Source organism: Rosa rugosa, chromosome 5 (genome assembly GCF_958449725.1).
Source record: "Rosa rugosa chromosome 5, drRosRugo1.1, whole genome shotgun sequence".
NCBI lineage: Eukaryota > Viridiplantae > Streptophyta > Magnoliopsida > Rosales > Rosaceae > Rosa > Rosa rugosa.
The window spans coordinates 7,246,743-7,389,116 of NC_084824.1; the positions used below are offsets into that span (position 1 = coordinate 7,246,743).

Consider the following 142,374-nt stretch of genomic DNA (forward strand, 5'->3'; position numbering starts at 1 on the left):
AGATTTTATATGGTGAAAAAACAAATTAGTAGGGTGGCAATAGACGCACCCATAAAGAATAGACTGCTGTTCTAAGCCTCTTGTTTTTGTTTACAGCATTTGCAAATTGACATGTAATTAGAAAAAAGTGAGTACTCATCCCCTCAATCGTTCCAATTATGATTAGGGTTTGTGTATGTGATGATTAGTAAGTGCAAATAACCTATCTTTGGACTTCCTTTTTATTTAGGTGAAAATGTCAACTTTTAATAATTCAGCAAGCAGAACTTGCCCCTAAGGGGTCTTTAGAAAAATTCATCACTTAGCATATTCTACTCTAGCATACGTCTCGCTAGTATATTACAAAAGCATAACCCTAGTACACCCACTTTTTTTAATGAAGCCCAAAACAAAAAGATAAAGTATTATGAAGACAAATAAAATTTAACAACAAAGCTACTCATCTCTTTGTCGATCTTTTCCCGCTCATACACAAATAATGTTTGATGAAGTCACCACAATTGAAGTAATCACCTCTTCAACTTGTATTGGATTCTCCATCATAGCATCACCGGTCTTGGCCATAGTTCCCTGTTTTGAGGTAATCACCTCCTCATCCACAGCAAGCTCCTCCATATCTTTTTTTTTTTGGCTGAATAGAGGGTTAAGAAAGGCAACGAACCTCCTTAACGCCTCAAAATTTATTTAAAGAAGTTAAAAGAGATACAAGGAGAGGGGGACTAAGCCAAAACCTCTCTAGTAAATAACAAACACACAAGAAACAAACTAGCGAATGCGAAACTGTGGAAGATCTAAACGGTCACTATTACATGATAATAGTAGGAATGGGGGAGTCAAATCCCACCAAACCAAGGTTGTGGAAGTAGTACCATGGTTTGCCAACAAGTCTGCAACTTTATTACCTTCCTGAAAAATGTGAGACGAGCGAAAATGCATCATCGAAATACGGTGCAAACAATTTTGCCACTGAACCCTTAATTGCCACGGAACCAACTGGGGAGAGCGTAGGAAATCAAGGACAAGAGAAGAATCTACCTCTAGCCATATATGCTTCCATTCACGAACCCAAGCTAATTCAATAGCTTTAATCACCGCCATCACCTCCGCCGCAATGAAACTAGGAATGAATAAATTTGAAGAAAAAGCACCAAGAAAATTTCCTCTATAATCACGAAAGATAGCTCCATAGCCACCAACACCAGAGTCACTTTCCACGCACCATCTGAGTTTATCTTAACCCACCCAAGAGGAGGAGGATGCCAAATAACATCAGTTATCCTTGGAACAGGATGAGGATTACATTGTGCACCAAAAGCTTTCAGCACTCACAGATCTTGAATTAAGTTGTTCATAGAGCCTCCATATCGTCACTACTACCAAGTGACTGCTTCTCAGCACCCTCGATCACCAACTTTCCACCATCAGACAAACTAGGATCCATTGTGGCAACCTCCTCCTCTTCAAGCATTTTTAAAAACCTCTTCCGACCCTTCAATTTAGGGTGAATCTTGATAGCCAAGTCACCCTCCTTCTTGACCTTATTCTCGGATCCTTTAGGTCGAATCTTTGGACTTCCTTAATCCATGTCTTCCACTTATGATGATTACACAATCTTAATGAAGAGTGTAGTTCTACATTAGAAAATTCTATCTTGCAATAGAGTTTAGGTCTCTTCAACCATTGTCAATCGATTTTGAAGTAATGGTAAAAATTTTGATCTCTCCAATTATTGTCAATTGATTTTGGTAATGCTCCATTTGAGTCCAAATTGGTTTTGGTGTGATGCTCATAAACCCCGCACTTGTAAAGAAAAAACTTATGTCACTCGATCGTTAACAAAGAGGGTGCAAACTATAATTCACCAAAATTCTTCCTCAGCCTATGTGGGCTTTCCCGGCTTTTACTACTTAAGTTTCAAAACAGTTCCCGTTGTGGACTGTTTGTCATGATTGAGTTGGCCCACCATGCCAAAGATCCGCAAATGTTTAAAATTGACGGGCCTAACCCATCCTCCTTCTAGTCTCCTTCGGGCTTAACTTAAATGGACAGAGCCCATCTATCCCTTGCAGGAAATCAAAACCCATCTACTACTAACCCAAGAGGGAAAAACCTATTTCTTTTCCTTCCCTTCCTTTCTGGATTAACTTTTGCAGAGAACCAAAAATGAGGATGTGTTTCATCACCAAAGAATGAAACTAAAACGTGGATTACTTCAATGACCAAGTCTAGTTTGATTTTGGGGAAATGGCAAATGGCGGTAGCTTCTATACTTTGCTTGTTCCAGTTTTTGTTAATAGCCAACTGTACCTAATCATTTACAGTAGTACGTACTCACACTGCACTACTCAGATTCTCAGAAGCAGCTAGCATTATAGCAGCTGGCTCCTCCTTTACTCCCACATTGAGTCAGAGACTGTGTCAAGGCTCCGAGATATCAAAAATTTAGACCACCGACTCTTTTCTTCTCTTCTGCAATGAAATCTAATCCCATCTAGCCTACATATAAATATTCCTGATTGAATTTTTGCTATTATTTAAAATGATCACGCACAGCACACACACTTGACCTTTTCTCTTTCACATTTCATTTTGTTGAGATGAGCTTGGTAGTAAACTACGTATATAATTGACCTTCCCTATTCAACACGTAGAGTCATGGACTCGTGGCGTATACCCAGTTGAAACTCGAATGTCATCCTCCACTTGAATCAAAGTCCTTGCTTAAACAGTAAGAAAAATTAGAAGACTTGTACTAATTAAAGCACAATATGCATAGAAGAGACTGATATATATCATGTCTTTCCAAAATGTAGACTTTCCATATTATGCTGAGTTTCCTAACCTGCCAGCGCTTAGCTGAGAGATGACAAAGATAGAAATCATAAACAAGAACAAAGCAACAAATATGATGCATGTGTTTGAGCCTTTGAGGTTAAAAGTCGTGGCAAGCAGTTGCAGTTGCAGCTATAAAAGAATCAAGAAATTTGTAAATTTCATTAGCTTCCAAACCAGAAGGGCCCTTTTGCTGTCCTTCATGTACTCAAAGTCAAATGAGTGTTGTATAATAGTGCTCAGAATTTGCTTAAATGCTTTAAAGAAAAGGAAAAAGGAAGTTATATATAGTACTGCTTCTCTTTTGAACAATCCAACATGCATGAAACATTCTTCCATTTTTTCATGGTTAAGATGAGTATGAACTAAAAATGTCAAAGGAAAATAGAAGCCTTTTGATTATGTCAACTCTAACCAAGCTAGCTCGTGGTTTTGATTGAGATTTAAGAAAGGAAAACCAAAACCATAACCGTACAACAAATCCCACGTGAGGAGGGGAATTTCTGCAACCAAATCCCAGTGGGAGACTACTCGTGAATTTCGCCTCCATCAAACAAAAGTATTAACTATAAGATGTATGGAAATGGTCAATGACAATTGTTTGCTGGAATTTAGTTTCCAGATTTGAAGTTCTTGAGATTTGGTTTACGCGTCAAAGTTCGAGAACTCACACATTTCCATGTTCCATTTTGCCAATCACAAGTTAAGGAGTAATACTATTGATTGATCGTGTCGACAGCTTCTTACGTCTTGATTAGCTAGGGAATTCCAATAGTAAATCAAAACCAAAACTTAAACCCATTTGGAAATTGGAATCATAACGATTCCAATAACGTACAACTAGTGCAAAATTATATGATTTGCTGTCTAGAGTTTTGCTTCTTTCTCGATCTTGAAAGAAGCGGATTAGAACTTGAAATCCTATCCAACGTTCGGAAGAGTGAGGGCAGAAAATAATATTATTAGACTAATTTGTGAGATTTTGTTCCAAGCGTTCAAGTTCAAACCTTGATGAAAACATATCTTGCACCCTATTAGACATTGATTACTCTTCAAATTAGCAAAATCCCTGGCATTCCGTACACTTACTAATTTATTTAATCAAATGCTCCTTTTTTTTTTCTTTTTTTTTTTTAAAGGGGTTTGGAACCCAGCCTAGCTAGGAGACTCAGCCCCACGCCCGGTTCCATTTATTATATTAATGTTACGATTTTTCAAAAGAACGTAGTCCTGCAATTTAATTATTTAGTGCGTAAATATTTGATCATGGACCTCATGATCAAGCCATCAAGGTGGCTAATATGCTCTGCTCTAGAATATTATTTCACGTAACATCAACTAAATATACTCATTTTAATTGTTTTGAATATAGGTTTACCAAGTAAACCTAACAAATTTAAACGGAAAGTTTGACAGCTTGAGCCTTGAGGTGCTTTTCTTTAAGAGCAATTATATCAAAATCTGAGAGAAAATGAGAATCAGAAAAGACCCTTGAGCTAATACTGTATTCATCATCATTCTATCTCATCAACTGGTCTCTTTCAATTACTCCATCAAGTTCTAAGAGCAACTCTAACAGCTTCCCTATAATTTCTGTATAATAGGGAAGTAAAAGTTAAAGCTTTAGCATCTTTTTCTTCTCCAACTCCAACAGATTCCCTATTTTACAGCAATCTCTAAAATCTTCATATTCTTCCTTAAAATTTTAGAGATTGCTGTAAATATAGGGAATTTGGTTTTCTCTTTCCTCACATTCCCTAAAATTGGGAAAGTTATAGGAAATCTGTTGGAGCAAAAGAGGCTATTTTTTCCCTAAAGTGGAGAAAAATCAAAATATGGGGAACCTGTTGGAGTTGCTCTAATATATTAAAACCATAATTAACTATCAGAAAAACAAAATAAAAAAGAAGACAAATCAAATTGATCAAAGCATATGTGAAGAATCCAAAGTGCTTCATTCAATGGTGGAAGGCTCAAAAGTAGTGGGCTAATTCAGCCAAACTCTAGTCTAAACTAAAAGCCATATGGTGAACCAGATTTTGGGGAACCATTATTGGAGGTCATTCTTCTCAAATCATATATTCAAAGTCAAAACAAGAAAAGCAAGAAATGGGGGAAGTCGGCTTGTAATTTGATCCGAATTTGATGAAAACTTGTTCTACATAGATTGTAAAATACAAAATCAGATACTGAAATACATGGGATCGAGAAATCGATCATCATATTGTAGCATTGATTTGACAGGTACGCCAACTCTTTCTGATGTTGAATTGAATAGAACATGTCAACAACAAATAAAGTTCGTTTCTTTCTATACAGTATAACTGGAATTATCACAAAGCTCAAAAAGAAAGAAAAAAAGAATGATATCTATATATTTTCATCTCCTTGGTGATCTGATCCCGGCCAATTGAGGTTTCATGATCACATCGGATTCAAAAAAGACTTTGCAACCCTTTTAACAAGATCGATAATGGAGTCAAGAAAAGAAGTCTAGAAACAGAACAAAAAAGAAGATGAAGCAGCACTACCAAATAATCAAGATCCCTTGAATGTGATTGCTTAGTTCTTAGGCGTAGAGTTCACCACAGAGTTGTGCCTCTTGGAAGGACCAGAAGGAGGGACGGGAGACCCTTTGGGGAAGAAGCTGAATATCTCTCCACGAAATCGAAAAGCCGTCTGGTGCTTTTTCAAATTGAGCTCTTTCGTATGCTCCATGTTCATGTAAACTCTCTGATCATGATCCACCAGAGTCTTGCCTTGCCTTGTAGCCGCGCACGAACCTATTAATAGAAGAACTAGAAAGAGAATCGAAAGGTATTTTGATTTCGAACAAGAAGAAGAAGAAGCCATTGGAGGCAGAGTAGGGCAGAGTATGTGGTTGTTAGAGAAATATGATGCAGGGTTTAAGGAGTTGAAGGAAATGAAGGAAGAGTTTGGAGCAGTAGCTGGTTTTTAATTTTTTTTTTTTTACTGAGATTGTGTTGGGTTTTATATAAGCATGTGCATGGGGAAACAGGAAAAGATTTGGCACTTGGGTCTGTAGAGACGGGGAAAAGAGGAGCTAGATATCAATGAAGTGAATGGCACGCTAATAGAATTTTTCAATTTAATTTTCTGAATGTCAACGCTTTTGAAAAAAATATATAAACTTCGGTACGAAAGTAAATATATTTGGAGCCGGCTCGAAGACTTGGCCTTTCTTGCCATCTTCACCTTCCCCATTTTTTCTTTTTTCTTCTTTCTTTATTTATTTCAAGTCAAATTCTTTGAAAGACTATTACTTTCCTGGAAAATATATGCATCTGCTACTACTCTGCGTGTGGAAAACACCGTCAAATTAGGGACCCTTTTCTTTGGAACCAGAGATGAAAGTGTCCGTACTCGCTTCGACCGCGATTTGGATTTGCTTGTTTGTTTGTGTGTTATCAATTCTCAAACTTAACAAGATTTTGAGGTGCTTTGAATTTTCATTCCAATATTTTTTTTTTTTGGTTTTTGGGACAGGAAGTAATCTTGTCGCGCACGCAGCAAAGTGTGGAAGAGGACTTCAGAGACGGCAAGCATCAGAACTCTTTATATGAATGAATGAATCCCATCTGTGACGTCAATTTAATTAGTGTTTAGTACTAATTAATCACATTACTTGAACTACATAGTGCACATTTACACATCATTAAAATGATTGTCATTCAATAATTATGGTGTTGTATATGGATGTAAACCCTAGGCATCATTCATTCAAAGTCATTAAGGTTTCTAGCTAGGATAGATGAGTCATGATGATGAGGATGAGGGGATGATCTTTTGCGTGCAAAGGTGTGATAAGAAATCAAGCTCTCAATTGGGGTCCCATATATTGCTTCTTTTCTTTTAGCATGATATTGATGGACACCTATTTTTGGTATATAATCTCGGTTGTGTCTCAATTATATAAAAACCACCAATGAGATTAAGTAGACTTTTTTAACTATCTGTTCAATCATGCATGCATGTATGTATTTTCCAGTCAATCAAATTTCAGTAATGGGAAAAATATGAGACAGTCCAATTATACACCTAAATTGACCAAAACAGATATATAGTTTCCATGGAAATAATACAGTAGAATCCGATACAAACTCTAAGTATAACCGAGAAGCTGTAAAGCGTCGTCTAATAGAATCATCAAGCAACTATTCTTATTGTGTTCGATATTGTGTTTATATTCAAAATGATATCGTTTGTTTCGGATTTAAAATTCAATGCTTAAATCAAGACTCGGAAGTAAGCTCTGTGCGGTGAGCATGTGGCAAATGCCAACTGGGTTTGGGATGCAAGGCAAGATGAATATTTAGTCATTCTATGAATCAAACGTCAATGTGATGCGCATGTCATTCTATAAAACTAAGTTGCTAGCTATAGCTGACTCAGATAGAATAGAACCAATATTAGCCACCACATTGGATTCTGGTTTTGGTCTTATTAATCCAAACCACAGAAAAATGAGACAAATGGAAACAAGGATATAAAGATATTATAAATGGCAATGCCTTACCTGTTGATCGAGACCGACAACCGCAGCAGGTGGTTTACGTTAATCTAATTGCAGGCCAAAACCGGAGATTATGGCAGAGGTGGTGTTCTTGTTGTTTGACAATTTAAAATTCTTGAGTGTGAAATATGGAGTAAAATTTGGGGCAGAATTAGTGGAAACAAAATCATAGTATAATATTCAAGGTCATAAGTCATAAGTCATAACTATGGAAATGTAGTTAGAAACTTAGAATTTGGGACCAGTTGTGGCAGATATGGTTGACACTTAAATTGAAATTTGGTTTAGGGTGTGAAACATATATTGGTTTGATATGGCTATCCTATGTGACATAATGTCACACCATTTTCAGCACGAATTTGTTGTGCTTATATTGACTGGAGATTACAGAGAACCAACCCTGTCAATGTGCTTCATGGCTCAACTGATTAATACGAAGAGTCCACTTCACTGTCTGTACTGTGCTGGTCTTGATCTTAATTTGATGGGATCTTGTTTGGAAATCGAAAGGGAGTTTTGCTAACTAATTCCGGACAAATTGAAGGTAAGGTGTGTTCGACTAATTATCTAGAATGAGGTAAACTAAGATAGAACAATTCGATAAGCAAATCAATTTAGTATTAGGTTTTAGACTATTTATTTCTTTTTCCTGTGTATTAAAATAAATAGTACTTGGGGCAAATATAGCTAGTATTGGGGTGGCTAATCTGGTCTTTCTCTCCCATTTTGGTGTTATTTACCTTTTTTTTGCTAGATCTATGATGATTTGGTAACATTTCTATATCTTTTTTAATTTTATCGAGACTTAAATTTTTATTTTTATTTTTTATGAATTTGGACTTCATGCGGCCTCACGGCCCTCGCCCTTCCTTTATCGTGTAGTTCTTCTTGTTTTGGGCTAAAGTATCATTAGGAACTAGTATTATATTCTGAAAATGCATCTACCTACCAATATATCATACCAAAAGAGCCACCTACCTAGTGTCTGATTTATCAGTATAAATAGCAATGGAGTTGGCAAATTAGTTCAAGTGTAAACTCTGTTTCTATCTTATGGTGTAGCTTTTGCTAGTCAATTAGCTAGAGAGCTGACATCCACACATGTTTTTCAAAACTTTGGTAGCTGAGAGCAACACCACCACCAGAAGGGGACTCTTTAGCCTTCTGTCCATCTGTATCCTTTTTTTTCATCTGAAAAAGGGTCTTGGGGATTTTGATGAATGTGATTTGTTCCAAACAAGAACAATCAAAAAGAAAACTAGAAAAGCATTGCATGCATTATTATGTTTACTTAGAACTAACTCCATTATTTTTAGGATCCGATCCACTGGCAAATCACATCCTAGAATAGAATGTGATTTGGTCACCTTGTTAAAGAGGTTAGCATGGTGGTCTAGCCTTTAATCAAATCTGTCTAGCCTTTAATCAAAATACATAGCATGGTGGCTGTGTATGTCTTAGGCTTGAGAACCTCTTTTGATCATTTTTTGTTTTGTGTTGGGCAGCTTGGGCTTTAGGTTTTTGTCCGGTTCCTACCTTTTCTATTTTTTTTTTTCAATAAACAAACGCACTGTGGGTTCTAAAAGTTTGGCAAAACTCTTCAAGTTCAAATTTAAAGGTAAAACTTCTTACTCCCAATCCCAAGCCTCTTAATTGGAATAATTCCTTCATTTCTTGGATTTTTTTTTTTTTTTGAGAATAAAAGAAATTCATTAATCCAAGAAATTACAATGACGGGGATGACGTTGTTAAATCCCAAATACTCGACTAGAGAAGAGGAACTATCATACCCCAAATGTAGAACCAGCGGTTAAAGAAACCATGAGCCGATAGGGGCCCAACTCTAACCCTCAGCCTTTTCCAGGAGTCCCGACACATCCTTATAGCCAACCTCAAGAAGAAACACTCCCCTTCCGACACCATATACCAAAACCGCCAGTATATGTGTAGGGGCGTCTCCCCATTACATTGACAACAAGAAAACATCGAAATTAAAACCAATAGTCCCTAGAATTGACACCATAACAATGGCACAACCACAAAACCAAGACACCAAGCCCTCGCTCAATTGAGGAAGGACTAATTAAACCTAACCAAAACCAAACAAAAAACCTAACAAACGACAACAAAGACTGCAGCAATCAACTTTCCTCATCCTGATGCTAGCTCCAGCAACTCGGGTTCATCCGCAATAGACTCAGGGTGCACAGCTCCGGTAAGCTCGACTCCAATAATGACACGCCTTGGCCAAAGACCACCTCCACCACCAACCCCGTGGAAAGATCTTGAAAGCAATCAAGCCACCAACAATCTGAGCATATACCCGTAGGACATCAATTTCAGATCACCCAAAGTTTCCCCCAATTCCCTCTACTCACCAGCCACTAAATCCCCTCCAAAACTGATGTAGCCTTCAAAGATCAACCCAGATCTTGGTAACCCATCAATCTCAGCCAAACCAATCCCACCAAACGTCCAAACCTACTTTGACCGTGCACTTCAATCGAACTGACCAAATCATGCATCCCCAACAACCGCGTAGCAGCCCTCCACAACCAAGCAACTGTGTGATCAGAACCCACCGCTGCCACCCAGCGCCTCCCTTGCGGCTGACCACCAAAACTTGAACCATGAAGCCACCATCGCCACCGTCATAAGATGAAAGAGAGATTCTTGCCGCAGCCCCTCCGCTAACCACCACCCAGCCACGCCTGTCCGGCAGCACCCACCGCCCGCCAACGAGACCAGAGGCCACAGTCGGAGTGGAGGCGCCGCCGGACAAGCAAACGAACCAAACCCTGTTTTTTCCGAACCCTAAAACTTCCCTGTTTTCACGGACCAAAGAGGTTCATTTCTTGGATTGAGTATAGTAATGCTGTTGATTCTAGAGAACATCTTTCTTCCATATTAATGATTGTTTGGTCGATTTAGAACGCTAGGAATAAATTAATTTTTCAGAATTTACGTATTACTCCTCATCAATATTTCTGTCAGGTTGTATTGTTGGGTTCAAATTATGTTTCAGCCAATCCTAAGAACATGAATCCCAAAGTTTCTAAATATTTTCATATTAAGTGGCAACCACCTAACACAAATCAAGTTAAATTAAACTTTGATGGGTCTGTTAGAAATGGAAATACTACTGTTGCATATGTTATTAGGAATGTAGATGACACTCCTTTATTTGCTGCAAACAGGAAGTTGGGGAAGACTAATGCTCTTGTTGCAGAAGCAACTGCTTTACGGGATGGTTTACACATTGCTTTTCTTCATCAACATAATCATATTTCAGTTGAAGGTGATTCCAAGCTGCTTATTGACTGTATTCAAGAAAGATGCGTTGTTTCATGGTGAATTCAGCTTCTGGTCCAGGATATAAGCCAGTTGGCTCAACAATTTGATTCGATCGTTTTCAGGCATATTTATCGGGAAGCAAATTTTATTGCAGATCATCTAGCTTCTATGGCTCATAGTTCTCATAATACTTATGTTTGGTTCTTCTGTTTACCCCTTGCTGTGTCCCCAGCGTTTTATTTGGATCAGTTGGGAGGGGGTGTTAGTAGAAATTTTGTCCTTTAATTTATTGTATTTTTTTTCTGTCATCGAAAAAAAAAAAATTAAAGGTAAAACTTGTTTCTTATATTGTGTCATTGTCTATCCCTAAAGATCTAATATCCTTTATTTGTTCGGTTAAAAAACAAAAAAACAAAATCCCCCCATCTACCTCCCCTCTACCAATTATTGATTCAACTTCATGAGGACAGCTGAGCAATGGCAGTCTAAATAATTGTTATGGGGAGGTGGATAAGACGTGAATCATCATGGGTTTGCAACTTTGCATAATTGCACTGCTGTTCCTAATATGACAAGTTTCAACTTCAACTTTTGCTAAAAAGCCTTGATTTGGACCGGCACTTTGGCAGAGGCCCAGTTTGGGATTGATTTTGAAACCTGCTTTTGGTCCCAAAAGCGCTTCTGATAGGATTGAGGGTGTTTGGTAAACTCCAAAATCTGTGCTTCTGGGAGAAGCGCTGCTGCCAACAGCAGGAAATCAAAAGCAGCTCTGAGGAGCTTCTCGTTTCAGCTTTTGCGGAAACCAAATGGAGGATGCGGAGGATTTAATGAAACTTTACAGACTACCAAAATTATCCTTAATGCCCTCTCGAATTTACATCAAATGTCCTAATTTTCTTTGCTTCAGTTCTGGCGTCTTCCCTCTTCTCTCACTGGGTCTGACACTCTGACCCAAATCTCTTCCCTCTTCTTTCACTGGATTTGATCCAAATCTCTTCTCCTAAACAATGTTTGAGTCTTAGATCTATGGTACTTTATTTATCTATTCGAGATATCGTTTATCCCCTTCTCCTTCTCCAATTTTAGTGTTCATATATTTTCCTTCAGTTTCATCGTCTTCAAAAAATTCAGAGAAGAATCTCTCCTCTCTAAGAGGTAATTTTTACATGTTTGGGTTGGGTTCTGGTTATTTATTTGCCTCATGGTTAATATAATATTTGTATTTGATGGACATTCATTATTTCATGTTGGATGTCCGTGGTTAATTAGTTGTTGGGTTATGGAGAATCGATGGTAAAGAAATTGATTTCCATAGTGGACATCATCTTCTTGGACTCAGCCGGCTGGTTTGAACCGTTGGATGGATTGACCCACAACTCGGCCTCGTCGAACTCGAAGACTCCGTCAGAGTTGTGAATCGGGTTTTGGGTCGGGAACATGTAGTTGGGTTTGGACTGGAAGCTGGTCATCCTTGACGCCATTGATGGATTGAAGAGAGGAAATGGGTTGGTTTGGCTTGAACTGATTTATAGCTAAGAAGCTAATTTGTGACTTTATTGGCTGAGGTTTTGGCTATGAAAGAAGGTTTACTTTTGGCTCATCGATTCTCCTCTTCTTTGATTTTCGAATCGGATAATCTTCAAATTGGTCAGCTGCAACTTTGTTAGAGAGCATTAGAGAAGTTACAGTTGCTTTTCCGGCATTGGATCAATAGAGATGTTAATCAAGCACAGATCATTTTGCTTGTTTAACTGGCAAGGAGATGTGTTCTCTGGATTGGATTCACAATCCACTATCCTCCTTCCCATTAGTTCAGTTGTTTTGCTGTTCTTCAGCGTGTGACCCTTTTCGTAATTACGCCAATTAAAAATATTTTATTTATAACTTATCAAACACTCAGAATTTACTTTTCATTCTCACAGCACTTCTAAAAAATAGTTTACCAAACACTCAGCTGCTTCCCCTCACAGCAGATTCAGAAGTGTTTTCCCTTACAGCAAAATCAAAAGTGCTTCCCCTCACAGCACAGCAATCCCAAACTAAGCCAGAGTCTACTTGAAATTGTGGGAATTTTACAAAGCCCATTGACAATTAAAGCTTAGAAAGCCCAAGTGTTCTAAACTTGAAAGGGCTGGATAATAATTTTGGCCCCTTTAAATCCAATTCTTGTTTTAACTATGATATTCTTGTAGCTTTGTTAGGGCCTTAAGGGTAAATTTTTATCCCAGTCGATTTTGATGACATATATCGGCTCTCATTTCACTTGAAAGAAGACAAGAATTGTAGATGGTACTAAGATTGTTGTTACGCAAAATATTGAGTATTTATTTCATTTGTGAGGATTGATCACTTGAATTCTGGTTTTCTAATGTAAGTTTAATAACATGAAAACTAAAATGATATTACTATGGATATACACACTGTAGACTCGTAGAGAATTCGTAAAGCTCATCTACAACCTAACTGTGAAGGCAGTAACACAAGCACACTCATAGTTGGCTTACTGGCTATCTGAAACCGATCACATGAAATATCACACATATCAGTGAAGAAGCAAAGAAGGACTATGATTGCCAAAATTTAAACTATGAGGACTGAACTGCAAAATTTAACTCCAAATTGTGGAGAACAAAACATGTAACTAGGGCAATTGGAAACTATGGAAGTCCTGGTTTCCAAAGGAATAATCAGTCCAATATGAACCATCCCCAAGAACAATTACATAAAAAGAGCCTAGGTCCTAGAACAAAGAGACCTCCCACCCCCTATAGTTATCGGTTTACATTTAATTGTCTGTTTCTCTTCCTAAAATCACAGCCATTATAAGCAGATTGCACAGGTCTACAAATCTATGCAGCTAGGGAGCCACCACCCCCAAATAATGGCCCCTCCAAATTTCACTTTCAATGTATTAAAGTCATCAACATTATTCACAGTACCTTTGTCATTACTATTGGTATTATAATCCCACAGTTACCCATATTCCATGAAGTCTTTTCCTTCTGCTGGCAAAATTCCCAGCATTTAAAGGTGGTAGGTGTTGCTCTGTTTGGCAAGAAACCTAAATGAATTCTGATAGCTGTAAAATTTTGGTTCCAGAGCAGCAGAGCAATCATATGCTCTTTTGCTCTGTCCTGCAATTATCATCAAGATTTCAAGTCACATCTAATTAAAGGCCCATCTATACAAGATTTTGCAAAAGAAAGTCTTCTTCTGTATTTTTAGGGGTTAAAGATCACTTTTGGTTCTTATGGTTTTTTTTTTTTTTAAATAAAGGGCCGGTGCGGCTGTCCTTAAGCCTTGATTAATGAAACTGCCGAATACATGGGGAGGACGTTGAGCCTAAATCCCTCATTAAATAAGCATCTAGAAAACATCCCAACATAATATCAAAAGTCTCTATAAAGTATATGTATTCTAGCATGCACCAACTAGCAAAGAGTGCTCTACCAGCTACTCCATTTGCTTTGAAATAGCGGTGACATAACGGAAAGATAACTCGATTACAACGAAGCATAATTACCAATTTCACAGTTTTCCTACTATGTTGCCGCCGAAAAATAAATCCGACGACACTTAGTTTCATTCTGCCACTAGGAGGTTGCGCCCATTTATGGTTTAATCAACTTACAATTTTTGGTCCTTGCATACCACTCTTTACAGTTATTTGATGAAATTTGGCATAAAAAAAAGATTAGTAACTCCGAAATCGAGAATAACGGTAGTAAATGTCAAAAGTAGAGATGGGTTAGATTTGCCTGCAAAATTGTGGGATGGTAATTAAGTTGGTAACAGAAGTTTGTGCCAGTGAAACTATAGATAGAAAGTTGAACATTACATAAGCTGTTGTTATATATTGAGTTCTTGTTAGGAAAGCAAAGCAAACTACAAATCAAGTTACTATTACAAACTAAAAGAGTTGGTTATAATCTGGAGTTGAACAAGATCAGCGACAACCTAAATGAACCAATTCAACAACAGCACTATTATTAATTGCAGCAACCCACCAAGCCACCAAAGCCCATCAAAGCCACCACGACTCGAGAATCCCAAGGAAGCAGTGAAGTAGGAATTTTGATTCAAACTCCCATCTTCCAGCCTTGTTTTTGAATTCGATTCGAGCAATGTGACCTCAGCCCGGCATGGCTTGACCCCAAATGGTACATTGCTCTTTGTGACCAATGCATCAACGTAGCAGAGATTAGAGTTGTTCCAAGCACCAAAACGACTACCCATTTTGGCGTAAAACGACTCGGAGAATTTAAGCTCCCCTGTCAGGTTGTTCCCATGTAGGTAAAGTGCACTAACGCAAGGCAAAGTTGCAAGCTTTGGTGAGAGGTTACCTCTGAGCTTGTTGTCATTTAGACCCAAAAACCTCAACCTCTTTAACTCTGATATAGACTCTGGAATCTCCCCTGTTAACCCTGTTTTAGAGAGATCCAAAATGACCAATTTATCCATGTTTTGCCATTCTATGGTATTGAGGTCTCCACCAATTGGGTTGTTGGACAAGGCCATCTCTTCCAAGGAATGCATCTCTTGAATTGACTTGGTCAACCCACCTGAGAAGTTGTTGTTCCTCAGGTCCAAAAGGGTCAGGTTTTTCAGATCACCCACTTGAGAAATTGACCCTCCCAATAAGTTGTTGCTCAAATCAAGCTTCAACAGTGAAGTCAAGCTTCCAAGAGTGTCTGGCAGAGGCCCAGATAATGAGTTTTGGCTCAAATCAAAGATTAAGAGCTGATTTAATTCACCAAAACTATCAGGAATTGGACCTGTAAACCAGTTTCCAAAGAGAACTAGCCTCTTTAACTGTACCAAGTCACCAATGTTACTTGGTAACCCACCATTTAACCCACACTCTACTAGCACCAAAGATTGGAGCTTTCTGAGGCCACCAAAGCTACTGGGAATTTGCCCAGTAAGACCGGGATTCGATCGAAACTCCAATGATTCTAAGCTCTCAGAGAGCTTCCACCAATTCTCAGTGGGGATTTGAACTGGATGTTTGTGTGGTGAGATGAAACAATTGGAGAAGGACAAGGATTTTAGGTGCTTCAAATCAAACAGTTGGGGTCTGAATTTTGCATTTGGGGAACAACCAAGAGAGTTGTCATGAACAGGTCCAATGTTCATAGCTGTCACATACCAAAGCCCATTGAAGAGATCACAAGACACCCCCTGAAAAAGAAATTGAAATCCTATATCAAATTCAACCTCAAAAGCCTAAAACTTTGTGAAGTATTGACTAAAAAAAGTTACTGCTGGTTATGAACAACAGTACCAATGTAACAGTATAGAGAATAGTTTTATCATTGCTTACAAATTATTGAAACTATTTGAGTTTCTAGTAGTATTTGGTAACTCTTGCCGTTTTTCCTATTTTTCTATAATCATGAAAGAAAAACTGGAGATTGTGGAGAAGTCTTATCACAAGTACAAGAGTGAAAAATGAAAAAGGAATAGAAAGATTGTCACTTTGGCATTTGGCAGAACAGAAACAGAGTCAGTACAGAGTGATGGGGTTAAAGAGTAAAGGTAATAATACCTGAATAGGAGTCCATCCACAAGGATCCGGATAGAGGTCTGAACCATTCCACCATTTACCCACAAAGCCTTGAATAGCAGAGTAGAGAGCTTCTTGCTCTGTTTTCTCCATTGGAGCTAAAACTTGTTCTATTGCTTCTTCAGAGCACGAAGCAGCCGAGAAGAGGATGAAGAAAGCGAAAATGAGAACACTGATGGAAGTGTAGCTTTTCATGATGGAATGGATTTTAGAATCAAATCCCAAATCAAAATTCGATCGAAAGAAACTGGAAACAGAGTAAAAAAGAGTAGAACAGAGGAGACTCTGTTTCGTTTCAGGGATGATGAGCAAGAGACCACCCAAAAGAGCAAGGAATTAGGAAACAGGGATTGGAATCATGGATGGAGTTTTCATGAGATATATCAACATGGGGTCCCTGTAAGGAAAATCACAAGTGTTTGGGGACCCAAAGAGAATGAAGAAACATCCAAAAATGTGAATGAAAAATTAAAAGTGAGAGAAGCAGAAACAAGAAAACAGAGAGAAGCAGAAGCAAGAAAACAGAGCTCTCTCTCTCTTTCTCTTCCTTTCTCCTCCTCAGTGTTAATGGAAAAGCTAAGAAATATAGGTGAAGCAGCGAGAGGTAGAAAATCCAGAGCGCACTTCTCGAAGAGAAATGGTATTGAAAACTGAAAATAATAATTGTTAAGGGGACTGAAAGTGAAAGGTTGGATTAACCTTTATACAAGCTCTGCTTTGCATTGATTAACATGTATCTTTCAATTTATGTTCATTAAAATTGCCTGATTTATTGGATAGTTAAAAGGGGATGGTAGTTGGGAAGGGATGTTAGGGTTTTAGGGTTTAGGGGTTAGAAATAGGGGGACCAGTTGTCCATGCAAAGCAGAGGTGTATGTAATTGCATGCAGGACAAAAAGATGGGGTTTTATGTCTCTGGGTTCTGCTTGCTTGTTCTCTAGGTTTAGGCTCTTGGGTCTTTAGGTGTCTTCTCACTCTTCTGGGTTCTGATTTTCTGAAACGAGAAGAGGGAAAGGACAAGAAAATATTGAAGCTTTCAGTTGTTTGTGAGCAAATTCAATGGCCCCATATGTTATGCCGGTTGTTAACAACGTGGATTCGAATATCATTGGCAATTTTGCATAGAATCTTTTTTTTTTGGTCAGACTTTGGCATAGAATCGATGAGGTGGGAAATAAGAAGAAAAAAAAAGCCCCAAAATGGGTTTTGTTTTTGGTCTGAATGCCAAAATGAGTTTTAGGGTCAGGCAAGAAAGATATGAGAATGGTGGTGCAAACAACACGTTAATTTTCCGGTGTAGATAACAGTTTGTGTGTTGGTAACACTATCCATATGGTATAGGCCAAAACAAAAAAAGCATATGGACGACATATTGTATCAATTGGTTAATTTGTACATCCGTTTGATCGTTATTTTATGATGCATCATCATATGACTTATGAAATCAAATACAAAGTATCACTTAAGACTTATAAAATCTCTTGCCAAGAGCGGTCTAGTACCTTCAAACAACTCTTTAAACAATACTAACAAGTAGATACAAGTTTGTTAACATGGTTTTAATGAGATCGAGTTGTGGAAGAAAAAAAATATTATTAAGGTCATCTCATACGTCGACTCGAGAGTTAAATTGACTATCAGAGTATTAGAGGTACAAAATTATTTTAATTTAAATAATAATAATAATACAATGTGGTTAGGTTAGAGGATCTCTCATGTGATGAAACTATGAAAGTAACTCCAACACACGAACAACGCAATTAGCCCATATCCCTATGAGGCTATGAGTAATCTATAATACTTTGAAATATTGAAACTCCATAGCACCTTAGAGTTTTCAATATCGCTTCATGACCACAAGAAATGAAGAAAATAAATTATTTCCTTTACGGTGTGTTCGAATGAGAAAATTAAAAAATACATAGGAATTTATAAATAATAAATCTACAACTTCATCAATTAAAATTTTATTAATTGTAATTTTTATTGTTTGGTTGTATCTTTTTATGATTTAGAATGTGTAATAAATTCAGAAAGTTTAAAGCAAATAGAAAAAATAAAATGAAAAAATATCTTGTTTTAGAGATAATTAAATAATAAATAATTAAATATTGCAAATGAATTCAAAATGACAACTATTTTAGTGAAAATTGAAGTGAGGAATTCAAGCAATGAATTTATTCATTCTTTTCCATAGAGTAATTTAGAATTTCCAAGCTGAGAATGTCAAACAACGAAATTGGTTTCTTGAAATTTAAAAATCATCAATTTCAATTAAATTCCATTACTTTTTCCCTCATCCAAACACACCTTATAGATTATAGGAACCTAGATTATATTGATAATATAACATGTACCTCTGCTCTGGGAAGTTAAGTACACTCAGACATCAATGGAACTTGATCTTCTGACCTCACCCTTCTCATTTTACTCCAGACCATTTTTACCCACAAGAGAGAACAAGAGTAACCCATTGAAACTGGTTTTCTCTCTGTTCTCTGAGGCCATTGTTTTGGACTGCAAGTCTGAAACTATAATCTACAATCAAGTATGAAAATCCATAACAGAGAACAAGACAGTAACAATCCAGATCCACTCTTCTTCTCCAGAAAAGGAGCTATCAGTAAATTAATTATAGCAGAGAAGAAAAAAGCTGGTGTGAAGAAATTAATAAGGTACTTGGTTTGGAGCTTTTTATGCAAAGAAAGCAAAAGGACCACAGTGTTTCAGTAGTGGGGATGGGGAGAGATGGAGAAGGCTGAGAAGGCATAGCCCGAGCTCTACTTAATTGGTTTTGGCAGGCCTATGAGTAATACTAGTAAAGCCTGATGAGTCATTTTCTTCACAGGCTTCTCTTCCTGTAGAGGTCCCCCTATACAATTTTGTGTTTGTGTGAGTGAAAGAGAGTTAAAACAAAGGAAGGCGGATGGGTCTTAAAACTAGTGAACAGCTCCCAAGTTGGCTTTGCTTGACTAATCTCTATCATTTGGTCAGTTTATGTCCATTTGAACTCTGTAAACAAACCGCCAAATCCTCAAAGAACCAAAAGAGGTGTCAACTTTGTCAAAAGAAAGAAAAGAAGAAAAAAAATCTCAGTAGTAACTTTCGACTGAAACAGATCATCTGAAAACTTGATTCTGTAACCTTACTTCATTAGGAAACAAGGAGCTGTTTTATACACTTCTACAATCGGACTGCTCAGTCATCAATTTGCAGGAGCTACAGCTGGTAATGGGATTACAAGGCAAATAAGGAGAAAAGAAAAGAAAAGAAAAAAGCTAAGAGAGCCTACTAACTGAAGCCAACTCAATACAGGGCTAAAGATGCTGAAGCTAAGTCATTGCCATTACAAAGATGTTCAATAATTATTCAAGTTAAATTTGACTCATCATGTGCTGAAGAAGGTCCAGATCTTCTTCCCTATTGACGCTTGACCAGGATGATCCTCATCATCATCAGTCATCGCCGCTCTCATCACCTGTGCTGTTGTCACTCTCCCCACCTGTGCTGTTGCCACCACTAGATTCTGTGCCATTCACTTCCGTACTCAACTCTCTCTCTTCAACCAACTTCGTTGCATCAGCATCAGCATTGCCATTAACAGTGTCTTGTGGTTCTGGTGTTGCAAACTGTACCACAATAAAGAGAAGTTGCAAACAACTTCATAAGAAAGGTTCAGAAATTTCAGCTACAAACCATCACAAATTTTAAGAAACAAAAACTAAAATTGGGGGACGTTACCCTCACAACTCGCTCCTCTGTTGACTCCACAGTTTTTAATGTTGTGACCTGAATCAGGTCTACACCAACAGATTCAGGATTTGATTCTTCCTTCCTTCTACTTTTCAGGTGAGGCGCTGCTGATGCTGCTGCCAATGTGCCTGCACTGAACAACATTCATACAAAACTTTACAATACTTAAACATACATGGAAATCATATTATACTTTAATCTGTCGACCAGGACACATGTAAAACACCAGAACGTGAATATAGTTCCATAGTTATCAACAACAAACACGGATCAACATATCATCTTGATGATGTCCGTGTTAAAATTGTATCAAATGATAGGAAAGAATAATCAATTTTTTCTGCATACCAATAACTCAGTACCAGATAACTTATTTATTAACAATAAAGCCTACTCTTTTCACGGAAAGAAAGAAAGAAACCCAAGTGATTGATTGCTCTTGGACCATCATTTGAGAAAAGAAACAGTGAACAAGGCACTTCAAGGCTCACTGAAGTTAAGCCAGTATGACCAGTTATGCAACTGGTAGGAGCTTGGAATAAATTATTCTGGGTTGAAATGTTCATTTCATATGTCATCCATAACCAGAACAATTCCTTGTAAGGGTCAAACAACAGTTCTTTCCAACACCAAAAGAAAAAAAGTATGTTGCAGAGCCAACTACGATGCTATAGGACTAAGGACAGGTTTAATTTATCAAGTTTCAACTCAATTTGAGCATTTAAAAGGGGGACCAACAATCTATTAACATAATAGATATACAAAGAGTTCAGAATACGTTTAATTTATGGAATTGACAACGTGTTGGGAATCCCAATAGTACAAAAAACCTTAGCAAATTGGAAACAAACCCAAAAATGGATCTAGCATAGCAAAGACTCACAATACATCCTACTTAGACACATAAAATGCTGGTCTTGGAACTTGACACCAGTTGAATTACCAAATCCTCAGTCCAAGTGGGTCAAAATATTATCATCAAGCCAAACTGCAAACACTATTTTGAAATTTACTTCCATATTAGCTGCCATTGCGCCATATGATTTCATACAGAACAGTAAGGAACTTACGTCTTGCGGTGTCTGAGATTATATCACTGTTCTCCAGGGGTTTGCACTGCTGAAGCAACAGGTTGGCGCCTCTTCCTATGCCCCTCACTGTTCTCCAGGGGTTTGCACTGCTGAAGCAACGGGTTGGCGCCTCTTCCTATGCCCACCAGCTGTGACACTACCAGAACGTCCTTCGCTATCACAATCATCTTGCTCGCTTTCTATCCTGGAGCTCTCAGAGCGGGCTCATTTCCGACCGATGCTCGTAAAACTGGAATCACCTTCATTTACTCTCATTGAGCAAACTTGCATTTGATGCTTCTGGAGTTTCTCCTAAAAATTTCTTTGCGTCTTCAACAACTGCCTTCACTGAGTGTGTTCTAGACAATCTAGATTTGCATCCCCTAGCTGGTTTTCGTCGGCCACTTTTCAGCTCTGATTGCTCAGAATCTTCTGGAATGTCTTGCTCATGGCTGTCAATGAAACTGTGATCGTCAATTGATGGAGCATACCCATCATCCGCCTCCTTAGAGTTGTTATCAGTTACGACTGCTTCAGCATTGGCCGAGTCATTACATCTCCTAAGAGATGGCTGAGGCTCTTCATGACTACTAGGACCTCTTGCTTCCTCATCAGCAAGAAAGTTGGGTTCCTTTCCTTGCTGCATAGCCGATAGTGGTGGTAAGTCAGTAGATACAACATGTTTTTTATTTGAAGTTACTTTGGAAACCACTAACTTGCATTTCTGTTGCAGTTTTTTCCCCCATCCTGACTCTTTATGTTCAGAATCAGGAACAGCCTCAGCATGGTACAAAGGCAAGAAAGCGACCTCTTTCCTCAATCAGCTGTTCCCTCTGGCACTTGATCTTCTTGCTAAGCTTGTCAAGCTGATCTATGTCTTCTCGCGTTTCAAGTTGGTTCGCTTCCAGCTCCTTCTGCTGCAGTGCAAGCACTTCCCTTTCCTTTTCATTCATATTCCTTTCAGATAATAGCTCTTTTCTTTGCTTATCAGCAACTCCCTTCAAGAAATTAATATTAGTATGTGACTATGTTCTCTATCCTTCTCCTCCTCAAATGCTCTCTCCCTTTCCTGCAGTTGTTTTACCATCTTATCCTGCCAATTCTGCATATCAATCTCAAGATCTCTTCTCCGTGACTCAAAATCTTGGACCATTTGAGCATGCTCAGATAGGGCCCTTTCAGATAAGGCTATCTGCTCATTACTCATCTTAGCTGCAAATGATTCTTTCTACTGCTTGAGATTTTCCATCTCCCTCTGTCTGTAATCCAGCACTGCTTGTCTCTGTACTTTCAACCTCTCTGCTTCAATACATTGTAATCTTTCCAATTTTTCTCTCTTCAACAACTTTTCTAAGCTCAGCATCAACTTTAGCTCTTCTCTCATCCAAATCTTCCCAGTCTTTTTCGAACTTTTCCCTCTCCTGCTTCAGATCTTCAGCTTCCTTCAAAAGTAACTCATTCTGAAGTATATAATTGTTTATTTCCGGCTGCAGTTCTGACTGCAAACGTAGGTGGTCCGACCTCTCTTTCTCGGTAATTCCCTGCTTCTCTCTCCCTTCACGAATTTGCTGCTCCAGTTGAGCATTTTCATCTTTTATTTCCTGAATTTCATCTTTAAGATTCTGAAGGTGCTCTATATCAGTAAGTATTTGCTGCCTTTCCAGCTCTAACTTTTTCTCATCAGCTTTGAAGGTCTTCTCTTTCTCCTTCAAATTTTTCAAATTTGTTTCAACTTCCTTATTTTTCTCCTTCAGCCTCTCTGATTTCTCATCCAACGCTTTCTCTTGCTTCTTCAACATTTCTTCCTTATGACTGATTTCAAGTTCCTTTTGTTCCACCGCTTCTATCTTGCTACTCTGTTCCTTCTCAAAAGATTTCCTCCTTTCCTCAATTCCCAACTCAAAAGCCTGCATTTTTCTATCAAGAATGGCCCTGTGCTGGCCAAGATGCTCTTGAATCTCCACCTGTAAAAAACCATAGATAAGCAACAGTGTCAGACTTATAGTAAAACCAATTGGATGGCAGTGAAGATTCAAGCACTTTAAACTCCCTCACAATAACTCGATCATAGACACCCCAAACTCTTACATACAGACTTTCATAACTGTTAGCAAATGGATGATCATAATTCACAGAAGGACATAGCAGCTACATATGTTAGAGATGTGCAATACATCCTACATACAAAAAGCAAGTTCCAAATAAGATCTAATCAGCTTACAACTAAAGAAGGGATAAGTCCCGCATATGCCAGCAAATCTTTTCAACAAGACCATGCTGAGATGCTAAAAGGAAAGATAGCTTCAATTTGCATATATAAGCACAGATCCCAGAAGATAAATAAAAAAGGCACTACAGAATTTGGCAGGAGGTTGATTTGAATAAAAAGGCACTATAATTTAGGTTGGATTGAATAAAAAGGTTCCAAACAAATAGTCTAAGGTAAATATTGTTGTACCAAATTGCCAAATCACTAACTCAGTTAAGCAACATATGAATTACAACCTAAGAATACCTTCTTACAAAATGTACCACTTTGGAAAACAGAGTACAGCTAGTCATCAATAATATAGCACAACTATCAGGAATTTGGAAGTTGGGACTCACATTTTCTCTTGAATTTAGTTTTTCCTCCAATGCATGTAATTCTTTCTCCTTCATCTCTAAGATGTATGAAGCTGAATGAACCTCCTGCAACAAAAACAGAAATCAGCAAAACTGCGATTGAACTTGCTGGAAAAATAAAATAGCTCTTCTAGACAAGAGACACACACCTTTTCCTTTGAGACTAGGTCAGCCAGGCATTTATTCACATCATCTTCCTTCTCTTTCAACAGAGAGTTTGAAGACTCAATCTTCCTTTCAGCCTCATAAAGGTCTTTCTCTTTTTGCTTAAGAATCATCTCGTTTTCATTTGTCTTTTCCTCTTTCTCGTTCAAAATTTTATGAAGATTGCTTAGCCTCTCTTCCCCTTCTTTTAACTTCTTCTCCCACTCGTTCAAGTCTTCTCTTTGTCTGTAAAAAGTTGTCTTGTGTGCCTCTCTCCTAATAACAACAACAACATCCACAAGTCAGATTTAACAGACTAGAAGACTATCTCACATTCATTGCAAAAATAGAACAGCTGCATATGATAGTAATGTGCATATCCTAAATGCAAAGTATTCATGGGGTATAGAGCATACTCTGTACTTAATGAAGCTTGCTCCCTCCGAAGCACACTCTCACGTGTCTCCACCTCTTGCAACCTCCTCTCCACCTCCAGACTCTTTTTGTTGGCCTCAGCAAGCTTGGCTTCAGCAGCAAGAAACTTCTCATCTGTCACTAGAGATTTATCTTCAACACTAACAATCAACGCATTTGCATCAGCCACCTTCGCCTCAGATGCATGCTTTATCCAGTCGTGCATTTCACGCAATGACTTTTCGAGCTGCAATGATCAAATGCATCAATATTCACACACATTTCCAGAATATTTAACTACCAATTAATAAACGAGACAGATAAGCATACCTCAGCTGCAGACCTCTTTTCCTCCACCAATATGTTCCTCAAATTCTCCTCTCGCCTTCTGACTTCGGAAATTGCGATCAGATGAGCCCTCTGCTCCCTGTGTAGAATCTCTTGGGTTTCAGCCAATGCTTGGCTCAACTCCTCATGCTCCAATGCTCACTCTTTCTTCTCAATGAGGACTGAGGAGAAGCCCCATGCTATGTTGGTAATCATAAAGCTTCACAGCAACAACAACAACAAATCATTGATAAGATAACTCACAATGCAAATTAACCTACTCAAATTTCAGGGACCAATAATCAAAATTTTGAAAAAGGTGGTGGCTTTTACCTCAGACTCAAGCCTAGCGACCTTATTGGCTGCCTCATCGAGCAGCCCAACCTCCTTAAACCGCCTCCAATCGGCATTGTCCAAATCCGGCGACGTTTTTGGCCCCGCCGCTGCCGCTTCTGATTTCGCTCAGCGAGCCCAGTGGCGGCGGAGGACCGTCGACGTACGCCACTGCTTTGCCCTTGTAGGTGGTCGCCGGCGCCTTCCTCAGCGGCGTGAACATCCGGGAATCGCTAATGCCGAAACCCTAACGGCGTTCCCCAAAATGTCGAGGATTGAGTGTTCAATTTGACGACAAGTGAGAGTGGGAAATGGCAAAAGATTTGAACTTTCTGATCGGAAACCCTTACTCCGATGAGTATTGGGAGTTTTTACTTTTCTCGGTGGTGGCTCTGAGAATGGAAGGCGAGGTGAGGACATTTTTATGGGACAAATTGGTAGCCATAGTTAAAGAAGAAGGTAAAAGGCAAGTTTTATAACATAACATTTGGCCTCTCAAGATCCAAGTATGGTGGCAATTAGTTATTGTTCATCTTATCGCAACCTTCTACTTTAATTTTAGTCTTAATTCAGATTAATTATTTGTATCCCTTATGCCTCTAATCTCGTCTCATCATATATTTGTATTCATATATCCTAACTAACCTGACCCTACTATAGTTTTCACCAAATAATTCAAGATCCAACCCTAATTTATTCTTAGAAACGAGAGCTTCTCTCTCTAGGTTTTAGAGAGAGAAAACAGATCTGAGAACTACTTCCCCCTCCCCCTTCTCTCTTGCCCAGATCTTGATCCATCCGGATCTAGATCGACGACTTCAGAGTTGGGGGCGGGTCTATTATTAAGGCTTTATCACAAGTTCATTCCATCTCCATTTTTCAAGCTTTTTCAGATCCTTTCTCACCCTTGTGGTCTTGTGGTGATATTTTGTACCATTTGTGGTGAATTCCTAGCTATGTCCAGATCAGGAGGACCTTGTTTCTCGAATTTTCTTTTCCTTGTTTCACATTGTCAACTGTTCTCATATGTTTCCAAATCTAAGATCACTCGACCTCCTAACATGACATCTCTCTCTACCTTAAACCTCCAAGACGATTCGTATGACTGCGATTCTAAAGTGCAAGTCACTTACCTCGGCGAGTATGGGTGCTCATGCATGGGTTTTCCACCCCCCATTCTCCATCGTTCTTGTTCTTGTTCTACATGCTGGTTCTCGGTTCCATCTATGCAACTATGGTTCTTTCTTGAGATGTGTCTTTGTGGTGGAGAGAATGCTTTTGTTTTGAGGGATCTTCTCCCCTTGGATGTTGGGTTTCATATGGTCTGTGTTTTGGGATTCAATTGGCATCGGACAATCAGTACAGTACTCGAGGCTTTTCTGCTTCCGGCTGTATTTCAACGGCAACTTGTAGTTGACGGCGCAGGGCAGGGATTACAATAGCTAGGGTTTATGTATTGTATTGGGCCTATGTTCTAGTTTTTAGTTTTTTAAGGTTTAATTTCCTTATACTAGCTCTTTATTTGAGCATAGGTGGAAATTAAGTTTCCTTTTATTATTAGTTCGGTTGGGCTTGTCCATCAGACTTTATGTTGTGGTTCTATTTTCAGCCTTTTGGGCTTGCTTTGGGGCAGCTTAATTGATTCCCCATTACCAAAAAAAAAAACCCAAATTTATTCTTAAACTTTGGGACCTCTCTACGCAAAAACGTTTACCCCACCCCGGCCTGCCAACTACCTGAATAGGCACATTCTGCCCTACAACTTTGGGCTCCAATTTCTCTTTCTTCTTATGTTTCTTAGTGTTCTTGAGAATCCTAGACGATGCAGCCAAAACTAACTTCTTCGGTTGCAACTCTGACTTGGTCATATTCTTGCTGCCAACAAGCCTTCTCTGGTCGGAGAGGCTTCCAATCCACCAGATTTTGAAGCCAGAGCCATAAAGGGCTCAAAATCTAGTTGGACTGGAGTAAAAGGTTTAAACTGCTTCAAACACTTGGAATATGTAATCACAGCTTCCAACGCTAATTTTTTGAACCCTGTTATCGAAGAAGAGACAAACAATAAACATGTACATAAAAAAATTTGACTAAGTGGGTGTTCTATATTTTTTGCATGAATATAGAAAAAAAAAGTTATATTTTGATATTGCTAGTAAAAGTACGTAGCCCGCCAAATGACTACTTAATTGAATTTCTCTTGTGATCAATTGATAATGGTCAATTGAATGCAATGAAGTAATTAAGAGAAACAAATATATCTTTAATTATTTAAAAAACAATCAAGAAACGACTCACTACTCAATCAAATATCTCACATTCAATTGATAACGATTGACTCGACGAATCACACGACACACCAAAAAACCCTCATGTTATGTTATCTTAAAACAACTCCACACTTCAATGCCCAAATCTTTTGCACTGATTCAGTGATTTGAATAGAAGACAAATTTCAAGCTACTGCCCTGGAGATTGACTATCCTAGAATTGAACATAACTCACAAGCTAAGACTGATTCTGTAGATAACTTTGCACCTGCTTTAGTCTCCAAATGAGCATCTTATATTGGAACTGTCGTGGTTGTTCACGACAAGGTTTCCTAGCTCAAGTCACCTTCTTCAAATCTCTATTAGCTTTTGATATTTTGTGTTTACTAGATACAATGATGGATGAGAATGCAGCTTCTAGACTAGTTAGTAAGCTTCTGTTTTGTAACTATAGTTGTGTTCCTTCTGTTGGTCAAACTGGTGGCTTGATACTTTTGTGGAATGGAAGTTTGTATGATATTTCTATTTTGAGTTTTTACCACCACTAGGGTCAAAACTTTCTTGCACCGGACAAAATGATACCCAAATTTCAAAAGTGATCAAAATGATACCTAAATTTTTAAAAATAAATCAACTTGATACCCAACTTTCATAAGTGATCAAAATGATACCTAAAGTTTTAAAAACAAATCAACGTGATACCTCGGTTTATTTTTTCTAACTAATTTGATAAACAAATGCAAAATCAAGCCCAAAAATTGAACTAATTTGCGGTCAGAGGGCCATCAAACATCTATAACCCAATCTTCTTCTTCTATAGAATTAAAAAAATCTTCCATTCAATTTCAATTTCTACCATCGATCGTAGAAACAAATAAAATTCGGATGTTTTCCAACTTCTAAATAAACAAAGAAACAGGGAAAGGGGGGGGACATTGAGCCTAAACCCCTGATTACAATAGGCACCTAGAGTACATCCTAAAATAATATCATGATTCTCTACTAAACAATTGTATTCAAATACGCACCAACTAGCAAAGAACGCGCTCCAGACGGTTCTATTTGCTTCCCAGCCCCTTGTATTCGACGGTTTCATTAATCAAGGCTTGAGGGTAGCCGCACCAGCCCTTTATTTCAAAAAAAAAAAAAAACTGGGAGAGAGAGAGAGAGAGAGAGAGAGAGGTAGAGATCGATAGAAGAAGAGAATTAACAAAGTAAAATAAAAAATAATTGAAAAACAGTTTTTGTGTAAAATATTATTATAACCCCACAAAACACTGCACCACACGTGATCAATTTTAACAAAAGTTACAAAAATACACCGATGTATCAAGTTGATTTGTTTTTAAAACTTTAGGTATTATTTTCATCACTTATGAAAGTTGAGTATCAAGTTGATTTGTTTTTAAAAATTTAGGTATCATTTTGATCACTTTTGAAAGTTGGGTATCATTTTGTCCGGTGCAAGAAAGTTTTGACCCTAGTGGTGATAAAAACTCTTCTATTTTAGATTCTCATGAGCGGTTTATACATTGTCGTATTACACTTAAATCTTCTGCTTCTTCTTGGTTAATGACCTTTGTGTACATGTATCCTAAAAAACAAAGACAACTTGGGTTATGGAACACTCTTCTTGCTATTAATGTTCTACCCTCTGTCCCTTGGATTTTAATGGGCGATTTCAATTGTATTTTAAATCTAGAGGAGAAAAGTGGTGGTATATGTTAGCCAAATAGTCACCCTCAAGTATAAGGGGTACAAGTAATAGTATAGGGATTTAAGAAAGGTTGTCGAACCCACGAGGATTGGATTCCTTTCACTAGCTAGGGTGTGAACCTAAGGAGAGCTAGAATATGCAAATGTACAATCACAAACCTAAATCCATAAGGAAATCTAGGCTCATGGTGAGTGTGTGCAAGATGGAGTAGTGATTTGATTTTGGTTTTTGAAGATAGTTTTGAATTGAAAACAACTAGATGCTCAAATGTAAACTAAATTACTCTAAACTAAACTAGTGATCAAATGGATGAAAGTTAGGATTTAGATTGTCTACCACTAACCTCCTTTGCAAGTATTGATGCATTTTAATATGAATGATGCTAAATTAATTAATCAATTTCTCTCCTTGCATCCCTCTCGGGTATGACAAGGGACATGCTCCTTTTGTGATATCAAGCAACCCCTCTCAGGTGTAGTACTAGTGATATCAAGCAACCCCTCTCGGGTGTAGTACTTAACTACTTAAGTCATGCATTTCAATCCGGTTAGGTATCTAGTGCATTACCCTAAGTGCATAAAGTTTGGAGATGAAGAAATCATGCAAACCAACCAAGCTTATCTCTAAGTGATTGTAATTCACAACCCCTACATGCACACCTAGTGTGCTTTCATGCTTTAACACTCAAAGGTTACCAATCTCTAAACATTATATCATGATATGGCAAACACACATACTCAAAGTGGTAAGGTCTAAGCATATGCATTCAACTCTTAAACTAGCATGTAAGCATGTTAAAGAAAATTGCATCACATCATATTATAGCATCAATCCATGCAAGATTGGCTAGGGCTTTCAACCCTAGCCCCAACAAAGTAACTACTCACTCATAATCATACAAATTAACATCAAATTTATAATATACATCAAAGTAAATTAAAGAGTTAAGGAAAGAATGAACAAGTTGAAGCTTGACAAATTGATGACTAGCTCCTCCATGATTTTCCTCCTTCAATGCCCTTAGATCCTCCTTGATGGTGGAATGAATGGATTATGAACTTGTTGATGTTGATGATGAATGGAATGGTGATGAAGATATTATGCTTCTTTGGCTAATTTTGAGTGGTAGTGATGAAGTTTATGGTGGTGGTGATAGATTTTATGGTGGTGGAAGATGGTAGTTGTGGTGGTGGTGATGGAGGAGATGGAGTAGTAAAGGGAGTATGAATATTATGGGTTTGGATTTTGGGAGGTGGATATGGAGGTTTTATGAAGGAGATGAAGAGAGAAAGAAGATGTAATGGGTGATGCTTTAAGAGTGTGATGAATGGATGCTTATATAGAGAAGAGAGAGATGAGTAAAATGATGAATGGAAGCAAAAGGAGCAGCTCAAGCATTGTAAGAAGCATGGAGGTGGAGTATGAGAGTGGTAATAGATCCTAAAAACAAGGGAAAATGGTATGGAAGAGATAGAGTAAAAAAAGATGGAAGTAATGATGAGCTATTAGAGTGTAGAGTAGAAAAAGATGACTTAGGAGAAGGGAGGAGCAGCTAGCTCTCTTTATTGTGCATGAGAATCATGAATTTGAAGAGTTTTGGGGTGGTTTTGGGTCACCAAAGTCAATGACAAGGATGGAGAGAACCCTATGCACCATGCTTATTATCCAAATGATAATATGATGAATTAATCTTGTCATAATCTTGTAGGATTATTCTAGAACTCTCCTTGAGAATTGCAGCAACATAACCTTCCAAAAATGCATAACAAATCCATCCAAAATGGATTCTCGGCCAAGTTTCCCTTATTCGATCAACTAGGATTCATTTTCTGCTTCTGATGCTTCATTCAATTGAATCTTCACCGAGACTTCGGAATTGGCCTTCGACTTCTTCATATCAAATGTTTCTCGATAAGTGTAAATCATGCTGGTAAAATTTCAGAGTTTAGTTCACCGTAGTTTGGCAGGCAATGTTGACGGAATCTGCATAAGTCCAGTTTTGCCGTTTTCGTCTTTTAGTCAGAAACTTGGACCAATCTTTTGAAGGCCTTCCACTCCGAACTAACTCTTGAACTCTTCATAAGAAATGATCCTTAGGATGTCTAAAATGGATCTGGAAAGTTTCAACTCATTTGGAGTTCGTTTGATCAGGCTGTCGATCCTCCTTCCTTGTCTAGCTCGCTTTCTCCAAGCCGAAGTAAGAAAATGTGCTAATTAAGGTTGACGTTTAGTTCATTTCCATACTTCTCCATCATTTCCTAGCATGATAAGGAAAACATAATAAATATATATAAATAAACACAAAGGTTAAACAAAAATACAAGAATAGGGGAATAATGGAATTGGATTAGTCAACATTAAATTGGACTTTAAAACAAGTAATTTCCTGTTTTAGGGCACAAATATGTATATGAATTATGATCCAACAGTGTACGAACCACCAATAGATATATGATCCAATTTAGAGACTTTATTAATAGCGCAAGTTTAGTCTCTCTCCCTTTCACTGGTAGTATGTATACTTGGACCAATAAACAGCAGGATGATCATAGAATTTATGAACGTCTTGATCGAATAAGGGAAACTTGGCTGAATTATACTATACTTGGCAATTTGTTTCAAAGAATGAAGGAGTTATGAAAGACGAAAACGTTCAAGCCTTGTTTCGCAGGTTTAGTCCGGTTTTGCCGTTCAAGCCTTGGCAAGGAGTTGGAATTTGGAATTATACTATACTTGGCAATTTGTTTCAAAGAATGAAGGAGTTGCATGCTCAATTACAGACTCTTCAGAGTACTGCTCAAAATCTTTTTGATTCCCATACTAGAATGGAGCAGGAATTACTGTTAACTAACCAACTAGAAGAGCTTTTCAAGGAGGAAGAACTCTTTTGGCCGGGCTCAAAGAGCTAACACCAAGTGGCTAAACTTGGGGATAAAAATACCAAGTTCTTCCAATTGCAAGCACTATTACTAGGAAAAGAAACCAAATTCTCCGCATCCAAGATGATGCAGGTATCTGGACTAATGATTCAGATCAGATTGCTAATATTTTCATTCAGGCTTTTAAGAAAAGGTTCACTGCTTCTAACCATCCTGCAAAGGAAGCTTTACATTTTTTTATTGCTTGCATTCATCCGTGTATTTCTGCTGAAGATAACCAAACTTGTTAGCACCAGTTATTATGGAAGATGTATTTACTGCAGTGCATAGTATTGGCTTGCTCAAAGCTCCTGGATCGAACGGCTTGCATGCTATTTTCTTCCACATTTATTGGAATCAGGTTAAAGACTCCTTGTTTAAGGTAGTGTATGATTTCTTTAATCATCATCATGATCTATCTCTTATCAATCGTACAAATATAGTCCTCATTCCTAAAAATGAGAATCCGGAGACAGTGAATCATGCATTATCGCCCTATTAGCCTTTGTAATGTGGCTTACAAAGTAATCACCAAGATAATGATTTCCAGACTTCGACCTCTGTTAACAAAATGTATCTCCAATAACCAGGGAGCTTTTGCCCCAGGTAAGTCAATTCACGATAATATTCTCATAGCTCATGAGATATTTTCTTCTTTTAATAAGACAAAACGAAGGCGAGGTTGTATGGCTATCAAACTAGATTTGGAGAAAGCTTATGATCTCCTTCAATGGGACTATTTAACTGCTTGCTTGCAGGCTTTTGGCTTTCATTTTGATTGGATTGATTTGGTTCGTATTTGTTTACAAACGGTTTCCTTCTCCATTTTGCTCAACGGGACTCCTAAAGGTAGTTTTCAGCCTACCAGGGAAATTAGACAAGGTGATCCATTGTCACCCTATCTTTTCATCCTTTGCTATGGAGCCTCTCATAAGAAATTTAAATCATTTAACTTCAAAGTCCGGGTTCCAGGTTGGTATTCTATCCTCTCCTCGTGGTATCAAAGTTTCAAATTTAATGTTTGCAGACGATTGCTTGATTTTCGCAAAAGCATCCCATTCTGCAGCTAAAAATATTTTACATACTTTAAATGCTTTCTCAAAGGCCTCTGGCCAGCAGGTTAACTATCATAAGTCCACTATTTCCTTTTCAACTAATGTCGGTGCTTCTGTTAAAAGAGATATTGCTTGCTTACTTGACATTCAACATAAAACTTCTATAGGTAAATATCTAGGTATGCACAGCATTGTGAGCTGGAAAGATCCTCTCAATATGAATGATATTATTGTGAAAATTCAGAAGAAACTTGCCGGGTGGAAAGCTCATACCCTCTCCAGAGGTGGTAAGCTTACTTTAATTAAGGCTAACTTAGCAAGGATGCCAAATCATATTCTTTCTTGTTTTAAATGTCCTAAAAAGCTTTCTGACAAGATTAACAAAGAATGCAGATCTTTTTTCTGGGGCAATACCCACCCTAGCATTGCTTGGCATCAAACTTGTTGGCCTAAATCCAAGGGAGGTTTAGGAATTCAACCTCCTGAGCACTTTAACAAAGCAACTCTTGCTAAACTAGGCTGGAAGATTCTTACACAATCGGATAACTGATAGGTTCAGATTGTAACTAGAAAATATCTCAGGAATGGTCATCTCTTCACTGTTCAGAAAAAGACTGCTAATTCCATGGCTTGGAAAGAGATTTTGGATGCTCGTGATCTCTTAATAGAAGGCATTCGTTGGATTGTGGGAGATGGTAAGTCCATTTTGTTTTGGTCTTTCAATTGGGTGTTACCTTTTCCTTTATTCTCTATTGTTCCTGAGAATCAAAGACATTCAATTGATTGGTCAATTACGGTGTCACACTTCATCCATAATATGAGTTGGAATATAGAAGCTCTTCTTCATATCCTACCCCCTGATATTGTAGATCAAATAGCGGCTATTCCGTTGCCTATTTACCCTAGAGCTAATGAGTTTTTCTGGAGGCCCTCACCCTCAGGTAAGTTCACTATCAAAAGTGTTTCATGGCTTCAAAACAAAGATATCCCGGATTCTTCTAATTCTTCTCTCCTGAACAAAATGTGGACTTTAAATATACCTCCCAAAGTAAAGATTTTTGCTTGGTTGCTCATCAGGAACCGTTTAAAAACAGGAGACAAAATTAGCACTTACAATCCTAATGTTTCACCTCTTTGTCCGTTTTGCTCTTCCCAGGTAGAGAATATTGACCATTTATTTATGCAATGCTAGTTTGCCAAATAGGTTTGGATTTCCTCTAACCTTCCAAGTCCTACTATGTGGAATAATTCTTTTATTTCTTGGCTCCACCATATTGCTACTTCTGCTCAGAATCAAGTAGTACTAGCTAATAGTCTATTACTTGTGTGGTCAATTTGGCATACCCGGAATAGGGTTGTCTTTCAGCAGTTAGATCCTTCCCTAATTAAAACTGCGTTTGGGGCTGCTGTCTTGGGATCTAATTATTGCAAAGCCAACCCGTACTTTAGATCTCATCACATTTCTAAGTCTCTTCACATTAAATGGCAACCTCCGGATTTGAACCAAGTCAAATTGAACTTTGATGGTTCTGTCCAGAATGGTACAACCACCATTGGATTTGTTATTAGAAATTCTGATGGGAATCCATTGTTTGCGGCAAATAAGAAGCTAGGTCATACTGGAGTACTTGTAGCTGAAGCCACCGCCCTCAGATAAGGTCTGCATACGGCTCTTCTACACCAGCATCAACATATATTAGTTGAAGGTGATTCAAAGTTGTTAATTGAGTGCCTTTGTGGAAAATCTGAAGTGCCATGGCGAATCAAAACCCTAGTGGAGGATATTAAGTTGTTGGCTCAACAATTCCAGTCCATCATCTTTAGGCATATATATCGCGAAGCCAATTTTGTTGTTGATCGTCTCGCTGCGTTAGCTCATCAATCCTCCAATCCTACCGTTTGGTTTTTTTTCTTGCCCCTCTCAGTGTCCCCAGCGTTCCATTTGGATCAGCTAGGAAGGGGCGTAAATCGTGGGTTTGTTTTGTAGTTGTTTGCTTTTTTCTTGTCATTGAAAAAAATAGAAGACAAATTTCATAAATTTTCTTTCTTGATTAAAAAGACAATAATCCATGTGACAGAGATTGTCAATCTCTCTCGAAGCGAAATCCTAACAAAAACTAGGTTTTTTTCCGGTTCCATCTCGTTGCTCGTCCGGCGGCTCCCGCCCGTGGCAAGCCTCCGGCTTCGTTGCTGTGTGGTTAATGCGCCAGACGGGAATTTCTTGAGGCTATTGCTTAGGTGGTCTGGAGAGGTGTCGCCACTTGATGCTCCGACAAGTTTGTTGGGGTAGCGGGGTTCTGATTTGAAGCCTTCGATGCGCGGCGGTGGTGATGTACAGAGGTGGAGCTTGGGCGGTTGATGGTCGTGGCATTGATGGCCATGGCGGCGTGGTGCTGGCGTCGTGGGCGTGGCGATGGTGCAGGCGACGTGGTCGTGGCGATGGTCATGGCGGCGTGATGCAGGTGACGTGGTCGTGGTCGTGGCAGGGAGGCCTGCTGTACGTGCTGCAAGGGCGTGAAGGAGGGGGAGAGTGGGACCAAGTGCTCATCAACTTGCTAGGCTTTGGGTTGTGACTTCTCTTTGGGCTTTCTATTGGGCTAGGGTTTTGCTCTCAGCCCATCGCTATGTTTTTAGTTTAGTCTAATTACAAAAAAGATCCTTGTATTAGGAACACTCTATGTACTTTGCCTACAGAATGATCAGTGATTCTACACATCTAGGTGCAAAATTCTTTGGTGTACCGCAATTGAGCGCATTGGCACCGGGAACTTTGTCTGCTATTATTCTTAGTTTAGAATTATGTTATTCTACTAGGCTCCTGCAAAAGGAGCGGAATTGTTTCAAGTGTAATGACACCTATTCCCCTGGTGGGAACTATGTATTGGGTCATTCTAGCCTGTGTTTGCTATGAATGAAATCATTACTTAAAAAAAAAAAAAAAAAGACAATAATCCTCTATTTTAAGTCACGCTCTTTTTCACACCCACAGCTCTTCATCGTTAATAGGAGTCCCTAGGTTTTAAAGAGTAAAAATGCAGAAGAATTGTGAAAGAAGAAAAACGACAGAAGCAAATTCTCATTGATTATTACAGCAAGGGATACATGGCTTATATAGTCCAAGAGGTCACAGCACCGTCATGCACAAAAGAGACAGTTGTCCTCACCTACAACATACATCAGTAACTAATTAAACGCAGAGTAGTATGAATGAAACGACACAAATCGTGAATGGGCCTCATTGGACCAAGTAATCTTCAAGTTATCCCTTTAATTGATGGGAGGCCCATCAACTCCACCCTCCTTGTCAACAAGGTCCCCTGTAGCACCAGCATTAAAGTCTGGGTACCCCTTTTGAACAACCTTCTAGCTAAGACCTTTGCTGGGAACCACCTTGGATTTGAAGGATCAATGGTCGGAGGTAAATGAGGATTGCAAGAAACATTCAATCACAATTTCTTCTTAAGTAACGAAATATGAAAGACTGGGTGAATCTTGGCTCCTGCAGGCAATTTGAGTTTATAAGCGACTTGGTCAATCCTTTTAATCACCTCATAAGGTCCATAAAATCGGGGTGCCAGTTTGTTTGAAGTCCTTCTTTCCACACTGTGCTGTTTATAAGATTGTAATTTCAGATACACAAAGTCACCTACCTGAAATTCTCTCTCTGTTCTATGCTTGTCTGCATATCCCTTCATTCTGTTCTGAGCTTGATGTAGATTATTCTTCAGGGTAGCCAATAACTCATCCCTACTTCTCAATGCTAAATCCACTTGGTTCACGGCTGTCGAATTAGGCAAGTAAGCTTGAACCTTCGATGGAGAATAACCATACAAAGCTTCAAAAGGTGACATTCTAATTGCAGAATGAAAGGTGGTATTGTACCATCATTCAGCCCATGCCAGCAGGTTTACCCAATTCCCTGGTTTCTCACACAAGACACACCTTAAATATTGCTCAATAGTCCTATTAAGACTCTCTGTTTGACCATCTGTCTGTGGATGGTATGCAGTACTCTTATGTAATTTAGTGCCCTGTAAAGTAAAGAATGACTCCCAGAATAAACTCAAAAACACAGGGTCCCTGTCAGATACAATGGTTTTGGGCATACCATGAAGTCGAAATATCTCTTTTATGAATAACTCAGCCATTATTTGTGCAGAATAAGGGTGAGGTAGAGGAATAAATGAGCATATTTCGTTAGTCGATCAACAACTACCCATATAACTTACTTACCTTTAGAGTTGGGCAATCCCTCGATGAAGTCCATGGAAATATCCAACCAAGCTCCATCCGGTATTGGTAAGGGCTGCAGCAAACCCGGTGGTGAAATGGACTCATAATGAGTTCTTTGGCACACATCACATTCCGCCACAAACTTCTTCACAAATTTGTTGATACCTGGCCACATGAAGCTTCTTGAGACACGTTTGTAGGTCCGTAGATATCTAGAATGTCCCCCACAAGCTCCAGCGTGAAACTCAGCTAATATTCTCTGTCTCCAATTACTCAATTCAGGGAAAAATATTCTACCCTTATAGTACAACACATCTTCTACCACTGAATATTGTTTCTTTGTTGAAGATCCTGATTTAACTTCTAGCAACAACTCTCTTGTATGTTGAATGTGCAAACAATCTTGGTGGAGTTCTAATAGAAAGTCATGGACAGGACAAGATATAGCAGCTATTGTCCTCAACTCAGCCTTTCTGGATAGTGCATCTGGTACCACATTATTAACTCCAGCCTTGTAATGCACAGAATAATCATACCCAATTAATTTCACCAACCATTTCTGTTGCATTGGCGTAGTGATCCTTTGATTCAAGAAGTGTTGAATAGTACGATGATCTGTCACTATTCGAAAGTGATGACCTATCAAGTAGGCCCTCGACAATTGCACTGCATATATGACCTCTAACATTTCTTTGTCATAGACCGATAAACCCATGTGTTGCTGAGATAATGTCTCGCTCATGAAAGAAATTGGATGACCCTCTTGAGATAAGACTCCGCCAATTCCAACACCAGAAGCATCACATTCGACAGTAAATTCCTTGGAAAAGTCTGGTAATGCTAGCACTGGGGTGCTAATCAATGCCCTTTTGAGTTATTCAAATGCCTTGTCAGCTTCCTCACTCCACTTAAAATTATCTTTTTTGAGCATATTGGTGAGGGGCTTGGCAATTATCCCAAAGTTTCGAACAAACTTTCTATAGTATCCAGCCAGCCCCAAGAAACCTCGTAGTCCTTTCAAAGTAGTTGGTTTCTGCCACTGTGAAATGCTTTCAATTTTACTCGGATCCACTGCCACTCCCTTGCTTGACACCACATGACCTAAATATTCAACATGAGCAGCTCTAAAAATACATTTGCTAAGCTTAACCCTTAACTGATGCAACTGCAGCTTTTGAAGCACCAATGTAAGATGATGAACATGCTCCTCCATAGATGAACTGTAAATCAAAATATCGTCAAAAAACACAAGAACAAATTTTCTCAAATATTATTTGAAAACATCATTCATTAAAGCTTGAAAGGTCGAGGGTGCATTTGTAAGGCCAAACGGCATGACAAGGAATTCGTAATGGCCCTCATGCGTCCGAAAAGCAGTTTTCTCGATGTCTTCTGGTCTCATCCTAATTTGATGATAACCAGATCTGAGATCCAGTTTGGAAAATACCGCTGCACCATGCACTTCATCGAGTAATTCGTCAACCAAAGGTATGGGGAATTTGTCCTTTATAGTTGCTGCGTTCATGGAGCGATAATCAACACACAAACGCCATGTTCCATCCTTCTTTTTTACTAGTAATACTGGTGAAGAGAAAGGACTGTCACTAGGCCGCACTACCCCAGCTCCAACAAATCCTTGACAATCTTCTCAATTTCATTCTTGTGATAATGTGCATACCTATAAGGTCTGACATTTATGGGAGTTGTTCCAGAAGCCAACACAATTATGCTTTTTGACTAGTAACACTGGTGAAGAGAAAGGACTGTTACTAGGATGCACTACCCCAGACTCCAGCAAATCCTTGACAATCTTCTCAATTTCATTCTTGTGATAATGTGCATACCTATAAGGTCTGACATTTATGGGAGCTGTTCCAGAAGCCAACACAATTCTGTGGTCATGAGACCTGTTAGGAGGTAATGAAGTAGGAATTGAAAAAACCTGCTCAAATTGCTTGAGAACTGGTGTCAACTCTGTAGGGATATTATGAGGGTTATCATTTGATGCCAAAAACTCTACTTGCAATATCATAGCCTCAATCTCCTTTTCCAGGATTCTCCTCATGACCTTACACGAGACAACACAAGATTCCTCTTGAAGTAACCCTCGTAAAGTATAACGAGTGCCCCCCTTGTCGAACTTCATAGTAAGATCTTCAAAATTCCAAAGAATATCCCCTAAACTTCGTAGCCAAGAAGCTCCCAAAATAACTTCACAACCTGAGACTGGTAGGACATAAAACTCAGCTTGAAAAGTGTACCCCTGCAATGTCATTTGGAAGCTAGGAAGATGTCCCATAGTTTGCATGATAGCACCACTGGCCACTTTCACATTCAACGGAGACTTTGAACTATAAAGCAACTTACCCTTTTTTAAAACTGAAGGGTGAATGAAGTTATGACTTGCTCCCGAATCTATCAGAACATGTACTTGCCTCTTGTGGCCTACTTCTCCCCTTAGCTGCATTGTTTCAGAATGTTCACCTAACACAGCATGCAATTGAATCAAGGGCTCATCCAATTTGTTGAGATCAGAGACTAACTCTTCCGTAACATCAATTGCATTGTTATCCTTATTTCCCTCATCTTCTGAACATACTTCAATAAGAAATGCTCTTCCCTTCTGACAATTATGACCAGGCTTAAAAGGTTCTTCACAAAAGAAACATAAGTTCTTAGCTCTTCTTTCTTGATACTCGGCCTGAGTTAATTTCTTATGTCCCAACTCATTGTTGTTGACCACCAAGGGGGTTCTTGTACTCGATTTGGGGGTAAGAGAAGTGCTATTGGCAGGTCTGCTGATAGTTGGTACCAATTTTGCAGCAGCTGACCTGAACTGATGCTTGTGACCAACATACTTTTCTTCGTAGATTTTTGCCAATTCATAAGCTTCCAACAATGTTTTGGGATTCAAAGCTCTCACATGCACCCTTATATCCTCCTTGAGACCACCAATGAAACAAGCTACCAAAGCTCCTGGGGAAAATCCGGGTGCCCTGCAAGAAAGCTTAATGAACTGTGCCTTATAATCAGCTACGCTACTCACTTGTTAGAGCTTAGCTAGTGCCGCTTGATAATCCACACTGTTGTAAGAACCAAATTGTCTCATCATCAAGTCAGCAAACCCCGCCCAATTCTTGGGATAATCATCCTTCAATAAATTCCACATGTCTGCCGCTTCTCCCATAAGATGCATCGCTGCAATTGTCACCTTCCTATCCTCTGGAATTTGATATAAAGCAAAATATTGCTCTGCTTTATTCAACCAGTCCACAGGATCACCCCCATCAAATGTTGCGAAATCAAGATGCATTTGCTTCATAGTAGGAAGCTGAGGATCATGTGCATTATGGGCATCAGGTGAATTGAGAACCATTTGGGCATACTGGGACCTGGAGGAAAGTTAGGTGACTGATTGTAAAACTGAGGGTATTGGGTTGTAGTAACAACATATGTTGGGTGAGACGACAATGAGTTGATAGGCTGTTTGGATCGAAGATGGCTTACATTAGGGAAGTAGGGAGGGGCTTGGGAGCACAGTTGTGTTGGAGTAGGCGTAAAGTCAATATAAGACACAGGGTAAGGTCCAGAATATGTCAAATTGAATGAGCTTTGATGACTCTGTGGTTGTGACAATGGAATATTATGAGCAACATAGTGTGGCTGTGAACTTATATTAGGCATATGAAAGTATTGTGGTGCTGAATAAAATTGAGAAACAGGTTCCATCATCAAGCTCCACTACTCAAAGCCATGCTAGTCGAGTAGCCCATTGGCGAAGAGACCATTGAACCAAGCAAATTAGGGAATTCCATACTCATCATGTGTGTATTTGGGACACCATTCATAGCACTACTCATCATATGTGTATTAGGGACACCATTCATAACACCAGTCATAAACGAGCTCTATAAGGTAATACTGATAGATCAGGAATTGTAGTATGAAAGTTACCCAAAGCTGAGCTCATGAGGGAAACTGGGGGGTGTACCGATGCTGGTGGTGACGACGACGACGTCTTCGGAGATGATGACAATCTCAGTGACAGCGAACCCCCTGCTTGAGAAGTACCAGCAACCTCACATGGGTTCTTAGGACCCACTCGCAGCTGACGAATTTCTTAGAGCAATTCCGAGCGTAAAGCATAATTCTGAGAGCGCATATACTCCAAGGACTCCCTGATGTCATGAAAATTTGCCGACGTTTGATCGCAATGTAGCTAAAGATCCAACTCCAGTGGGTTAGGATCTGGAAGGCGCGAAGAGGAAGAAGAACGAGGATGTGACGGCAGCGGAGGAAACTCTGAGCTACTGGAAGACGGTGGTGGAGGTGGCGGAGGACCACCCTTCTTCGGCCCCATGAAAGGGCTCTGATACCACTTAATAGGAGTCCCTGGGTTTTAAAGAGTAAAAATGCAGAAGAATTGTGAAAGAAGAAAAACGACAGAAGCAAATTCTCATGGATTATTATAGCAAGGGATACATGGCTTATATAGTCCAAGAGGTCACAGCACCGTCATGCACAAAAGAGACAGTTGTCTTCACCTACAACATACATCAATAAAACTAATTACATGCAGAGTAGTATGAATGGGCCTCATTGGACCGAGTAATCTTCAAGTTATCCCTTTAATTGATGGGAGGCCCATCAATCGTTTACTAAAACTAGCAACACTTGGACCCCCCTTCTCCCAATGTTCCAACAAAAAGACCAACGAGTCCTACACCCACCCACTTGTCATCTTCTCATTGGCCGCGCCAACATTATTTCCCAAATACACTTTGACTCGCAATATTATATATTGAGATCTCCATCTTCTCCACAAAAAGGAACCCGATAATCTCAAAGTGTCTGACCCCCAAAACCAAAACCAAAACCCTACTGGTTTTGAATTAGGAAGAGAGAGAGAGAGAGAGAGAGAGAGCCATGGCTTCCGAGAGCGCTACGAGATCGAGCTCAGCGGCCGATTCGTACATAGGGAGCTTGATTAGTTTGACTTCCAAGAGTGAGATCAGATACGAAGGCGTGCTCTACAACATCAACACCGAAGAGTCCAGTATTGGACTCCGCAACGGTAAAATTTCCACTAGCTTTCTTGATTCCGTTTCTGGTCTGGATTTTTGTATCGGTTCTTGTTTTACCCAGGGCTAATTGAATTGAATTGATGTGTGTTAAGTTTATTTACTGGCTCTACAGTGCTGTTGAAATTTGACTGTCAGTAAATTTTGAAAAGATTGTACAGTGTTTGGGGTTTCGGAGTTTTGTAATTGCAATACTTTGGTTTCTGGTTCATTGTTGAAATGCTATTGATTGTTTAAGTGAATGTGATGCGTTGAAGTGGTCAAGTAGGGTTGCATATGCTAGTTCATGTAACTTTTGGGCTTATTTATAGTTTTCGTGTACCTTATGATATATGTCGTATCGTTTAGTGTAATCTGAGCTATGGGTGGATAAAATGGCGCTGATATTTATTCTTGAAATGGCAGTACGGTCTTTTGGAACCGAAGGAAGGAAAAAGGATGGGCCACAAATCCCGCCAGGGGATAAAGTTTATGAGTATATACTCTTCCGTGGGAGTGATATCAAGGTATGGTGTGCTGAGATGCCTAAGAGCGTTAGTATGGAAGGATTTTATAATGAGGACTTGCTTTATTTTTCTGTTTACATTATAAAGCGTAGATGCAGACCCTAATTGCTTATTACTGCTTTTATCTTACAGGATTTACAGGTTAAATCTTCTCCACCAGTTCAGCCTACACCACCTATAAACAATGATCCAGCTATTATTCAGGTAAAGCAAGGGATTTAAACTTCTGTGGTGTATCTAGTTAACCACAGAAAAAAAAAAAAAAAGTATTGTGAGTCTAGTAAACATCTTTGTATTCTGTCTCATTTGCAGTCTCACTATTCCCGCCCAGCTCCGACAACATTGAGCTTGCCTTCTCCTGCTAGTGGGCCTTTGACAGATATTAATCCCCATACTGCACAGATGGGACTACCTGGTTCAAATTTCCAAGGCAATTTACCTTTATATCAACCTGGAGGAAATTTAGGGTCATGGGGGGTTCCACCTCCTCCAAATGCAAATGGCGGAGGGCTTGCTATGCCAATGTACTGGCAAGGATATTACGGCCCTCCAAATGGCCTTCCTCATTTACACCAGCAATCTTTGCTTCGTCCACCACCCGGGCTATCAATGCCTTCTCCAATGCAACAGCCATTGCAATATCCCAATTTTAGTGCCTCCTTGCCCACTGGACCTTCTAACTTTCCTGAAGGTCCATCACCTCTACTTTCAGCTGCTAGTGGTAGTTCTCCTAGTTTGACCTCTGCTTCTTTAGCACCGCCAATTGGCCCGATTTTGCCAACAACTCTGCCTCCGGTACCTTCCACCACACTAGCTTCTGAAATATTGTCAAGTTCAATGCCTAACAAGGCACCAAGTGGTTCCCCTTCTGTAGCCACACTTAGTGCAAGCTTGCCACCACTTTCTTCTCTGACCAGTTCAAGCACAGATATCAGTACTGTTGCACCATCTATCTCTAACAAGACTTCTATAGTTTCTGGTCCAACCTTGCCCTATCAAAGCGTATCTCAATCTCCTTCCTCTGTTGCTGGGGCATCCAATTCCGTACGCACGGAAACACTGGTTCCTTCTTTGGTAACCCCAGATCAGCTCTTGCAGTCTGGATCTGCTACAGGCCCCTCAGCTCAATCGTTGCAAGCAGCTCATAAGGATGTGGAGGTTGTTCAAGTTTCGTCATCAACCTCACCAGAGCCGCCAGTCCCAGTATCAGCAGAACCTCAGCCACCAATATTGCCATTACCACCACCTGCACGGGCAGGTCAAAAGGTGTTCTTCTGTCACACACATTTGTGTACTTGTTTGTCTTGTTATGCCGCCTGCTTGTATATCTGTTGATATGTGGGTTTGTAGTTTGTACTGCATAAATTGAATTTTATGTTTAGATTTTAATGTTCAGAATAAGATGCGGGAGCAGGTTTTCCACCTAACTAAGCCTACCCCATGAAACTCGATTGTCCACCAACTTTTTATTTTTTCTCTTTTCTTCTTGTTTCAATTGTAATGTTGTATCGTAACTCTGGTGTTGCTAACTAGAAAAATGCATTGTTCTCATCTTTAATTTCAAGTCAGGGTTTTAAATGATTTTGAATTCTTGAAGTTTGTGGATAGACGGTATTTCTTTGTCTCTATTTCTCTGGATGAGTAACTAAGACCTAGATGGTGTGTCATTAGTTAGGTACCTTATTTTTATATATAAGTTTCGACACTGCTGGACTCAGTTTAATTTTATTTTATTTCCAATCCTGACCTGAATTGAATGAGGTCTCTGACTTTTTGCTATGGTCCCAGACAAATGGAGCTCCATTCCAAGCTCGCCAGGGATATACTTATAGGGGGCGTGAGCGAGGCAGGGGAACTGGGGTAATTTGCTATCTTCTTTTACAGCATACATACAGTTAGTTGAGTTCTTATTTTCCCACTGTGCTATAAATTTTTAATGTGGTTGAATGCGCCTTTTCACTTACATCAGTTACATGTGATTGAAATTCAAACTTCTTGATCGGAAGTTTCTGGTCAGGATAGAGAAGTAGTTTTCAGCTTTTCTGATAACTTCCAATCCATCGCAACAGACTTATGTGATTGAATGTGTACACCATAAATTTTGTTTTGGAATGATTTTTGACAACTCTGATGGTGCCAAACAATCTAAAGTTTGGTGTGCAGAGTTCACGTCCTGTAACAAAATTCACTGAAGAATTTGATTTCACGGCAATGAATGAGAAGTTCAATAAGGATGAGGTTTGGGGCCATCTTGGTAAGAGTAGCAAACCTTCTAAGGACAAAGAGGATGGAAATGACAGTGAAGAAGAATATATCGAAGATGAAGATGATGTGGAGTTGCCAAAGTTTGATGTCAAGGTGATAATTGCTATGCTGTTTTCCATTGTGAAGCTAGATGTGTTCCTCTTAAGACATAATATTGTTATTACTTCTTTGATCTCATTTTCTTTAATTTGTCTTTGTGCAACAGCCTGTCTACAATAAGGATGATTTCTTTGACACCATCTCCTCCAATTCTTTCAATAATGAACAGAATGGAAGGACTCGGTACTCTGAGCAAATAAAGATAGATACAGAGGTAGTTTTCCCTTTTCTTATTTTCTTTGGTGCATGTTAAATTTGGAGAATTTCATCAACATGGTTGCTTATTTGCTGCTACAGACTTTTGGAACGTTTTCAAGGTATCGGGGTGGTCGAGGTGGCCGTGGTCCTGGACGTGGTGGCCGTGGCCGTGGGGGTTACTATGGAAGGGACTATGGAAGGGATTATGGAAGGGGATATGGCTATGTTGGAAGGGGCCGTGGCCGAGGGATGTCTAGTCAAGGCCCACAGTAGGCCCTTGGTCTTATGAAAGTAGTTTATGTTGGGTATAGGCCCGTCAGCCCACCAGAACAAAATACTTGTTTAGTAGGGCTATTCTAATGTGCTTTTTCTTCTTTTATCTGTGCTTGTCCAGAAAATAAACACCATTAGTTGTTTTTCTTTTTTTCTTGTGTCAAATTTCACCTGTCCCCCCTGATTCAATAGTCCTTTTAGTGACCTAATCGAGAAGTATCACATTTCAGTGAAAACTTTGTATACTTGCAGGACATTTGTCGATGTAATATTCTAGGCGCCACATTGTTAGCAGTGTATTTGCATTAGAAGTTGAAGTTGAAAACTCTTGCAATTGGAAATTGATGGCAAGCTGATGTCTAGGTTCCTAGACCTTAATTTTGGAGGCTGCTAAATTCGATGCAATATGTATTTGCATGTTTCATTTGGTACTATTGCTATACTGCGCCAGATTTGCAATGTGAAGTTGTAAGAGATGGTTCAGAAACTATCACCAAGCTCTTTTCAGTCATATACTTCCCTCTCTTGTTTTCCAATCATTTAACAATTTGGATATGGGAAATCTGATTAGGCAATTAGGGTATGTCAAATACGATGAAAAGTTGATGTTAATATTCAAAAGATAAATTGGAAAGTCTAGAAATTTAATTATAATTAAAGCTTGGATTGCATCTCTTTCTTTGCAAAATCTTTCTATCTTTTTCCATAAAACAAGAAGATTCTCTTATTTTTCTCAAACTTTTCCCTCCACATCTTTTTTTTTTTTTTGTCATTTTTGTAGCAATCTCTAGAAATTAAAGTTTATGTCTTCTACTTTTCTAGACTCCAGTAGAGAATGAGAAAGAGATTGTGCTTTTTTTTTAATGAGTTTTGCTAACCCTCAATGCTATAATTTTGCTCAGTTTTGCAATAGAAGTTTATTTTTGTTGCGGAAATTTGCAGTAGAGTTTGACACTTCCACTGCAATATATATTGGGAAAATGTCTATTTACCCAATTTTGAGCTACATTAACCCCACTTACCTAAACATCTTATAAGATTTCTCACTTACTCAACAAATTACATATTTTTTGCCCTAATACCCAATTAAGTATTTTTTATTATTATTTCTTGTATATTTTTTAGACAATTTTGCCCTCCCTCTATTTGTCACTCTCTAAGTCAACGGAGACTTCACCGGACTCTGGTCAACGGGCGCGGGACTCCGATCACCGGTCGCCGGATTCCGGTCAATGGCCGCCGGAGTCCTTTCACTGGTCGCCAAATTCTGTTCATCATTCGCCGGAGATCGATTATTGCCCCCCAATAAAAAAGTTATTGCCCCCCAATAAAAGAAATTATATTTTATTTAAGTGTAGCTATGTTAATTCTCAATACATTTTAGAAAAAGGGATTTTCATAGAACCTTATTGCATTCTTGACAAATTTAGAAACAAGGATTTTTTGCAAGACTTATTCGAGTTTATCAATAGAAAAATAGGGGGCCTAAGGATAATTCTCGCCCGAGGCCTTGCAAGACTCAGGGCCGGCCCCTGCCATTAACAGGCTGTAAGAGATCACTACTTGCAAGTAGCTACCAAGACTCTTCTGGGAGCAGCAGAAGGCCTCCTTCCATGGAGCAAAGCCAAGTTATCAAGGAAGAGCACATCACCCTTCTCCCACTTGAATTGGATACTTTCTTCTTCAATAATCTCTTGACATCTATTCACCACATTGTCCGGAATCTCCGTTCCGTCGGCCATGAAAGCAGAACTATGCTCCTTCCCATGCATCCCCACAACCGTGTTGAACCACATTCTCCTTCCTTTTCTTCCTTCAAACACCTTTGTCACTGATCTTGGACCCAATATCGTCTTCATGGAGCCATCTGCTAGCCACTCGACATCCATGCCTAAAGCATTAGACCTGCCACAAATGAAATGGTTAACATAACGTTTTTAACCAAGTAGTGTTGTACATAATCATGTTACATTATAATCTTATAACCTCTTCTCAGCTTCGGCTCGATCTGATGTTGCAAAAGCATCCTCCCAGCCCCTACCTCTCATTGAACCAGTGCTGTTCTTGCTAGGAGCTGTGAAGGTGTACTTCAAGCCATTTGCCTCCATTTCTTCTACAGCTTCTGGGAACTCCTCGAGCATCCTTTCGGTCACTCGGAAGCTTGGAACAAAAGGTGTTTGTCCTCCTTCTGGTGGTGGTGTCTCACAGAATAGGATGACTTGCTTGGGGTACTCCTTAATCTGGTTAGTTAGTCAGAGATCAGGTAAAAGTAGTTAAGAGAGATCTTTCATATGCAGAGATGACAACATGGGGTCAACTCTTCGGATTAGAATACTTGAACATACCAGGGATTAGGTGAGAAGTGTGATCACATTACATCATGAAAGCATATTCTAATGGTGAAGTAATAATGTTATGATGCAAGGATTGACCGGTTTAGTATATAATATAGTCGTTTTCATCATCAGTCTGCTAGTTTAATGTAGTTTATAACGAGGTTGGACTGGTTTTTTGTTTGAGGTGGCTCTATGTGTTGTAGACCAAGTCCATCTATATATGTGTAAGTTCATTGCTCTCTCTCTTTAAGGGATGAAAACAACTGAGCAAGTATGATTACATTCTCTACTACAGGCCTTGTTGGTCATCAAATCTGATTACATAAGAGAATCAAACTATTCATGCTGTACATTCTTCCTAGCTTAAACATGTCAGCTGAAAAACTGAAGAATTTGACATCTTCCATAGTTTGAACTTGTAAATCAATTTGAATCCTTTCTCCATGTTAATGCAACAACGAACAAAAATGCAGTAAATCATGGTTTTTCTAAGAGATGATTAATGACAAAATGAATTACACAGCTTCTGTTTTCATTTTGTTAATTAGTATCTTTCATGAGAAAAACAGGTCAATTATACTATATATACATGGACTTATGGACTACTACAGATGGACTCTTGAAAACAGCAAAATGTTTCAATTATCACGACTTTTTGCTAGAGACTTTAGTTGATTTTGTTGCAACCAACAAGAAGAAGCATAAGGATGTGGCATTCTAGATAATCACAACTAGCTTTTTTAGTGTGGAGTTTCCTGAAAAGAAAAGATTTTTAGGTGAAATTTGCTGCTATCTATCAGGAAATAAAAGCACCAATGAATATTTGATTTTTTAACATAATAGTATAGCATGCACTTAAATATGACAAGAAAAGATTTCTGTACTTACCAGCACCATCTCATGGTGATAGTATATGAACTCAGATAGAGGTCCTTCATTGGCAGTCCAGACACGCTTGTGCACATGCGTTCGAGGAGCAGGCCCAACGTAACGAATATCATCCCACCCTAAAGCTTCCACAATGTCATTGAACTCCACTGCATTCTGTACATTGAAACCTCTAAGCAGGATTGCGCTGTTCTTGATAAGTATCTGCTCAAACCAGTCCTTGTTCTTCTTGAGAGTCGACACAAGCGACTCCACATCATTCCTGGTTGGCTCTGGAGGTTGCAGCACCAGTGGCAAGGTCTCTCCATCCACAATCTTCTGGCCTTCGCATGCGCCTATGCTGAAGTCCTTGCTGAAGTGTTCCATTTTCTCTCTTTGTGTATCTTTCTCTCTGTGTTTATGAGGAGTTTAATATCAACTTTTCAAGGGCTTCTATATATAGTGGTTTGCTAGCATCTTACATTGGCACAGCCATTGTTTTTATTCTATGTCCTTTTCACCCTTTTGTATATGCTGTGACTAATACAACATGCCTTTTCTTTTCTTTATCAATTATCATTAGGACCCTCAAATTTGAGATTTTGCTTCGAATAATGTGCGACTGATTAATAAAGTCAGCGATATAAGCCAATCTACTATATGAAATACAGAAAGTCAGTGAACAAGGTTGTATTTGTTAATTTACCACACAGATGAACAATGACAGCAATTTTTAACAGTAACAGCCAGATGGAATTGTATTTTGCTAAAACTCAAGCCTCATTGTCTTGGCCGCCCAAGTTGTCATCCCTAGCTTACAGCCATACGGTGAAAACAACAGAAGCAGAAAGAAGATGGTTACTTCTTGATTTTTCTAGTGTAATATTAGGCTGCATTCACTAATAAATTTGGTTTGGTATCTTCGAAAGACAATAACTGGAAGCTCTTGTCCGCTGTCACCAACAAAGCTTTAAAGGCTAGCCAGGTTTGTCGAATTTGTAAAAGTAAATTCCTTGTTCTAACTTCACAGACAACGCTAGCTTCTCTTATCTGTCTTTTCTTTGGTTAGAAGCTTATTTTTTTTTATCTTGGAAGGCCTTGATATAAACGTTAAAATTAATACTTCGATTAGTTAACGTTATGGACCAAGCAAAGCAAGTTGACAAATCATCTGTCTAGAAGTAATCTACGCCGGCCTTGCATGTACATGTCATGATTCTGGTCACCATGATCAACTTGATTAAGATCATAAGATATAAATAAAGCGGGATTAATGTCATAATACTCTCCTCTCTTATTCATGTGTTTCCAACTCTATGACTATCTCGGTTATTTTCAATTATTAAGCTTAAAATTTATCAGTCTCCTATGACCAGCTTCTGCCTTGTCCATTTTCAGCCTATGCTAATAGAACACCACCTGGCAATTGATAGCCTAAGATCAGAAAAGTAAATCCTTTTCTACTAATTGGAAAAACCACCCCCAAATTTTTTTATGCAGTTAGAGCAACATACTCCAACAGATTCCCTATAACTTCTGTATTATAAAGAAGTTTGAGCCTCTTTTTTTTCTCCAACTCCAACAGATTCTCTATTTTACAGCAATCTCTAAAATCTCCATATTTCTTCTTTAAAATTTCAGAGATTGCTGTAAATTTAGGGAATTTTGTTTTCTCTTTCCTCACTATCCCTAAAATAGGGATAATTATAGAGAATCTGTTGGAGCAACAGAGACTTATTTTTCCCTAAAATAAAGAAAAATCAAAATATGAGGAATTTGTTAAGCAGACAATGCATTTCTATATTTTCTTATTCTTTGACCAAGCACAAATGCTAGTTAAGGGTCATGATCATGATCATCAAACAGTGACCTTCCAGCCTTTCATTTTATTAATTTCCTTTAAATAATGATTTGGAGAATGCTTTGCTTCCATGCTTAAACAATCTGGTCAAATAACACTAAAAAGCTTCATGTTTTGGTAAACTTGCAAAGAAGGGCCTGCGCCAACAGAAACCCACCACAGATTATGAAAGAGGAAATTGATATGCATTTTTGGAAGGAAATCTGGTAGTCTTGGGAGTCAGGAGCAAAGTGTTTCATTTAAAACTAAAATGAGTCAAACACATAAACACATATCAACAATAGACAAGCTAACAGACTCACACCTCTGGATGATGATTAACAACCAACACCATTAAGAAAAAATCATTTTATTAACGGCGATTATTATAATACTCTCTTCTCTCGCATTCATGTGGTTCTAATTCCATATAGTCGTAATCCCGGATCAATGCTACTCACGCTTTGTTTATATAAGAGTCTCCCATGCCCAGCTATAGAACTCCATTTGGCAATTTGACACGCTAAGATCAGAAAGGTAATTCCTTTTGTACTAATTGGAAAAACCATGCATGTTGAAGTATTTTTATGCAGGTAGCAGGCCGGCATTGCATTTCTACTGTTTCTAATTCTTTGAGTCCTGAAATATGCTTGACAATTGACTTTTCAGAAATGCTTGTTAATGGTCATGTAATCAGCAAACAGTGACCTTTCCCCCCCTGCTTTGCAAAGTTGCATGACATGAGTGCAGAAAGCTCCTCTTCACATTTTGCTATTCTTTCAAAGAAGGGCCTGCTCCGACAAAAACACAAAATCACACCATGAATGAGAAAAATGATTCGAGTCATTTTGACATAATCAATGGACTGCTACCTTCCAATCAAGGGTGAATATGTGAAAGTCCTATACTGCTCCGGGGTAGGATCAGATAGCAGTGTAAGCTAAATTAGGTACAAACATTATTGATGTGCAATTCTGGAAAGAAACCTAGTGCTCTTAGGACCAAAGTGTTCCATTGCAACTCTTACAAAGTAACAGATAAACACCAATTTGTCACATTTTGTCTGCAAGCTAAACAGCCTAAAACATCTGAATGATTAACCAAGCAACCTGATTGAGAAAATTTTATTTTATTGGCATCCATTTCACCATTGACAAATTCCATGTGCACCAATTCAGGGTTACTGAAAATTTCTGCAAGCAGCTAGGTCAAAATTAAAGACAACCAATGTGACTACAGTAGTCCAAAGAGATTGACATCTGTGGCATCAATGCCGGGAGCCTCACTCAATTCCATGAAGTTGTTTAGTTCGACAAACCATCTTGATTTACTCCTACTTAAATTCTAATGTAAACAAAGAATTAACAACTAGTAGTAATTTAATGGGACACTGAAAAAAAAGGACTGATGGGACAGACTGTGACTCTGAGTGTATGAATCAACTTTTTTCCACATAAAGAATTCCAAAAAGAAAATGGCTTTACTCAAAATGGGCATAGTTCCAGACTAGATCTAGAGCTCAGCTGTCGGTTGCTACTTAGCTTCTACTACTTTTTACACTGTTAAGCTCTGAGTTTTGGTTGCCATGGCCACAGGTTCAGTAGTCCCATTGCTCTTCCTAGCCAGAATCTCTGGGCTTTTGGTTGCAGTGCTGGTCTCGATTTGGGCTATTTCATTCAGGTCCAGCTTTCATCATCACTCTTCTGAGTCCTCTCCCCAAGAAGACCAGGGCATCACCTATTCAGTATGTGCTGAAATACCCAACTTTTTTTTTTTTTTCCTTGATTTGTAGTGAAAAACCCATAAAGGTTCTACATTTCTTGAAGCTGAATCTGGTGGGTTTGGTTTGCTTTTACAGGCTCTTCATCCTTTGTTCACGGTCATTGGCTTTATTCTCATCAGTGGAGAAGGTAGTGGGAGAACCAAACCAATAAGTTAATTTATAAAATTGAAGCAGACCCTTTAATTGATGTAAAGGAAGTGTTTTTATCAGTTGGATTTTAAGTGGTTTTCTTTTTTGTTTTGTTTTGTACTTTTTCACAGCAATTTTGATACATAGGTGGTTGCCTGGTTCAAGAAGTTTGAAGAAATCAGTGCATTTGTGTCTTCAAGGTGTGGCTTTGGCTTCTGGGATCTTTGGGATTTGGACCAAGTTTCATGGCCAGAAGGGCATTGTGGCTAATTTCTATAGTCTTCATTCTTGGATGGGTTTGATCTGCATTCTCTTGTTTGGAGCTCAGGTACTTATTTCTCTTCTTCAATTCTTCCATATGAACTCAAGTTTGATATTTGGGGTTGAATTCAAAAAGCTGTTTGTTTCCTGGGAAACTGCATTGTTATAAATAATGATCATGGGTGACACTTAAAGAGGTAGTAATGCCATTTGTCAGTTTCAATCTAAAAGAAACACTAGTACATTCTTGTTTCTCTTTCACTTTCAGCCTTATCTTTAAGAACTCGATGACAAAGTTTATCTGGCACTCTCATTATCATTGCTTAAGATGCTTTTGGATGTTGACAAAGCATGTAGGCCATGCTATTTATCTGTATAAAGGATACACCATCCATTTTTCAATGAAAATAATTCATCAAATAGGACTCCAACACACATAATGGTGGGTTTAGTGTCATTGTAGGATTGTGCAATCACTTCCATAGTTTTTTTTTTTTTGTGTGTGTGTGTGTGTTCAATTGGAATAAGAACTGTATCAAAAGGGCCAATGACCCACATTGACCATTCTGTATTCTTTGTGTTCCAACTTGACCAAAGAAAAGGTTTTGAAAATAAAAACCATTGATTTGATGATTGTTGCAGTGGTTGGTGGGTTTCTTGAGCTTTTGGCATAGAGGGGAAGGGCGCACGGTAAGGCAAAGGGTGTTGCCCTGGCATATCTTCCTTGGGCTCTACACTTATGGTTTGGCAGTGGCTACAGCAGAAACTGGGCTTTTGGAGAAGTTGACATTCTTACAAACAAATAGGAATGTGTCTAAACACAGCCCAGAGTCCATGGTTGTTAATAGTTTAGGGCTTGGGTTGGCCGTCCTCAGTGGCATTGTAATATTGGCTGCAGTATCACCCAAGTACCAACCCATTCAAACTAAACTCATTTACTCAGATACCAAAAAATGTCCATCCTGTTAATATACTGAATTGATCTTAGTGCCAATGGGCTTTCTTTAATGCAAAATTTTAAAATTATTTTGGCCCATGCAGCTCTTCTTCGTGTCAGAACCCCGTTTAACCTCTCAAGGCGCATAAAAGCATCTCCAACAGTAGAAATTGTTTTTTAGTTAAATTTAGCTAAAGTTGTGAAATATAGCTATTGATTTAGCAATGTTGCTCCAGCAATAGTAACTATTTATAAATAATAATTATATTTTACCAAATCATAAACTGACATGTAGACAAAAGAAGAGAGAGAAATATAACTTTTGCTTTAGCTATGTAGGATACTCTAGCTAAATTTAGCTAACTATTTTAGCTATAGTTAAATTTAACTTGCCTATAACTAGTCTGTTGGAGCTGAATTTTGCATTAGAAATAGTTATATATAGCTAAAAATTGAGTTTAGCTACTCTGTTGGAGATGCCCTAAGTACGTCTTTGTTATGATCTTCCTCCTTTAGAATCCTTGAATAGCCTTAGTTGAGTTCTCAATAGCTTTGGTCAATTTGCGCCTTTACTCACGACCTCCTTGCTCTTTAGCACGCTCTAACCAACTGTGCTAATAGGCCAAAAGTTAAATTACATTAATTTACAACATCTTCTATGTTCAAAAAGCGAGTGAAGTGAACCTTACACATTTTACAGTACATGTTTTGGAACATCTCTAAACTATGCAACATCAATTGCCTTTTAGAAACAAACCAATTTTCTACTTGACAAAAAAAAATTAAAAAAATAATAATAATAAAAAAAAACCAATTTTCTCTTAAATATGTTTTTTTTTTTTTTTTATCAAGAAGAAACTTCATTAATAATGAACTAGATACAATGAGTTTTGACATAATCTCATACACAGAAATGACCACTGGATTTCACACTGGAACTCTAAAATGACTGACTAACGGAGCCAAAAAAGCCCCAACTTAACTACAGACTTAACTTGCACTACAATTAAAACTTTAAAAGGCATCCGAGGTGACTTTCTACCTCACTCCTAGTTAAAGCAAAAAAGTTACCAATCTACGGTAAAACTTTTTTTTCTTTCTTTTTTTGTTAAAGAAAAAAAAAACCATTTTAAGACTGTTTTGTATTCGGCGACCAAACAGATGCCACCTCCTAGTCTCAGTCACCACACCTACCTGACCTCTATCTCTCTCTCTCTCTCTCTCTCTCAGATTCACCATTTCTCACATCCCACAGCAAATCCCAACTCCAATCCCTAAAAATTGATCATGTGCTCATCTTGCTCATGCCCTCCCTCCTCTCTCTTCCTCCCAACCTACTCTTCCTTCCTTCTACGACGTCGTTCTCTCTCCCCAACCCTAATTCTCTACAAACCTCGATCCCAAACACTCGGGCCTCGCCTCTCTGCTTCATTATCCCACCAAAGCCTCGACCTTTCATGGTTTCCTCCGGACCCTGATAACTACGGCGGTTGGGGTCCCGTCGAAACTCCGATTTACCGCAAAAACCAAGGTAAATTTCGTCTCTTTAACTGTTTTAACCCCCCACACAAATGCAACTAGAATTTCAAAAATTGGGTCTTTAAATTAACCCTTGTTGTAAATTACTTTGCAGGGTTGCCTACATTTGTGATCAGAGGTATTGGGGCTTCAGTGGCGGTTGCAGTGGCTGCCATTGCTTACTTCTCGCTAACCCGAAAAGGTCTGCATTTTACCAATGGCGCCCTTGTTGTTCTTTTTTTTTTTAGTGAATTGGGTTAATTTGGTAAATGAAATTGTTAGTTTCGTGTATTCGGGTGCTGAATTGGTTGTTGGGCACACCGCATTGTTGTATTTTTTGTAGGTTTTAAGTTTCAGATTACTAGTCCGTTGCATGTTCTTCACGGGATATTAAGTCCGGCTGATACTAAAGCCACAAAAAATGGAGCATTGGATGAGGATGGACCGGTCTCTGAGACAAGGACCGAGACTATACCTGTTGCCGATAGGAAAAGTGTTGCTTCAGGTATATCAAATTGAACATTGTGTTATTGTTAAGCTTTGTTGTCTATTTATTTCTCTGAACATATTCCGGGAAAGGATTCCTATATGTGTTTTTGGTAACTAATTTCTTATTCTTTTGTATATTTCAGCATCTGCAGTGAAGCGTGATAGGATTTTAATCCCGGTTGCTTTGGATTCTACTCAACAGGAAGCTTTGACAGTTTTGAAGAAACTGAAGGTGAACATCTTTGTTAAATGCTATCAAGTTTATGATCTTTTTGCTCAGTTTATTATTTCCATGTCCATTGTCTCTGAAGTAGGATTCCAAGGTGCTGATGTTTCTTACTCTTAACTGAATTTGAAAATAAACAGATAGTGCTAAATGCTTTGACCAAAATATGAGTTGCATACTCACTAATAATAACTTCGTCATGGGGACGTAGAGCTATAATAATACTTTTTTTTTTTTTTTTTTGAAGGGGAGCTATAATAATACTTTGAAAGACTAAAAGATTTTAAATTTATATTTGCTACATACTTGGAATTTTGAACAACTTAATAACTGAAGCTTTGGGTCCAGTTCTGAGCATGAATATCTCAACTGTAATTAAGGTATGCAGATCATTGAAGATGATGTCAAGGCTGATGAATTGTGTACTAGAAGGGAGTATGCTAGATGGCTGGTTCGAATAAACTCATCATTGGAAAGGTAGCAATTTATCTATAGAAGACTTGAAAAATCTTTACATGTTATCATTGAGATGTTCAGTACAGTCTTCCTTAGATACTTTTAACGTGCCTGCTAGGAATGCAAAGCACCGACTTATCCCATCAGTTTCACTTGCTGGCTCCCAAGTTGCTGCATTTGATGATGTGAGTATTGAGGACCCTGATTTTGGATCCATCCAAGGTAAGGATTGATCTTTGTACATGTTATTTGATGGGACTTTGTTTAACAAAGATGGCAATTTGAATAATTGGTTTGAATCTTTTCCCTAAGCCCTGGCGGAGGCTGGTGTCATTCCCAGCAAATTATCACCGAAGAGCTCCCATGGAAACAACTATTTCTTCCCCGAGAGGTACATTGTATTCTGGACCTCTTCTTTTTTATATTTGACTACCCTTAACGCTAAAAAAAGTACATGGTGCTGCAGGTTTGTCTCTCGACAGGATCTGATTGACTGGAAAGCGCATTTAGAGTATGACTTTTCTCCAGGAATAATTGATCAGGTAAAGAAGATTTGAAATTATTATCCATCAGAAATCTATCTGCATTTTTTCCCAAAGATAAACAGTCATGCCTTTTTAGTTGCATAAGTTTTAAAATCTGACTTGTTTGCAGTCCAGATATCAACAACAATATTAGGTTTTATGGATGTGAAAGAGATCAGTCCAGATGCTTCAGCGAGACTATATACTGACATGTTGGCCGGGGAAAAAAGCATACTCCGAAAAGTCTTTGGTATTCCCATTTCCTGTGTTTCTATAATTTTCTTTAGCAATTACAAGCATGAATACTTGCACACACAAGAATAGTCGCACAAACACATATGCTAGATATAATGTCTTTTTTGTAGATTTTGGGCGTGTTTGTTACTGATATCTGTTCTCAAGGTGAATAACCAATCTAGGGAAATTATAGTTGTTTTGGTCTGTGAAAGGATAAGAGAGTTAGTATTCAGGAGGTCTAGAGAGTAAACTGAACTCAATTTTTTATTTTTTTTATATAGCTGGTATCATACTAGATGAATCCAGAATATGTATGTTTACTCTATGGATGACACCTTGAAACCTAGTGAGAAGATTAGTAAGATCACCAGGAATGCTTATCTTTTTTTTTTTTTTTTTTTTTTTTTTTTTAATATGGTACAGACTTTGTTATAAGTTTCTCTTTCCAAGGAGATTCAAACTTCTTTATGTTGCAATACATAAAAACATGCTGGCAAATTATACAGCTAAGAACCCCATGGCATAATTATCTTGCAGGACAGTGCAAGCGATTGCAACCAAACAAGCCTTCAACAAAAGCACAAGCAGCAGTGGCACTAACAAGTGGCAGGATCTCAGAATCAATTTCTGCTGAACTTATGAGACTGAAGGCTGAATGTTCTATGAGGAAGGCAGAGATGGAGGTCATCAGGTCCGAGTTACTGGACAGAGGAGACATACAGAAGTTTTGGGATGAGAAACTAAATGCAGAGAAAACCCATGGTCATGAGGTGGAGAAGTCTTATCATGCTGCCCTTAGTAATTTGGAAGAGGAGAAAATTGTTCAAGAAAAGTATTCTGCCAAGCTTTTAAAGGAGAAGGCAGCTATGGACTGTCAAAGACAATTACTTCTCAGTCTCAAGGAAGAGGTCAATGAGATGTCAGAAAAGCTTGCATCTGAGAGGAGTACTTATGTGGCTGAGAAGTGCAGTATGCAGGATGTGCTGAGTGATTTAGAGACCAAGCGGGAAAGTATGCTTGATCAGAAATCAATACTTGAAGCTGAGATAGAAGCCGTCCGAATTCTTAAGTATGCTTTCAACTCTTACTAATTCATGGACATATATTTAAACTTCACCAACACTCTAATAATAATATGGAATTTGCATAGTTAAATATAGCTTCTCATAATTTTAAGCAATGATGCAGATCTTGGATAGAGGATGAAGCTAGAAAGAGCCAAGCCCGTGCCAAGGTACTGGAGGAGGTAGGACGAAGGTGGAAATGGGATAATCAAGCTTGACCATCCTCGCTCCTAAACTCGTACAGAGAATCATATCATGATGTTGTATGAATTCATGACTGGAGAATCTCTCTTATGGAGTTTCCCACTGTTTTGATGTGTATGTACTCGAGGGTTCCTTGTATAACATCCGAACGCCTGATGTGATTTTGATTCCGGGATGAGGAATTGATAAACTTTTTGCCGCACATCAAAGCTATCTTACACTTGTTATGACATTGATGTAGCAAAACCGAATAGATATGTTTTGTGTTGTGGTCGAGGGAGCAAGGAATCCAGTGCAACTGTCTAGTGGTGTCAAAATTTCAACTCATTGTTAACCCCTCCCAACAACAAACCCAAAAGTGTTAAATGTGGTCACGGATCCAGCTGGGGTGAAACGGTAAAATCATATCCATCCCTGACTAGTCAGTCAGCCGTTAAAGAACAGAAGCAAAACGGTCAAAAATGTCATATATTCCTCCCGCTTAGTTCTTTATAGCTTACTGCAACTGTCCAAGATTGAAGCTTTGGCCATGACCAACTGTACTTACAGCTTCTGTGAATCCCACAAGGTATGTTGTGCTTTACCCTGCTCCATATCTTATAGTTATATGTCGGGAAACTTCTATGAAAACGTTGGATATCACGAAAGAGACACCAGTTTCTTGTTTCATTTGGTGAAAGCACATATTGTTGTTTGGTCTGGTTCTCAAAGCCAGCTAGCTAGCCATAGGAGACCATGGAATATTTAGAGCCCCAAAACCACTAGGTTTTTAGATAATGCTTTGGCTTCTGCTGTGGTGGTGGAGCCCCAAGAATTTATAACCCAGAAAGCGATTTCTGTCTTGTTGTTTTTCTGAATAATCTTGAGTCTTGACATGGTCACGAAGTCGAAATTCCTCGGCCAAACAACTCTTATTCGATGGATGGAGTTGGAGTCCGATTCTTTGTCATGGGTCATTTTGCTGGCCTGACTTCGACCACATCTCAATTTTCAATCTTATCTATATTTTTCTGTTTTATTTGCTTTTTATTTTTGTCATAAACAGTAGATTGTTATTTTGAATTTTACATGGGTGTTAAAACTTAAAAGGTGAAGATGATTCTGCTCTGTTTACCCAAAACACACAGAACCAACCACAAAGAAACAAGCTTTAAGAGAAATGCCAAAAAGGCAAACAAGTGGGTTTTTTGGGTCAATCAATCGAAAGTTTGGTTTATTTTGCTTATGGTTGGCTGCACCTTCCATAGCTCTAGTCCACAAGCAAGAGGCTGAGAATTAAAATTAGCCCTATCTTTAGTCATCAACCTACTTTCTAATCTTCCCATCTTCATTGTTTGACTAGCTAAACAAAACTTGTCTTCAATACAAGAGCCGTTTGGTCTGGAGTCTGGACCTACTATATTGATTTGTACTTGCATGACCAAAAACCACACAACCATTTATCACTGTTAACTTTTGTAGATCCTCTGCCATCTGATTTTAATCGTACAAATTCAGGGAGATGGATCAGATGGCAATGATTGGTCATATTTTGTCTTCGAGTTATGATCAAGCTGAGCTTAACTCTATATCATGTGAACAAAAACCAAACGGTTAGGAAGAACTGCCAACAGAAATATTAATTCAGCGGGGCAAGAGAGTTAGAAATGGAAACCCACACGTTTACATGACTGCCAGATATTAGGTAATATCTATAGCAAGAAAGAAATACAGTTAAGCAGGTTTAATGTGGTTTCAAATTTACAGTTTCTAGGGGTTTTTCACTTTTCAGCTTTTGTTTTGGCTTGTTTAACTGCATATCATCCTTAACATCTACAAAGACTTGTTTGGACCCATCCATTCGTGAAGTGTCAATCCTTTGGGAGAAGAATGGCCACTAGATATTGGTGGTTGCTGTAGCTCTTAGCGTTAAGAGCTCTACTGGAATTCTATTTATCATGAACTTCTGACACAAGCAAGCTTTCTCGTGTGGAAGTTCTATGCAAGATGATAGTTGATGGTGTGGGAATGTTTATTCTTCATAAGTAGATTTGGCTATTAATTAAACATATAAGTACAAGTTCTTCAAACTGTTCTGGGGATGTTTATGATTGGATATTGTAAAAACAAGGATTATCTTCTTAAGCTCTCTTGGGAATTACAGGTTCTGGGTTGCTGTTGCTGCATTTCCAGGGCTGTGTAATGGTGTGAGTAATCAAATATGAGGTGGGGACGAAGAGGGTGGTTGGATGTTTTGGAGCTGGGTTTTCTTTATATATGAGCGGAAACATAAGCTTTTTGGATTTGCAATAGCTTCATGATAAGATTAGGCCTCTTGGTTGCTGCTTCAATTGCAGCCTTTGCAGCGAGGCAGCTCAATGTCAAAAAGCCGAATTCATCAGCCTCGACCACTAGACCTTCAGGTATTCATCTCTATAAGTTTGATATCTATCACTTTCTTATTTGTTAGCTGAAAGTATAAATTATTTCTATGAACAGGGATGGGGGACCTTTTATTAGTTGATGTATTGCAACTGAGCTGTATTTGTTATAGATAGTCTTATGGCAGAGAAGAGCTCATTTTTCGATGTTCTTTCTAGTGTAATTTTTTTATCATATTCTTCAATTCTTGATTGCTAGCCATTCTTCTTTTGATATTGCAACTTAGAAAATGGCGAAACAAACTCTAAACATCAGAGTGAGAAGGAAGACGAAGAGCAACTTGCATATTCTAATGATAGCCTCAAAGAGAAGGATGTAAGTATAAAACAAACTTCTATCAAATTCCCATCTCTTTTGCAATATAGAAAAAACTAGCTTGCAGATTTAATAATTTGCTATGCCCTTTGTTTTGACTTTTTTTTTTTTTTGAGCTAACTATGAGTTATACATTTTGCAGGGAGAAGCAGAAGAAGAGGAGGAGGAGGATGAAGAAGAGGTTAAATTAATCAGCAGTGTATTTGACCGAGCTCGTGATATTCAACCTGGTGGTGATATTGATGATGAAGATATATTACCAGAATTTGAAGATCTTTTATCTGGGGAGATTGACTACCCGATACTTGTTAACAAGGATAGTAATGAGAAAGATGTATATGAAACTGAAATGGCAAATAATGCAAGTGAGCTGGAACGGCTGCGCAATTTGGTAAAGGAATTAGAGGAAAGAGAAGTGAAACTTGAAGGTGAATTACTCGAGTACTATGGATTGAAGGAACAGGAATCAGATATCACTGAAATACAAAGGCAGCTCAAGATAAAAACAGTGGAGATTGGCATGCTCAATATTACTATCAACTCTCTGCAGGTTGAGAGGAAGAAGCTTCAAGAAGAAGTTGCTCAGGGAGCTACCACCAAGAAGGAGCTGGAGGCAGCAAGGAATAAAATTAAGGAGTTGCAGAGGCAGATTCAGCTTGATGCTAACCAGACAAAAGGCCAGTTACTGTTGCTCAAACAACAAGTTTCCGGTTTACAGGAAAAAGAGGAAGAGGCAGTCAAGAAAGATTCTGAAATTGAAAAGAAGCTGAAAGCTGTGAAAGACTTAGAGGTGGAAGTCATGGAGCTTAAGAGAAAGAACAAGGAACTTCAAATCGAAAAGAGAGAACTGTCTATTAAATTGAATGCTGCTGAATCAAGAGTAGTGGCGCTCTCTAATATGACAGAGGTTAGTCTGAGTTCCTTTTTGGCCACTTTTGGTTTACACAATAGCGCCCTTCACTATTTCGAGTTGAGACTAGTACTTTTCTTTTTTGGCACTGGAAGTTGAGACTCGAACTTATATGCAAAGATTATAATTTTTTTTTTATTTAGTGAAAATGATTTAACAACCTGGTGGAAGGGCATAGAGTATTTAACTAGCATTATGAACAAAATATGTTGTAATTGGTGCTTGTAAACATGTTTGTTTAAAATTTATCCTTACAATGCTTTTCCTCACTATTTCAGACTGAAATGGTTGCCAATGTAAGAGGCGAGGTCAATAATCTAAAGCATGCAAATGAAGACCTGTTAAAGCAAGTGGAAGGTCTTCAGATGAACAGGTTCAGTGAAGTTGAAGAGCTAGTGTACCTTCGTTGGCTAAACGCATGCTTGAGGTATGAGCTCCGGAACTATCAGACACCTCAAGGAAAGATATCAGCTCGTGATCTCAACAAGAATCTGAGTCCAAAGTCACAGGAGAAGGCCAAACAACTGATGTTGGAGTATGCAGGATCAGAGCGCGGGCAGGGGGATACAGATATGGAAAGCAACTATTCTCAACCATCTTCGCCTGGAAGTGAGGATTTTGATAATGCTTCTATTGATAGTTCCACCAGTCGATACAGTAGTCTCAGTAAAAGACCTAGCTTAATCCAAAAGCTTAAAAAATGGGGGAAAAGCAAAGATGATTCAAGTTCTCTTTCATCTCCAGCGAGATCATTATCCGGAAGCTCTCCGGGCAGGGCAAGTATGAGTGTTCGACCAAGGGGACCACTGGAAGCACTAATGCTAAGGAATGCAAGCGATGGTGTAGCAATCACTACATTTGGGAAGATGGACCAGGAACTTCCTGACTCTCCTCAAACACCCACTCTTCCAAACATTAGAACACAAATGCCTTCTAGCGACTCACCTAATTCTGTTGCATCATCTTTCCATGTGATGTCTAAATCTGTTGAAGGAGTTCTAGATGAGAAATATCCTGCGTATAAGGATCGTCATAAGTTGGCCTTAGAGAGGGAAAAGCAAATTAAGGAAAGGGCTGAGCAGGCAAGAGCAGAGAAGTTTGGTGATAAATCAAATGTAAGTTTCAGCTATGAGCCTAGAACAAAAGCTGACAAGGATAGAATAGTTAGTTTGCCACCCAAACTTACCCTTATAAAGGAGAAGGCAGTTATTTCGGGTGATTCAAGCAACCAAGCGGATGGTGGTAAGGCTTTTGATCCTCAAGAAATAAGCAAGATGAAACTTGCTCAAATTGAGAAGAGACCTCCTAGGGTGCCTCGGCCACCTCCTAAATCTGGAGGTGCCCCTGTTGGTACAACTCCCACTCCCTCGAGTGGGATACCACTACCACCTCCTCCACCAGGTGGCCCACCGCCACCTCCTCCACCACCTGGTGGACCACCTCGTCCACCTCCTCCACCAGGAAGCTTGCCAAGGGGCGCAGGAGGTGGTGATAAAGTGCACCGTGCTCCTGAGCTGGTTGAGTTCTATCAGTCGCTGATGAAACGTGAGGCAAAGAAGGATACATCATCTTTAATATCTACATCATCGAATGTATCTAGTGCAAGGAGCAACATGATTGGGGAGATTGAGAACAAATCATCTTTCCTTTTAGCTGTGAGTACAATTCTGTTCTTCATTTCAGTTATCTGCTTGCTTTTAAACTATGGTGTTTATTACTAAAATATAAAAATGCTGAAATTGTATGGGCTGGATACAGGTGAAAGCTGATGTTGAAGCTCAAGGTGACTTTGTCATGTCATTGGCAACTGAAGTTCGTGCAGCTTCCTTCACAAACATTGACGATTTGGTAGCCTTTGTGAACTGGCTAGATGAAGAGCTCTCCTTCTTGGTATGCCTCTACAAACATATATCAAAATGTGCCTTTCAACGGTAGAAGGAACAGCATTTTAAGCAAAAGATACTTGCAACTGCTAAAATCAAAGTCTTTAAACACCTTGTAACGCTTCTTTTCACTATGGGTTATCTTGAAATTCATTTCTGTTGCTGCCTTTTGTAGGTTGATGAAAGGGCCGTCCTCAAGCACTTTGATTGGCCTGAAGGGAAAGTGGATGCTTTAAGAGAAGCCGCTTTTGAATACCAAGACTTGATGAAGTTGGAGCAGAAAGTCTCCACTTTTGTTGATGATCCCAAACTCTCATGTGAAGCTGCTCTAAAGAAGATGTATTCATTGCTCGAAAAGTATGAACTTTCTCTTCATGCATTGACATGCTGGTTATAAGACATGCAGCTTTCGGTCATTCTCAAATTTTCTGTTATTTTGTTGCCAGGGTCGAACAGAGTGTATATGCTCTGTTGCGTACAAGGGACATGGCTATTTCACGATGCAAGGAGTTTGGAATTCCAGTTGATTGGTTATTAGATTCTGGAGTTGTTGGCAAGGTATGCTTCAAAACTTCAAATAGAAATTGTTTTACATTTACTACCTTTGATATTATTAATCTCTTGTATGGAAAAATCAATCTCTTATAAGATGTTTGCTTTTGCAGATCAAGCTCTCATCTGTACAGTTGGCAAGAAAGTATATGAAACGCGTAGCTTCAGAACTTGATGCAATGAGTGGACCTGAGAAGGAACCAAACAGAGAATTTATACTTCTGCAAGGCGTGCGTTTTGCCTTCCGTGTTCATCAGGTATATTGGAACTTCGCTCTTGTTGAAGCTGTTTGGTAATTTGATATACAGAATTTTCAAATTGAAACAGATTTGAAAGAACATAAATTTAAAATGCTAACGTTGAACTGTTTCCAGTTTGCTGGAGGCTTTGATGCAGAGAGCATGAAGGCATTCGAAGAGCTTAGGGGCCGTGTCAGTGGACAAAGAGAAGAAGAAAATGGGCCAGAAACGTAATTTGAGTCTTACATTTTTTCCTCCACCTTCGGCTCTTGGTTTTTCTGTTGTATATTTCCATCTTTACTGACTCATGCTGCAGAGTCGTTCATATTGAACATGTAATACAATTACAAGTCCATTGAGGCCAAAAGTAAATTATGCAAAGTTACTCATACTTGTTGTACAAGACTTCTTGAGCAAAAATCGGAACAGAACATGCTTATTATACCTTGATAGAAAAACAGAAACTTGCCGTAAAGTGAGAACTACCTTTATTGATATAATGATGTCAGTATAGCTTACCATGTCAATTTTGCCTAATCTCTCTCACAGAAATACACAAGTGATCATGAATAGGTGGAGTCACCAAAATTTGATTACACTACACTATCTCATTGTGATTACAAGACTTCTGTCTATGAACTTGGCACCTCCAACCTTCCCTTGAATTTTAGAAGGCAGATGAATTACACGTCTTTGATCCCCGGCTTCCACTAATAACTCTGATCCTCCTCTGTACTGCATTTATCAAATGGTTACATGTTCAGTGTCATATTATAATTATGTAAAAATATGCATTGTCAAAAGATAGACAAAAAGAAAAAATGAAGACGACAGAAGGCCATAGCAAGCTAGCAAAATAACTAAATTCTTAGGTACAATCATACCTGATATAGCTTGATCTCTGACTTGTCAAAACCTGGCATGAAAAGGATTATTGACTTTCTGGCTGCATCAAACGATACAGAGGACATTAGACTACTGCTGCCACTTGCTGTCGTAGAAAGAAGACTTCGTGCATTTTCACCGACAGTGTTTTGCATGATTGCAACCCAGTCCAGAGGGGGGGAACCTAGGGAGATATGTGGAATGAAAGCAAAAGGCAAGGGTGAAAATATAGTCTTGAGTTCTTCCTCTGATTCTGTATTCAATTTTGGTGATGCAATGGCAAATGCTCCAGAAATCTGTCCACCAGCTTGGATCGTGCAACCCCAATATCGTAATGCAGAACTAATAGATACTGGATTGTCTGGGTCCAACATTAGGAAGCAGCCAAATTTTTGAGGTTCTGAGAAAGCAGATGACCCTCTCTGCACCACACATGGACTAGGTAGGATCACAATGGATTTACATAAAAATACTGTGGTAATAGGAAATAGGGGATGGTACTCACCTCCAACATTTTTTCAACACTGTCCCATATTTCTGCACTCATTTTCCCATTGAAAAGAGGTTTACTGCTGGTTATACTCATGGCTTCATCCACAAGTCTGAGAAGTGAAGGACCGGCCATCCTCCCAAGATCAGTTTTCTCAGCCACATTCCGTAGATATTTTAAGTACAACCTGTACATGGTCAGGCAACTCAATGTCAATTCATACATAATAACATGACTGAAAATTCTTTGCGTGTGAGAGAGGAAACTCGCTTGACCTTGCTTTACCGGCTGCACTTATCATCCTTAGCACTTCCTCGGAGCTCATACCATCATACACAATTATGTCAAATTTATCTTTATCGTGGTTTCTTTGAGCCACATTCCCAAAGAACCCCACAAGCCTCTCAAGTGCTAATGCGGAAAAAATAGGATCCATCCCAGGAAGCACGCCAAGCTCTTCTCCAAAAATCTGCTCAATTGAAAAGAAAACTGCATAATACAGGACCTCAGCAGATGACACATCCAACTGCAGCTAAACCCTTAAATGATGTCACCTACCTACCCCTTCAAGAACTCCTTGCGTCATATTAAGTCGAGCATCTGCTTGCTTTAGCTGCTTCAAAGGTCCTAGAAGCATCTACATTACCAAGAATACTTCAATTTGTGTCTAGAGTGACTTTTGCAGCAAACTTAATGACACAGTATAATTCTTTAAAAGTAAAAAAGAAGGAGAAAAGGAGTTTGCAAACACACTTTGGTGGTTTCAAACCTAAGAGCCGAAAGGTTATTGCTGCATAGAACTGGAGATGTTCCAATTTTGCAGTTTAGAAGGAACTCAGCAGAGGGATCTTGTGTATGTATCACCAAACATGTGCTAAAGCCAGCCATTGCAAAATGCTGAAAATTCATCATTTGAAGAACAACAATAAATAAGGGGTGCAACAAACTTCCAAAAGCTTTTCACAGGATTCATTGGTTAAACAAAACTTGAAATACAAGTATATAATCAGCTAAAATAGTAGCAGGAACCAAATTTAAGCCGCCAACATGCAAAAGCTTGAAACAGTTCACCAAAAGACTTAAACTTTGAGGCAAAAAGTGGAACATAATGGCATTGAAAAAGCATAAATGACAAATCTTTCACCAACTGTGTGGATTCTTCTTCTTGATTGTGAAGGGTATAACCCAAGCACAGCTATCTTCTACTCTGAAATTTGAACATAATGGCATTGAAAAACAGTAAATTACTAATCTTTCACAAACTGTATGGTTTCTTCTTCTTGATTCTGTAAGTATAACCATGGAACAACTATAATCTATTCTGAAATTCAAACTTTTGAAATGGAAACCAACACTTGCTCACTATCATAATTTCAAACCGGTGCTATCAATCTTAATTTGGGTACCATATTTTCTTTGTTTTAACCTCAGGCACAAGTTAGAAACTGCAAAATTGATACATAGTATTAGGATACAATGCAGATTCAGACAGAGATACCTGGGCAGCGAAAATGGCAGAGGTGGTCTTGCCAGACCCACCTTTCCCCAAGAAAGTGACCAACTTTGTTGACTTGTGAGAATCCTCAGACGAAGCCGCCAAGGTCACAGCTTTGGTTCCTGATGATGGTGTTCTGGTTCGTGTTCTTGTTCTTGTCGTGTGTGCTAGGTTTGGTGTTGTGCGGTTTAGGACAGAGGAATAAGGGAAGGAGTTTGGAGGTAGGACTGGGCAAAAGGTAAGCAGAGCCATTTGGTCAACCTGGGTCAAGCTGATGGGGGTTGGTTTCTATGGGATTGGCCGATTGGGATCGAGAGAAAGACAAGAGGGCATTCAAGTACGTCGGCGTCGGGGATGGGAAGTGTGACTACTCAATTACTCATATTTTACGGCTCTTGATCGCGTAATGCTATTTAGGTGAGACATTTATCTTACATTGCTCGCTGTTTCAACTCATCTTGCAGTTTATACAGAACATTCACATGTAGATTGTCCCATTCATATCATTTTTTACTGTCCAGGATAGAGAATCAAACATTCAGACATCTTTTAACATTTAGTCATTCGTGAGTCTAATTCAAAATTTCTCATTTATAAGGAAAAAAAATTGATGACATTAGATAAAATGGTATTTGATGTTAGTTTGTCATAATTTTTACCCATATCATGATGTTTTCTTTTTTATTCCAAAACTTAATCTAACTAAACATGAAATCTATTCGTGTTCTCAAATTAACTTTACATCAGTGAGCTGTGATGTGTTGGTAAATTATAATTCCAATATTGTAAAGGCCAAGCGTTTGATTCTCGATCACTGATCACTGCAAATTTAGCTAGTTGAAAATAAATACTATAAACAGCAAGGTGGGAGAAAATATTTCTTAGAAATATGCAATTGTGTGTTGTAATGAATCAGGACTTCCCTTTAGTTTAGATGCTCTAAAGTTTTTAGTGTTTTCTAAATCATAAACTTAGATCACTGTCCTTTTCACCATCTCACATTTCAGGCAACTGATGACATATAGTATTTGCTTTCTGCTATTTTTTTTTTCCATATTTTTCAAGCGGTTCATAAAAAATTGATGTGTTTTGTCCCTCACTTTAGCCAAACAGTACTTCCTAGATTGCTTTGTCAGTAGATAATGTAGATTGCAACTTCCGCACTCTTTTACTTAATTAGTTGCAAATCAATCAATTAATCCATGTGGAGTTTCACTCCCAACCCTTAATAGAGATTGATTAACATAAATCCATGTCTCATTCTACCTATGCATCAAAATCAAAGACAAATAATTAAGGGTTTGACAAATGAAATTATTATAATCCTAGCTTTTTTCTTCCTTTATTTCCAAGGAACTTTAAACTGGTAAAAGGCGAAGGGGGTCTACCTCCCTCTCTTTCTTCCCTGTCTCCCAACATTAAATTTAGCATAAAAAAGATAGTAGCTAGCAAGTCTCATATGAAAGTCACACACACATTTCTTCTACTCCCTCCTCGAAATCCTTATTGTCTCCTACACATACATATATACACACATATATAAATATATATCATCGTAAATTAGTCCATCATATTCAAGCAGCTGGCAAATAATCTTGGAGATTTTCCTCCATTAGGTTGGTTCATCCTCATCATTTAACTCCTCGATCCATGCTTCCGCTTCTCATCATCTTTCTCCTCCTCCTAATATTCCACCATGGCCTTCAGAATTCCTCGATATCATCATCACCTACTAGTTTTGATCACCATTCTCTGCCTCTCCATCCTCATCTTCTTCTTCCTTCAATATGAATGCTACAACTCCAAGACAATCAATAGCATCCACACACAAATCTCTCATCACCGTCATCATCTTCATCGTCGTCGCCCTAATCTGGCCATGAGCAGAAAAGTTTTAGCAAGCAAGTTTGATTTCACCCCATTCGTACATCGCCGTCAGCAACACCGCCAAAGAAGACCTTCACCCGATCATCACACGGAGCCTGCAGCTAATTCCGATGAGAGTTCCAAGGAGATCGATCCACGTTACGGTGTCGAAAAGCGACGAGTCCCCACAGGTCCCAACCCATTGCACCATCGATGAGTCCTTTCTCAGGTGATCGATGAAGTCAAAGCAAAAGAAAGATGATATGAATGTTAGTGGACCATTTATTGAAACCTATGGTATATGTTTTTCTTTTTCTTCCACTAGCTACTACAGCTCTTTTTGTTTTTGTCCAGAAAACCATAATGCAGATGAAGAAATGTATGAATATTGTGATTGATTGAGCTTGTACATGGTCGACACTATGATTGTTTTTTTCATGATGAAAAGGGTGAATTTATTGATACTACTCGATCTGTCTGTGTTTCCTTTTGGTTAATTTTCAGTGCATGCATTATTATTACCATGAGATATATTACTTTACGACTTTGGTGTCGATATTTCTATTTTTTTCTAAAGCTAGCGATCGATATATAAGTAGCAAAGAAACATGAGTAGCTGTGACGGCACGGCACATTGTATTTGATGAGAAGATATTAATACTGTCATTGCTAAGCTAAGCTAAGCTAAAACCACCTTTACATATGAATAGGGTTGGTTACTGTAAAGCTAGGCTTTTCTTTCTTTGAAGAGATTCATTAAGCTATCTAGAATTCTAGTAGTTGGTCGGTGCCACCATGCACCAAACCAACTTCCACCAAAGGAAAAGAGAAAGAAAGAGTAGAATACACTAAGAAATAAAGCTGCGATGATCGAGTAGAATACTGAATGTGCTCTGCCGCCGTGTCTGGTCGGTGTTTTGTTTGTCATATATATTTGGAGGCCGGTAAGGTGACTTTGGGGTTTTGTCTTGTGGGATGCTCGAGTCTTATCGTGGCGGTTCCGAAAGAGGGTGACTAACGTACTGAGTCCGAGGGCTCTGATTTGGGATTAGGAAGCCGTTTGGTGACATTTCCTTATTAGTTTATCTCCGTTGTGAAATCATGTTGAACAAGATAACACAATTTAAATAAATTTTGCACTAATATTAGGTTTCGAAAAGAATTCATGTTATATAGTAAGGTGCTTCTACAAAACATTGGTTTTATTCAGGTTAGTTTCTTATTGTGAGGTAAATGAACATGTTTTTTTTTTGGGGTGAAATTTGCACACCCCATATTGCAAACCACACACCCTTCTATTATTTTAATAATATTTTACCTCACATCTTTTTTCACTTCCTAAAATGCCCTTGGTTTTGGTCTCTCTCTCTCTACCTAGGGCTGGGCGTTTAAACCCGAAAACCCGCAAATCCGGACCGGCCCGTGAAAGCCCGACCCGTTCGGGTCGGGCCCTATTTTTTTCTTCACCAAAACGGTTCGGGCCAGGCCTTCACTTTCAAAGTGACGGTTCGGGCCGGGCCTTGACATTCAAATTTGGAAAAGCCCGTCAGGCCCGTATTAGGTAAAAGAGAGACAGATGTTAGTGTTTTATTGGTCAATATAAGGCCACAAAATATTGTCATAGGATCAAGTACACTGAATTATATTCCCCACTGAAATACCTAAACCTAAAGTCCTAAACAACTAAATCAGTCTCGCCTCATTTCTTCCCCCAAACCTGATCTGAGAGAGAGGCTGCCTCCTTCACAAAGCCGATTTGAACCGAACCCGAGAGCTCCTCCTCCGGCCGCTTCCGCCATGTCCGCCAACACCAAGCCCTCTCTCTCTCTCTTCTCTTCACTTTTAGCCTTCAATTCATCGATTGTTCCCAAACTCGATCTGAGAGAGAGGCTGCCTCCTTCACAAAGCCGATCTGTACCGAACCCGAGAACGCCTCCTCCTGCCGCTTCCGCCATGTCCGCCATCTCCAAGACCTCTCTCTTTGTCTCTTCACTTCACTTCAGTCTCAGCCTAATCAGTTAGCCTTCAATTCATCAAACTCGATCTGAACCTTCATTGAAAATACTCGATCTGAACCTTCATTGAAAATACTCGATCTGAACCTTCAGTTCCCAAACTAGTTCTGAACCTTCAGTTAGCATACTCGATCTGAACCTTCAGTTAGTTTACTCGATCTGGGCAGGTTAGTTTCTCTTTGCTCAGTTTCTCTTTGCATTCCAAGATTAAGTATTTTGACACAATCATTTCTTGCAGGATTGGAGTTGCTGGTGGGGCTTCTTGAGTCTAAAAGCCTGAAGCAGCAACATGATGGTTCATTGGCCTTGCACACATTGGCTACAAAAGCCTCTCCACTCTCTCATGTAGATGCAGTTCCTCCAGCACCAAACTCACAGGTATGCTTCAGATATTAACTTGGAAAAGCCTGTAACCTTGTGATTCTCTTTACTTTCAGTTTGTGAGGGTTTCAATATAATTTTGAAGATGTAATTAATTTTTGGTTGACAGTAGTCTATTGAATGTTTACTGATCAGATTCACTGCACTTTGACGGCTAAGTGCTTGAGCATTGAGAATTAAGGAGTATAGAGTATTATTTCATCTTATATGTATATTTTTGTCCCTCGCGCACATTAATTTCTTTAGTGTTTTGAACATCTGATAATATAATCTTTTCAAATTATTGTTGTTTTTTGTAAGCCTTTGAGGCAGGATTCCCCATAGTATGGTTAGTTGATGACTGTTAGGGCTGTATTTTAAAATTCTTTTACCATGCATTTGGTGTTCAGTTGATACTTGGCATGGATATTTAGTAGAAATTATCTCTCTCTTTGTTCATTTGTTGATTTTGGTTTGATTCTGATTATTTTGGAGGAAGAAGAGAAAGTAATTCGGTAATTCCTTCCTACTTCTCTTTCATTTTCTCTTCTCATACTTCCATACGCCTGGGTTTTAGTCTTTTTCCTTTTTCTCTGAGATTGGTGAACTTGTTTGTGGTTCTATTTTTTTGATTTGATTTGATTGGATTATAGATCTATCAAAGCTTGTGTTTTTTGTCGGTTTATAACGTGGTCAGAGCTTCTATGAGTGTTGGTCTCTGCTTTTGTTACTTTCTTCTGGTCTCAGCTTAGCCTATAAACTTTGTTTTACTAATTCTAGATTATGCTGTGGCTGGACTTGGAGTGATTGACATGATGAGTATGATAAAGCTAAATAGAATATGTAGTTAGGATGAAGTTTCTTACAGTTTTTCTTGTTGTGCGACATTTGCAGAAGTTCAGAAAAGGGGAAAGGACTTCTGGAATGAGTTTGATTTTGGGAAGCTTCAACTCGATCAAACTCGAATTGGTGGCTCTAGAGTTGTGATTGTTTGGTGTTCTTCTTCGAACTAAAGGTGGGTCTTCAGTGTATGATACAGGCTCATCTTATCCTTAAATAGTTAAATCTCTTTCTTATATGTGTGCAATGGTAAAATATGATCTGATTCGCCTCCCTGTTTTGGTTGTAGCATGGCCACTGATGGGAATCTCTTTCTTTGTTATCTAAATCGATTTATGATGGTTGTTGTAGGGACAAGTGTGGAAGCCAATTAATGGATGGTTGCATTGCTGGTGAACTGCTGGATTGAAGACTGGAAGAATGGCTACTAAGTTGCTGTATTAGAATTAGGATTTCTATTTCATTGCATATTTGTACTTGAATTTGGACTTCGTATTTAAATTTGGACACTTTGTATTTCAATTGTAGCTTTAATTGTTCTTGATAAGTACTTGAATTTGGATATTATGTATTATGGATATTTGAATTTGCAGCTTGAACTTTGGATCTTGATATTGTGTTTTGATTCAAATCTTCACCAAGTGATATGAATGAAATCTGGATATATAGCAAAGTAGATATAGAAATGGTAAAATACAGGTTTTTGGGCCCGAAAGCCCGCAAGCCCTGCCCGGTCCCTGTTTGTGTCAAAGCGGGCCGGGTCCGGGCCCAATGAAAAACGGGCTGGTCCCGGGCCCAGTGAAATTATTGTTGGACCCGGCCCGTGCCCAGCCCTATCTCTACCTCTCTCTCTCCTCCAAACCACGACAGAACCATTCTCCGACCTAAACTCAAACTAAAGCTCCTCTCTCTCTCTCTGGCATGGCCGCACAGCGCACTGACTCCTTTTCTCTCTCCGACGGTGACGCCATGATTGACTGACAGTGCGACGGTGGTCTGGGTTTCTGTTTTTCACTCTTCAATCGATTTATGGGTTTATGGGTATTCAATCGATTTCTGTTTCTGTTACTTTCTGCTTTTGAGTATTCAATTTTCAGTACCAAAGCATAGACGATTAGATGTCTTCAAGGCTCAAGCAAATTTCCGGTTTCAGTTTTCGACTTTTCGATTTCGGATTCTTCAAGCTTGGTAAGTTGCTGCCTCGCGACCTCGTTCTTCAATCCTCAGCCAAGAGGCCGCTTCGTCTCTCTCTCTCTCTCTCTCTCCCCCTCCCCCCAAGTCTGGGTTTCTGCCTTTCTGAGTTTCTGTTTTCATTCAATCAATCATTCAAGTCTCTTACATTCTGGGTTTTCAGTTTCCAGTCTTCAAGTCTTCAGATTTCTGGGTCAAACTCACGCAGCAAAGCAGCGACGGCACAAAGCATAGACGTCCTGAAGCTTGGTTCGATTTTTGGGTTTGATTTCTGGGTTCAATTTCGGATTCTTCAAGGTTGGTTCTGATTCTTCAAGTTCGGTTACTTTGTTCAGTCTCTGGGTTTGATTTGCATATGTTTTTCCTTTTGCCAGTGTATGAATTCATTAAATTGAGATGAGAGTGTGAGACATTTGTATATCAATATATGAGATGAAATTTGTATATGAGAATTGAGATGAGAAATTGTATAATTGAGATGAAATTTGCATCTGTTTTGGTTTAAGAATTTTGATTCGAGTAACCATCCTTCAAATCTGGCCTTTTTTTTTTTTTTTGGGTCAATCTTACTAAAATTTCAGAAAGAGAGGAAAAAAAAAGTTTGACCGAATTTCATAAAGAGAAAAGACCAAATTTTTTTTTTTTGACTCAAGGGCATTTTAGGAAGTAAAAAGAGATGTGAGGTAAAATATTATTAAAATAATAGAAGGGTGTGTGGTTTGCAATATGGGGTGTGCAAATTTCACCCCCTTTTTTTTTGTTAAAACAAAAACAAGGAGCAAAATTATAGATCATGACTTAGGGGGGTGTATTGTATATGGAATTAGTGGAACTTTTTAAGAAATCTATGGAATTTAAAAGTCTGGGTGTATTCAATATAGACTTTCAGCAGTCCATGAAAGTCTTGGGGTATTCGATTAGGATTTTTAAAGACTTTATGAATTCCACCAAAATCTAGGGGTATTCAATTAAGACTTCTAAAAATGAATAAAAGTTTAGAGGTATTCAAAATTTCATTCATACTTATGGAATTAGAAAATCAAGGATAATCATGGACTTTGTAGTGTTAACTATACATACCAAATTTCAATAATTTTCTAGCCACCAGACCAAAGATTTGAAAAAGTCTATCAAAGATTTTTTTATTTATTAAATCTATCAAAGTTTTCTCTCTGCGCGCAAAGAGGTTGGTTATCTATCATCTCTCTTTCTTGTTTCTTCTTATCTTTTCTCTAAAATCTTTCATGATATATATCAATATTTTTTGATACCCAACATGTTCATTGTAGTTGTTGAATGTGATTATTATTATTTTGTTCAATTGTGATACTTGGAACCCTAATAGCAATAAAAAATGATTTATGAAATCCTAAAACCCAAATATTGTGGTCTACCCCTAAAACCTTGAATAGTGTTGCTATGAAATACTAGGTTTTGTCTTATTAATTATTCTCATCGATTTGAATTTATATCATGGTTCAAGTAAAGCTTGAACAATTGAATTTTGGTTGATTGATTATAGATCAAGACATTGATCAATATTTTTATGATATATGTTAATAGGCGAAAACAAAATTGATGAGAATAATTAACCATAAACATCAAGTGATCTATATAGTATCTTTAAGTTGATTGGGAGATTAGAAATGAGAACAAACTAGCTAGACAGAGTAATAATCATTCATTTGAGTCAAGTTCTACTAGAAGATACTTGACCATTGAAGAGGCAACGAGTTATTATCTTGCTTTACATTTGAACTGCATTGGTTGTGTTTTTTGTTTTTTATTTTTATTTACTAGAAAATCTATAGAAGTCATTCATAATAAAGTATATAGATTTTCAAGAATCAAAAAAAAGTTTGTTGCTAAAATCAATGGTTTTAAGAAATCAATAGCAGTCTATCAACTTTTTAGAGAGTCTGTGGACTTTTCAAAAAGTCTGTCATTTAAAAAAAGTTTACACAAATCCAAATACAATACACCTCCCTTAGTTCTTCGGGGTGGGATAAAAAACAAACCTAAGCAATTTCGCATATTTTAAAAATAATCCTAGTACATAAAAAACAAAGTGCATTATACTCTAGAGCCATAAAAAAATAAAAAGTGAACTCACTTAATCCGATTGTTGCAATTTCACTCAAAAACAGTCTTTGGATGTTAAGACCTAATGACCCATGAGACTTTTTTTTTTTTTTTTTTTGGGCTTTTGACCATTTACCCAATTTGGGCCCAACAAATGCCCACTTACTCCACTAAAAGATTTGTGTGTCTACTTACCCAATTTAAATGTAAAAAGACAAGTTTGCCTTTTAAATAATTAAAAAGTCATTGGAGACTTCGCCAGACTCCGCCACCAGCTGTGGGAATCCGATCACCGGTCACCGGAGACTTTTGTTACCCCCCCCCCCCAATAAATTTTTATATAGTTTATTGGGGAGGGGGGGTAATAAAATGTTTATTGGGTATTATTGAGGGGCAATAAAGTTTATTGGGTATTATTGGACGGCAATACAAAGTTTATTGGGGAGCAATAAAATAGGACGCCGGATTCCGGTCACCGATCAGGAGGTTGCCGGAAGTTCAAAAGAGATAGTCGGAGACTTTTATTACCTCGGGGACAATAAAAAGTTTATTAGGAGCAATAAAGTTTATTGGAGAGCAATAAAAATTTTATTGAGTATTATTAGGGGGTAATAAAAAGTTTATTGGGGGGGGGGGGCAATAAAATCAGACACCGGATTCGGCTGCCGGTGACCAGATTCCGGCAATCGGAGTCCCGTGAAGTCTCTCTTTCTAAGTGACAAAGGGAGAGAGGGCAAAATTGTCCCAAAAATTAATTTAAAAAATAACTTAATAGGGTATAACTTATAAGGGCAAAAAATATGTAATTTGTTGGGTAAGTGGGCAATCTTATAAGATGTTTGGGTAAATGAGATTAGTGTATCTCAAATTTGGGTAAATGAACTTTTTTTTTTTCCTCCCATAGCTAACCATTTCCTCCAAGGGCAAAAACTATTGTCGGTAGCTTGAGCCCAAAGTCATAGATTCTCAATTAATGTATTCTATTAGAAATGTCTGCTCACCTAAGGGACAGTTTTAAGGGACTGTAAGGGACAAATGAATCTGACGGTTGAAAATAAATGCACAGTTTTAAGTTACTATAATTTCTGCTTTTATATTTAATACATGTGGTTGAAATGCATTTGTCTCTCACAGTCCCTTAAAACTGTCCCTTAGGTGAGTAAATCTGTCCTATTAAAAATAGGATTGATGCCAAAAATGTGTGCTTCACACCAATAGTGATACATTTCTCCAAACCTTCCTCATCGACTGATGCAAGTGGGATCAAAACTTTAGAATCATGTTTAGGTTACTTTTCTTAGACCAATTTACTCCCAAACCCCTACTAAGCATGCCAAGCCGTCATCAAAGATCATATCTAGGTTAATTCTTAGACCAATCTAGAACTCCCGCAACTTCCAAACCCCTGCTCGTCATAATGGTGCTCCAGCCTCGAAACAGCCAGACCGTCACCACACCAAAAAAATCCTCCACCACCAAAATTGCCATAACCACTCGAGTCAAGTTCCAAACCACCAAAGCCACAAAGCAACCGAACTAAGAAAGTAAAATGGACGAATCATTAGGGCCCTATATAATAAATACTTGTAATTTGACTATATCACCCCTATATGTTTTATGAGTTGTATAGTTTTTTAATATTTCAGGGTAATTTTTTTCTTCTGTTTTGGCTAACAAAACCTCTTCTCTTAATAATAGTATAGATATATCAAATGGATTGGGTTGGGGTGTAGCAAAAAAGAAAGGATTGGGGGTTTGGGCCTTCTTTTCAATGAGCACATCCTACTTCACTATTGGCGGTTCATTCGTGAAATAAAGAAAAAGATAAGGGCCCAGGCCCAGAAGACCGACCGTCTTTGTTGTCCAACAAAAACACGGAGGGAGAAGAAAACCCCAATTTCAATTTCAAGATTTTCAGGGAGATACAGAGACCCATAAACAAATCCAACACACTCCGGATCGATTAATCAGAAACACTTCTCTGTTCGGAGAATTCCAACCAAGAAAATATGGTAAGCTCGCTTTGATTGATAATTTCATTAGGTTTTTTTCTTGTTCAAATTCTAATTTTAGGGTTTTCTGTAGCGAAAGATGACTTCTTTTTGGGGGTTTTGCGTGAATTGAATTTCTCTGAATAATATTTTTATATATTGATGAACAAAAGTTTGATTCTTGATTAACATCGCTTGGAATTATTCCTACTTATAAATAAATAGTTCATCTGTCTAAGATTTTAGGAATTGTTAATTGTATGTAATTTTTGTTTCTGTAAAGAATAATGCATGGAATTGTTGATGTTGATATGATTGGATTTGCTCAATCTGCTAAACTTGTGTTGGTTCGATTTCTGTAGTCTTCACTTGCAGCTGCTAGAGCCGACAACTTCTATTATCCTCCGGAATGGACCCCGAATCAGGTTTTAAACTCGGAACCTTACAATTTCTGCTGCTGTTTTATATTGTGATAGGGTTGGTATACTGATCGGAGCGGTGCTATTGTGTGCAGGGTTCTTTGAACAAGTTTCATGGTCAGCATGCTCTGAGGGAGCGAGCGCGGAAACTGGATCAGGGAATTTTGATCATAAGGTAACGTATCGCGCTTGTTTTTGTTCGGTGGTTGGTGTCCAGATGTGTCTTGTGTCTGTGTTTCGTAATGGAATGTTCTGTTGTGGTCGAGTGACTTACTTGCGTAATTGGTGATGAAGGGAGGCGAGTCCTGTTTTGGTTGTATTCTAACAACTGTTATTCCTACTAAAAACTTGCATAGGGACAATATTTCTGTGGAGGTGTTTTGTGAGGTTAAGGTTTTCTTAAAATAACCATCCTTTTCCATATATGTATATTCGGCTCTCAATATGACAGGAAACTTAGTATTCTGCCCTCGGATTATATCTGGGAGTATGCTTTCATAGGTGACTCTTCTAGGGTATACTCTTTTCTACTTTTTGTAATGTTTACCAAGATTCAAAATACTGTAAAAGATATGGTAGTGCACTTGAAGTATCTACAGTTTTGTGGTTTTGTTTGCAAATTTGGATTGAATGATAATGGGGAATTTATTGACATTTTTCAGAATACATGTAGTTCAACTTTATAGTGGAGAAATATAGAAAAGTTCTGATAATTATCTTCATTTCAGGTTTGAGATGCCTTACAATATATGGTGCGGTGGGTGCAATTCTATGATTGCAAAGGGTGTTCGGTTCAATGCTGAAAAAAAGCAAGTGGGAAACTATTATTCAACAAAGGTATGTTTTTCAACTAATACTGATCCTTCTGAGTTCTCCGTCCATTTTGAACTAATTTGATAGAAATTGCATTTTTGCGGCCCCCTGATTATGAAACTCATGTTTTTAATGATAAGTATCGTCTTTGTGCCTGCAGATATGGAGCTTTTCCATGAAGGCTGCATGCTGCAAACAGGAGATTGTTATTCAGACAGATCCGAAGAATTGTCAGTATGTGATTATTAGCGGGGCTCAACAAAAGACTGAGGATTTTGACATTGAGGATGCAGAAACCTTTGCACTTCCTGCAGAAGAAGGTTGGTTTTACATTTCTGGATTATGATGCCATTTTGAAATAGATTGGCTGACTTATTGGAATTAAAGAGGGAGAAAAGGAATAAACAGTGATTTTGGGACAATTTTTTCATCATTTTAACTAAAATCAGTTCTTTGTCTACAGAAAAAGGTATGCTCGCAGATCCGTTTTACCGTCTTGAACATCAAGAAGAGGATTTGCAAAAGAAGAAAGAAGCTGAGCCAGTGCTCGTCCGCTTGCAGAGAATTTCTGACGACAGGCATTCAGATGATTATGCCCTTAACAAGGCTCTCAGGGCCAAACTTAGAGTATGTCACTGAGACCATATTTATCCTTTGTTTTTTGTTGAAAGATAAAATTGTCAGTCTTTTAGGTTTGTATAACAGGATAGATGACAGTGGAGAGGTAATTAGAATTTTTCACTCAGCACAGTCCGCATTTTTAGGTTTTTGGGAAAGTTATCTATTACTAGGATCAAAATACAAAAAACTTTGATTTATCTTCATGGATTGTTTTCTGCCTCTTTGTAGAGAATGAACTGAATTAGTGTTGAATTTGGCATTGGATGAAGGGCTTACTTACTCATTATAATCTATGTTTTATTTCAGTCTCAAAAGAAAAGAGTTGCTGAAGAAGAGGCTGCTTCAAGGAGAATGGGCCTCCGTATACGACTGCTTCCAGCGGCAGAAGAGGATACTGCCACTGCATCACGGATGAAATTCTCTTCCAAGTTTGACAGAAATAGGAAGGATAAGCGAGCTTTGATTAATGCTTCTTCAATCTTTCCTGGGTCATCTGGGACTTCTAAGAAAGCCTTGGAACTTGAATCTAAGAGAAGGAAAATAAGTGCTGCAGCAGCATCTAGCTTACTTGCTGGGCGAGTCAAGCCTTCATCGTGGTCTCAGGATTCTGTTTCTTCAAGCAGGCACAATGGCTCTGCAGTCAAAGTGAGACGCTTCTAGCTCTTTAGGGTGCACAAGAGGGAATTGTTTGTTCCATTTGAAGTTGGCTTGTAGAGCTCCAGATATGCCTGATTGCATGAACAATATTCATGTTCCCTTCTCAGTTTAAAAGAGTGTGTGAGTTACCGAGTGTATTCTCTCTGTTGTACATAATCATGTTTAAATAATTGAAATGATGGTGTATTAGATCATCACCAGCTTCGTTTTTATATAGATTGCCACTACCTTTTCGTTAATGCGCTGTGTGCAGCTTCAATTTTGTTAATGAATAATAGTCTTAATGTGATAAAAAGATAAATAGTTAAACAAAATAGACATAAAGTTATAATTATTCTTCTAGTGTATAATTGTCAAATTCATATTTTGGTTGAGAAAAACATCATTATTGTTCAACCAAAAAAAAAGAAGTAATTAACGACTATGGTTAATACAATGGTTGAATATACAAAAAAACCATTATATTTTCTCAGAGATGGAGAAAACCCTTTGGAAATCGCTCAAAGTTCTTTCCGGTTGCCGTCTGATCTAGCATCGGGGGAGGCTCCTCATCATGGGTCGTGGACAACTCAAGGTACCAAATTCAACTTTGACTAGTGGTGGCAGAAGGGCGGATCAATCTCTAATTGTTGGTGCGGACCGGGATCTTGGTCGGCGATCGTTCGGTATCGACGCCAGTATTCAAGTACATGTTTAGACTCTAACCTGTATGACTGTATGTTATCTAATGATATCAATATCTATTAAAAAAAATATATTGATTATGCAAATTGTTACATAACGGGAAAACATCAATAAATAAATAAAAAATCTAATCTATCATGAAAAAATAAAGTTCAAAATTCTTTAGGCACTAGAATTTTTTTTTTTCAAAGTTGAAAAATTAAGAAAAATGGGTTGATATTTTTAGGCTCTGTCAATAGGAATACCATTTTGAAAATCATATCTTACCAACTGTGAGTTCATATCTATAATAATTTGAATAAAAATATGGATTGACATAGTTTGGCATATTTGGATATGTCACGCCGTCACGGGGTCATATTATGAATTTTATGAATTTCACATGTTTGTTGAAATTCACATGTGACATGAACATAGTATTCGTAGAGCATGACTTTTAGAATATGTAACTTATAGAATTTTGAAATATCAAATGTTTTTTTTATTTTTAAATCAATTTTCTTGCTTTTCAATTTTGAAAAATCAAAATTCGCTATAGATTTTGGTATTCCGTCAATTGGCACACATTCTAAAGATTTTGTTTTACCAATGATGAGATTAACATAATATGTTAATTAAAATTTTTGCATTATTTGAAACATTGGGAGGTACATGCAATTGGAACACTTGTGGAATGCAATGACATGTCGAAACATGTTAAACCTTGTTAACGCAATTTTTTCTTGAAACTCTCATGTATCGTAAACTTACCATTCATATAGCATGATTAGAACATGTTTCAATTAACGGAATAACGGAACCTCAAATGCTTTATTTTTTACGATTTTTTTTTCTGACACTAAAAAATTGTAAAAGAAATTACATCATAGTTTGATGGAAGAAGTGTCTAAAATCATTATTTGATGGTGCAATATTTTTGGTGGAAAACAAGAACGTTCAATTTTGACAAAAAATCATGTGCTATAAGCCTATAGTCCACATGTTTGGCAGTTTGGGTAAAAAATTGTGATGTTGAATTTTTTTTTTTTGGTATGGGATCTCCTTTCCAGGAGGTTTGGACATAAAGCGTAATTGATTTATAGTTTTTAACTTTATTTTTTTCTATAAAGAAACTGTTTTGTAATATTACACTAACTAAAATCTAGGTAATATATGTTAAATAGTTAAACCGTTAGGATGACTGAAGTCATGTAACATGCATAGAACTTCAATACATTAAGTGGACTGTAGAAGTTTCGACTATATGAATCTCAATTCTGATTAAATCAGCTACTGTAACCCTTAACACTTCCAAAAGCTCACATGTGTAAGAGATGCAATCATCGTTCAAAGTAGTCCCTACTCCACGTAATTAATTACTCTTTTAACTTAAAATTATGCAGAGTAAATATACTGTGATGCTTTTTTCTGAACTTGAATGTGCCAGAGAGTCTGCAAAAGTAAACCAATCTTTCATAGCCTGTTAGCTTTGTGCATGCATGAGACAGTACAAAGCCCTCCGGCGGAGTCAGAGCACCAGCTCATCTATAAGTAGCAGCGGTTCTGTATCGTCGTAAAAAGAAAAACGACTGTGCTGCTGCTCACATAAAGAAAGGTCTGCTCTGTGTGCCCTTCTCCTCGGGCCTCAAGGAAAAAGCAATTTTGCTATAAACCACCAAATTGACTGAACACAAGAAACATAATCACGATTGGTGCAAGAACAGAACTGACACAATTATATAGCAAGGCTTGGTTTCTGGGTAGGTTCTCACTGTCACAAAGAGTACAGAGATGGAGAAAAACATAGCTAGTCACACTGTATCACATATTCATAACTGTCACTCTGTGTAGTAGTGTGTTGCAGTGTTGCTACTTGCTAGCTGAATCAGATCTTGTGCCCTGTTTGGATTCCCTTTCTCCTTTTTAATTAATTAATTAAAACACATTGCTAGGCAACTTATGGACAACTATGTCCCTTTTTCCTTTTTAATCTGCTATGTATTAATTGACAATTATTTTTACAGGGTGTTCTTTAGTGCTCCGGAATACTAAGTTGTCTGAGCTAAGAGTCATTAGATTAGTTCATTATGTAAGGCGTGCACACTGCAAATTATAGCGAGTAATTTAACAGCTCATGGCTCCGGTGTTTTAATTTCCGCTATTTTTACTTGCAACAAAAGCTCATGCAACAGTGATAGACTATTGCTAGCTAAGCAGCTCCTCCAGCTTTAATTAATTGGTAAACATAGATACCTACAGCCTACATCTCATGTAGCTTAGCTAGCTACATATATATGGTTAACTAAACCAAACCTACCACTGCCATAAGATCACGCAACTGATCAAATTTCAGACAAGCAAATCCAACACTGAAAGAGAAAGATATCGATAGCTGAAAATTAATGAAGCACACCTACACAAGAACAGAAAGACTGAGAGAGTACTAGAGGGCAGAGGCTCTCTCTCTCTCTCTCTCGACTTTTACAGTGAAGTGTAAACTCCACAAAAGTTGTAGTGCAGCTGCAAAACTTCAGGCAAAATATACACTTCTTCTCATACAAAATTTACTTCTAGTAGTGCAACTGATCAACAGTGAACCAAATCTGTTTCACTATATGTAGCGGCCATTTTAATTAGTTTTATGAGCTGGTGTTGGTTGGTTTTGGCATTTTCTTTCTGGGATCCCTTTCTTTCTTTGGGCAACGGGGGAGGCATAGATTGATCGCCGATGCAGTTAATTTGGAGGGACAGGGACATGGACAGAGATATGGATCAATGCAAGCTTCTAGGTCAGTGATTTATCTATTTTTTATTTGTTCTTTCTCTTTTTGGGTAGGAAGTGATCTATATCTAGCTAGAACCTTATCAATGATCCTCACTTGATTGCGTTTCTTGATGTTAATCCATGGTTCAAAACTTCAAATAATTAATTCTGCTAGATTAATAAAGTTTTCTCATGCTGTTAGTATTTTCTTTTAGAAATCTTTGGTACGAGCTTGTACGTATTACACCCGCTCTTTAACAGCTTCACCTTTTTCTCTCGTAATATTTTCCGGGATCGGTTAATTCCTGTAAAGTTGTAATTCATAAATTAGAAGTGAAAGTGTACATTATACTTTGGTAACAGTATTTGAACAGTATATTATATAATTAAGGGCAGATAACCAATACTTGTACGGACGTGCTCTGCCGCCTTCCGCCTTACCTGACCTGTGAGTCTGAGACCAGAGTTGTCAATGAGTATTGTAGCTAGTTGTTTTTTGGCTATGAAAAACAGTTTACTACCTCTGCATTAATCTCGACATTTGCGGCTTGCCATTGAATTTCAACTATATCAATGTTGCTTCTGCCAATCCATCCAAACTGTATGCAGTCGTAATAAAATACTCTATCTGAGTAAAAAACTGATTAGATTAAACTGATCGAGCACAAACGTTTGTAGTCCTTGGACCAGAAAATTAAAAAACAATAATTGTTCACATAAACCAGAAATTCTTATCCAAAAAAAAACAAAAAATTAGATCCTACATTAGCCGAAATTCGTGTATAACCTATTTCACAGTTTTCAACTCCATCTTAGATGACTTATGTGACAATCCCAGTTGTAGGATGGTAACCTCTAATTTGTAGTATCTTGTTGTTTGACTTGTTTCGGGCCTTTTGGCCCCCATTTATTAAAGAAAAAAAAAATGGTGTATAACATGCTTTACATTTTCTTGCAACTACAAAAATCGGCGTTGCTTTATAAAAGTTTTCAACTGGCCGGTCATCAAGGAACCAATAATTAAATTCATGGTCTTCTCACGACCTTTTTGAAAAATACGAAACTTTGAGTCTTTTGACTTCATATAACATATGAATATATGATGGTAGTCATCTGCAAAATTGATATATACTTATTGTTCTTTGATTTCAGTGTCATGATCACCTTTCTTAGCAAAGAGGCCGGCTAGTTGTCCTAGAGGAAACACACAAATGATCCTTACGAGCTCCAACAACATATGAATAAGCTGCAATTGATCGGGTTCCTCCTAGCTAGTTAAACCGAAAGCAACAATTTTGAGTATTATTTCATGCATATTCCAAAAAATTCAAATGGCAAGAGTTGTTGAGGTAGGAAAAATATACAGTGGCAAAAGCTGTAAAACATAATAATACTTTATGAATGGGAAGAATCCACATAGATGATATTAGTAGAGGTTAGATTATTACGATTAAAGATATTAGTTCTTGGTATTTGAACTGAATTTTGTTCACAAATATCAAACTGTTTCATCAAACAGATTTGGATGGAAATGTGGAAATGTACACACACACACACAATTAAGGAGTAATTATTACTAGCTAAGCTATCTCTAGCTAGTAGGGAACATAATTATTCCAACTAACAAAGTAGACAAGTTATTTGCATTCATAAATACATAATCTAAAAGCTGCAAATTGCAATTAGCTACTTTAAGAGCTGAAATGTCTCTATGATCACTAAGAACTTGATCAGCAAGGACTGTGTAACAGTAACATAACGCATAATAACACAGGTAAATCTAAGAAATATATCTTGACTGATTGGTAACTTTCACTCGAAGAAAAGAAATATGCATGGATACGCAATTGATCAACACTTCAGAGAAGATACACTATATTATCCTTATAACCTAGCAAACAAATGGCAACTCAGGAAGTTTAGCAGTAAACATTTAGTTAAGAAGACGAGGAAATACATGAATTAATCATTATCTTTCTTGTTGCACTGCAAAAACCCAATAACAATATCTTGAAATCACCATCTTAATTGAAGTTTTCAGCGTGTTACTTAACTTGGTATAAGTAATTAAGCAAACCAAAACGGAAATTAAAGTTTCATGAAGCCATGTCTAACCAGCTAGAAACATAATTATTGATATATATGCAACTAGTTAAAAACTTGAACTATTATTTTAAGAACAAATCAGGGAAATGTTATATATAACGTACCAGTTAAGTTGTTTTTCCTATACCTGCAGGTAAAAACTGATTGCTAGCTAGGAGGCCCTTAGCAATATATTGCTTCAGGTCATCTTGAGGAAGATCAATATTTTGTTAAGAACTCCATCTGAGCCGATCAAGCACTCATCAAGCTGTATGTGATATGTAGTTCTCGATCTATTATGTAACATGTACTGCTATGTTAGGAACTTCTATGTTAGGTTGCTGACTGTGAAGAAGGTAGTGTTTTATTTGCTAGTACAATGTTCCATGTTGTTTTCTTAATTAATTTTCAACTGTCATTTTGTACCACTTCGCTACTCATGATCTAATTAAACATGATCTTTTACTTGAAAAATATGATAGTAAGATGATACCTGACAGGCTGACACTATCTCTACATCCCCCAATTTTCATATTCAAGATAGTATATATTTCAACATCTTCAAATTAACTACCAACAAACCCAAATAAAATTTGAATGGAGCAAATTGCAGTACTACTGAAAACATTTAGCTCTTCTCCTTCATGCATACACTTTCAAAGATAGTAACTAGCCCACTTCAAAATATAAACCCTGCATTGCAGCATAGTGCAAGAAGCTTCTTAATTAAGAATGATATATAATTGAATCGACCGGTCTCAGTTAAACTTGAGGAACGGGCCTGGGTTTTGATCTTGAGAAATCGAGGTGGTTATGAAAATTGAATTAGGGTTATGGTCTTGGTCTTGGTTGGGCATGAAATTTATTGAGCAAGGGTTTAGTAATTCTTGTGCGTTTGGTTTTGGTATGGGAGTGATGGAAATTGAAGTACCAGAATAGTTTTGTTCTTGGGAATTTGAACTACTGAAAGAGAGAAGTGAATTAGTAGTACTACTAGGCTCTTGTTGTTTGGTGGTTATGCCCATCATTGGTGTACTAGGGTTTTCTACTTGCAGCACGTTGTTACCTGTAAATGACTTGATCACGTTTGTTGTCATCTTGCGGTGAAATGACTGCATCTTGGTAGCCCAATTCCCAGTAAAACCCGGAAATTCACCCCCTTCATCCTCGAAACTTGGCCTGCTTCTCGATGCACTAATTGATCTTCCCATGAGAGTTTTGTGATCATCAGCATTGCTCTTCATCATGGAATTTGTTCCACCTTGTTCAAGCAATTCACGATTGAAGTGTTTCTCAGCTTCCTCCCCAAAGCACAACCCTAGATCCTTAGGGTTTGCTTCATCCCGACTAGTTTGGCAGCTTGATCTGATCCTCATTTTCTCCCTTGTTCTTTCTCTTGCCCTTGCTCTTGCCTCGTCCCTCGATCCCTTTCCAACCAAACATAATCTTCTCGTGTTCTTTTTCGGATCTCTATTCATTCTGCTGATGGAAGATTCACCCTTAAGAGCACAATGAGTCTGCATTGTCTTAGATACAACTTCATTACTCTCGGTAGAAGTAGAGAGGGAGTTAATGTGCTTTGCCGTACCAATGGTGCTAATACTGCAACTCGGCAAGACCACGTGTTGCTTCAGTTCCTTGATGGCAGACTTGGACTTTGTGAAGAGCCAGTCGATGGTCTTGCTTGCCTTGTCGAAACCAAGCATGTCTTGAAGATCAAAGAACTTCCGGGCGATCTGAACCGACAGTCTCATCCTCCGGTCTCTCGGGCCCTGAGCCGTGCAGATCTTGCTGTGCCGATCCTTCTTTCCACTGCTTCTCTTTCTCGGAGCTGCCGCCTTTTTCTTCTTCTTCGAGCTGTGGATCTTCTCCTCCGTTAGCCCTTGGTTTGAAGCGGCGACGCTGATTTCAGCCGACAGAGATGAATTAGTGTCAATCATTAAGAACTGCTGCTGCGAAAGCAAGTAGCTCAAGACTACTCCGTCGTGATCTTGAAGAAAAGGTGAGTTGTAGTCGTAGAGGTGAGGATGATGAGGCTGTGATGATGAGTTTTCATCATTAGTAGTAGTGTTGTTGCCAAGAAGAGGATACATATCGATGTGGCCGGGCCGATCTTTCGCTCTCAACTAGCTGCTAGCAGTCTAGCACCTTGGATTTATTAGTTTGAGTTATGATTTGGCACAGTTCACAGAGAGCAGTACACGTACAGAAAAGATTAAAACGAAGAAAAGAAGGATCGATCTGGTAAGGTGAGAGTTACTGTTGCGACATATATGTCGGTTTTTAGGAAATGCAAGAAGCTGAAGTTAGCTAGAGTACTCTGAGATACTTAAAAGAAAAGAGATGGACAGTGTTTAGGGTACACTGTAGATACCTAGTGAAAATTAACCACACACGGAGAGACACCAACTTATAAGTGCGCGCAGGCCACCTGAGTGCGATGGTGGTCCTGTGTTAACTTGTTCTTGGTTCTTTTTTTTTTTTCTTTTTTTTTTTTTATATTTGGAATGAACTTGTTCTTGGTTTCAAATCGCCATTAACTCTATGTTTTTAAGAAAAAGGTGAACAGTGGAGGGTCGACGACGCAGATCAGAGCTACGAACTACTCCATCTTCATCAGTAGTAGTAGTACTTGAAGGTGTACAGTGATTGGGTGGTGACACATCACATGGGTGCTTGAGTGCAGGTGGGAGATGGATAGCGACCCATCCTAGCTAGAGAATAGCCATTCTTTTTCAGTGTGAGGGAGAGAGAGAGAGACGTACGTAAAGATAATAGAGACGTACGTACAGATATACAGATAATATATCAGTGGTTGTGTTCAAAGTCTGATCAGAACTTATTAGAGATGCATAGCTAGCTAGCTAGCAGGCCCCAAGTGCCCTAGAGATCAAAGAAAGAAAGAGAAGAGAAGGGAGCTAGGTAGCTAGGTGAATTATATATATGAATATGTATGTAACAGTCCTACTAGAGAAGCTAGAGGCCCCTTTGTACAAACATATAAGAGCTAGCTTGCTTGCGCGCTTAACTAGCTATAGCTGAAGCTTTATTGCCATGGAATCCAACGCTACCTGCTTTGAACTTTGACTGGCTACCATATGTCCCTTTCATTCTCTTTCTCTTTCGACATGAGAGATGAGACTGCTCTGAAAAAGAAACTAATTATCTCTTTAATTTCCATTTCTGTAAAAGTGGAAATCATCAATGAACACGACGTCCACCACAACTTTGTAGCTTAAATCGCAGTACGTGTTGCAACAGTACTATAACTCTGTCACTGTGGAAGCGTACTCTTCTTAATTTTTTTCGCGATTGAATTGATTGCTTTCAGCCTTTCACAGAAGAAAATATCCGAAGAAAACAAATTAAAACACATTTGAAAAATTAAACTAAAACAATTACTTACCTCAACCCACTCATAATTGCCAACAAAAAGTAGAATTTTATGAAGCATGCCATATTCAAAATATGCAGTAAACTTAACTATACAATAGCCTGTTAAGTTAGAAAAAGAGCAGTTTCGTCAAAATTTCGTCTAATAAAGTTCGATCATTGATCAGTAGTCTTCCTCCAAAATACAATTCTCAATGGATTACATCAATTTCATCACATAAAAGAGATGAGAACAACTCTTTAGCATGTTGGAGATTCAAGAATTCAAGCTTTTACAGATCAGCACGACGAAACGCCAGTTAAGTTAACAGACTTGAGAGCTTATTGCTTGCTAGAGTCTTTTAAACTATACTAAACTGAAGCTTGAGGCTAGGCGTAACTATCATTTTAGATTGTCCGTAACTTATTCACCTAGCTTGCTATATATTGACTGAAGTAATTGTTCAGTCATCGAGTGATTCAAGCTCTTACACTATTCATGATCAGCATGACGAAAAGCCAGTTAAGTCAACAAACTTAAAGGGCTTACTGCTTGCTAGAGCCTTTTACGAGACTAAAGCTTGAAGCTTAACTATCATTTTAGATTTTCCGTGACTTAATGACTTAGCTTGCTATATATTGACTGAAGTAATTGTTCAGTCATCGAGTGATTGAATATTTATATATCAAAGAACTTTTGGTGTGATCAAATTTGAAATTTCCATCAACTATATGGTCACACGTGAAATTGTTTCCCAAAAGCTGAACATGCATAATGCAACCTAAAGAGAATATTGAGTGCCATGTGTATTATGAAGTAGTTCCATCACCTCCGATGGATTAGAATTTATATACGGAGAGATCAGAAGCGGACCTCCGCACTTTGCATAAAGTGCAGACGAGGCTCACGGAGGCTCGAGGAGGCACAGATGGCGGCTCTGGTTCTGTCCTCGGAGACCAGGGACACTCCGAACGGCGTCACCATTAAGTTGAAGTTCAATGTGATCGAAGTCGCAGGTTTGTGCTAGAAGTTCAACATAAACTTTGAGCAAACCAATTTCGACTTCAAACTCGTCATGGAGGAGTCCACCGGCAAGAAGAATCTCAAGATGGAGGCCTGGTTAGGCATCGGCAAGATCAGCGCCGCCATTTATGCCGCCCGGAGCCGTTCTGAGCGACATACGCACTTTTGCATCTTTGTGAATGTCTGCCTCTGATCCGGCCTCTGTGTGTGTGTGTGTGTGTGTGTCGATGTGAATGGATGTTGACGGATCTAATAAACGATATTAGCCTACAAACACATGTTGTTGGTGACAAAAAATTTCGAAGAGGATTTTGACTCACCAGTGAATGTGGATTGGAGTGGGAGCTGACCAGAAATGATCAAGAAGCTTTATTTGTTCGTTGACTAAGAGGATACCTGCAGAAAACCCTCTAATGCCTAAGTCAGTATATTTCTTAATCGAGTGTAATAGAAAGAATCGAAAGCAGATGCAAGATGGAGGCCTGGTTAGGCATAGGCAAGATCAGTGCCACCATTTATGCCACCCGAAACGGTTCTGAGCGACGTCTGCACTTTTGCATCTTTGCGAACTTCCGCCTCTGATCCGGCCTGTGTGTGTGTGTGTGTCGATGTGAATGGATGTTGACGGATCTAATAAACGATATTAGCCTACAAACACATGTTGTTGGTGACGAAAAATTTCGAAGAGGATTTTGACTCACCAATGAATGTGGATTTGAGCGGGAGCTGACCAAAAATGATTGAGAAGCTTTATTTGCTCGTTGACTAATGTTTGACCGTCGGCTCTTAGAAGAGGGAGGATACCTGCATAAACCCCTCTAATGCCTAAGTCAGTATATTTCTTAGTCGAGTGTAATAGAAAGATTCGGAATCAGATGCATTACCTTGCCGTCGAGCCCTTTATTTATAGGTGAGCATCACTTGGTAACCATTATCACATTTACTGCTATGATTATTATTGCAATTATGGAAGCAAGCATTACCTCATTTATGGAGGTTATCGATCATTACTGTACTAATGGCCGTAATCAGTACTTCATTTACAGTTGTCTTCATGACTGCACTTATGACTGCAATCATTGCCCATATTTATGGTCAAAATCATTGCCGTACTTATGACTAGTTGTTTGTCTTAATTGTGGGTCCAAAAATAGTTGACCATCCCCACAATGCCCCTAATTTTTCTCTTTGGATACCCATCTTAAGAGAAAACTTCCAAAAGCCCAACACTGACCTGAGCCCAATGACTTTACTCATAAACTCTCGCAAGCGTACGAATCGTTGTCAAGTAAGGGAAGTATTAGAGCCTTGATTATCGTACCTCGGGGATTAGGTGTTGGACCTAACCGAGGTAATTGGCGCTAGAATAACTTAAAAGCATACAATGAAAAAGTAAAAATAAAAATAAAATAAAATATTCACAAGGCACCAAGCCTCGGCAATGCTCGGCTTAGCTCACACTAAACCTAATCAAAGCCACTAACTTGTAGCCCAAATGAGTTATGCACAATGGAAGGTAGAATTTTGTTTTGGAGTTTTGAATTGGGAATTAACTAAATTAAAAGCTGGAAATTATTCTATATACCGACGGTGCAAGTGACCCAACCCTTATATAAAATAATCTCAACCCTTGATATTTATTATCAACTTTATTTTTAATAAACAAAAAATGTATTTAATGCAATCTAACCATTCATTTATGTTGGTGCAAGTGCACGGCGGTGCTCTGAATAATCTCTCATTAAAAGCAAACTAAAATAAAAGGCAAACAACTAATTATCAAGCAAGAAATTAAATTCGGATTTCAAAGTAATGGGAACATGGGAGTGTCGGGTGATTCACATTAACTCTCTTGCAAATATCGATGCCAATTTCACAAATGCATGCATTTCCTATATGTGTTAAGTCCCGTATTTAGTACCGGTTAAGGCTACTAAACCAATTATCCTTTCGGTGTATCGATTATGCCGGTTAGGGCCACAATCAACTCTCTAACTTAGGCATTACGCCGGTTAAGGCCGCAATATCTAAAATTAGAGGCCTAGAGTGCAAGATAATAGAGACCCAAGCAAGCTTAGCTACAATTAAGCTAGCTAATGGTTACCACACTTAAATCTTAGATGCCACAAGATTAATAAGTTGTTAATTTATCAATCTATTCATCATAATTGCCCACAACATAATTTCAAATGGTGACAAAGCCTAGAAACATGCTTCTAAGGACCAATAAATTCGGATTTAAAGCATACACAATGAAAATTGCATTTATTAAAATTAAAGCATCAATATTTATACAAGATGAGTTAGGGCTTCACAACCCTAACTCCCAAAATTGAACTACTCGCTCATAATTAAAACAAGATTTAACATCAAATTCATGTTCAATTAAAATAGATGAGAAGAGAGAGGATAAGCTTTGCCTAATTTCAACAATGCTAGAAAGCAAAGAAAACTAAGCTAGCTTGAATCCTCCTAACTACCCAAGATGAAATTAAGGTCTTGATGATCTTCCTTGATGAAATTTGAGAAGAGCCTAATAATTTAATATGGAAGAGTGAGTGAAAATGGAAGAGAGAAAATGGGAAGGAATGATAAAAATGGAGGTGGTTATTCGGCTGTAGAGAAGAAGAGAGAGGATTGGGGTTTTTTGTGGATTGTGCGGCCGAACTGGGATTTTTGGTGAGAGAGAATATGTTTTTTTTTCAATTAAAGGAGGTGGCTGGTTATGAAGATTGAGATGGATCAGGAATGGACGGCTGAGATTAAAGAATAAAATAAATGGTCAGTGAGAGGGTGGCACGTGGTCTGGGAGGAGGGAGAAAAAGAGAAGGAAAAATAAAAGAAAGAAAGCTGCACGTGGGATGAGGAGTGATCAGCCATGCTGATGTCATCAATTTCCTTTTTTTTTTTTTTCTCTTTCTCTTTCTCTTTCTTTTTATTTCTTTTCTTTCTTTCTCTCTTCTTCTTCTTTCTTTTCTCTTCTTTCTTCTCTCTTCTCAATGCACTTCCGCATATAAATTATAATATCAGAGGCAATTGGATTCCGCTTCCTTAATAGTATTGACCACGGTTGACCCGCATTGACTATTTCGTCCTTTTGTTGAAAACTACAATTTGCTCCAATTTTGTACCATTTTCTCTCGTTTCCGCAACTCCGGTTATTTCCTACACAATAAATAAAAATAAATTAATTACATAATAATTGACTCGGGGATTAACTTATTTTTAGTGTTTTAGATACAATTACATACATAAAAATGCATGTAATCACCCAACTTGGAGTTTCCCTCACTTTTGATGTCATACGTCCTCATTCTCCCTCTAACCTCGAGGCAGTTGTCACCTCGAGTCTCGACAAGGTCGTCACCTCGAGTCTCTAGAGGTGGTTGTCATCTTGACGGGTTTGTTATTTCGATATAGTCGCCTCCTCGCGCTTTCGTTGGGGACACTTCTTTGCGTATGAGCGATAGCCTCCCTGAGTGTTAATCACTCCTTGAGATTGAGCACTAGCCCCCATGACACCGATCTCCATGACCGTGACGCTGATCTCGATGCTCATGATGTTTATCTCGGTGACGGTGACCCCCCCCCCCCCCCCCAAACACATGCTTTGCTTGTATAAGAAAATTTCTCAGATAAAAAAAATAGTTAAAATTATTAAAAACAAAAAAAATATATATATATATATTATGAAGTTATCTAAATGATCCACTCCTTGCAGATAACTGTAGATAATGGGTAATTATCTGCATAGAAAGTGGATTGTATTTTCTTATTTTCCCATTCTTATCTAATTTTTTGTTGTTTCAGTACTTTAACGATTATATCCCTGGAGAATAAAAGTTGAGCTTAGTTTTTTGGGGCCGTGACCACTTACTCAATTTTTGGCCAAAAATTGTCCACTTACTCCACCAAGAGTTTTTTAACCCCATTTACCCAATCTAACAGTGTTTGACAGTATTGCCCTCATTTTAATTAACAAATTACACTCATATCTCTCTCTCCTCCTCCTCATCGATTTCTCTCTCTCTCTCTTTCTCTAACCTCGTCTCAGGCTCTCTTTCTTTCTCTCTCTCTGAGCCACCACGCCCACCACTCCACCGTCGATGTCGACCTCCACCGCCGCCGCTCTGTCCCACCGTCGGACCACCAGAGGATGACGCCATCTAACTCCACCATCCCAACCCCTCTGGCCTTCGCCGGTTTTGTTCGTCAGATGTCCGGGAAGCTCTCCACACCGGAATCGGGTCTGGGCTTCCCCGGTTTTGTTCGTCAGATGTCCGGGAAGCTCCGAAGCTCCATGCCGGAATCGGGTCTGGGCTTCTCTTGCAGGTCTCGAACGACGTCAAAATTGTGGTCTATTGGGGGGTAATAGACAAATTATTGCCTCCCACTTATTTCGGCCTACCCATTTTACACCAAAACAAAACCAAAATGAACATTCTAAAATAGTTAAGTGAAGGGTTCTGACTTCGTATGAAGACATTATTTGGGGGCAGTAATGTGTCTACTGCCCCCCACTAAACCATTAAAACTTGCACCAGTTTCAAGGATTCACAGTGTATTGCACTTTATCACAAACAAAACCGAAATGATCATTTTATAATCAACAAGAGATGATTACTGTCTCCTAAGAAAGACATTATTGAGTGGCACTAATGTGTCTACTGCCCCCAATAGACCATCAAACATTACACCGCTTCCTATGTTTCACAGATTATAGAAGTTATTCACACTCAAAACAACAGATAATGTCTAAAAACCCACATTATGAGGGTCAATATTCTGTCTACTGCCCCCCACTAGACTGACACAAACCACACAATTTTTTTCATTTATCGACTACTGCAATTTAACACTACATTTACTTTGGAATAGCAGTTTCAGTCCGTCAATAAATAAAGCAGTCATCATTGGCCCCCAATACAAAGTCTACTGGGGGGCACTAATGTTAAAACTTTTATGGTTATGACTGCACAATAGCAGATAGCAGTTTTCAGTCCCAGATAGTAGTTTTCAGCCCGTCGTCGATTCCTTCAGAAGGTCAAACCCGGCCTTGCCGAGCTTCTCAGTGACGAGGACCGTCAGCTTGGCGTCGAGCCTGGCAGCGGAGAGCACGACGACGAGTTTCGGTGCGGCGATGGCGAGAGCCGGCGTCGTGGGCGACCTGCTGGAGGGATGGAGGGAGGGAGAGAGAGATCCGACGTCGTCTGGAGAGAGAGAGAAATCGGTGAGGGGGGAGGACAGAGAAATCGGTGAGGGGGGAGAGGGCAAAAAAGTCCCAAAAATAAATAAAAAGAAGAAAAAAAGAATTAATTGGGTAGAGGGGAAATAATCCCTTAGAGTGTTTTGGGTAAACGGGGTTAAAAAACAGTTAGTGGAGCAAGTGGGCAAATTTTAAGCTAAAATTGGGTAAATGAGCATTTTCCCTAGTTTTTTAATATTTCAAGGTTATCTTGGTACATTTTTTCAATTTTGGATAATAAAGCCTCTTCTCTTAATAATAATAGCATAGACTCTTATCTTAACAATAGTATGTTGGGGAGCCTTCATGGCTCTTATTTCAGCTATATTAGTCGGACTGCAAATAAGGTTGCCAACATGATGGCTATCTTTGCATTAGGTTCTGATTTTGATCTGTATTGGAGTGGGTTTGTCCCCACAGAAATCAGTGGCTTCTTAGCCACTTTGTGTACAAACTGATTTACTTCTTCAATATATACTCTGACGTCTTCTCCTCAAAAAAAAAAAAAACAATAGTATATATAACATGCTACTCTCCTATATTTTAGCGATATTTGACCCTAAATCTTTTATTTTTATTTTTTTTTAGTAAAGTCTAAAACGATCAGTTATTGATACTCGAACCAGAATGACCATTACATATCATTCTGCTACTATCAATAGACATACAAGAAGTTGTAGTGATACCACAGTGATACATAGGGATAGTCCACTCAATACAAGCGAGCCTATAAGTCATAATAACAAATAGGCAAAGTTCAAGCATAACTTCCTAGAAAAGTAGGAATTATTGGAAAAAGAAAAAAAAAACTAACTAAAATAAAGCCCAAGACCCAAAGAACAGCCAAGCCTTAGGCCCAGCAGTAAGGCTCAACTTCATCCCAATCTCCACAGCCTACGCACCACACATACACAAACTACCGCCACGACCTGCCGCACCGACTCACTGTGAACTGTTGTCCCGCTTCAGGAAAGACCACAGTCGCACGCCACCACTAAGAGGACGAACAAGAATGTCCTGCAACACAAGCAGACCCTAAACCCTAAACAAAGGCAGACCTGGCCCGAATACAAAACTAGGCAAGGATCCCCTGCAACCAAGCTGCTAATAGCCCCCATCAATAGTGCTCGCACAGTCGCCGTCGTCTAAAACTAAACCTAGGCTGTCGCCGTCTTGCCCTTCTTGAAACGATGCACACAAATGCTGCCACGCACAGAGCTACCTCACCCTAATTCTTAGTACATGGTTTTTGTAAAGATTCCTGATATTATTTCGGGATATACTCTAGATGCTTATTGTAATCAGGGATTTAGGCTCAATGTCCCCCCCTTGTATTCAGCAGTTTCATTAATCAAGGCTTGAGGGCAGCCGCACCAGCCCTTTATTCAAAAAAAAAAATTTCTTAGTACATTGTACTGTTTTTAACATTCGTCATAATTTCGTAACTTTATTATTTTGAAAAGTTAATTTAACTATTGGTCGATGAAAACATATAAAACTAATCTTGAAAACTAACATACAACGATTAACACAATTGATACACTATTTTGTAAAAATTATTCAACCAAATACAATATAACATATAATGAAGTGAAAACCTAATGAAGTGAATTCATCAACAAGCTTGTTAACCACAAAATGAAAGAACTTGTATGGAGCTTTGATCCTAGAAACATAACAGCCCATATAATTCAAGATATAAAAAACACACCCAAAAAAAAAAAAAGAAGAAGAAGAGATAATATATAGTTAGTGCTTATTTCAATGATCTGTCGAATGAAAGCTTAGTATGAAAGAGAGAGAATTTGAGAGAAAATGACTTGACATTACTGAAGGTATTGCTCTGATACATTGAGAAAGAGTTGCAGCAACAGAACTTATACTACGTGAGAATGCACATATGCAAGCCACATGTCTAATAGATGTAGGACACTAGAGAGATTAACAAGCATGCTTAATACCCTGATTAAGTTACTAATTATCTAAGTAATTATAGACTAATTGTTTCGTTCTAACAATACTAACAGCTCAACATGCAATAGCTTGTAATGATTGAAAAGCTAATGGTGCCCTTAACACCCCTCCCCAACTTGAAGATTGGATACAAGCTACAAGATATTTATTGAGATTATCAGATTGCAGCAAAGAAGAAGATAGCTGAAGTACTACAAGAGTTGAAGAAAAAGATTAGCACCATGACTGCTATAAAGGAAGTACAGGAAGAAGCTAGAAGAGGGTAGCTAATAATGTTTGTCTATTGCTACTTGAGCCAATGAAATGATCTTGAACACGCGGGTGCGCTAGGATCGTTTTGTTTTCTCGAAACCAAGAATGAATCGAGGAGAACTTGAGTGCTTAGTTGATAGTGGGACCACCCACACCATATTAAGGAATAGGCAATTATTCATTGAATTAATAGCCTATAATTCCTCTATGACTACGATGATTGGATCATCACAAGTAATAAAAGGGTGAGGAACTGCCAAATTTTTGTTGCCTAACGGTACAATATTTAAAGTCACAGACGCTCTGCATGCACTAAGAGCTAATCAAATCTTGTTAAGTTTCAAAGATATTCGTGCCAACAGTTATCATATAGAAACCCACTGTGAGAATGGAACTGAATACCTTTATATTACCTCTAATGAATGTGGAAGGAAACACATTTTAGAGAAACTAATGAGTCAATCTAGTGGATTGTACCTCACTATTATTCAAATCATTGAATCTTATGCTGTCACCAACAATGAAATGTGGGACACTGACTCATACAGGCTTTGGCATGACCGCCTAGGGCACCCTGGTCGTGACATGATGATCTGTATTTTAAAGAACTCACACGGACATCCCTTCTTTCGAGTGAAAAATATAATGGGACAAAAATCCGCCACACTGCAAGGTGTCGGTCCTAGTACTGCTCAAATGCAGTCATTGCCTTCTAAAGTACCAGAAGCACTACCTCCCTCCCATTATGCCTCATGACTATTTCAAAGGCACATCACTCATTTTGTAAAGCCTGCTCTTTAGCAAAAACAGGATCGAGACCTTCCTATGCTAAAGATACAAAACAAAACATTCCATTCTTACAAAGGATACAAGGAGATATCTGTGGACCTACCCATCCAGAATGCAGACCATTCAAGTACTTTATGATTCTGGTGGATGGTTCGACACGCTGGTCACATGTCGCATTATTGTCCACAAGAAATGTCTATAAGGCTTGATAACGCTGGAGAGTTTACATCAAATGCATTTGATGATTATTGCATGTCTATTGGGATCGATGTAGAGCATCCTGTACCCTATGTGCATAGACAAAATGGTCTCGCAGAAGCCACCATCAAAAAGCTACAGATGGTGGCTAGGGCACTGGTTATGCGCACCAACCGGCCTATATCTGCCTGAGATTATGCAATATTGCACGCAGCTTTACTTATTCGTTTCAGACCCACTGCTAGCTAACTATTTTCTACGTACCAATTGGTAACTGGATATGAGCCTGACATTTCACACTTACGTATATTTGGTTACGCAGTATATGTGCATATTACGCCCCCACAGCGCACCAAAATGGGTCCTCAGAGACGATTAAGTATTTCTATTGGATACGAATCTCCAACAACCCTATTTGGAACCCTTGACAGGCGTTCTCTTTACGGCTAGATTTGCGGATTGTCACTTTGACGTTAGGGGGAGATAGGAAAAAGGATTTTCCAAGGGAACGACAAGAATTGTTGTGGTTTGTCCCCACTCTGTCTCATTTTGATCCCCGCACTTCACAATGTGAAAGTGAAGTGAAAAGAATAATCGATCTTCAGAACGTAGTAGATTCGATGCCTGATGCGTTTACTGATATCGCAAAAGTGACGAGATCACATATACAGCTACAAATGTGCCTGCAAGATCAGAAGTCCCCAACAAGGGGCATGACGCCGCAGATAAAGGCGCTGCAACCACACTTAGTGGAGGTGTGGTTGAGGCCGTGGCTCCCCAAAGGAAGAGGGGGAGGCCACTTGGTTCGACTGACACTCACCCAAGGAAGAAGAGGGCGAGTAAGGTACAAACCGATCCATTAATCATCAATGTAGAGAATCCCTCTCATGAAATTATCTATGATTATAGTTATGTCGATGAATCAATACTAGAGGACACTCTGATGTTTGAAATGATTCCAGAGAACAAAAAAATCTCAATGGATTATGAGAGTGTGTATGAGTTGATGGAAAGATCTTCCATACACATTGATGATGTATTTGCATACACTGTTGCACAAGAAATCATAGAGCACAATGATATTGAACCACGCTCTATTGCAGAATGTCAACAAAAGGCAGATTAGCCTAAATGGAAAGAAGCAATCCAGACAGAACTAGATTCTCTGGCAAAGAGATAGGTATTTGGTCCAGTAGTGCTAACCCCATCAAGTGTAAAGCCTATAGGACATAAATGGGTCTTTGTCAGAAAGCGTAATGAGAAGAATGAAGTTCTGAGGTACAAGGCTCGGCTTGTGGCGCAAAGTTTCTCACAACGACCTGAAATTGACTGCAAGGAGACATACTCTCCCGTAATGGACGTTATAACGTTCCGCTACTTAGTTAGCCTGGTAGTTTCTGAAGGACTGGAAATGCAGCTCATGGATGTGGTTACTGCATATCTCTATGGGGATCTTGATTCAGAGATATATATGAAAGTGCCCGATGGCCTTACATTACCCAAGTCAAGTGACTCTAAACCATGAAGTGCGTTTGCAATTAGGTTGAAACGCTCACTTTACGGATCGAAACAATCTAGGCGGATGTGGTATACCCGTCTAAGTGACTACTTGATTGGGAAAGGATATAAGAACGATGAATTATGCCCCTGCGTATTCATAAAGAAAACAAGTTCTGGATTCGCAATTGTAGCTGTATATGTCGATGATATGAACATAATAGTTACTCTTGATGAAATAAGAGAAACCGCGAGCTACTTGAAATCTGAATTTGAGATGATCTTGGGAAAACTCGATTCTGTCTAGACCTTGAACTAGAACACTGAGTTTGTGGAATACTAATCCACCAGTCTGCGTATGTCCAAAAGATGCTCAGGCGATCTAACATGGACAAAGCGCATCCTGCTAGCACTCTCATGATCGGTCGAAGTTTGGATGCAAGGAAAGATCCATTTTGTCCAAAGGAAGATGATGAAGAGGTGTTGGGAGCTGAAATTCCCTATTTAAGTGCAATAGGCGCATTATTGTACTTAGCCTAGTGCACTCGACCAGACATTGCATTATCAGCGAACTTATTAGCTAGATTTAGCTCAGTGTCAATGCAGCGTCACTGGAATGGTATCAAGAACATTTTTCGATACCTAAAAGGAACCATTGACTTGTTCTTTCCCTACAGAGAAACAAGAGGGACCGCAGATGGAACTGCAATCCCTAAAGAAAATGTTGATGGCGAAAGCGCCATCCACTACACCGAAACCCCAAATAATGTTTTGGTTGATTTTGCTGATGATGGGTACCTCTCTGACCCACATAAAGATCGTTCCCAAACTGGCTATGTATTTGTCATTGGCAACACGGCGATATCTTAGAGATCAACCAAGCAAACCCTTGTGGCTACCTCCTCGAAGCACTCTGAGATCATTACTCTACATGAGGCGGTTCGTTAGTGTATACGGTTAAGGGCTATCATTACACATATGACATATTCAAGGGACTAGTGGTTTGAGTTCTACTACTGAAGAACCTACTTGCATTTATGAAGATAATGCAGCTTGTGTCGAACAGATGAAGCTAGGATATATCAAGGGTGATAATACAAAACACATATTGCCAAAAATTTTCTACAATCAGCAACAACAGACTCTCCTCAAGATTCAAGTGAATCAAGTAAGGTCTGAGGATAATATGGTAGATTTGTTTACCAAATCATTGCCTAAGGCCATATTTGAGAAACATGTGAAAAACATAGGAATGCGAAGACTTTCCAAGCTCCCTTGACTGATGTAAGGATCAAGGGGAGGTGTAGACTTCAGGGGAGGTCTAACACACACATGTCATCATCAAATGTAATAGGTGCATCATGCTCTTTTCCTTCGACCAAAGTATATTTTTCCCACATGGTTTTTATTGTTACTTGGCAAGGTTTTTAGTGAGGCAACAATTCATGCACCATTTCGTCTTTGACTTGACACAAGGGAGAGTGTTAAAGGAAAAACACGTTATGTACCTTCGTCAAAATAACTGACGAATAGGGAATTAGAGAATTAACGGTTACAGCTCAATCATCCATTATTGTCATTATTATAATTGTTATAACCATTGTAATCCTCACCATATATAAATGGACTATCTAATAAAATGAGTAGACTAATTTCCCATTTTACTTTTACAATATGCAATTTTTTATATCAATCTTGCATTGAAGTACTTAAACAGGTCAGGTCAGGTAGTGTAAAATTACTTGCGTAATATACACATTACTTTTTACATATATAGACTGGACCATATCTAATCTTGTAGCTAACATGATTGCTCTTTTTGTTGTGTTCATGTTTTGGTTTTGTTTCCATCTCTTTTGCATCCCTACAATTGCGTATCTCGGTGGATTTGTCAATACAAGACAATTAAGCTATAAGCGTATAACCAACTAGGCCTCATCAACGGGCCGGGCCTTACTCCATTTTTAAATAGTAGCGGGCCGGGCCGGGCTTTATTGTAAATTGAAGGATCCAAGCCCATCCATTTAATGCGGGCCTCGCGGGCTTTTTCGGGCCGGGCCGGGCTAAGCCTTGCGGGCTTTTTTGGGGCGGGCCTTGCGGGCTTTATTTACAAATAAATCTTTAAAGATAATATTTTTTATAAACTTATATTTATATATCATACACTCCAAATAGCAACCTCTATCAACTTAAATAAAATGGGAAAACCGACCGTTGGATGAGATTATTATAATAAATTATGAGCGTGGTAAAAAATTTAGCCAATTTCACCATATTTTCGAATCCGATCGAATTAGTCAACCGTCGTCACTTGTATATTTTCTTGGTTGACCGATAGCATGACGACCGCGAAACGTGCTTATTTTTTCACATCACGTCTGTAAATATTCCATCGATGGATGTGCGTAGACATAAGATAAAAAAAAATTTCAATTTTAATTACAAAGAAGTTTGCCTATATCAATTTGCCTCCAAAAGTTGTATGACTTGTATATTGCATTTAAATTGTTGATGTTCATTCTAAAGCAACCATGAAGTGGAAAATGAATTAAGAGAAATCAACCGCTCGATTGAGAGATTGTAATGTTTTATGGTGATTGTAAAAAATTCAGCTAATTTGATTCTCGTTTCGAATTCGATTAACTAGGTCAAATTTAGTTACTCTTATAAACCTATATTTATATATCATACACTCCAAAGAGCAACCTCTATAAATTCAAATAAAATGAAAAAACTGATCGGTGGATGTGATTATTACAATAAATTATGAGTGTGGTAAAAAATTTAGCCAATTTCACCATATTTTCGAATTGGTCAACCATTGTCACTTGTATGTCTTCTTGGTTGACCGATGACATAACGACCGCGAAACGTGCTTAGTTTTTCACATCACGTATGTAAATATTCAGTAATGGATGTGTGTGGACATAACATAAAATTTTCAATTTTAATTACAAATACGTTGGCTTATACCAATTTGCCTCCTAAAGTTGTATGACTTATACATTGCATTTAAATTGTTGAGGTCCATTCTAAAGTAACCATGAAGTGGAAGATGAATTTGGAGAAACCAACCGCTTGATGGAGATATTGTAATGTTTTATGCTGGTTGTAAAAAATCCAGCCAATTTAGTTCTCGTTTCGAATTCGATCAACTAGGTCAAACTTAGTTACTCTTATAAACCTATATTTATATATCATACACTCCAAAGAGCAACCTCTATAAATTCAAATAAAATGAAAAAACCGACCGGTGGATGTGATTATTACAATAAATTACGAGTGTGGTAAAAAAATTAGCCAATTTCACCATATTTTCGAATCCGATCGAATTGGTCAACCGTTGTCACTTGTATGTCTTCTTGGTTGACCGATGACATGACGACCGCGAAACGTGCTTATTTTTTCACATCACGTATATAAATATTCAGTCAATGGATGTGCATGGACATAAGATAAAAATTTCAATTTTAATTACAAATACGTTGGCCTATACCAATTTGCCTCCTAAAGTTGTATGACTTATACATTGCATTTAAATTGTTGAGGTCCATTTTAAAGTAACCACAGAGTGGAAGATAAATTTGGAGAAACCAATCGCTCGATGGAGAGATTGTAATGTTTTATTATGGTTGTAAAAAATCCAGTCAATTTAGTTCTCGTTTCGAATTCGATCAATTAGGTCAAACTTAGTTACTCTTATAAACCTATATTTATATATCATACACTCCAAAGAGCAACCTCTATAAATTCAAATAAAATGAAAAAACCGACCGTTTGATGTGATTATTACAATAAATTACGAGTGTGGTAAAAAAATTAGCCAATTTCACCATATTTTCTAATCCGATCGAATTGGTCAACCGTTGTCACTTGTTTTTTAGAATATATATGCACATATTCTATATAGAAGTATGAGAACTTCCACACACACACACACACACACACACACACACACACATATATATATATATAAACACACACACACACACACACATCTATATCTATATATATATATAAACACACACATATATATAAACACACACACACACACACACATGTGTATATATATATATAAACACACACACACATATCTATTATATATATATATACAGATCCTATCCAGAGCGGAGCTCCGCTTTGAAAATTAACTTGTGAAGTTCGAGTTTTGGGTCACTTTTCGGTCGCATATCCACATCTCGACCGTTCAGTTTTTAGGTACTAGTGTATAGATCGTCTCTGCAAATTTTCAGCCAAAATGATGATCGTTAAGGCATTGATAACTGCCTTAAAGCTAGTACAGTTCAGGTTGACAGATTCAGTCCGTCCATTGGTTTAAGCGAGTTAAATACCATAACGATCATCAATTTGGCTGAAAATTTGCAGAGTCGATCTATACACTAGTACCTAAAAACTGAACGGTCGAGATGTGGATATGCGACCAAAAAGTAGCCCAAAACTCGAACTTCACACGTTAATTTCAAAGCGGAGCTCCACTCTGGATTGGATCTGTATATATATATATATATATAAAATAATTTACGGGCTTTTACGGGCCGGGCCTAGCAGGCTTTTATGGGCCGGATCGGGTTTTTGAGGGCTTTTTGGCGGGCCTCCATCGGCCCACCGAGGCGGGCTTTTTGATGGGCCGGGCCAGCGGGCCTCCATCGGCCCACTTGATCCGCGGGCTTTTTGATGAGGCCTATAACCAACCTTATGAAGAGCCAAGAATCAAGCACAATTGGGGCCATTGCAAACGTATTTATATATTCCAAATGAATAGGGATTAGGACAAGAAGAAAGTTTTTTTTTAGGACTTAGCTAATTAAATACCGGAAGAGCGAATTAAGTTTACAAGAAATAAACTCGTGTATTGGAGACAAAGGTCGTATATATACTACTTAGTTAAGCAACTTTGTTTGCAATCTTCCTCTTATAAAAGGTATAATCAAGGTTCCATTAAATAAAATCTAGGGTTTATTAAACTGGGTTTCATATACATACAGTCATGCATGTGCCACCAGCTTAATTAAGCTTATTGTGGGGTGAATCTATCATAATATAATTTAATCTTTACATTCAGTTACTTTATTTTATTTTATTTTTTAGGAGAACGGAATCAAGTTTCATTAATATAACGACCTCTTTTGGTAGAGGAATTTGAAAATTCCTCATATTAGAACTCATTGCACAAAACCTACTGCAGATAGCAGAGCCACCAAAAGTAAACAAACCAAACTAAAAAAGAAAATGTAAAAAGATATAAAGTAAAATCTCATACACCTATCCAACCATAAATCAGAACCACTGACTTGACAAACGTTGACTCCTAAGACCCTCATGGTGTACATCGCCACTCATCAACCAACAACCAGCTTTAATCGAGGGAGATCAAGGTGAGAATACTTATTGAAAGCAGAAAAAAAAAACGCAGCCACCTCCCAGCAGACCACTCCACACTACTAGAATTTTTCTCATATACATCGGCCAGAAACCGATGTAAAATTTTTTTTTTGCACATGTGTTAGTGGGTGATGTAAAAGATCGGAAAAAAATAGACATCGGTTAAAAACCGATGTCCCATATAATAATAAACATCGGATTATGTTCCAGAATCGATGTTAAACTGCTATTATGATCACAAATTGGTGTTTTTAGATATTGTTAAACCTTCATATTTATGCATTTAATGCTTAACGAAATATAGGTCCAACAGCAGTAGTATTCATTTTAACATCGTTACTCATTCTAGAAACGATGTGTTACATTCTCTTACACATCGGTGTTTTTGAAGTTTGCCTGCTGTTTATAAGTTTTACGGGTACTTGACATATATCACACTATTTAAGATTGAATCTACATTCTTTTGTATTACGCGACCGATGTTCATTAATCTATTAAACATCGTTTCCTTTTATGAAGCGATGTCTATTTTTCTATTAAACATCAGTTTTTGAGGTTGGCACCGATGTTCATACTTATACTAGACATCGTTTTTCATTTAATAAATCGATGTCCATTGGATTATTTTACATCGTTTCTTACTTATTAAGTCGATGTCCATTGGATTGTGTTACATCGTTTCTTACTTAATAATTCAATGTGCATTGAATAAAGAGACATCGATTTTTGTTTCCAATCTGATGTATCATCTCTTTAATGACATCGTTTTTGTAGTTTAATACTGATTTGAAATACGCGTATATACATCATGTCCTTTATAAATTGAAAATTGGTAAGATACCAATATGAACTCATTTCAATTACAAACCAACAATCACAATTGTAACACCATCCAAAGGTTTTGCAAAATTATAAGCATCAAAATACCTAAAACTACTAAGCTTCTTGTTGAACTTAAAGAGTTATACATACACAAAGCTAGTGACCAAAACTTCTGAACCATATGTGTGGTAATAACTACCATCCTCCTTGCTTGTAACATTCCTCACCAAAAGACAGGTTGAAAGACCTGCACATATAAAGACACGTTCAAATTTATATTAGGATCCACGCCAGAACACTTCTAGCTGGAGCAGCCCCATTCTAATGCTCCTGCATAATATGTATATATCAATTAGATGGAATTTAATTTTTCTAGCTGGAGGTTTAGCCATTGTTTCATAGTACAAGAAAATGATTACCGACTCACATAAATAATTGTTTGACACCAATTTTAACTTTCAAGTATGCAATGCCTGACAATGGTACTGCTTGAACTCTTAAATAAGTATATTCTACATCTTAGAGGTTATGCAGCACAATTTCAATTTAGCAAGAAAATATATCAATATAAATTTGCTCCAATTAAACAAGATCATAAAACTTATAACTATAGACTCACCTTGAGTAAGAGACAGTTGGAAGTAATTCCTTTATAACTTGGTGAAACCTGTGTGTTAATGACAACTAATTAGAAGGCCAGCTTAAAAGGCATATTCACAATAGTAGTAAGCACAAGCAAAGACTGGTAATATTGTTATTTATGTATCAAGTAACCAACCACCAACTAGTTAAATAGAGATACAGAACAATAATAGAACATCATTAAATTCAGAACACTAACACAGTGACTAAATTGAGAACCCTTTTTCTAAAGAAATAATCTACACTGAACAAGAAAGAATGTCTGAAATTGTAAGGCAAGTACTGAAGAGAGCATTGCTCTTCAATTAATCAAGTAATCTACAAACCAAGGTAGCTTAGTAATAGTTTCACTTTTTCTTGCGTCCATATATATAAGCCTTGTATGTCTTATCATATACCTGCACATCAGGCTGAAGCATAAGATGATGATACCTTGATTCTGATACTAGGGACGGTAAGTACGTAGAGGAAAAATTGTCCCAGTCAACCTTCTTCATGTTGAAATTCCCAGCTCTGGCAATAGTAACTGGGGCAAAAGTGCCAAACTGGTAGCTCTTTGTATTTTCTTTCGAGTCCTCTGAATTGTTCCTATCAACCTTACGTACTATGCTCTCACGTTGCCGTACTATACTCTCATGTTGCTTTTGTTTCTGAGCTTCCAATCTCCCAGCAGTAGAAGATTCTACTTTGCCCCTCTTACAACGTTTGTGATATCTATTCCAAAGGCTCTTTTTCTAGACTCGTCTGAAGCTGAACTCGTAGCATCTTTTCCTCTCAATCCCAACCATTTATATGCAGGCTTCCTTGTATCTACTGCGTGGGTCTACATATTTTTGAACAAGGGGCACAGTTTGGCTTGGCAGTACATTATACTAGCTGTTTAAGAGATTATGAATTCTAATATTTCTCTATCACAAGTTCTACAAGTTTTACCTTTTCAATAAGATTCATGGAGGACGAAACATTTGCAATATCATAAATCCGCCTTACTTTAGCTGCTTCATCAAGTAGAGAAAAGGCAAGAGTTTCAGCTCCTTAAGTAATATGTCAAAAAGATTCAAGAATAAACAAACGCAAGTATAGATTTCTTACTTCTCATTACGGATGCATTGTGTGCATCCAAGGGAGATGGATTCTACCTACAAAATTAGATTACTACCATAGTCATCTAAATAAAAAGAAAGAAGTAAATAAGTGGCAGTGGAAACAAAATTGGACATATTTGTCACTAGAAACAGAGGCACAGGTTCTTAAGAGCATATAATACAACTATAGTCCGCTGGTTTGCATGTTTGCAAACTCCACCACTCTGCTCTTCCCCAGCAGCTGAAACAGTAGCCCTGGACTTAACAGCACAAACAACACCAACGCTATCACCACCGGTCCCCAATCTGCCATTACTACTACTGCAGTCTACTTCTTGATCACTTCTTCTGTGTATAGTTGATCAGTTTGTGTGTGTAGTGAAGTTGTCAACTTAGGAACTAAGACTTAATGTTTCTCTCTAGCTGAGCTAGCAAGCTATATATACTGAATCTAAAAGTACATGGAAAAATGTGTTGGCAATTGAGATACGGAAGGAATATGAAAAAGAGAGAGCAATCACAGTATTAGTGTAGTAGAAGAAATCTTCAACTGAAATAGTATAAATGTGTGTGAACAAATAGTCGGTGGCTTGTGGTGGGATGCAAAAGACACATGGGCCAAAGTGACATGGTCTTGAAAATGAACCCTTTTAAAGTTTAATTAACAGGTGTTGAGAGTCCTTATAATTTAGACAACATACACACAGAGTTAACTAATCACTCTTTGTAATAATCCCCTGTTATGTTCTTCAAATGAACCATATAATGGTACCAAACAGAATCAACATCTTTCTACATTCCCTTTTCTCAGATCATTTTAGACTCAAAATTCAAAGCACTGACAATAAAGATTTACCATTTTTCGAGTTTCCTGAAGATTTGGGATTGACAAAATTCAAAGCACTGACAATAAAGATTTACCATTTTTTGACTCAACTTGTTTCACGATGAATGTATAGCACAACCATTATGCAATATCAGTAATGGCGAGTAACTAAAATGTGATAAAACCCTTATCGACATATGATCTGTATAATTCCATGTTTCACAGAATGACAATGATGGGATGAAAGACTAACCGGATCAATGGAACCGTTAGGGAACAATGAATAAAACAGAAGGCCATCTCCTCTGCGCGGCTTCACTCTCAAACCCATACATTCCTGAGAATCATGTTTTCCATCCAGGTTCAAGCCACTCTGTAGCTAAAAAGAAAAAAGGATGATCACCAAGGAACCAAAAAGAGCCATTGAAAGAAAGAAAGAGAAAATAAGAATCTTGCCTCGTATGGAAACATTGTTTCCCCACCTTCTTCAACATCAGTTAAATACAACAGGAATGATACAACCTGCACAAGGTCAATTAGGACTAATATAAGGATTCTTTACAACCTTTTGGTATCATTACAATTTCTTAATGGTTATATGAAGTGTTTAATCATTGAAGAGGCAAATTGACCACTAACGGAGAAACAAATAATAACCAAATGAAAAACTGAATTTTATACTGAAGATGTACCCTTTGGCTTGTCTGTGGACCATATTCCTCCGGGTGGAATGCATCATAATGAGAATTATACTTCTGCCCAATCTCATAACGCAAGACGTTGAATGCCTGAAACATGATGATATCCTCACAGCTCAGACAATGTTACAAATTGGCCTGAAATAAAAGGTTAACTAATTCAACAAAAGATAAGTCATCATTGTGATTAAGACAAAAGTTTATATTGTAATGAGTTCATATCACTTTGAATTACTTTGGTGGGTAGAGGCACATGCATATAAACTCATAAACAGGGTCAAACATAGTTATTAGCATAAGAGAAATGCCATCACTGTGATTAACACAGCATCTGATCATTACTTGGAATATTTACCACTAACAACCAGATTAAACCCGCGATTATGTAAAATTGTCAACACTACCAGCATGTCAAAAAACAGAACCTGAAACCATTGCCCATTACACACACACCCCCACAACCAAAAAAATTGTGCATGTAGTACATTCTTATGTGTATCTGAGGTATATAAATCACTTTGGCAATGCAACAGACCGATATTTCTTATGATTTTGTGAGTTGATAAGCTCCAGGCTATTAAAGAAACACTAAATAGTACCTCTCCATGGGTCCTGGGAATCATAGTTGCTCTTGCAATCTTTTCCTCAATGACATCCAAAGTCCCAGACTTGTCTCGATAAGCCGAAAGAAACATCCCAGAACTGATCGAAAAAGAGAGAACCGAATTTTAGAATACTAACACTCATCAGATTCTAGTTACTTAATCGTAAGCTCAAATCAACAATCACACTATTAGGCCAGTCTTCAAGTTTCTGATGCATATATAAAAAAGGAAAGGACACAAACTTGGCAAGCACAACTCACCAAAATTTGAAGCTTTAAGCTTCGGACTATCAGAAAAGGAACAGAGCAAAACAGAATCACAAACCCAAAAGAACGAGGCTTTATACAAGCATTGAGTCCTTGAGAACCAAACCCACCACCAGAAAACGAAAGTAAACCCAAAACCTAAAAACACCCATCAAATCCTTGGAAGCAAATTAAGAAACAAAAGCAGATCGGTGAATTTTTTTTTTTGAATAAGCAGATCAGTGAATTAAGGACTCACAAATCCTTCGAAGACATGCATTGAACATAGTCGTGAATTACCTATGAAAGAAAAGCTCAAATTTTCTCCAAATCACCGGCCTCAAACTCGGATTATGTTCACCGTCTTCAAGCAGAGGAGCTGGTCCGACGCAAAAAAGAAGGAGGACGAGGAGGGTCGGGTTCTGGTTGGAGTTGGAGAACGAAGACGAGGAGGGTTTTGGTCGGAGACGGAGAACAAAGAGGAGGACGGTATTGGTCGAAAGAGGAGAACGAAGAGGAGGAAAGCGAGGTTTGGTCGAATAGTGTTAGGGCCAGCTAAAGTCAATGTTTAGTCCAAATATGTCTAAGTGTGGGAATGAGCTTTTCCTTCCCCGCGCTTCTTTAAAATTTTTTAACTTAGCCGCTCAGGGTTTTTCTGAAAATTCAAATGAAAGTTTTGTCACCGGCTAATTTCAAAACCGATGTCAGTTATATGCATACAAATCGGTTTTTGAGGAATCGATGTTACTAACATTGTTTTACATCGCGTGTATTTCTCACCGATTTAATTGTCATGATGTCTATGAGCATAATTCTAGTAGTGCCAAGCCCAATCCAAACAAATGAAAAAAAATAAACACACAAGATCGGAGACGCCTTCTTCTGCCTACTGTCTAATGCACATTTAGTTACTTAATTAAACACACAAGATCTAAAAAAAATAAAATAAACACATAAAAGACACAATGATCGACAACACCAAACACGTACAAACAATATTGATTGTACTTGAGCAGATCGATCCAGTTACAGCTACCCATTTTTATGTCCATGAAATAATCAAAATCCAAACCCAGCTCATGAAGTCATGATCAATCTTTGTCTTTAACGTAGCATCATGCATGGAAGACAGAGAGATTGAGTTTTGTCTGTGCACTATTACACACTCACATGCATTGCTGCCCTGTTTCTCATAGATCTTTCACCATACTCAGATTTGTTTAATATAATGAATTCGAACCTTAATTTGTTTACAACACTGTGTTTATTTCTATCTTAAATAGAAGTTTTTTTTTTTTGACAATTATATCTTAAACAGAAGTTTTGGAAAGCCCAACCTCATGATCTTATTATTGTTTGAAGAAGAAACATATAGCAGAAGGTATATAGAACCAAATCACCAAAATTGGAAATGCTTGATGCAATACAAGAACTAAGCCTCTCCTTTATTCCTCACTCGATCAATTGAACACTTTCACGAGCAATCGTATATGCCACTAAATTAGGTACACTTGGTAACTTGCAAGTTATTTCATTAACTTGTAGGCTTGCAGGGGCATCAATTAAGTGCGTATCTCGATCATCATATATCAATGATTTATTCATTGGTGAAGTATTGATTTTGTGAATTAAAAAGAGATACAGACGTTCGACAATCATCAGATTCTACTATTATGTAGAAGGGAAACATTGGTCATGTAAACTAATAAGAATTACCATTGTCCAGCAATCAAACTCCACAATTAACATTAATTGAAAGTAAGCAGGAAGCCCGCTTTAATGGCAAAAAAACTAAACCAAAACAAGGTCCCTGTGTAGCCTGACCATTAGATTGATATGCTCCTATCTAAATGATCATACAGCTTTACATGATACCTCTACCTCCTCCTAAACCAGTGAATCACTGAATCCTCGGACAAAAGAAGCTATTAACTATTGAATCCTCGGACATCTCGAGTCGAAGACAAACGAACATGGCACATGCACGTGTAGCAGATCTAGTATCAGCGGCCACAGACCCAATACTATTTCCATCTCCAAAAGCCATTGCTACTTCCTCATTGCCCAGGCCCAAAAGCCCAACAATGTATCTCACAGTCACGTAGAGAAATACAATGAACACTTTTATACCAAACCAAAACGCGTCACTCACTAGTCTCACTTTGGTCCTCACTCCCTTCTCGACAATGGTCTCACTCTCCCAACTCCCATTCTTCTTCTTCTTCTTCTTCTTCTTCTTCTTCTTCACAACCCTCTGCAACTCCCAACATTACCTCCAACTCCCGCTTCTCCACACAGACCCCTTCCCCACACCCTCCCAAGCCCTCTCTCTCGACACCCACCGCCTCTCTCTCCTCCACAACCGCCGCCGCCGTTCCGCCACCTCCCCCGTCGTCTCCGGCGCCTCCACCGGCTCCGGCCAGTACTTCGTCCACCTCCGCCTCGGCTCTCCCCCCCAGAGCCTCCTCCTCGTCGCCGACACCGGCAGCGATCTCGTCTGGCTCCGCTGCTCCGCCTGCAAAAACTGCTCCAATCGGAGCCCCGGCTCCGCTTTCCTCGCCCGCCACTCCACCACATTCTCACCCTACCACTGCTACGACTCCGCCTGCGACCTCGTCCCCCGACCCGACCCGAGTCCGTGTAACCATACCCGGCTCCACAGCCCCTGTCGCTACGAGTATTCCTACTCCGACGGATCCAGAACCGCCGGCTTCTTCTCCAGAGAAACCACCACTCTAAACACCAGCTCCGGGACACCGGCGAAGCTCTCTGACTTGGAGTTCGGGTGCGGGTTTGATGTTTCGGGTCCGAGCTTAACCGGGCCGAGTCTCGGCGGGGCCCACGGCGTCATGGGCCTGGGAAGAGGCCCAATCTCGTTTGCCTCGCAGCTGGGTCGCCGCTTCGGGAACAAATTCTCCTACTGTCTACTGGACTACACCCTATCGCCGCCGCCGACGAGTTACCTCAGGATCGGAGCCTCCAAATCCGACGTCGTTTCGAAACTGAGCTTCACACGCTTGCTGCTCAACCCTCTCTCCCCTACATTTTACTACATTGGGATCAAGTACGTCTCCGTCAACGGCGTTAAATTACCGGTTCGCCCCTCCGTTTGGTCCCTCGACGAGCTCGGTAACGGCGGCACGGTGATCGACTCGGGGACGACGTTAACTTTCTTGCCCGAGCCGGCTTACCGTCTAATCCTGGCGGCGTTTAAACGGAGCTTGAAGAAGCTGGCTAGCCCAGCCCAGCCGACTCCGGGGTTCGATCTCTGTGTCAACGTGTCGGGTTTAGCGCGGGCGAGACTACCAAAGCTGAGTTTCGGACTCGCGGGTGGCTCGGTTTTCGCGCCGCCGCCGGGGAACTATTTCATTCAGACGATGGATCGGGTCGAGTGCTTGGCGATCCAGCCCGTTGATTCCGTGTCTGGCTTTTCGGTGATAGGGAATCTTATGCAACAAGGATTCTTGTTTGAGTTTGACAAGGACCGCTCGCGGCTCGGTTTTTCACGTCATGGCTGCGCGCTTCAGTGACCCGGCCCAAAACTCTCTCTTTTTTTTGCTTCTTTTTGAATTTAATAATTAATTTAATTCATATTTATGAGTATATTAAATGTGCACACTCTGAGTTCTTTTTGTATTTACACTCTAATTTTTTCTTTTAGAGACTTTCTGCTTTCTTTTTTAGGAGTAAACGATAACCTTTTTTTAAAAAGTTAGTTGAAAAGCTAGTTGTATACTTGTATTACAAAGAAATTTCCGAGTTCATTGTCAACAAAAAAGAAATTTCCGAGTAGGGTATAGAGTTAAATTGAAATGTACCAAACTCAAATATACAAATTAAAGTGTGTGGATACTGTAGTTAAGCAAAAATTTATGAGTGAGAAATAAGTGCACTTTTCAAGGGACGACTTTAACCCATTAATAATACCCGATAAATTTATAAAAAATGCAAGTTTTTGTTTTTTTGAAAGAAATAAAATGTAGACCAATAAAACTATAAAGGACAGTGGTGGGGGCATAGGGAGTTGGCATTTTACAGAAGCAGTGCGAGAAATAATGAATGAAGATATGGAAGGACTTGCCTTTTGATCTTATGGTCTTTGGTTCATTGTGATTTTAAAGAATTGTAGCTGACAAAACTTCTCACTTTCTGCTGTTAGCTCTTCCCTCTTCAATTTAATATGAGATGGCTTTAAGACCGTTGGATTGGTATGTCCTACTATAATCAATGATTTTGAGCGGCTGTGTGTCGTGATAATAAAATTTAGGGAAAATGGCTCGTACAATACATGATGTTTAAGCAATTCTAAACCTTCGTATCTCAAGTTTGAAAAATATCAGAATGGTACCTGAGGTTCTGGCTGCAACCGAATATTTATACGTAAAGTCGTTAGCTCTGTTACGAAGGTTGCCAGTTGGCATAATTTGAAGGGCATTTTCGTCCCTTCATGTCTTAAATGTATTTTTATTTTTTTGTCATATCTTTTTCCTCTCTGTCCATCTATTCTTTCTTATCTTCATTCTCCCTCCTTCCAGATCAAAGAAAAATCTCTCTCTCTCTCTCTTTCTTGTTCATTGCTTTCTTTCTCACTCATAGCTCTCAATTTTCTCTGTGTTCTCATTCAAAACCCCTTTCTCCAGAATTGGTAATCTTGGTCTTAGATTAAGAAGAACATGACTCTCTTGCATGTGTTATTTTTCATTCATTCGGGGTGAAAGCAATTGGAGATTTGGATATTGTAAAATTGAATTGAAATATTTGCTAAATTTGGTTGATATGGGTCTGGGTATTGCAAGTATGAGGAGGTTTCGATCTCCAACTCAATTGATCTAATGTTTTGATGGTGGATGCACCGATGCAGTTTGGGTCTTTTTAGTGCAACTTTTGATCTTAGATTTATTGAATGGGAGCTTCTATTCATACATCCAGAATTGACATTTGGACTTCTCTATTTTTCCAAGTAATAGTTGACTTTGTCAACTCATGTTAAATTACCAATAAATACACAAAAGAGGAAAAAAAGAGTTTTTTGTTGTCAGACTCAACATAGAGTTTTTTTACCATGTTGAATGCACTAACCACCATTCAATATAGCCTTCGTCTTTGGTTAACCTCCGATCTTACAGTTTGCATCCAACACCGATTTGGTGCTTGTTTTAGTTAATAGCTCTTTACTTGTTATTTTATTTCCGCTCACATGTACATGTCCATAAGTTAGGACCGCGACTTAGAGAAGCTAGCATAGTTGAGATTTCACGACTCTTTCGATAAGCTAGGGTATGATTAACATTTAATCATATACCCGGCTTAGAATCTCAACAACAAGATGAACCATCATCCTAGCAGTGATACCACGATAGAAAACAGAGGCATATATAAAAGATGATTATTGAAAAAGAAATTAACAAAATGATGAATCTTCTATGAAATCTCACTGAAAAGTGACTGTAATATCACTCTAATATCAAATGTCAATAATAATTTGTCTCAGTTCACTTATATCTATATTAGAGGGACAAGTAATGCTATGGTTAGGTGTTTTATGCTAACTGTGTGGACAACTCACTTATATCATATCCATATATTCCAACAAAGAAAGATGCCACTAGCAAATCTTGTGAGGTTGGGGAGTTGTGTAGTCATTCCATCTAGCTGTTGATTTGTTTTTCACTCTGGCTTCCATCTTCCTTTTGTTTAGTTTAACATTGACTGTACATATATAAATCTCGTTTTCTTTCCTTTTAATTGTTTCCACAATGGAAATGTCGCTGCCAGAGTAAATGATGAGAAAGCAAGAAGAAGCAAATGAGGTAATGATGAAGAAGAACACAATAACAGAAAATGGTCTTTTACATTGAGTAATTTGGAGGTATGAATAAAACCTAAAAAAAAATATTGATTTTATTGGACGATGGGTATTGTGGGAAAATAAGGGAGGTGTAGATAGCAAATTGGTTATTTGTAAAAGTAAGTTGGAGGTCTATTATGTGGGGAGGTCCAAATGCCAATTTTGGAGGTATGAATAGAAGCTCCCTTATTGAATTTGATCTTACAGCTTATCAAGAGTTTTTGGAGAGTTCTGGATTCTCGATAATAGTCGAATTCAACTCTAATTCAAGCTTATCAACTTTTGATCTTAGATTTGTTGAATTTAAATCCCTCTTTCCAAATCTGCAATGGAAATCTGGAATTGCAAGTTTTTTTTTTTTTTTAGAGCTTTCATGACTTTTACCTGCAAATCAAAGTGTGCAAGACAAAGATGGTTAAAAGGATACCTGTTGCACCTACATGATTTCACAGACTAGTACCACAAGATATCTTTTTTCTTAATTATTTCACTGAACCAATGCTCGATGTTTTTTTTTTTTTTTTTGAAATGGGGCTGATGCGGTTGCCCTCGATCAAGTCTTGATTAATGAAATTGCAGAATCATGGGGGGGGGGCACGTAGAGCATGAACTCCAGATTACAATAAGCATAAAGAGAATATCCTGAAATAATACCAAAATTCTCTACAAAATCTATGTATTCTAGCAAACACCAATTAGCAAAGAGTGCACGAATGACTACTCTATTTGCTTTGACATAGCGGTAACATAACTGAAAAATAACTATATAACGAAGAAGCATCATTACAAATAGCATACCTTTCCCACTATGTTGCCGCACGGAAATAAATTTGGCGGCACTCAATTTTATCCTGCCACTAGGAGGTTGCGTCAATTTGATCAAACAAATAGCTCACCGCCTCGCTAGGCCAGACAAGGCACACAGAGTGTGCAAACGGGGACCAAGCCCACATCGCCCTACCATAGAGTGGTAGGAACTTATTGCCAGCATAAAGCCACATTTAACTAATAACAATAAAAAACAATAAAGCATAAAATAAAAGGAGTTTGGGCCCAGAGCCCAGGCCTAAAACCCATTTAGCCCAATCCAATAGAGTAGGCTACTGCTGGCACCTCGCCACCGACCTGCGAGATGAAACGACGCCGTCCACCCACCGGCAGTCAACTCACCACACCGAGCAGCCTCAAGCCGTCCCCCCCCCCCCCCCCCCATCTCTCTACCCTCCCCAACACGCTAGCACGCATCACCGCCACCCCCAATCCATAACATGACTCCAAAAGACCCAAAGAAACTCGGGTCACCCTGATCCAATCTGGATCCCTCGGAATCCGTCATCGCACCACCCACTGCTGTCACCTCTGGCTGTCCGCCTATCGCTGTGAGATCGATCCCCGCCCCACCCACCAACCGCTGAACCTGCTCTGATCTTCCTCGGCAAAACCTCCTCTTATTTTCGACAGCGAAGCCACCACGCAGCCCCCTCTCCGACTGGGCTTATTCCATGAACAATCAACACTGGACACTAGGTCCACCCTAACCCGTTCAACGAGGGCGTGCCACCGGAGGGTTCTTCCTTTCTTTTTCTTTTGGCTCTCAAGGGTTTAGAGCGTTTTTTACCGCCAGAAGTTTTGATTCCAATGCTCGATGTTTAAAAGCAACAATATCTACATATCCTAGAGAGAGAGTAGAGGAAGAACAATAGGAAAAAGAAAACGAAGAAAAAAATGCTTAGAAAAAAAATTAATGGATTAAGACATGAAGGGATGAGAATACCCTTCAAAATATGCCAGTTGGGAACCTCCGTAACAGAGCTAACGGCTTCATGTACAGATATTCGGTCGGGGTTAGTACCTCAGGTACCATTATGATATTTTTCAAACTTGAAACACGAAAGTTTAGAATGGCTGAAACATCAGGTACTGTACGGACAATTTTCCTTAAAATTTATGGAATTTCAACCTTTTTATTCTGATGACCACTGCACAATAGGTGATTGATCTTGGAGAGTTGGGGCTTAGGGTTCAAATTAAAATATATTACACCATATACGATTTGGAGAATCATCCAAAATGCAATTCACTATCTAAAAAAGATTCACAATATATGATTGATGCATACATAGCTACATGATGAGCTACAACGTTATAACTTTTAGGCACGTACGAATGAAATAGAAAATATCCGTAAATTGACTGAGATAAGCTTTAGCCTAACCCTAAGCACACAAATGCATGTTCGTCGGCCGCAAACTAGTCTCGTCGTCTTTTAAGGCCAGCAGCACAGCTTGAATATTTGAATTTCAATGACGCCATTTTGAGCCCGTACGTACAAGATTGCTATAATAATCGAGATAGTGTTAATTTTTTCAGATCTAACATTTAAATAAAACCAGACAGCAGATGGACAAATCTACATGGCTGGATCGATATGTTGCTATTGTTTCTGGTCTCATGCATGTGCCCGTTTGAAGACTCATATCAAGATATATGGGCATAACTAATCACAAGTACAAGAGCATGATCTATAGATCGATATACATAAATAGGAAAAAAACATGTGAAGGAAATTAGTGAAGTGCAAATCCATCTTGATGATCACGTACGTTCAATAATAACAACCAAACCATGCTAGCTGTCCGTGCATGAAAGAATGAACGCCCCCAGTTAACTCTCTCTTTCTCTCTCTCTCTCTCTCCCCCCTACCCCCCACCACCCGAACCCTAAACTAACTGTCTAACACTCCCTATCTGGGGCTCATTTACATTTATTGGTACTGCATGTGGGTCTCTATCTTCCATTGCCATCATACAACGTCCTAGCTAGCTTGCTTATCTTTCTCTGAGAGCATATACATATATATGTGGCTGCAACGTCGTGCTAGCTCATGCTACCTTCTCCGCAATCATACATGTCTCTAGCTAGCTAGCTAGCTCTTGCATTCTCCGATGATTCCAAAATTTCTCAGACACTCACTCAGAGTAGTACTGCACATCAATTATCAACCACTGGATGGATGGATATGGAGCCTACTAATTTGGACATGCATGCCTCTCATTATGTTTCAAATTCTACGAAGAGCGTCACGATACATCAATGTATTGATACTTATTGTTCTGAAGTTTAGGTTTATGATCTCCTCGAGTTCAATAAAGTTCTATTCCATAAGCTTTTGAGCATGAATTATGATTAAAGTACCATAAATAATATTATTTTTTCTTCTAATTTTCTGACTTCAAAAAATCGTAAAAAATAAAAAAATTGGGGCGACATTTTTTAGTTATGTCAATTTAGGCAATATCTAAAAATCAAGCTTTAAGAGTGAGAAAAGTTTGATAAGAATATGAGATTTTGGTCAAAAAAATGTCAGTTTTAGAAATTTTTGAGAATCTTTGTTTGGAGGCTTTTGTAAATTTTATGATTCCAATAATCCAATCTCATAAGTTTTACTCCATGTAATGGTAAACCAACTCTTAATAGTGGTAGAGGGTAAAATCTTTATATGGTACCTGAACTATCACAAAATGCACTTTTTGGTACCTACAAATTTTTAGGGAGTCTAGTGGTACCTGTACTATCCCTCCGTTAACCATTTTAGTACTTCCGTCAATTATTCCGTTAAAGTATGGGTAAAATCGTAAAACACCTATTTTTTGTATTTCTTTTACAAATTTTTGATTAAACTAAATTAAAATAAATTAAACTAGGTTAAAAAAAAGACCTAGAAAATTCAGAATATCTAGGTTTACCCACCATCTCCATTGATTAATCCTATTAATTGTTCGAGAAAAAAATTATCTCATTAGTTGACCCAAATTAATATATATTAAATTTTCATAAAAAAAGAAACTTTTTTTTTGAATAATGGAAATCCATTTATAATATCTCATGCCAAGAAGGCCATTACATACCCATCCGCTGACACATAACAATGGCCAGGCAAGAATTCGTGGAGGAGCCACAGTGGTACATAGGATAGACCTACTCTATTCGAACTTATCGCTCACTTATTTAAGCGAGCCTATAACTATGCCAGACATTTACATAGTTTATAGGCTTAACAAAAGAAAAACCCTATATCTTCTCCTTGCCCTTGAAGCTAGGGCTTGGAGGCTTGCCTGAATACAGAAAACTCAGGACATCTTCAGCAGGAACCTTTTTTGCTTTTGGTGGATTTCTGTTCTTTGCTCCCAAAGGCCGACCTCTCTTCTTTTTGCCACTAGGAAGCTCAAGTTGTAAAGGTTTGGGCATCATACCCTCTGCAGGCACAAGCATACCTCCTGGTGTTTCCATCAAACCCAGAGATTTTGCATTGAATTTTGTAGGGAATTCAGGCAGTTTTACCTTCTTTGAGGGAGCAATAGGGCTTGTTTTACCCTCTAGCAAATCAGACATCATAAACTGCAATTTTTTTGGAGATGGAAAGGGCCGATTTCTCTTAGTAGGCTGATCGGTATCCACAGGTACCAAAGCCAATTCATTGTTGTCATTAGTATGTGTCTTTCCTGCATGACGAAGAACAATGGGTTTGCGTACCTTACTAGTCCCAGCACCTCCAAAAAGAGACCTTCCCACAGGTGGGAGAATGGGGGTGGAAATTCCATGGAAGCGAAACAATCCATCCTTGAACTGATTTTCGTGAAAACCTAAGAAGGGGCGAGTGAGATTTAATTTTCGTGCCGCCGGTGTGGGAGCTTCCTGGACCACCGGCGCAGTAGTTGCTGCCTGACACGCTGCCCCCTTATGATACACACAAAGGCATATAGTGCATTTGCCCACAAGATTCTCAAAAAAGAAGTGAACCTCTTGTTCTACCCCTTTGCCAAATTTTAGGGTTTTGTGCAGGAAGAAGGGTTTCGAAATTGCATGAGAAACCCTAACCCTAATTTCCCGAGTTGTATCAAATAACTTTTGATCCAGATGAAGAAATTTACCCGCAATGGAGGCAACATTGGCAATAGTGTTCCTGTGCTCATATGCGGGCGGCATGTCAGTGATGCGAACCCAAAAGAAAAGGTCCTCCATCTCCACAGATTGCAGAGGTGCTACTCCATCATATGGCTGCATGACAACCAAAGCACGATTGAAACTCCACGGACCACCCATCAAAACTTTATTTCTATCTCCCCGGAGATCAAAGGAGAAGAGGAATCTATCCGGAGCTTTCGGCTGAACACTGAAACCCTTGTTTAACACCCATATTCGACGAAAATGCCTCCGCAGATCAGAAGCATTTGTTGGCTTGGAAGTCAGAGGCCTTGCCAAGAGGTAGGACTGTGCATTCCGCTGCGCCCCCCCCCCCCCCCCCCCCCCCCCATTCTCCATGGAGGAGATATCAACAACCTCATTGGTAACGATAGCTAGCGAGGTAGCAAAGCTTTTGGTGACAGAATCAATACTAGCCATTGTGAGATCTGGATGTAGTGATGCAAGGAATCAAGAATGGTAGAGAGCGCCGGCAAAGAAGGCCGACTGTTGCGTTGGGTTTTGGTGCGGCACAAAGGAGGCCGCCTAGGGTTTTTTCTCTATTGCTTAGTTAGCATGGCACATGCCAACGCTAAGATGTGGGATTTGTTCATTATTGACTTATAAAAAAAGAAACTAAACAAAACCAAAAGTACTTAAATTAATTGCCCCAAGTATCCGGAGAACAGTGAAGAATAAATTGGGTATTATTTTTTTTTTATGTGTCAAATTTTTTTTTTAATTATAGATATTCAATATATTAAATTCTATAATTTCTAAATATGAATGAAATACTATTTTACCTTTGCTATTTTACTCACATGAATGTCACATGACCGCCACATAGGCATTTTTAATGGAATAATGGATGGAGGTACTAAAAGGGCTAACAGATGGATAGTACAGGTACCATTGGACTCCCTGAAAATTTGTAAGTATTAAAAAGTACATTTCGGGAGGTGTATTGTATTTGGATTTGTGTGGAGTTTTTTTAAAGGGTTATTACCACAAATGGTACCTGAACTTATCTTCTATTTTATCGATGGTACCTGAACTTCAATTTTGATCACAACCGGTACCCGAACTTTTCGATTTCATTTTAAATGGTACCTAAGGCCATCTTCGGTCACTATTCCGGCCGAAAAATCCAAATCTAAAAACAAAAAAACAAGTTCAAGGCAGTCTATTACCAAAAAATCATCACTATATATGATTGCAATCCTTGAAATCATCAAAAATCATCACTATGATCGCCTCCCATGCCGTTTTTAGTCGGAATAGTGACCGGATGTGGCTCTAGGTACCATTTAAAATGAAATCGAAAAGTTCGGGTACTGGTTGTGATCAAAATTGAAGTTCAGGTACCATCGATAAGATTGAGGTATAGTTCAGGTACCATTTGTGATAATAACCCTTTTTTAAATGATAGACTTTTTCAAAAGTCCATGGACTCTATAAAAAGTTCATAGACTTTTATTGATTTCTTAAAATCATTGACTTTTAGCATAGATTTTTTACTGATTTGTAAAAATCTACAGACTTTATATGAATGACTTCTATAGATTTCACAATACTTTAAAAAAAAAAAAAACCAAGCTAGTTTATTAGTCAGAGAATAAAATACAATGTCGTAGCTATGTTAACTAATGTCCATTAGCGTAGGAATCAGAGAAGCTCAAATAATGTCATGAAACAAACAATAAGAAAATAAAGGAAAAGCCTCCAAATATAATCAACCAAACCAAAAGGTACCAAATACAGAGAAGGGAAAAAAAAACACATTGATGAAGTTTCATGCCAAATAAGCAGACGTCTCTGAAACAATGATATGATTTATTCTTCTCCTTCATTTTCACTTTCTTGATTGTCATTGTTTCTCCTTCATTGGTGTGTATATCAATATAAACATGCACCAATGTCTTATGTTCATAGTCTCCCTAATTGCTTTCTGACACAACAAAAGAATAAAATAAAGAAGAGTTGCTGGTATCCTTCATCAGCTTGAATCTATTCATATTAAGAGCAATGATTTTGGCTACTAGGGATAAGGAATAATTCTGGTAAGAAGCATTACTTCAAAAACGTGTACAATGTTTTTTAATTTTCTTTTCTTTAAACATGCATTAAGCATACAAAAGGAACCAACTCAGACAATTGGGTGCAGAGACAAAAATAGCAAATTTTGATACATTGTTCTATCCAGCTTCTCTTTGATTAATTTTTTTTTTTTTCATAATTCATTCAATTACATTTTGATCCACACTTGTTTGTTTTTTATAGCATGCCATACAATATGATTATCAACAGTACTCATAAATTGCACAAATCAGACTCTCTCATAACCCCAAAACTTGATCACGATCTGTTTCCATGGGAGGTAATTATAATTCCCTTAGCTATATAACCCTATCAATCTCATTTGTAACAACTGCATTCCAATTTAAGTCCCATCTCAATGCAGGGTAAAATCACACACACTATTTTAGGTATAGAAAAGGAGGTCTGGTATATAGGACGGCACAAAAAAAAAAAAAAAAAAAAAAAAAAAAAAAACACCCACCGTTTGGCTTATCTACCCTAACTTAAGAGCAACAAGGCCAAAGCAGTAGCAAAAAAAAAAAAGAACCATGCCATATAGGACGGCAACAAATACAAAAGAAACAGAAAACCTAGAGAGAAAAACAAATAAGAAGAAGAAACATACGCAGCAAACAATTAGGACGACAATAGGTAGCAATAACCACAATAGTGTAAGATACTATGATCGAACCGTAAAAGTATTAGGCATATACATATAGACGACAAATTTGGCTTTTACGGTTTTAGGAGTTGATGATAATATTTGGGTTATTAGGGTTCCAAGCATCATAATTGAAAAAAAAAAAAAAATCAAATTCAACAACAACAATGAACATGTTAGGTATTAGAGGTTGATATCACAAAATATTAGAGAAAAGAAAAAAGAAACCATGAAAGAGAGATGATGGAGGACCAACCTTTTCACGCGCAGAGAGAAGAAGTTTGACAGACTTTTCCACGCTCAAAATCTTTGCTCTGGTGGCTGAAAAAATATTGGAATTTGGTATTTATACTGAACACTACAAAGTCCATGATTTTCCATGATACGGAATTCCGTATGTATGAATGATATTTTGAATACCCCTAAACTTCTATTCATTTTTAAAAGTCCTAATTGAATACCCCTAGACTTTGGTGGAATTCATAAAGATTTTTTAAAATCCTAATTGAATACACCCAGACTTTTATGGACTGTTAAAAGTCTCTATTGAATACACCCAGACTTTTAAATTCCATTGATTTCTTTAAAAGTGCCAGTAATTCCATATACAATACACCCCCTCGTGATAATTTGAGTACTATATGAGGATTTTACCCGACTTTTAACCTCATTTCTATGGAGTACTACTATACTACATTATGTATTCGCAGATTTCATTCTTCAATGGGTCCAGTAGATAGGCAGAGGGGCAATTGGTCCCCATTCTATATTTACCCATTATTTGCCCGAGGCCCAAGGGCATCATCCCTTTTGGACTTTGAAGCTAGCAAATGAATTGAACTCATTAGTTATATATTTTGTTGAATGTAAATGGTTGGATTATTTTGAAATTTTTATCATTCTCTTCTCTCTGACCCTCCAATGTATGGAATACATGCTCTTTGATTTATAACTTCTTCATTTTAAAACCATGATCTTGAAATTGTTACTCAATGAGAATAAATTGCCGGTTGAGAAGGAGAATAAGCAGAGAGAAGCTATTTACTTAGTTTGAATAAACGTTTTATATTGATCATCCTCATTTAGATTTAATATTAAAAATTGAGATGATATATATATTTGTTAAGTATTTAATCACTGTTCTTGATGCTAAACCTAAGAACAAGTTATCATACATTTTTCATCGCCGGATGAGTAGATGACTTAGTGAACACTACTATTTCCGAATGCTTTATAATATATTTGTTTAGATTAAATGTCTGTCCTGCTAAAATTATTACACTCATTTGTGAGCCTAATCAGGTATGGGCCTTTGTGGGCATAGATGAGCCCAGTGTCTGTATCAACTATCAAAGACGAAAAACCAATTAAGCTGCAAAGAATATTAGATTTCCCCTTAATTTTTTTAAATACAATTCCCATGAAGTAAACCAGAACGTTAAAAACAGTACTTTTCCATGCCCCAAAAAAGACAAGCTTTGCTTAAGATTAAAGCCATTTGATTAGGGCACGCCAAGTACTTAAACTTTGGCAGGTGCATGTTGCACTTTCTAAAGACCCTGCCATTTTCATGAGCTCCTCCTTCTCTGATATCTGAGATTTACAGACAGAAACCATATACAAAGGACTCAACTTTCGGCTGGAGATCATTTCAAGTATCACAGAATTTCTCCTCTGGTATCATTGACAAAGACCTATACGTAAATATATAGATCGAGTAAAACTGGCCTTGTGGTGGAGGGTATCATCATGATTATATGCACAATGGCACTGTCCCACCATAGGGACACACCCCTTGGACAATTGGGTGTAGTAGTCCTACAAAATTCCAAACCGCATCGGGGACTATATATGGAGTATATATTCTTGTTCATCCAGAATCCATATTGACCGGGACAGCTACTCCTATACAATACGTCCGACTAATCAGCTAGCTTAGCTTAGGGCTAAAGGGTAGAGACCATTTAAACCCTAGCTACGACTGCTTTATTGGGAAGTTGAAGGTTTGAGGAATTTTGGCTCTGAGATTTTGTCTTGGCCCACTCAGAGATATCGTCTTTAACAATATCAGAATCTGAATACGACTCCACTTCGATCTCTTTAGTCTAAGTTCTTAACCCTAGCTAGCAGTTGGTTTCGGTGTTATGGGCCTTTAGATATTTTACTATAGCAAGGATATGCAGGAGGGAATCTTATTATATGTGCCCTGAAGAGATCAATTGCCAATCTTGGTCCTATAAGTAAAACTGAATGTATGCATATGCTAATTGTACTCAATGTAAGAACACAAACTTACCTGGAGCTGCAGCCATTGTTGAAGAATACAAGTTGAACTTAGAGCTGATGCACTTGGTTGGTTCTCCTCTGAGCTATCCTTTAGTGAGAGTCTCCAATGGGCAGAGGTTATGAATTCTCAATTGATAGTTATGACAGCTAGAGCAGGGACCAAGTAGTTCTTTATATAGGCTTTTAGTTTTAGGTTCCTTCCCATAAAGATTTCCTAAACATAATAGCAATAGGAACTATATTCCTGAAGTGTGTACAGAACAATTTTACCTAATGTAGTAAGGCATGGCCATACATACCCTTATTGTAGGAGGAATGCAATTAGAATAACATAACTTAGTCCAATTACATGTTCTGTATGAAGAGTAATAAGTTACTGTGACTTTAGTTGATATTGATTAGTCCACAAAACCTTACAGTCTCCCACTTGGACTTGTCAATATTGAACACAGCAAGAATTATTACTTTAAACAAGATATTGTAATTATGAAGTGCGCGCTGGACAAGTCATGAATTCCAAATCATCCTCACAGCTCAGTCAATCTGCAGTTAACACCATTAGACAATGAGAAGACAGATGTTTAACCAAACACCAGCACCTCATTACCATAATGTAGCAACCACAGATCACAGGAGCAATTACATGTACACAAAATATTCATAGGTGCTCATGAATGTAAAATATAATAGCACAAATAAGGTCCTTACTGTAGGATTCAATAATATAATCAGAATGCATAAAATTTTGCTTACTGATATTACAAAAGAAAATTCAAGTTCTAATTGGATCATCGTAGTTATGCAAATCTGCAACTGATGTTTAATATCCTTGAAAAATTCTGAACTTTCAAGCTTAACAATGTATGCAGAACCTTTATAATGATGAGAGCTTTGAACAAATAAACTTCTAAAATAAATATTACTTAAGAAAATTTAAAGTTTTCAGCTATTAAAGTATGATTCATATGATGAACTCAGAAATGACTCCCACTCATTCAGCCAAGTCAAAATTCTTTAAGACACCCATATTTTTGACATGTACCTGAAAAGGTGCTACTGCAATGGCCTTTGTAAGAGGATCTGCAAGTTGAGCTAGGGTGCCGATTTTGATTATTTCAATTTCATTGTTTCTCACACTTTCTCTGACTGCATAGTACTTCACATCTATATTCCTCGAGGCTGTGGATCTCTTATTGTTCTTAGCAAAAAACACTGCAGCTGCATTATCACAATAAAGCTTTAACGGTCTTTCTACTGAATCTACCACTTTTATTTCATTCATAAAATTTCTCAACCATAAAGCTTGACCAGTAGCATCATGAATAGCCACATATTCAGCCTGCATAGTTGAAGTGGCTGTTAGAGACTGTTTAACACTTCTCCAAGATATTGCACCTCCTGCCAACATATAGATATACCCTGAGGTAGATTTCAAGTCATCGATGCAACCTTTGTAATCAGAATCTGTGTATCCAATGACCTCAAGGTCCTGATCTTCAATTCTTCTATATACCAGCATATAATCTTTTGTTTTCTGTAAATACCTGAGTACCTTCTTGCCTGCAACCCAATGATCATTCCCAGGATTGGACTGATATCTTGCCAATACCCCAACTGAAAAGGCAATGTCTGGCCTTGTACACACTTGAGCATACATTAAGCTCCCAACCAGTCTAGCATATGGTCTTTTGTCCATCTCTTTCTTTTCTAGTGAGTTTTTGGGACATTGCCCTGAGTGTAGCTTATCCCCTTTTGACATTGGTGACTCACCTGCTTTACATGTTTCCATTGCAAACCTCTTAAGCACTCTGTCAATGTAGTTTCTTTGACACAATCCCAAAGCTTTTCTTTCTCTATCTCTCTTGATTTCTATACCAAGTACAAACGCAGCTTCACCCATATCTTTCATATCAAAATTCTTCAAAAGAAAATTCTTTGTTTCTTTTAACATATTCACATCACTACTTGCCAACAAGATATCATCAACATATAAGATTAAGAAAATAAACTTGCTCCCACTGATCTTCATATATATGCATTCATCTAACCTATTTTCCTCAAATCCAAATGAAGTAATCACTGAATCAAACTTAAGGTACCATTGTCTAGAAGCCTGCTTTAAACCATAAATGGATTTCTTAAGTTTACATACCTTGTCAATTTGTCCTTCAGCAATAAAACCCTCGGGCTGCACCATGTATATCTCTTCATCAAGATTTCCATTCAAAAAAGCTGTCTTGACGTCCATTTGATGCAGTTCAAGATCAAAGTGAGCTACTAAGGCCATTAATATCCTGAAGGCATCTTTAGTCGACACTGGTGAGAATGTTTCTGTGTAATCAATCCCTTCCTTTTGAGTGAATCCTTTGGCAACCAACCTTGCCTTGTGTCTTTCTATATTACCTCTTGAATCTTTCTTGGTCTTGAATACCCATTTGCATCCCACTGGTTTGTATCCTTCTGGTTTATCAACCAATTCCCACACTTTGTTTATTTCCATTGACTTCAATTCTGACTCCATTGCCTCTATCCATTTATCTGCATATGTTGATTGTAGTGCCTGCGAATAAGTAACTGGATCTTCTTCTTCTCCAAGATCAAAATCTGTCTCTGTCAGAAATGTTGTTTCGTAACAATCTGGAATGGCTGATCTTCTTTCCCTTTGTGATCTTCTCAATTGTATTGGTTCTTGTTGTTGCTGTTGTGGTTCTACTTCTTGAGGTTGCTGAACATTTTCATCATGTCGATGAGGCTCATCATGAGGTTCTTGTTGTTGTGCAGCTTCATTTTGTTCAAATTGTGGTTGAATGTCATCATGTTCAATTGCAGGTGTTTCTGCTGGAGGCACAACATTATGCATAGCTGGTACTTCAATCTGATCCATTACTTCAGTGCTTATTCCTTCATCGCTGCTGTAAACTAACCACTCAAAAGTATCATTAGTATCAGTTTCATCAATTTCTTCAAATGTACCGATATCGACAATGTCTGAACCATCTAATTCTCCAACAAAAACGGCTCTATTGGTTTCTAATATTCTTGTGCTGCCATGAGGACTATAAAACCTGTACCCTTTAGATTTGTTCAAGTAACCAACAAAATAAACACTCGAGGTTCTGGAATCCAATTTTTGTTGCTGAGGGTTGTAAATCCTTGCTTCTGCTTTGCAGCCCCATACATGAAAGTGATGTAGACTAGGTTTCTTGTTGAACCATAACTCAAAAGGTGTTTTATTCTCAACTGATTTGCTAGGGGTCCTATTACATATGTAGTTAGCTGTCTTCAGTGCTTCCCCCCATAAATATCTCGGCAAACCAGACTTACAGATCATACTTCTCACCATATTTATCAAAGTCCTATTCCTTCTCTCTGCGACTCCATTCTGCTGTGGAGTTCCTGGTGTGGTGTACTGAGCCTTGATTCCACATTCCTGAAGATAGAGAGCAAAGGGACCCTTGTTTTGCCCTGATTCAGTGTACCTGCCATAGAACTCTCCACCTCTATCTGATCTAACAACTTTGATAACCTTGTTTAGCTGTTTCTCTGCCTCTGCTTTAAAAATTTTAAAAACTTCCAGAGCTTTTGATTTTTCAGAAATAAGAAAAATTTGACAATATCTAGAAAAGTCATCAATAAAAGTAATGAAGTATTGATTTCCACAGATGGTTTTATGAGGAAAAGGACCACAAATGTCAGTGTGAATAAGTTCTAATAGCTCTTGACTTCTAATTGACCCTTTCTTCCTAAGATTGGTGGCTTTACCCTTAAGACATTCTATGCAAACACCGAAATCTGAAAAGTCTAAAGAAGGTAAAACATTTTGTTTGATTAAGATTTTCAGCCTTTCTTCTGAAATATGACCCAAACGTTTATGCCAAAGAAAAGCAGATTTTTCATTCAGTCTAGGCCTTTTAAAACCAACGGATTTTTCAGTCAAAAACACTTCAACAGAATTCCTGCAATTCATATGCCAATAACCGTCAATTAAAGAAGCATCACCAATAAAATCAGAATTTTTGAAGAAATCTAAACCTTTATTATTGCCTGTAAAAGTACAGCCATTGTTTTTTACTAAAAGAGAGCCTGAAATCAGGTTTCTTTGCATAGAAGGAATACAAAATACATTTTCTAAATCCAAAGAAAAACCAGTAATAAAAACAAGTCTAACGACTCCTATGGCCTTGACAGCTACTCGGTTCCCATTCCCCGAGCTAATCCTAGCTTCATCCTTGTTTGGAATCCTCTTTCTTAGAAAACCCTGCATAGATGTAATAACATGAATTGGAGATGCAGTATCAAACCACCAAGAGCTACTAGACACACTGACAGTTTTTGACTCTAAATGAAAAACAATTTTATTTTGAAAACTGAAATTATTACCTTTCTTACTCATCCATTCCTTAAAACCTCTGCAATCTTTCTTAACATGCCCTGGCTTACGGCAGAAGAAACACTTAACTGAACTTGACTTTTGATTCTTAAAGTTGTTAGATCCCTGAGTTGCTTCATTTTGTGTTTTTGAGGTAGATGCTGCAGAATACTTGGACTTAAAAGCTTTCTTCTTGAATTGTGGTTTGCTGACCAGATTAATAGCTACCCCTTTTCTCTTCTTAATTCTATCTTCTTCTTGCACACACATTGAAATCAACTCATTCACACTCCATTTTTCTTTCTGTGTGTTGTAGCTGCATTCTAGCTGAGAGTATTGTGCGGGTAAGGAATTCAGAATTAAGTGAACTAGAAAGGGATCATCAATGGTGACACCTAAAGCCTTTAATTTTGCTGCAGTTTCTGTCCCCTTCAGAATGTATTCCCTAATGCTCCCTACTCCATCGAACTTCATGCCAGTAAGAGCATTCATTAATGCTCCAGTTTCAGCCTTGTCAGACACTTGATACTTTTCTTCAATATTCTTGAAATACTCCCTTGCTAGTTTTGCATCTGGTATACCTCCCTTGACAGCTTCTGACATGGATCTTTTCATGATAACTAGGGCCATTCTGTTATGTTTATGCCACTGAGCATATTTATCTTTTGCTTCCCTAGTACTGGTGGGTGTTAACTCAGCTGGGGGGTCTTCATGCAGGACATGCTCATAGTCGCTGTATCCTAGGCATAATTCTAGGTCTTGTTTCCATCTCTTAAAGTTCGAACCATTAAGAGTTTCCATTTGGTTGCAATTAAAAAGCATATTCATAGCTGAAAATTTTAGAAGTTTTATTAGTAAACAATGCATTTAGTTAACTGAAAAGGCAATGAATGAAGTGCCTATATGAATGCTGAATGTGTCATGCTTTACCTAGAGTGGCAAAAAGACTTTTGACACTTATTTTGCCTTAATCATATACACAAAATCTAAGAAACTCAACTGTAGGTATCTTGAACATGTTAACACCTAGAGTGGCAAGAAAACAGTTCATGTTACCTTCTTAAGGCAAGTTTTAGACTTTGTTATATGCTGACATTGACCTCAGAAGCTCTAATCATTTATACCTCCTGTATGGAGCAAGGATTCAAGCTACTAAAATCAATGTCACAAGCTGCTGATCCAGTACTAATGTTTTAGTATAAATCTTTTCACAAGAGACTGCTATCGACAGTACTATCTGTAAAAAAAAAACTTAAACTAAAACTGGACCAAGACAATTAAGTGCTAGAAAAGAGTTTTATGATTTTAATCTTATTGTGAAGTTTTTTTTTTTTTTTTTTTTTTTTTTTTTTTTTTTTCTCAATGAAACTGGAAACTAAGCATACTATTCAACCATCACAAAACTCAATCAAAACACAATCAACCTGCAAAAATTACATATATATATAGGCCTCAACAAGGCTATTCGAATTTAAATTTTGCAAAAAAAGAATCAAAAACTGGAGCATGTATAAGCCGTGCACCTGGGTTTGAGATTTATGAAGGTCTGATTACTGATGACAATCCGAAAGCAAAAATTGTAGATGCAGAGGCTCCTTGATTAAGGATTCAACAAGCTATAGAGAGTATTTAGGCGGAATCTTCTTGTTGAAGGCTTAATCGAGAGACCCTAGCATCTGGAGCAAACCCAGAATTGGGAATAACCGTAGTCAAACAACGTTAAAACAAGAATTGCTTCGTTCAGTTTTTTTTTTTTTTTTTTTTTATGTTCAGGCTTTCGGGTGGGGTTGCCAGATTTGGGCCGGGTTTAATGAAGCAGGCCCTAAACAGACTTAATTCTCTCCCCCTTGGTGCCTTTTTTTTTTTTTTTTTTTTTTTTTTTTTTTTTTTTTTTTTTTTTTTTGAAGAAAAACTGTAGGCTCCGATTATTTTTTTTGTGTATGAAAACAAAAATAATTTTTGCATAAGATTAAGTCGATTCTTAATTGAGCACAAAGGCTCTGATACCAAATATAAGTAAAACTGAATGTATGCATATGCTAATTGTACTCAATGTAAGAACACAAACTTACCTGGAGCTGCAGCCATTGTTGAAGAATACAAGTTGAACTTAGAGCTGATGCACTTGGTTGGTTCTCCTCTGAGCTATCCTTTAGTGAGAGTCTCCAATGGGCAGAGGTTATGAATTCTCAATTGATAGTTATGACAGCTAGAGCAGGGACCAAGTAGTTCTTTATATAGGCTTTTAGTTTTAGGTTCCTTCCCATAAAGATTTCCTAAACATAATAGCAATAGGAACTATATTCCTGAAGTGTGTACAGAACAATTTTACCTAATGTAGTAAGGCATGGCCATACATACCCTTATTGTAGGAGGAATGCAATTAGAATAACATAACTTAGTCCAATTACATGTTCTGTATGAAGAGTAATAAGTTACTGTGACTTTAGTTGATATTGATTAGTCCACAAAACCTTACAGGTCCAACCAATTTTCAATAAATTCAGGCTGGTCAGTCGACCACTCGACCCTGCAGTTCAAAAGCAGCTCTACTTTGAAAATCATCAGGAAGGTGATGCCTCATATGAAAATAATAATTATTAGGTATATATGTTTGAATAATAATATTAATCCTCAAAAGGTAGTATCCGAATGGATAGCTAGGGTTCCAACGTTGGCTGGAGTTTCAACTAATTTTGTATATTATATATTTGATAATGGGAATATTACGTACGCTGCAAAAGTTTAATAGACTTTATAGAAGCACATACAGAGATTGAAGGAGGATTCTGTTACTTTTGTAATAAGGTGACAAAACGAGACTGAGTTAAATTAAAATGAGTGCCTAATCTGTCTTTCTGGTTTTTATATAGCAGAGCAAAGCCATTATAATATAGATATGGAGAAGACTTCAAAGTAGACCCCCCCCACCCCATGTGGACTTATAAGTATTGAGAATATATATGTCTACATCGAAAAAATGAGACATTGCCTATGAGTTTATAAGGATTTGGGTCACTCTATCCATTGTCAATTGGTTTTAGATGTGAACCCCAAATTATTTAATCATGGTATATATCAGAGCGGGTTTTCATATGTGTGCATGTCTAACGGTCACACGGGCTCCACGTCACTCAAAAGTTGTTCACGTGTATGGCTTGAAAATTCGTCACACATGCGGGGGTATGTTGAGAATATATACATCCCACATGGAAAAAATGGGACTTTGCCTATGGATTTATAAGGGTTGGGCCACTCAATCCATTGCCAATTGATTTTGAATATGAACCTCAAATTACTTTATCACTTACAACTTGCAACCACACTAAGACGATCACTAATCCCTTTTTTAATTACAAGCACTTCCTATATAAACAACTATACTTACATACGATATTACATTATCTTACTATTTGTGGCCATATAGCTAGATGGACCACATCTTGAGTATCATAGTAGGATTAGTTATTGTTGATTATCTTGGTTAATGTTGGTATATATAATTTATACAAAGTGTTTTTGTTTTGGATTTATACAAAGTGTTTTTGTTTTGGGCTTTTCACTATGTAACATCCAAATGCTTTATCCAAAGTGTTTAATCATACGTTAGGCTAATTTGTAAAACCAATCCCTTCCGATCGAGATATTTCCTGTGCATTACTAATGTGAGAATCAATCGAATCGAGTAACGTAATCATCTTTTCTAAAAACTTTGGCGTTCTCTTCGCATCGTACTAGTATCAGTGAAGGAGTCTGTCTAATGCGAGACGCAATCTTGAGTGGCTAATGTAAGGATTGATTTGGATTAATGATCATATATATCTTAATTGGAGTGACAGATACAAAGCACTAGCTGGAGGCTGTAAGTGGGTAGCTAGATATCTCTATAAAGGGAACGGCTGAATGAGTGAAATATGGGAAGGAAATTAATAATACAGGCCAAGTACCAAGTATCAATTACTATATATATCAAACTCAAAGTGGAACTTCCCTTTGTTAACTTCAAAACTGACACTTCCATCATCTACATAAGTGAGGTCAAGGTTAATTACCCCGCATTAACGTAACAAATCCACTGCTGGTTACTCATGTAACTCGGTAAGATCATGAATTGAGTGAGGTCAGGGCTACTAAACCCGATAATTACCCCGAATTAACGTAAAAAATCCACTGGTAACTCATGTAACTCTGTAAGATCATAGATTTACATGTACCATGTATGTCAGTGTACAAGAAAATGTATAGTTTGGCCCACTAAGAATTAAAGTTTGCTTGTGGTAACTTGAGGCTTTTACACAAGGCACTGAGGCAGACATGGATCGATCATGCGTGTACTTAACCCCATGTTTTCATCATTGTTCAAAGTACTGAGCAGGTTATTCCATGTTCGGAGCGCAGACCTAAACTAGCAACTTTCTATTGGAATTTCAGGTAGGTAAAAATGGAACGACTATTTTTGTACCTGATATGAAAAAAAAGCTAGTAAAGAATAATTTGTTCAGAAAGATTGGAGCGGTTGGTGATCAATTAAATTTCATCTCCAGTCGCGGTTAATACATATGTACGTACGCACACTAAGACATTATTATTTTGTATGATATAGTCTGAACACACTAATGTATTTGAAGAAATACACAGAATGGATTATTCATAATTCAACTAGAAGATGTTGAGGACAATGAGAAGCGAGATTGAATAATTACGAACGAAAGTATATATAAGATCAATCATCCTAATTACCAATTTGTAATTAAGGCCATGTTTCCCTATATCCGATCTCTTTACACAGAACTATGCGAAAGATGAATGGTACGTAGTTATATAAACCGGACACACACATTACATTTTGAATTCTTTCGATCTACTATTTGTCTACAAAACCTCGGTGATCAACTATATTTTCTTCTGGTCAATGTTGATAATTTATTTTGGTTCATCTTCACCATAACATATATGAAACTTCGTGTTGAAGAAATACTAGAAAGAAAATGAAGTACTTTTAGAAACAAATGTGCTGAAAGAGAATTCAAAGACCACTCATCATTACAAACCCAACAGCTCGATCGTAAGCTGCAAGCTTCACAATGCCGGAACTAAATAGGATGATGCATGGAGATCGAGCTAATAACCAAATAGTGCTTGGGGGAACAAACGTCATGACAGGGTGGGACTGATGTCATCATACACCCCACAAACACATACATGTAAAGGCTCTTCTCGTGCGTTAGGCTAGTGGTGCTGCAGCTATCATCAAATGTTTGAAGCAGCATGCTGCTGTAATTTATATATAAAACCAGGCCACATTGTTAGATCGGGTATATAAAAACAATTTAAGCTTCAAAAAGATGGAAAACAAATTGAAAAGAATTGGGACCAAACCAAACCATGCGTGTGACCACAAAGGCTATAGCTCCAAAGACAACCCTCTTTCCCTCTTTACTTATAGCTAGGATCGATATCCAAGCCGTAGATATAAATTAATAATACGGAAAAAGTATTATATGTAGGGTATGATCATGAACATGTATAAAGCTAGGGGAGGTTGCTGCAGACTTAAGCAAAGGGCAGGGAGAACAGTGCCCTTGTGAGCCTGTGACTTGACCTAAACATGGTAACACAGAGGAGTGCCGTACTAAAATGTAGGCAAAGCGGTGCACAAGAGGGAAACATTGGGAATGAACACCTGTTTGTACTTGTTAATCACTTAGCTAGTGCATGTGTTTTCCTTAATCTGCTGAAGCTAACTAATTAAAGTGTCAAAAGGTTAGGGTTACTATAAAGACATGATAAGTAATTAAAGGCACTGATAATTATATGAAACTGTGTGATTACCCAGATCTTTAAGCAGCATGATAAATGTATATATTGAGGGTGGTATGTTTGTTTTTACCATAAGGACATGATGAGTAAAAAGGAGAAGTAAACTTCTTTAGGGCCAACCAGCAACCAATGGAGGCAGGATATTCTAGGGCTCCTGGTGCGAGATTAGGAGCACAAAGACGACAAGGAAGGGGGGGGGGGGGGGGGGGGGGGCTTGGAAAAGTGTGCCACCACATCAAAAAAGTGCTTGGAAACATCAATTATTCCATTTCCTTGGTGTTTTGTGTTGTGGCCTTTCAAGTTTTAATGGAATGGAATGGAATGGACAATCTTACCAACTACCGAAATCATCTGCACTTTTTGGTATTTTTTCTAACCATTCATCATTTTGTCCTTGTTGCAAACTTGCAATGTGACAAAGAATTACATGACTATCATACATATGTGTGTGTGTTAAAACCACATGACCTTGTATGTATCAAGTATCTCTTCCCCATAACAGGAGGAAGACGTATAGAACTTTGAATATTATTATCTTTGTATATTGTTCTCAAATAAGATTTTTTGTTTAATTTTATTGTTTATACAATAAATTTCTAATTCTTCCATAACAATAAAGAAAAATTGTATATAATTATCAGAGAGTATTCAGTGCACCGACACCGATGCGCACGCACCAATAAGAATGAATGGTTGGATAATATCAAGTATATTTTTGTGTTATTAAAAAAACTGTTTATAAATATCAACAACTGAGATCTGTTAGATAAGTTAGTTTCAGTCAGTTCTTAAAGATGAACAAACGTACCCTATTTCATCACCATGTGAAAACTAGTTACCATGCCATGAATTGTTTGGTTGAGATAGCTAACTCCTCTGTAATTGATATATATCTAGGAAGCATAAATAATTAATACACATAACAAATATATATAAGCACTACTGAAACCAAGGAAATTACAAATTTACGAGGAAATGGTAGCCTAGAGAGAGATAGAGATGATGATGAATATTGAAAGGGGTATAGTAAGGGGGTGGAGTGTGTTCCAAGACACAATGATTACATAGTCGTCTTGGGGAAGCAGAAAGGGTTGGCATGGAAATAGCCAAAGTGTATATGGAAGAACGTGGGACTTGACTGAGGTAATGAAGCAAGGGAAAAGGCCCAAGTATATGTAAGTTAATTAATGATCATGAAAAATTGTTTACCCTTGTCTAATAAGCCTTTATTTTATATATGATGCATGATAATGATAGACTCAGCTTTTTTTGGTCTTTGGTCGGTCGACAATCTGTGTGTTGTGTGTTCACTCTGTTTAATTGTAGTATGTGCCCGTGTTTCCCATTCCTAACTAGCCTTGCCTAGCTCCTTCCCACTACTCACACAGTGCAATTATTTGCTTTGAACCAATCACTAAGCAGCAAACAAAATTAGAAAAAAAATATTACTGTTTGCTAATATATATATATATATAAATTATGTAGAATTATATAATAGACTTAAATAAAACTAAGAAAAAGATCCCACCCTGAAAGCTACAGGGAAGAATGGGATAGAGAGAGAATGCCGTAAGAAGAAAGTAATTAAAGGAGACTAGCAGTACTCAAACACCAACAGACTTAACCCTATATATTTAGAGTGGTGGAACGGGTGCAGAGTGATAGATTGAGTCTCTCAGACACCATCACATTCATATTCATAGAGAGAGAGAGAGAGAGAGAGAGAGAGAGAGAGAGAGAGAGAATAAAGGGCAAGAAAAACAAAGGAACCAAAAAGATACCAACAAAGCACAAAGGAAAGGGAAAGCTCAGTTGAAAACCAATTCAAGGATAAAAAGGGCCTTCTTCACTCATCAAGGGCGTGGCAGATTTATTTTGGGGACACAAAGAGAAAGAGAGAAAGAGAGAAGCCTTTGCCTCTTTGTATTGCTCTTTTGTTTTGCCACAACCAAAATCATCTTTCATATATCAAGCAAAGGTAAGGTTTCTGTTTTTTTGTCTTATATTCTTTTTTATTACCCTTCATTTTCCTTTGATTCACTTCCTTCCACATCCAATATCCTTTTCTCTTCAAATTTCCTTTTCATCTTCATCATCATCATCCATATGTATGCGCTCAGAGCCTCAGAGCTAGACCAGTGATCATGATGATGATCTTATGAAGTAAGCAAGCCCTAGCTTGCTAGTTGATTAGATACACAAACAAACTGACAAATTTGCATCAATATTATAAAGATGATGTGTGGAAAGAAAGAAGATCAAGGCGAGTGTTCACAGAGTCATCATCATCAACAAGTCCAAAACATTCAAGAGCAGTTGCTTCTCCAACAACAACAACAGATGATGCAACAACAACAACAAAACCACAACGATTTGTACGGTCGAGGATTGATTTTCCCTCATGATCAAGCTCCACCTCCAATCCTGCAGCCATGGACTCTCCCTCCGATCCACGGTTTCAACCCGGCCCACTTTCCGGTCCGAGGGGACAACAACATCGACCCATTTCTAGTCCCTCCTCCAGCTCCCTCATCATCCTATGCCAGTTTCTTCAACAGAAGAGGAGCTCCATCACTACAGTTCACGTACGACGGTTCAGCATCCGATCATCACCACCTCAGAATTTTATCGGAGGCGCTAGGACCGATGGTCCAGCCCGGTTCGGCTCCTTTCGGTCTTCAAGCCGAGCTGGGGAAGTTGACAGCCCAAGAAATCATGGACGCCAAGGCACTCGCAGCTTCCAAAAGTCACAGCGAGGCCGAAAGAAGAAGAAGAGAGAGAATAAATAACCACCTTGCTAAGCTGCGCAGCCTATTACCCAGCACCACGAAAGTAAGTAACTGATCCACATAATAATTAATATTTAATCATATTGTGCTTGCCTAGTATATAAGATCGCCACCCTTTTTATTCGTTTTTCAAATCAAAGATCTGTGTGGATCTCTCCCTAAGATTCTATTCCGTTCAATTAGTTTAGGATCGATGCCTTGTTGGTTGTTCAAGTCTTCAAGACCTAACAATACATTACATTTTTACCAATATTTAGATAGCTTTTTGGTCCATCTTCTTTTTTTGTTTCTTCTTTCTTTCTGATCAGTCGTGTGTTAGTTCCGAGGTGGAGGAAGGAAAAAAAAAAAAAAGGAAAAAGAGAAAAAAGGGAATAAGGGCAATGTCGCTGGGCTGATATGATAAAGAGGAACCATGGCGCAGTTAAAAGCTTCCTATAGAAATTTCTTGCCGGATACATAGAGATGTATCAGTGTATCACCCATCAGTCAAACCATGTCTCCACAAAGTAAAAAAATTAATAAAGCCACAGACAACCTAGCACCATTGTCAGTCAGACTAACACACATTCTCCTTATTCTTTCAAAAATCACGCCGCATTATTTTTAATTCTACTTATTTTCCTTAATCGAAAAAAGATTGATCGATTTTTTATTTTTGTGATGATAGACGGACAAAGCCTCATTGCTAGCCGAAGTGATACAACATGTGAAGGAGCTGAAACGGCAGACGTCTGTAATAGCAGAGACCAGTCCGGTGCCGACCGAAACAGACGAGCTGATCGTGGACGACGCGTCGGACGAGGAGGGCAAGTTCGTAATCAAAGCCTCGCTGTGTTGCGAGGACCGGTCGGATCTGTTGCCTGATCTCATCAAGACACTCAAGGCATTACGTTTGAGAACATTGAAAGCTGAGATCACAACGTTAGGTGGACGCGTGAAGAATGTTTTGTTCATCACCGGAGAAGAAGATTCAAGTAGTAGCGAAGAGCAGCAGCAACAGCAGTACTGTATAAGCTCGATACAAGAAGCGCTCAAGGCGGTGATGGAGAAGAGCGGCGGAGGAGACGACTCTAATTCTTCAGGCAGTGTTAAACGGCAAAGGACTACTAATAATACCAACATCAATATCCTCTAATCAATTTTCATAATTTTTTTTTTCTGGTGTGGCGTGTTTTGGTGTGATGTAGCAAACAAAAAAAAAACAGTGGAGGATCTTTTTCGTGGTGGGAGAGAAACCTTGTAGAAAATCCAAACATAGAAAATGGTGGTGTTGAGTGCGCTTTGATCCGGTTTGAACTAAAAGTTGCAGACTTTGTTTCTATATATTCTAAGTGAGCAAATGTTGAAATGTACTACGTATAGCAGTGTGTGTTTTTGTTGTTTCTGTTGTAATCTTCATTTTCACTGAACTGGTTCAGAGTTCAGAGTAGTTTCAGACTGGGAGTACTGGTGGGAACTGGAACTAGATGACAATGTGGGTTATGGTCGTGGTCATGATGAAGGTGACGATGTAGTTTGCGTCATGTGCTACGTACGTTGTTATCGTCCCCACAACTACCACCGGGACCAGGTACCACTACTTACTTCTCTTGTCTTCCCAATTCGTACGGACTGTGTTTTCAGGCTCTCTGGGTTTTTCAGTAATCAAGGGATTAGAAAAATGGCAGAAACCCTAATTAAGTGATCCAGGCACTGCGTCATCGGTCTGAGTTTGTAGTGTCGTGTGATATGATTGACTGACTTTGAGATCGACTAGAATCTGTATGTATATACACATTAATATATTAATTATATATTTTTCTTTTGTATTGTCTTAATTTCTTGAATCGTCCTTTATTTTTTCTTTCTTTCTTAAGATCTTGGAATTTCTTGGGAATGTGTGGTTGCATGCATGAATTAATGTGCATAGTCATCACATCTGCATGTATATTCTTTCAATATTTCCATTCGTAGTTCCAAAAGTTTTGCAATTAGCATGAATTGATGGAATGAGATTTAGTTGCAAATGGGTTTTAAGATGGAGTTTTGCATAAGATTATATATGACATTGCCTATTATCAGTATAATTTTTTTTTCAATTAGATTATCATTATTACCTTGGATGCTTAGATTAATTTGTTGATAATAATCATACTTTGAGTTATTCATTTCAATCACGTTATGGAGCATTTGTGCATGGCCCCGTTTGAAGAACGAGTATGGGAAATAAAATCCCAGATCATAATTCGTGTTGAGTTGAAATGCTTATTTCTATGTTGCAAGTTTGTACAATATGCATGGGTACGTTAGCTGTAACCTTCGTTCAAATCATATGTGACGCTGTTCATCTAGCCAGCTCCTCCGAGCTCGATCTAATCTAGTTTTGATGAGATGCATGAGTTCTAATTATAAATGCAAATGTCTAAGATAGAAAATATAATTAACTTTATCGCAATTTTGAAGACATGCTATTAAATTATAGATTGGGAATGATTTGACCTTGTGATGTTCATCCACGTACTTAAAATAGGCATGGATCACTCATGCATTGATTCTTAAAATTATGTGGTGGCATGCCATGCATGCATGTATTTAAATTAATCTTGTTATATTCGTACAGAACCATGCATGGCATTGTTAGGTTTATGAATTATGAAAACCATAAGCCTCCACCTGCTATAATCATAAAACTATTTGGATCTCTATTTTTCTTTTTCTTTCTTTGTGTAGAGTCAAATATCAGTGAAGGGATCAAAATAGTACAAGATCGAATGAACAATAAAGAATTAAAGATAGAAAGATAATTGCTGCAAGATAATCTTGATCGATCCCATCAATAAGGTGCTCGTCGTTAGTCAACCCATCGTGTATCTCATGTAGACTAGCTTATGCATAGATTCCAATTCCATATGAGTGAAGCTCACCTCCAGTCCTAAATGAAAACGGTTCGAGATTGCTGGATCATCATAATG

At 38.2% G+C, this 142,374-nt stretch overlaps 12 protein-coding genes, 2 long non-coding RNA genes and 1 pseudogene across 18 annotated transcripts; 8 read left to right on the top strand and 7 right to left on the bottom strand.

Moving 5' to 3' along the window:
* Positions 1-14,546: 14,546 nt before the first annotated feature.
* Positions 14,547-16,938, bottom strand: LOC133710826 (piriformospora indica-insensitive protein 2-like). Its single transcript, XM_062136968.1, has 2 exons — positions 16,209-16,938; positions 14,547-15,841 (listed from the first exon to the last, which is right to left on the bottom strand). Exons 1-2 carry the CDS (start codon positions 16,419-16,421, stop codon positions 14,618-14,620), a joined length of 1,437 nt encoding a protein of 478 aa, XP_061992952.1. The 5' UTR covers positions 16,422-16,938; the 3' UTR covers positions 14,547-14,617.
* Positions 16,939-20,707: 3,769 nt separating this feature from the next.
* On the bottom strand, positions 20,708-26,555 carry LOC133708515 (protein CROWDED NUCLEI 3-like; annotated as a pseudogene).
* A 15,341-nt stretch (positions 26,556-41,896) lies between these two features.
* On the top strand, positions 41,897-45,849 carry LOC133709012 (protein decapping 5). Of its 2 annotated transcripts, none has more exons than XM_062134609.1 (8): positions 41,897-42,156; positions 42,569-42,669; positions 42,802-42,873; positions 42,982-43,935; positions 44,458-44,529; positions 44,833-45,027; positions 45,140-45,247; positions 45,331-45,849. In XM_062134609.1, exons 1-8 carry the CDS (start codon positions 42,009-42,011, stop codon positions 45,502-45,504), a joined length of 1,824 nt encoding a protein of 607 aa, XP_061990593.1. In that variant the 5' UTR covers positions 41,897-42,008; the 3' UTR covers positions 45,505-45,849. The 2 variants fall into 2 exon arrangements, with proteins under 2 accessions (XP_061990593.1, XP_061990592.1); XM_062134608.1 differs by having other exon boundaries at positions 41,898-42,156; positions 44,821-45,027.
* A 983-nt stretch (positions 45,850-46,832) lies between these two features.
* On the bottom strand, positions 46,833-49,142 carry LOC133710897 (clavaminate synthase-like protein At3g21360). Its single transcript, XM_062137033.1, has 3 exons — positions 48,729-49,142; positions 47,491-47,744; positions 46,833-47,409 (listed from the first exon to the last, which is right to left on the bottom strand). Exons 1-3 carry the CDS (start codon positions 49,092-49,094, stop codon positions 47,064-47,066), a joined length of 966 nt encoding a protein of 321 aa, XP_061993017.1. The 5' UTR covers positions 49,095-49,142; the 3' UTR covers positions 46,833-47,063.
* A 2,851-nt stretch (positions 49,143-51,993) lies between these two features.
* LOC133712062 (probable transmembrane ascorbate ferrireductase 4) lies at positions 51,994-53,804 on the top strand. Its single transcript, XM_062138140.1, has 4 exons — positions 51,994-52,291; positions 52,406-52,457; positions 52,591-52,787; positions 53,363-53,804. Exons 1-4 carry the CDS (start codon positions 52,133-52,135, stop codon positions 53,687-53,689), a joined length of 735 nt encoding a protein of 244 aa, XP_061994124.1. The 5' UTR covers positions 51,994-52,132; the 3' UTR covers positions 53,690-53,804.
* Positions 53,805-54,800: 996 nt separating this feature from the next.
* On the top strand, positions 54,801-58,673 carry LOC133709236 (uncharacterized). The gene is made up of 11 exons (XM_062134899.1): positions 54,801-55,188; positions 55,291-55,377; positions 55,519-55,680; positions 55,808-55,896; positions 56,279-56,367; positions 56,465-56,568; positions 56,659-56,737; positions 56,813-56,888; positions 57,006-57,120; positions 57,645-58,176; positions 58,296-58,673. Exons 1-11 carry the CDS (start codon positions 54,945-54,947, stop codon positions 58,387-58,389), a joined length of 1,671 nt encoding a protein of 556 aa, XP_061990883.1. The 5' UTR covers positions 54,801-54,944; the 3' UTR covers positions 58,390-58,673.
* Positions 58,674-60,189: 1,516 nt separating this feature from the next.
* On the top strand, positions 60,190-65,084 carry LOC133709235 (protein CHUP1, chloroplastic). The gene is made up of 9 exons (XM_062134898.1): positions 60,190-60,777; positions 61,023-61,111; positions 61,254-62,018; positions 62,300-63,676; positions 63,780-63,911; positions 64,080-64,261; positions 64,351-64,462; positions 64,570-64,713; positions 64,831-65,084. Exons 1-9 carry the CDS (start codon positions 60,672-60,674, stop codon positions 64,927-64,929), a joined length of 3,006 nt encoding a protein of 1,001 aa, XP_061990882.1. The 5' UTR covers positions 60,190-60,671; the 3' UTR covers positions 64,930-65,084.
* A 76-nt stretch (positions 65,085-65,160) lies between these two features.
* LOC133709237 (uncharacterized protein At1g26090, chloroplastic) lies at positions 65,161-67,981 on the bottom strand. Of its 2 annotated transcripts, none has more exons than XM_062134900.1 (7): positions 67,569-67,981; positions 66,824-66,967; positions 66,629-66,707; positions 66,346-66,559; positions 66,086-66,257; positions 65,580-66,002; positions 65,161-65,430 (listed from the first exon to the last, which is right to left on the bottom strand). In XM_062134900.1, exons 1-7 carry the CDS (start codon positions 67,815-67,817, stop codon positions 65,299-65,301), a joined length of 1,413 nt encoding a protein of 470 aa, XP_061990884.1. In that variant the 5' UTR covers positions 67,818-67,981; the 3' UTR covers positions 65,161-65,298. The 2 variants fall into 2 exon arrangements, with proteins under 2 accessions (XP_061990884.1, XP_061990885.1); XM_062134901.1 differs by having other exon boundaries at positions 66,346-66,539; positions 66,633-66,707; positions 67,569-67,980.
* Positions 67,982-71,104: 3,123 nt separating this feature from the next.
* Positions 71,105-73,258, top strand: LOC133710276 (uncharacterized). Its single transcript, XR_009846585.1, has 4 exons — positions 71,105-71,613; positions 71,685-71,824; positions 72,701-72,821; positions 72,998-73,258. It is a non-coding gene; the product is annotated as an uncharacterized LOC133710276 (long non-coding RNA).
* Positions 73,259-77,775: 4,517 nt separating this feature from the next.
* On the top strand, positions 77,776-80,659 carry LOC133709536 (uncharacterized). Its single transcript, XM_062135313.1, has 7 exons — positions 77,776-77,931; positions 78,273-78,335; positions 78,425-78,504; positions 79,058-79,166; positions 79,303-79,462; positions 79,606-79,769; positions 80,070-80,659. The coding sequence occupies exons 1-7, from the start codon at positions 77,929-77,931 to the stop codon at positions 80,421-80,423; spliced, it is 933 nt and encodes a 310-aa protein (XP_061991297.1). The 5' UTR covers positions 77,776-77,928; the 3' UTR covers positions 80,424-80,659.
* Positions 80,660-86,519: 5,860 nt separating this feature from the next.
* Positions 86,520-88,391, bottom strand: LOC133712700 (uncharacterized). Its single transcript, XM_062138803.1, has one exon. It carries the CDS (start codon positions 88,023-88,025, stop codon positions 86,691-86,693), a length of 1,335 nt encoding a protein of 444 aa, XP_061994787.1. The 5' UTR covers positions 88,026-88,391; the 3' UTR covers positions 86,520-86,690.
* An 18,791-nt stretch (positions 88,392-107,182) lies between these two features.
* On the bottom strand, positions 107,183-108,271 carry LOC133712496 (uncharacterized). Of its 2 annotated transcripts, none has more exons than XR_009847439.1 (3): positions 108,243-108,271; positions 108,084-108,145; positions 107,183-107,973 (listed from the first exon to the last, which is right to left on the bottom strand). It is a non-coding gene; the product is annotated as an uncharacterized LOC133712496 (long non-coding RNA). The 2 variants fall into 2 exon arrangements; XR_009847438.1 differs by having other exon boundaries at positions 108,084-108,148.
* A 977-nt stretch (positions 108,272-109,248) lies between these two features.
* LOC133711137 (probable prolyl 4-hydroxylase 9) lies at positions 109,249-112,656 on the bottom strand. The gene is made up of 5 exons (XM_062137302.1): positions 112,583-112,656; positions 110,359-110,461; positions 109,754-109,849; positions 109,518-109,583; positions 109,249-109,434 (listed from the first exon to the last, which is right to left on the bottom strand). The coding sequence occupies exons 1-5, from the start codon at positions 112,654-112,656 to the stop codon at positions 109,249-109,251; spliced, it is 525 nt and encodes a 174-aa protein (XP_061993286.1).
* Positions 112,545-114,285, top strand: LOC133709964 (aspartyl protease family protein 2). Its single transcript, XM_062135926.1, has one exon. The coding sequence runs from the start codon at positions 112,724-112,726 to the stop codon at positions 114,137-114,139; it is 1,416 nt and encodes a 471-aa protein (XP_061991910.1). The 5' UTR covers positions 112,545-112,723; the 3' UTR covers positions 114,140-114,285.
* A 24,035-nt stretch (positions 114,286-138,320) lies between these two features.
* LOC133709315 (transcription factor bHLH30) lies at positions 138,321-141,229 on the top strand. Of its 2 annotated transcripts, XM_062135014.1 has the most exons (3): positions 138,321-138,612; positions 138,870-139,466; positions 140,091-141,227. In XM_062135014.1, exons 2-3 carry the CDS (start codon positions 138,870-138,872, stop codon positions 140,556-140,558), a joined length of 1,065 nt encoding a protein of 354 aa, XP_061990998.1. In that variant the 5' UTR covers positions 138,321-138,612; the 3' UTR covers positions 140,559-141,227. The 2 variants fall into 2 exon arrangements, with proteins under 2 accessions (XP_061990998.1, XP_061990999.1); XM_062135015.1 differs by lacking the exon at positions 138,321-138,612 and having other exon boundaries at positions 138,630-139,466; positions 140,091-141,229.
* The last annotated feature ends 1,145 nt before the right edge of the window (positions 141,230-142,374 follow it).

Bases quoted from the DNA above. Each gene is read 5' to 3' on its own strand.
- LOC133710826 (XM_062136968.1), bottom strand. From the start codon at position 16,421: ATGAAAAGCTACACTTCCATCAGTGTTCTCATTTTCGCTTTCTTCATC. The intron at 15,842-16,208 runs GTATTATTACCT...TTTCTTTTTCAG, and splicing joins GTGGATGGACTCCTATTCAG to GGGGTGTCTTGTGATCTCTT.
- LOC133709012 (XM_062134608.1), top strand. From the start codon at position 42,009: ATGGCTTCCGAGAGCGCTACGAGATCGAGCTCAGCGGCCGATTCGTAC. The intron at 42,157-42,568 runs GTAAAATTTCCA...TTGAAATGGCAG, and splicing joins CAGTATTGGACTCCGCAACG to TACGGTCTTTTGGAACCGAA. The intron at 42,670-42,801 runs GTATGGTGTGCT...TTTATCTTACAG, and splicing joins TCCGTGGGAGTGATATCAAG to GATTTACAGGTTAAATCTTC.
- LOC133710897 (XM_062137033.1), bottom strand. From the start codon at position 49,094: ATGGAACACTTCAGCAAGGACTTCAGCATAGGCGCATGCGAAGGCCAG. The intron at 47,745-48,728 runs GTAAGTACAGAA...CTAACTAACCAG, and splicing joins ATCACCATGAGATGGTGCTG to ATTAAGGAGTACCCCAAGCA. The intron at 47,410-47,490 runs GTTATAAGATTA...CATTTGTGGCAG, and splicing joins CGAGCCGAAGCTGAGAAGAG to GTCTAATGCTTTAGGCATGG.
- LOC133712062 (XM_062138140.1), top strand. From the start codon at position 52,133: ATGGCCACAGGTTCAGTAGTCCCATTGCTCTTCCTAGCCAGAATCTCT. The intron at 52,292-52,405 runs GTATGTGCTGAA...TTGCTTTTACAG, and splicing joins ACCAGGGCATCACCTATTCA to GCTCTTCATCCTTTGTTCAC. The intron at 52,788-53,362 runs GTACTTATTTCT...TGATTGTTGCAG, and splicing joins TTCTCTTGTTTGGAGCTCAG to TGGTTGGTGGGTTTCTTGAG.
- LOC133709236 (XM_062134899.1), top strand. From the start codon at position 54,945: ATGTGCTCATCTTGCTCATGCCCTCCCTCCTCTCTCTTCCTCCCAACC. The intron at 55,897-56,278 runs GTGAACATCTTT...TAAGGTATGCAG, and splicing joins CAGTTTTGAAGAAACTGAAG to ATCATTGAAGATGATGTCAA. The intron at 58,177-58,295 runs GTATGCTTTCAA...GCAATGATGCAG, and splicing joins GAAGCCGTCCGAATTCTTAA to ATCTTGGATAGAGGATGAAG.
- LOC133709235 (XM_062134898.1), top strand. From the start codon at position 60,672: ATGATAAGATTAGGCCTCTTGGTTGCTGCTTCAATTGCAGCCTTTGCA. The intron at 62,019-62,299 runs GTTAGTCTGAGT...TCACTATTTCAG, and splicing joins CGCTCTCTAATATGACAGAG to ACTGAAATGGTTGCCAATGT. The intron at 64,262-64,350 runs GTATGAACTTTC...TTTTGTTGCCAG, and splicing joins ATGTATTCATTGCTCGAAAA to GGTCGAACAGAGTGTATATG.
- LOC133709237 (XM_062134900.1), bottom strand. From the start codon at position 67,817: ATGGCTCTGCTTACCTTTTGCCCAGTCCTACCTCCAAACTCCTTCCCT. The intron at 66,003-66,085 runs GTGAGTACCATC...TGTGTGGTGCAG, and splicing joins GTGTTGAAAAAATGTTGGAG to AGAGGGTCATCTGCTTTCTC. The intron at 65,431-65,579 runs GTATGATTGTAC...TGATAAATGCAG, and splicing joins CAGAGATCAAGCTATATCAG to TACAGAGGAGGATCAGAGTT.
- LOC133709536 (XM_062135313.1), top strand. The intron at 79,167-79,302 runs GTATGTTTTTCA...TTGTGCCTGCAG, and splicing joins GAAACTATTATTCAACAAAG to ATATGGAGCTTTTCCATGAA. The intron at 79,463-79,605 runs GTTGGTTTTACA...CTTTGTCTACAG, and splicing joins TGCACTTCCTGCAGAAGAAG to AAAAAGGTATGCTCGCAGAT.
- LOC133712700 (XM_062138803.1), bottom strand. From the start codon at position 88,025: ATGTATCCTCTTCTTGGCAACAACACTACTACTAATGATGAAAACTCA.
- LOC133711137 (XM_062137302.1), bottom strand. From the start codon at position 112,656: ATGGCTTTTGGAGATGGAAATAGTATTGGGTCTGTGGCCGCTGATACT. The intron at 110,462-112,582 runs GTTCGTTTGTCT...TTTTTCGATCAG, and splicing joins GCTACACGTGCATGTGCCAT to TTCTGGGATGTTTCTTTCGG. The intron at 109,435-109,517 runs GCAAGATTCTTA...TTTTAGCTACAG, and splicing joins AAACAATGTTTCCATACGAG to AGTGGCTTGAACCTGGATGG.
- LOC133709964 (XM_062135926.1), top strand. From the start codon at position 112,724: ATGAACACTTTTATACCAAACCAAAACGCGTCACTCACTAGTCTCACT.
- LOC133709315 (XM_062135014.1), top strand. From the start codon at position 138,870: ATGATGTGTGGAAAGAAAGAAGATCAAGGCGAGTGTTCACAGAGTCAT. The intron at 139,467-140,090 runs GTAAGTAACTGA...TTGTGATGATAG, and splicing joins TATTACCCAGCACCACGAAA to ACGGACAAAGCCTCATTGCT.